The sequence below is a fragment of the Drosophila guanche genome, unplaced genomic scaffold (genome assembly GCF_900245975.1).
Source record: "Drosophila guanche unplaced genomic scaffold, DGUA_6, whole genome shotgun sequence".
NCBI lineage: Eukaryota > Metazoa > Arthropoda > Insecta > Diptera > Drosophilidae > Drosophila > Drosophila guanche.
In genome coordinates, this window is record NW_022995745.1 from 1720574 (window position 1) to 1862336 (window position 141763).

At 45.7% G+C, this 141763-nt stretch overlaps 9 protein-coding genes across 14 annotated transcripts; 5 read left to right on the forward strand and 4 right to left on the reverse strand.

Annotated features, from left to right (window-relative positions):
- Positions 1-9474: 9474 nt before the first annotated feature.
- Positions 9475-13026, reverse strand: LOC117580951 (DExH-box ATP-dependent RNA helicase DExH1). The gene is made up of 3 exons (XM_034267737.1): positions 12330-13026; positions 12054-12261; positions 9475-11996 (listed from the first exon to the last, which is right to left on the reverse strand). The coding sequence occupies exons 1-3, from the start codon at positions 12966-12968 to the stop codon at positions 9970-9972; spliced, it is 2874 nt and encodes a 957-aa protein (XP_034123628.1). The 5' UTR covers positions 12969-13026; the 3' UTR covers positions 9475-9969.
- Positions 13027-13236: 210 nt separating this feature from the next.
- Positions 13237-14134, reverse strand: LOC117580952 (uncharacterized protein C9orf85 homolog). The gene is made up of 2 exons (XM_034267738.1): positions 14033-14134; positions 13237-13965 (listed from the first exon to the last, which is right to left on the reverse strand). The coding sequence occupies exon 2, from the start codon at positions 13946-13948 to the stop codon at positions 13265-13267; it is 684 nt and encodes a 227-aa protein (XP_034123629.1). The 5' UTR covers positions 13949-13965; positions 14033-14134; the 3' UTR covers positions 13237-13264.
- Positions 14135-23741: 9607 nt separating this feature from the next.
- LOC117580633 (putative uncharacterized protein DDB_G0293878) lies at positions 23742-44413 on the forward strand. Of its 2 annotated transcripts, XM_034267221.1 has the most exons (13): positions 23742-23920; positions 23978-24700; positions 26522-26872; positions 33319-33502; positions 34383-34565; positions 34633-36042; positions 36106-36574; positions 36930-37217; positions 41552-42092; positions 42654-43029; positions 43092-43340; positions 43427-43635; positions 43761-44413. In XM_034267221.1, exons 1-13 carry the CDS (start codon positions 23745-23747, stop codon positions 44164-44166), a joined length of 5565 nt encoding a protein of 1854 aa, XP_034123112.1. In that variant the 5' UTR covers positions 23742-23744; the 3' UTR covers positions 44167-44413. The 2 variants fall into 2 exon arrangements, with proteins under 2 accessions (XP_034123112.1, XP_034123111.1); XM_034267220.1 differs by lacking the exons at positions 23742-23920; positions 23978-24700; positions 26522-26872 and adding exons at positions 28657-28928; positions 32302-32805.
- A 1239-nt stretch (positions 44414-45652) lies between these two features.
- On the forward strand, positions 45653-46428 carry LOC117580636. The gene is made up of 2 exons (XM_034267224.1): positions 45653-45759; positions 45822-46428. The coding sequence occupies exons 1-2, from the start codon at positions 45697-45699 to the stop codon at positions 46383-46385; spliced, it is 627 nt and encodes a 208-aa protein (XP_034123115.1). The 5' UTR covers positions 45653-45696; the 3' UTR covers positions 46386-46428.
- A 1058-nt stretch (positions 46429-47486) lies between these two features.
- On the reverse strand, positions 47487-48255 carry LOC117580637. Its single transcript, XM_034267225.1, has 2 exons — positions 48173-48255; positions 47487-48107 (listed from the first exon to the last, which is right to left on the reverse strand). Exons 1-2 carry the CDS (start codon positions 48212-48214, stop codon positions 47562-47564), a joined length of 588 nt encoding a protein of 195 aa, XP_034123116.1. The 5' UTR covers positions 48215-48255; the 3' UTR covers positions 47487-47561.
- A 554-nt stretch (positions 48256-48809) lies between these two features.
- On the forward strand, positions 48810-51051 carry LOC117580861 (folylpolyglutamate synthase, mitochondrial). The gene is made up of 2 exons (XM_034267609.1): positions 48810-49107; positions 49178-51051. Exons 1-2 carry the CDS (start codon positions 48915-48917, stop codon positions 51049-51051), a joined length of 2067 nt encoding a protein of 688 aa, XP_034123500.1. The 5' UTR covers positions 48810-48914.
- A 1683-nt stretch (positions 51052-52734) lies between these two features.
- On the reverse strand, positions 52735-67265 carry LOC117580634 (plastin-1). 2 transcript variants are annotated; one of them, XM_034267222.1, is made up of 5 exons: positions 66561-67265; positions 53831-54941; positions 53486-53764; positions 53158-53411; positions 52735-53093 (listed from the first exon to the last, which is right to left on the reverse strand). In XM_034267222.1, exons 1-5 carry the CDS (start codon positions 66633-66635, stop codon positions 52875-52877), a joined length of 1938 nt encoding a protein of 645 aa, XP_034123113.1. In that variant the 5' UTR covers positions 66636-67265; the 3' UTR covers positions 52735-52874. The 2 variants fall into 2 exon arrangements, with proteins under 2 accessions (XP_034123113.1, XP_034123114.1); XM_034267223.1 differs by lacking the exon at positions 66561-67265 and adding an exon at positions 57071-57578.
- A 308-nt stretch (positions 67266-67573) lies between these two features.
- On the forward strand, positions 67574-79274 carry LOC117581056 (protein ILRUN). 3 transcript variants are annotated; one of them, XM_034267896.1, is made up of 5 exons: positions 67773-67795; positions 67923-68567; positions 68637-68932; positions 69039-69181; positions 79241-79274. In XM_034267896.1, the coding sequence occupies exons 1-4, from the start codon at positions 67788-67790 to the stop codon at positions 69176-69178; spliced, it is 1089 nt and encodes a 362-aa protein (XP_034123787.1). In that variant the 5' UTR covers positions 67773-67787; the 3' UTR covers positions 69179-69181; positions 79241-79274. The 3 variants fall into 3 exon arrangements, with proteins under 3 accessions (XP_034123788.1, XP_034123787.1, XP_034123786.1); XM_034267897.1 differs by lacking the exons at positions 67773-67795; positions 79241-79274 and adding an exon at positions 67574-67720 and having other exon boundaries at positions 69039-69241; XM_034267895.1 differs by lacking the exon at positions 79241-79274 and having other exon boundaries at positions 69039-69241.
- LOC117581055 (homeobox protein B-H2) lies at positions 68096-88927 on the forward strand. Of its 2 annotated transcripts, XM_034267894.1 has the most exons (4): positions 68096-68163; positions 79877-80548; positions 86055-86307; positions 87975-88925. In XM_034267894.1, the coding sequence occupies exons 2-4, from the start codon at positions 80083-80085 to the stop codon at positions 88675-88677; spliced, it is 1422 nt and encodes a 473-aa protein (XP_034123785.1). In that variant the 5' UTR covers positions 68096-68163; positions 79877-80082; the 3' UTR covers positions 88678-88925. The 2 variants fall into 2 exon arrangements, with proteins under 2 accessions (XP_034123785.1, XP_034123783.1); XM_034267892.1 differs by lacking the exon at positions 68096-68163 and having other exon boundaries at positions 79351-80548; positions 87975-88927.
- The last annotated feature ends 52836 nt before the right edge of the window (positions 88928-141763 follow it).

Below are 141763 nucleotides of genomic sequence, written 5' to 3' on the forward strand. Positions count from 1 at the left end.
AGTTTAAGAGATTAAAAGTGTTGCCGGTCCTTTGGATGACAAGCAGTCCAATATTTGTGCAATAGTTCTACATTGAGAGCAAGAGATACAAATTATAATTGGAGTAGCATACACCAAAGATACAATAAACTGTCACAGAAACTAACCAAGAGCTTCAATCAATACAGAAAGAATCCATCCAAGATTTGTATATTGATAGTAAAGACATAAAGATATTTGAATCCATTGAAAACTATCTTGAATTGGGCATGTTAAGATCTGTCTACTGATTCTGCTCATCTCCTCTCTTGCTGCATTCCCTCTCCAATTGAACACTTCAATGGGACCAAGAAATATGAGCAGACTGGTTAACCGAAACATTCAAAACTAATGAGGTAATACCGTAAAATCGAGATGGAGCACTAATGTGTTGGGTTGGGAAGCTGGGAAAATTGTAGCTGACAGCGAGAGATGAAAACGAATGCGAGCTGGAGGTATTTCCACTCTGCCAAACAGAAGCTGCAGCCAGCAGTATTTGTGTTCAGGCTTGAATCAAAATTTGTTGTAGGGCATTCAAAGTGGATGCCCGCGGCTGCTCTCTCACTGCAAGTGCAAGAGAAAGCCTCTCTCTCCCACTCTCTTTTGCTCTCACTCGCTCCCAACCGTTTGTCTTTCTTTGCCGAGTCTCTGCTAGCGAGGCTCTCTGCGTTGCCTTTCGCTCTTTCGGTTATTTTTTTGGAGCCGAGCCGGGCTTCATTTCAGTCGCTGCAGATTTGGCCAAATCATTCCGTTGCCAACGTTGTAACTGGAAAACGTGTTTGAACGGATCGCTGGCATACCTGCCCGATCGCGCTGCTGTCATCGTCAACTTTGTCGCGAGTCGTGCATTTTCCAGATGATTTGTCGCCCCAGTCCGTGTCCTCCTCCCTCCGCCCCGACAGAAGTGAACACTATTCGCGAGACCAACTCAAAGTGGGTGACACCTTCGGTTTTTTAGCGGTGTTTTGTTTATTTTTTTTTTTGCTTGTTGCTTTCGTTAATCGTTAATCGTTAATCATTGTCGGCAACTATTAATAAATGCTTGAAATAGAAAAAATTGCCTTACCAAGCTACAAAAGAAATATGATAAGTGTTTGCTGAAGGAGGATGCCAAGAGGAATACAAAGCCAATCGATCCACAGATTGGTTATTCATATTTTTGCACAGGAATTGAAAAGGTAAGTTTAAAAATACCACTGGCATTCAAAGTAATTAAATAAGACAAATGGTAAAGCAAAGCACTAACAAAAATACAAAGTGTCGAAGGAAAACGTAACAGAAAGAACATGGAAATCGGTATGGTAAATAAATAAATATAAAATATAAAAATCAGAATAATTACAGCTGGAAATATGTACATTAAATTGTAATTAGAAATATATATGCAAATATGTTTTAAAAACAAAATAAGCGCATGTTTAAAATTATAAGGACACTGGGACATGCCTCAGCAAATGGCATTTTGGAGTGATTTGGTTCATTTTTTGGTTCATTTACATTTGCACTCCACTCTATTTTGGTATATTTCGTTCAAAATTAATTCATTTTCCATAACTCATTAGCAAGTGGACAGTCCCAGTCTGAAAGTCTTCTTCTTGTCTCTGTGTGTGTGTGTGTGTGTGTGTGTGTGGGTGTTTTTAGTTGTTGTGAATCTCACTTGATAAGTGCGCATTAGTCAAACTTTAGGATGAGGCTTAATTTAGCTTTGTTGCAATTTTCTTTCGTCTAGCAAAATGTTCATGGTCTATTAATTGCCATGCCAGCAGCGCATTTTCTTTTATACTCACACACACACACACACACACAGATATTTCTAGTCTGCAGATACTTTTTGTATATTTTTGATTGCTATTTTTGATGGTCGAAAAATCAAAATCACTTTTCAGTCAGCTCTCTGGAAATTTTCTTTGATTACGATTGAAATATTAACCGCAACGGAAGCCGTACGCAATTTTCCATTAACCAACTGATAGCGAGGGGCACTCGGGCTTGCTGCTGTTTGGATTTTGCAGAACAAAAGACTTGGGCAACAAACTTGAGTGCGCTTGCGGTTTTGCGGCAGGTGGCAGCGCCAGCGGGGGTGACAGGTGACAACGCAACGTCTCTGTGTGCATTCAGATGGATGACTTTCTCCCTGCCGTGCCTAGCTCCCAGCTACCAGCCTCCAGCCCCAGTGACTCCAGCTGCAGACTCTCGTTCTAAGTGCCACTGCTAATGAGCCAAAGGGATAGTTGTTTGGTTTTTGTTTCGGTTTGTTGTCTGTCGCTCGAGGGTAGCCACGGGCGTGCGGTTTCGATGGTAAGTACGCTGCGGGCACAAACAATTTTACTGACAAAATTCCCAGACACAATCCATAAGGATGGAGACTCGAATTGAGCCATGAAAAATGAATAAGCTTTCGATATGCGAAATGTTACTTGCTATTTCCACAGCTAAGTTAATGCTTAGTTCTTGTAGTTTCGATTTCTGGAACTGAGCATCGCAGGGTCTAACCTTTTGGCCTGAACGCAACTCAATTTGGGCGAGTCGCTCGCTTGGAAAAGAGTCTCCGACTGCCACAGTGTCGTGTGGGACTGTGCCGCTGCCGCTCGTATTCCAGCTGAAATGATATTAATTGCCCCCTCACACACACACACACACACACACACCCATAAACACACACACACTTGTGTACTTAGTTGACTTTCATTGTCTTAACGATGGTTTGTGGTGTCTTATTATGCGGCAAACGGCGTACATAGGAGTATTATTTTAATACTTTGTATGCTCCATCTACATATGTACTCGCATGCTGCCCTGGCTTTGACTGCAGCTCCAGTTTAATCACACTTTTAACTCCGTTTCACATAATACTAATTTCATAATTTGCACCACCCCAGCAGCAGCATATCTTCCAGTTGAGCCGAAGCAATTTCACTTTTATAAATCAGCGCCACAGCAGCAACACAGGCAACAATGATTAAAATAAATCTCGCCCGTTCATTTTGCATATGTGAGAGGGGAGGGCTGCGGTGTGGTGTGGTGTGGTGTGGTGTGGGGGGAACGTATTTTTTTCGCAACCTTTTGCCAATGGGAAATCGCTTGGGGATCGCTGGCCGAGCAGCACTTCCAAGAATTCCGGAATGGATGGGCTGACAGCCACCCAGTCCTAGGCGTTGACATGCCTCTGAGCAGAGCTAACTGAGAGTAAAGTGAAGCTAGCGGATCATAATTGCTCCGCCAGAGCTGGATAGGCTGCTGCTAGACATATATCGTGTAACCAGCAACGCAGCATTCGAGTTCATGTCCATGATCATGATCAAGTTGTGGCTGTTAATGTTGTGTTAACCCTGCAACGGGTACACACATTTTCTGGCCAAAAGCAAAAGATACAAACAGATGCTAAGGTTGGGAGATATTTTGAAGCAAGCAAAGAATACAATTTGTTGCACTGCCATCGACGAAGATCTTCTGCCTACTCCTTCGTAGTGCCCAAGTGCTGAAAAGTTGAGGTTTCTGCCAGTTTGCAGTTCCGAAAATCTATCCAAAACTTGTATAAACTTTCATCAAATGATGTCTATGGAAATTCTGCCCTTATGGCATCGAAACTTTATTCAAATCAGTCACGAAGAGCATCCACTTGTTCGGTGTCTGGTGCTTGTCGTTGCTTGTTTTGCGGTTGGCAGTTGTGCAGCTCTGTGGCTTGTTGCTGTCAGCAAATGAAACACTCGACAACATATAATCAAGAAGCGCTGCGCTCACTGGCAGGCAACCCACAAGACACCACAAATAAGTGCCAGAGAATAACAAACGGCAGAGGAGTACGAGATAGCGCAACAAATGGGTCTCTTTCGCTTGTATCAAATCAACAGTCAACTCCTAAGAATGAAAGTTAGTTACTGTTGTACGCCGCGTACTTGAACAATACAAAGTAATACAAAACTCAGATGGCTGCCCCCACCTAGGCTCTTTCTGGGCCTTTTGTCAATGTGAAAATTTATTTATTGCCGAACACATCATCATTTTCATTTGTCAGTGTCAGGGCCAGTGCCAGTGCCAGTGCCAGTCCATTTTTTCTGGTGTTTCTTTAGCAAACAATTAACATAATTATCAATGGTCTGGGACTTCCAGCGGCTTCGTCCAGCTGCACTTTTCACACTTTCCATGCGGCGCTTTCTGGTTCATAATTTGTTGTCTCCCATTTGTCACAGAAATTATGCATAAATTTTGATAGGGTTTTTTCCATCTCCATCTGCTCGGTATCTGGCTGCTCGCTTTCGAATTGGAATCGCTTAGTTTTGATCTTGTCTTTTGATCTTTTGTGGCCATACCCAAAGCGATTCTATGGCCCATTGTCAACCCTTCACCTTCGGCCTTCCCGAGAGAGACAGAGAGACAGAGAGAGAGAGAGAGAAAAGCCAAATTGTCAGAGAGTGTCATAAATTTGAGAGTTTGACTCCGTCCGAACAATGACAAATCGATGACGGAGTCAACAAATAAATACCAGCCCAAATTTATAAACAAATTTGTAGGTTGTAGACATGTTTTTCCCCCTTCCCACCCTCTCCTGTCAGACACACATTTGTTGTAATTGTGTGGCTGGAAAGTGAAACCTCGTCTAGGGCACAACAGCAGCCGGAATAATGGGGGGGAAAACGAATGGTTTTGATCTGAAAACCCAGTAACTTTCGAACACATTTGCGATCACATCCGACCCAAGGCGATCTAATGATTTAATGCGATTTGGCGATTAGTTTATGATTTATATAACACTTGTTTCGGGCCTGCTGCGGATGCACATCAGTGGGAAATTGAGCTTAAACTTTTGATTTAAATTAAGTAAATAATAATGATAAATTTCTGCAGGGCAGAAACAAAAGATTTTGTTAGCTTAACTATGTTAGAAATATACCCAGAGCTCCAGGAACAGCAGAATCTAGTGCTTTGGCACATTTTAGCTGCTTTTGCGGCCCCAGTTTGGCACAGAAATGATAAGTCTTAATTGCCACATGCCACATTCCATGCATCACTGTACACAAGTCTAAGTTTCAACTACCCACTTAGCCACGAATACGCGCAGCTTGAAACCCTCTGGACTTTTAATTCCATGTTTATCCCAATGTTTTTGCATTTTTAATGCACATTGCGAGAAATTGGCAAAAAATGTTGGCAATTGTATGAGCCAGACGGGCAAATGAAAACTTAAGAGATTAAAGGGGCTATATATCATGGGTGCAATCACATAATCATGACAGGCAATTCGCCTCCTTCGCTCCCAAGCCACATCAGGCTAATCCAGCCAGCCAGCTGGGTCGGGGTTGGATCTTGGGGTTCGTGCACTGGAATCTGCTGACCTTTTGAATGAGCGAATGGGAACCTGCTGTCATGAAGAGTGTGCAGGTAGCTTGGCATAGCTTGACCAGACAGCCTGTCACATCTCACAACTCAATTGGCGCTTGACCAGGGAAATGGAGAGGCAAAACATGAGGAGCAGCGGGACGGAGTGCAGCGGAGAGGCTGCAACAAGTTGTACATGGTTGATGCTCATGTTTGCTGCAGACCGGCTGATGTTGCAGATTACTGCTGCCTGTGTCTCTGCTTTGAATGTTGCTGCTGGTCATGTTATCGCCAATGTTGTTGCTGCCATTTGCCACGCCTCCGGCTGGCCGGCACCAATCTCTCGGCGTCTCTGTTGCAATTTCTGGTCTTGTCTTACATAAAAAAAATGAAAAGATCATCAAAAGATGATCAGTTTTCGGTAACTGCCGAAACGAACCAACACCATTTCTTTTTGTGTTGGCAATTTAATGACTGATTCCGATCGAGAGGTAAACAAAAACCAAACACAAACAAAAAGAAATGCCAAAGTATTTATAGTCATCAAGACATTTCGTTGTGACAACGAAACAAAATCAAATTGTTACACCATTCCGTGACTTTTGATTTGTGCATACATTATGATGGATAGGATACACGTAAGCCGATCGATGGATCGATGGATATTTGTAATATTATCGAATGATTGATGGGGGCATCTGGTTGACCGAACGTGCACTTCCGTGCTCCTCGATCGGGTCACAGCTGCTGGCTCTGGTTTCCGGCTCCTGCCTCCGTTTGTTGTTATTGTCGTGGCTGCTGGCCATGGCCAAATGCGAATCACGATTCGAGCTTGTTTTGCCAGCACTTCACTTCACTCTCGTTTTGGCTTTTACTTTTTTCGGTTCCCCCCCCCCCCCCCCTCCCCATCGGAGTTGCTTTTACCGCACAGATCGAGCGGAGGGAGGGAGGGTTACCCAAAACGAAAGCAAACTGCAAATCAACAATAATAAAACCCACTTGAGCGGTCAGCGGCAGGCATGAGGGAAGATAACCCATAGCTAGGAAGTCTACCCAAAAGCCACACACTCAGAGCCCAAAATTCACAGCCAAATTCAAATGCAAAACTGCTCACCAGATTCAGTAATCTAAAACAAGAGTACCCACAGACCCAGCCAGCTGCCCATGCTTTTTAATGACATAATTAGGCGTTATTTTGAAAGGTGTTGCCCCATGAAAGGGCGGGCAACGAGGTACACACATAGCTGCAAACGCTCCACTAAATCACTTGACTGAACTGCCACTTCAGGCAGACCGGGTCGCCGCCCAGCCTTATTGATTTGACCCCACAGCGGCGGCGCAGACTTTCACCCAATGCAGCAGCAGCCGGAGTTTGGTTCATGCCGTGTTATGTCTACCCACTCCTGGATGCATACTCGTGCATACGTGCATATATTTATTGTAATTCCTAATTAGGCATTACCGAGGCGCATTCCGTGCTGCACAGTCTGCCGATCGTTGTTGCATTTTGGAGTTTTTGCTTTTATTTATTTATGATGCTGCTGCTGGGGGGGGGCCTGGGTGATGTCATCCGTTCCCAGCCCCTGGCCATTCGGTAGCTTTGGGAGCAGCACATCTCCGGCGGCTAGCGACTCCAACGAAATCAATTTGATATAATTATGTAACTGTATTCGTATCTGTATCTGTATCTGTATATGTCGGTCCCGAAGACAGACCCAAAGCTGACACTGATGCTGACTGCCGTGCCGCAGAGCCATCATCAATCAGTTGAGGGCCCCATCATTAGCTCACATTTCATCGAAACGTCACAGACAAAACGGAGATCTTCGATCAAATATTCAAAACATACAGTGATGGCTGGACGAAGGCAAAGACATGTAGAAATACTTGAAGTAAATGTAAAAACTATTTTTGTTAAGTTAAAGTTTGTAATTTTATCATTATAATGAAGTAAATATAATAGAATAATACTAGAAACCACCGCAAAACACATTGCATGTCGTGTGCATGACTCAAAAGAATTGCATGTCGTGTGCATGACTCAAAGTAAAGCCAAGTACGATGCTCTGAGTATGTGTAAACTGTTTTTGATCAACTAAAAACACATTGCATGTCGTGTGCATGACTCTGAAGAAGTGCACGTCGTGAGCATGACTCAAACGATGACAATTAATAATAAAATTGAGCCAAAAATGATTATGTAAATAAGTGAAAGTAATTTCGACCGTCAAAAAACCAGTTACATGTCGTGTGCATGACTCTGAAGAGTTGTATGTCATGCGCATGACCAAGGTTCGTCTCGAATTTCACATTTATAGGTTCAACAGAGGCTTACGACAGTTTCCGCTCGCTTCTTCAGTTATTAACTGGGCTCAAAGGCTGCTGTTAACCCTCAATAGCAGATCCGCAAAACCCACTCTGATCAGTAGTTGTTGGTGGTGGTGGTGGTGGTGGAGCCTTCCTGTTGTGCGCACCTGCAGAGCAAGTCACCAGCTCAAATTGTTTGGCGACTGAGTGCGTTCAACCTACAGCTGGCAATGTCTCGCCTGCCACTACCAACTCCACTTGTTAGCCAAGTTTATTGTCGATCCATCCAGCTTTGCCTGCGAGCCGAGCCATGCCATTTGATTTCGAGAGCAAATGCCAATCGGCAACAAAGCCACAGGCCCCCGGCCACGATACCCGATCTCCTGTCTCCCCGAGCAGACCTCTAGCCAAACCGAAGTTCAATGGCTATGGCCATGGCGGACAAAGGCTAACGCATCTTGGAAAATTGATTTGCAGTTCGCTTGATTGCCGGGCCTGCCACCTTGGCGGCACTCATTTTCCGTGGCTTCTCATTCTCCGTTAGACACCAGACAGGCAACCAAATTGCTTTCAGCTTAATGGAGGCGGACCATTTACCACAGCCACTTACAACAATTGCCATTGATGAGTTGCAAGTTGCAAGTTGCAAGTGTTGTGGTTGAGCGTGCTCCAGGACTCGTTGGGCACGTCTTGGCCCAGCTTTTATTCCGGAGTTATTTTTATAAGTATGGGATAAAGATGTAGGCAGAATATTTGAATAGCTTTGCTTTTTATGCACAACAAAATTTGTTTTTGTCGCGATTTTTGTCCACATTGTAATGCCTTTATTTTGAAAAGATAATCACTCTGTAATCAGAGTATAATAATATATGTAGATTCAGTCAAATTTACATACTGTTTATGGCTGCTGGATAAATGGTTAACTAATCCCCAATCAATCGCCAATTTATATAAACTTTCTTAAGCGGCAAAGAAAAAACGCCCAGAGCTCGCGACTTTTCTTGTTAAAATTTGAACATTCCTTAGGATTTATTTAGCCAAATAAAAGTGAAGCTTCTATAGTTTCAGAACACAATGCAGGCGGTGTAAAAAGTGAGCAACTTTCGTTTTCCTCAGTTTGGAATTTGAACAATGGAATTTATGCTACTGTAAAGAATGCTCGAATCTTTCGCGGCGGTGTCCAATGAATAGCCAATAAAAATATCTAGAAATAAGTGTCCATTGAACGAGGCTTTGTTGTGGCATTAGTCGAGGGTCCGCTGGCTAGAGGGCTATTGAGATTGGTGATGCTCTCCCTGGCGTGGCCCATTGACAGACACAAATCCAAAATAGGCATCAATGCTCGTACAACAGACAGATGAAAAAATACAAATAATAATTTCACTTTCTTTGCAGTTAGTTGAAGCAGCGTTGTTGCACGCTCCGGTGTCTTTGTGCCCCATTGTTGTTGCAGCGACAAGACAAGATCCAAGAGCTGTGAGGCGGCGGCTGCCTCAGGTTTATTGACTGCGCGTCGTCTATGCAATTAGCTTTACTCTTTCGTTTTTGTTGTTTTGCGCCTGAATGGGCCGCACTTGGTCCGACCGGAGGGAGGGGGCAGCCAGGTGGGGCAGGTGAACCGAAACATAGGCATCATCATCTGCATGTACAAGTGCACCTGAGGGCGGCAACGCCCAGCTCCGACACTGACACTGAGGAGGCGCTTGTGGCACACATATTTTCACGCAGCAATTACGCTGTTGCCCCATGCCCCCCACTCAATCAATTAAGGGTCTAACTAGCACACATTTTGTTGGTTTATTTGTTGTTGCATTGAATGACTAAACACACAAAAAATGCACAAGATAGATTAGATCCCTGTTTATCCAGTTGACTTTGGTTTCGTTTTCATTCATAAGTAAAATACTCGCAGAAGTGCAAGTTTGCAAGAAATGTGTGGAATGTTTTCTCATGTTTTTGTCTGCTTGAAATACATTTAGATTTTAAAATACTGTCGCGTGGCTTCAGCTCTACTAGTGTACGATTATTTTGTTTGCGTTTCTATATTTGATTCATGTCGGTAATTCATTTCAACCAGACGTTCTTTGAGTGTGTGTGGGCGCAGTCAGTCATCTTGTTGGCTTTGAGAACAAATTTAGTCGCTAATTGAAAATTAATAAGTACGTGGGTGGGTATGTGGTTGTCAATCAAACCAGTCGAGACATGAAATTGTGGCCGAAAGTCGATGAATAGTTTGGGTTACAATTTGGCAAACAAATTATGAAACGAGTCAGTCTTAATCGAGAAACAATTATCACAGAAAAACAATAAACATGACCTGGGCAGGACTTAGTTGAGGGCAATGGTGCCCTCATCAGCACTCAACATGGAACGAACTATTTCGGGGCCAATGCACGAGTCCATGCGACGCAGCATCACCATTCTGTCCACCTCACGCTTGATGAGCGCTCGCAGAGTGATCAATTGCTCCCCGAACATCGGATGCAGGCCAATGCGTACCCAGTGATCGATGCACAGCTGCCCCTTGGGTGCAGTGTCCAGCAGGCCAGGGCTGCTGCTCGGTCGCTTGGTTATCTTGAGCTCCTTTCCACCGGCAATGGCCACGTGCAGGGTGCTGACCAGACTGGTTTGCTCCAGCGACGACTTGTACTCCGAGACGCGTGTCTTCTCCACATACAGCACCCACTCGCTGGGCAGGGTGCGCATCTTCTTCTTGCCCAACAGGCAGGAGTTGCGCGAGACAAGTACGTTCGGATCGCACTCGGCCACCAGCTCGTGCTTGGTGTAGTCGTAGTAGGCCAGGTTGGGGTAGAGGCCAGCGGTGAGGGCCAGCCGCAGCATGTTGTTGTCCCTGTCATTGGCGCTGGCGTGGCGCTTGGCTGTCTGATCCAGCTTGAAGATGCGGCAAACAGATTCCCGCAGCGTGGACACGGCCGAGACAAACATGGCCATGGAGTTGGAGCACAGATAGTTGAGCTCGCAGAACTGGGCCAGCTCCTTGTGGCCGCGCCGGGAGATGTCCGTGTATTGTTTGTAGAGACTTATCATTCCAATCAAGTCGCTGTGGCAGTTCTCCGTCAGTTTGAGGCGCGCCTCTTGCGGAAAGAAGCTCCGGCGTCGATCGACGGGCAGCACGAAGGGATCGCGGACAGAATGGAAGGCGGCAATGATGGACATGCTGCCCAGACATCGATAGTATATCGAGTACACCACGCACTTACCCATCTGCACGCTCAGCGGCAGCTCCGCAATGATACGGCCCAGCATGGTGATCGACTCATTGGTATCCTGGAGCACGCCCAAGAGCTTGAGCCGCGAGCAGGCCTGATTGACGGCCTCCGGCTGCGGCGCATCCAGTGCCTGCGACAGAAACGTCGGTATGGACTGCTCGGGAGCTGCAACCTTCGTCAGCAGACAGATCTCGTCCAGCGTGCGTCGCTGGATCTCCGGTATGGTGTAGATGTTCATCTTGGCGAACTGCTCGCTGGAGTACAGGCGATAGCAGATGCCATCACGGATGCGACCAGCCCGACCGGCCCTCTGCTGGGCATCCGCCTGCGAAATGGGCGTTGTGGCCAGCTGCGCGGCGTTCGTCTTGGCGTCATAGATCTTCATCTTGGACTTGCCCACGTCAATGACGTAGACCAGCTCCGGTATGGTGATGGACGTCTGTCCAATGTTGGTGCTCAAAATGATCGTCAGCTGGACATTCGGGTAATTGCGGAATATCTTCTTCTGCTCATGATTCTCCACCTGGCTGTGCAGCAGAAGTATTTGTATTTTGTCCGCCGGCAGGGAGTTGTACAGACACTCCATCAGCGAGGTCATGTCATTGTAGCCCGGCAGGTACACAATTACCGCACCCTTCTCGCCACTCTTCGTGAGCAGCTCCAGCAGGGAGACAATCAGATTGTTGTCAATGTCCGACTCCATGTAGCGCGTGAGGATGTACGCATGCAGCAGCTCATCCGCTGTGGCGGTGTCAATCTTCTCGCCCAAAATGTGCTTCATGGCCGCGGTCATGTAGCCAGTCTCGCTGAGAATCTGCTCCATCTGGAAGATGCGCACCCCGAAGCTGCGCCCCTCCACATCCAGGACGGGCACATTGCCAAAGTATGCGGACAACGCATCCAGATCCATCGTCGCGGACATCAGAATCACCCGAAGATAGGGATTCTTCTGCAGTTCCAGCTTGATGACCAGCAGCAGAAAGTCCGTGTCCAAGTCACGCTCGTGCACCTCATCGATAATCAAGTGGGTGACGGTCTCAAAGAACGCCTCCGTATCCATGGTCAAAGCCCGCAGCAGGCAGCCGCTGGTGGTCAGCGTGAGCACAGTGTGGCTGGTGCAATTGCCTGCAAGCAAAATGGAATTTAACATCATCGGAAAGCACAGTGGCAGGCATCACTTACTGTTCATGCGAATCTGATATCCCACAGTGCCGCCTGGCAGCTCGCCACGCTCCTTGGAGATTCGCTCCGAGACGCTGATGGCCGCTATGCGTCGCGGCTGGCTCACCACAATCCGCACCTCGTTCATTGTGTCTGCCGCCCACTCCAGCACATACTGCGGCACCTGCGTTGACTTGCCAGAGCCAGTGCTACCCTTGACAACGAGAACCTGTGCACGGAAGGGGAGGACAAGCGTTAAGCAAATACAGAGGTAAAAAGAGAGCTTCGGGGACTCACCTGGTGCTGTTGCAGTATGCTCTGAATCATTGTGCGATAGCGAAAAATGGGTAGACCGGTGCGCTCCCAATACAGCGGATTGTTTTGGTTATCCGGATGTGGGGGTACTTGTCGCACACCCACCAAGCCGAAGCCGTTCCGCTGCCTGTTCAGGTCTGCCCGAGAGCCGTTGCCTTTGTGTGCCGCCGCGGCCAGCACGCGTTCAATTTTGGCGACCGACGAGGCCAGGGTTCGGGTCACTTTCGAGTTTACCAGCAGCACGGGGGCATCGAGGCAGTGGTGCAGACTGGAGCCCGGCGACCGAGTGACGCTCAGCACCCGATTGTGTGTGGGCCCACGGCTGACGGACTTCAAGCCCATCGACTGGGCATAGCTATGAATTAGGCTGCGCTGCTCATTGTTCATGCCCTCCAGCTTCAGCTCTAGCTTATTGCTGGCCAGAAATTCAGCCAGCAGTTGCATCACCAGATTCTTCTCCATCACACTAAGTGTAAGTGCAATAATATTCACACTGCTTTGGGGTGACGGTTGCTGCTGGCCACCACCATTGCCCTTTCCCACTTCACCAAATGCAGGCCCCTTCTTTCCCTTCTTATTCTTCTTGCGCTTTTTGGTCTTCTCAGCATGGTTGTCTGCCATGGCGTAGTAACTTATATATTATTTGTTCCACAGCACAACTATTTCTCTGGGTGTTTGTTTATTGTTTTTTGGATGTGAAAATTGTATGGACCAGTGTGACCGCGGACGATTTATCGATTAAATATAACACCTGACTCTCAGAAACATACCTTATCATTTTCAAAATATACCAAAAATATTCCTAGATTTGCATATATTATTTAAGCATATTGGCATGATACGTACAATTAATATGCCATTATAATTAAAGTAGGGCCAACACTATGGATAGTATTGATTAAAACAAATTAGAAACTTTATTTCGCTTTAACAGGTTTTTTCTCTTCCTCGCTATCGTCCTCTGAATCTATCTCGGAATCATCCTCCTCAGCGTCCTCATCATCGTCTTCATCATCATCGTATTCCTCTTCATCGTCCTCTTCGGCTAGGTTCAGTTGCTTTATTTTGTCCAGCAGCTCAGCGCGAGTGTGGGCCACACGTTTCGCCTTCTCCTCGATCTCCTGCGTTTCCTCGTCCTTCTCAGCTGTCTCTGGCTTCTTGCCCTTGGCCATGTAGCGCAGAAAGGCGCGACGCTTGCGTTCCGAGAAAGATTTGACCAAGCGGTCCATCTCCACCTGCAGCTGCTGCTCCTCCTGTGGCGTGGGCTCGGGTGCCTCTATGGCCACCTCGTCGGCGGTCTTCAGGCACTTGGCGCAGGCGTGGGCCTTGATGGCGCACTCCCGACAAATGACATGGTAGGCCTTCTTCACTGTCCGCTCCTTGCAATGGCTGCAGGTCTTCGCCTGTGTCAGCGGCTTGTACTTCTTGTATTTGATCTTCCACTCGATCACCTCCTTGCAGCGCTGGCACACCGTCGAGACATGCATCGAGTTGAGTCGCATCTGTTGCGGCGTTTTGTCGTGCAGATCATTCTTGAATACAAAACGATTTTTGTGTTTCTGGGCACGTGTGCGGTTAACGTTACCGCGTTGTGAACTCATCGTGCTCTAGTAGACAACTAAAAGGGGCGTCGTTGATGGTTAACAAATTCGGCATAGGCTTTTGATTGGGGGTGCCTGATTTACCTGCTGCAATTATTGCAATTTTGTGAACTTACAGCAAAAGTTTAATTATACAGTTTATTTATACAGCTTTATACAGTGTGACCGCGAAATTATCGATAAGATATACCGACAGACCTTCGGAAATATACCAAAACATTCCCTTTCATTTTCACAATATACTGCAATCTTAAATCATATTCCGCAATATTGATGTTCTATATGAAATTACTAGCTAGTTAGGGGTCTCTGCGCTAAAACTATAATTTTATCAGATTTATCAATCAATTGTTCAGGTCCATAAAAAACATGTTGCATGTAAGACATAAGTGGTGATATTTTAAGACTCATGCTGAGATGAAAATTCCCATGTTGCGAGAGAGAAATATCCCTTCAAAGGAGAGAGAAAGAAATATACCAAAATGCTACAAAAATACCAATACTCCATCAGCATGCACACTGTTATGAGCTGAGTGTTATAAAACTGTTGTTTTGTACCGCTTCCAGTGCTCATGGCTATGAAACTCACCTCTCTCAACGATAGTGGATTGGCGGCAAGTTTATCGAAATTTGAAGCTGTACTTGTGTTTATTTGAAATGTTTAATAATTACTGCTGTAACTATATATGGTATGTTTAGTTATACTTTTCACTCATTCTGGCACTCTTTAATTGCAGATTTGAGTGAACAGCTCTGTCTCATGTCGCCATGCGCGACCTCAAACAGCGGCTCTTCGACCTTCTACGCTCTGGCGGCAACAACAGCAGCGGCAACAACAACAACACCAACAGCAATGGCAGCAGCAATCAAAATGGCATTCCACACATTCAGCACACAATTCAGCAACTGCCTGCGGCCCAGAAGCCTAAGAAGCTCCACGAATACACAGCCGCTGACTGCAATGCGGCCTTTCTGCGCAAGTACCATGACCTCAGCATTAGCAGGGGCATTGCTGGTCTTGAGCAGAGCCGTGAGCGGGAGCGGGAGAGGGAGCGGGAGAGGAACAGAGACAGAGAACGCGAAAAAGACAGGGACAGAGATAGAGATAGAGACAGGGAGCTGGAGTGGGAGAGGGAGAGGGAGCGCGAGCGCGAGCGGGAGCGACAGCTCGCCCACGGTGCCAATGTGATCTACTTCAATGAGAACCTGTCGATGGCCAGCAAGTACAATGTGCGTCAGTTTCCACTCACCCGCTACCCCTCCTGTCCGCTCAGCAGTTTTGGGCTATCACCCACCTCCCCCGCCACCCACAATGGACCCAGCCATGAGGGCGCCGGCAGTGCTGGCAGCAGCCTGGGGGAGGAGGAGGAGGACGACACGGAGAGCGATAGGTACAACTTTTGTTCGGATGAGGATCAAAGCAGCAACACACAAACCCTCAAGATTGGGCGACACAGCCACGACATGGACATGGATGTCGATGGGGATGTGGATGTGGAGGATGACCGGGCCGAGTCCCAGTTGGACTCCTTCTGCACACTCTGCACCTCCACGTTCAGCTACAACAAGTGCTGTCGCTTCTGCGATAATTCCCTTTGCGGCTCGAAATGCAACTCGGAGCGCGGCTCCCATGCCAGCCGAATGAGTCGAAACGGCGGCTACCCCCAATCCGAGGCAGACCACGAGCAGCAGCAGCAACAGTTGCCCTCCCAGCAGCATCGATTTGGTGGCAGCATGAGGATGCTCTCCAACTATCAACCGACGGCTCTCAGGTGAGTGCATTGCGACAGTTACAAATAATCGATCGCTGCAAAGAGCAGGGTCAAAGCTCGCGGTGCAAATTGCTGCATCGTAAACACATCGTAAAGCGGCAACAAATCAATCGATGGTCAACTGCCAATCAAGTGCTGCCTCATTAGTGGCGATCGATCGATCGAGGGGCAACACTGCTGAAGTGTGGGGGGGACTTCAATAATTCTATTAAATTGCATTGTCCATCGTCGCGTCGTTGCGGCTAATTAGCTGTAAACTTTTGATTGATTGCATTTAAATGAGCTTTTGCAGCGGTGGTGGTGAGTGTTGGAGTGTCGAGAGTCAGAGAGTCAGAGAGAGAGCGCGCGAGCGAGAGAGCAACGACTCAAACAATTATGCATAAAACCTTAAACTGGCCATAAACAACCGTTAGGCAGATGGGAAGATGAGGCCCCATCATCTAACGCTGCTAACGCGCATGACGCCGCCAGCTTGACCATAAAAAAGCATAAAAATTCTATTGAATACAACGAATACAAACGTATAAACAAAAACAACAAAAAAGATGGATTAAGTTCATGTCTTGGCGAAGTTTTTATGCTCTTGCTGTTCGGGGTTGTCGATGGTTTAACAGGGATTAAGCTCAGTACCATAAGAATAATAGTAATTGGTACAAACACAAAATAGCTAAATAAATTCATTTGAATATAAACTCCAGATAAGCTTAAAGCTCGAGGAGTAAATTCTTCTTTGTTTATGTACGAGCTCACTCCTCCGCGCATATTTACACATTTCTGCGCTTTGCTCGTTGGAAGAATACCCTCTTAGGGTAGGGTAATATAGAAATTCCAGCATGCTGAAAATACAAAAAGGCGAGCAAGAAAAAGTCTAGCAATGTGCAAAAAGCGCATCGAAAATCAACTGAAGACAAACCACAGCCACAGCAGCAGCAGCGCAGCGGCAGCCGAGCGCACACACACACACACACACATGCAAGCAAACGCACGCGCCTACCTGCTGCATACACCCGACTGAGCTTGTGTTTACATCAACAACAGCAACAGCAACAACAAGTCCAAAGAGCTTTCTCGATCGGCACTTCTTTGGGGTCCGCTGCTTTTGGCTCTTACATTTCTTTGGCGACCGCTGGCCGAGCTGGTCTGCAACAACCACCAACCGGCCTCAAGCCTCAAACAAGCCGCGACCATTGTACGCCCAGCACGTGCCGCGCTCCACAAACCGCCAACCGCCCTAAAACTTAGCCAGAACAAAAAACAAATCTTAGTTGCTCGCACAAACTGCAGCTGATAACTGCATAACGGTTTTTGTTTTTGTCAATTTTTTTTGTTTACTTTTTTTTGTTTTTGGCATTGCTTGTGAAACTCTGCGGATAGTAGATACTATGATATGATTCGTCCACTTCCAAAAGTGTGTGTGCTGTGCCAGTGCTTTTGTGTGTGAAGAAGAGATTGTGAGAGAGAGAGAGAGAAACACTTGGACAGAAGCAGCGACAAGTGCACTTCAAACTGGAAATGGTGTGCGGTAAGTACACTCCAGGATAATGCAATTAAATCTCAATTATTGCATTGAAAAGTGCATTGTCAAACAATTTCCCTGTAACCTATCCTAGCACGATCTACTTACAGCCCTGAGACTTGCAAAGATCATAAGTAGAAGCAGAAATATGAGATCTAAATATGTATATACATATTTGGAGAGAACTTTAACTGATTTCTATCCAAACGAGGCTCTCAAATATGATAGATTCATCATACCATCTCCCGATAACGTTCTGTGTATCTTCCCTTTGCTTGGACCCAACTTTCTTGAGAGTGGATGGAAATATTTATAATTTGGAGAACTTTTTTAGCATCAAAAATCTTCCCTGCCTCAGGGGCAATGTGTGCTCAAAGTTGCGACTTAGATTGCTTTCTCTATACAGCGGGTCATATCACGATTGGATTTGCCTAAGTTATACAACCCTTTGGGGGCTGCGACTGATTATACGACCAGCTGCGATAATTACGACTCCAATGCACTCCACAACACTCCCCGCCCCCTGTTCCGGGGTTGTCTGGTGGGGGGTTTTGAGTGTGTTGTAATGAACTGAATGCAACTCCATATCGCATGCCACACCATGTCAGACTGTGTTTCATACCATCTCTAAAGCGTGCGCCGTGATAAATGAACGGGGCAGCTATCCATATCCATGCTGCTCACTGACGTGATCCACGATGCACGAGCTGTGTAGAATCCACAACCAAAAACGAACCAACAAAAATAATAATAAAACCGCATAAAATTGTATTTTGTTTCGGAGTTGCACACACACTCACGCCCGTTACCCGTTCTCTTAATGGATCCAAACACCTCATTTCCCCCCCCCCCCTTCCCCCCTTTGGGAAAACTCGCTCATTGTGACACGGCAATCGCTGAGCTTAATAACATTTCTTGCATTATGTTGAATGCTCTTGCAACAGGGTTTGTCCATTTTGTCTGGAGGTTTGTTTCGGCACCACACGGTGCATGCCTAGCCATGGGTTTCAGAACTGTAATCCTGAAGAAGTCCTTTGCAAAAAGTAAACTATTCCATTCTATTCTATTCCATTTCGTCCACTAAAAAACGTTTAAGAATTCATATTCTTTACATTTTTGGTAGAACTATTAACTCCTTCTATTCAACTTAAACTAAATAATGTTAGGGTATTTGAGTCGTCGCATTGCTTAAGATGCTTTTCCTTTCATTTTGCTTTTATTGTTATTTTTTTTTTGTATTTAACATTTCCGTTAATTTGGTTTTAGTTTGAGAAATATTATTGTAATTCGATGACTAATTTCGGTCATGTGTAGCTTGGGGGTGATTGTTGCTGTTGTTGGTCAAGGAAACTCAGTCTCTTGAACCCTTGCCCGGCGTTCGTTCAAGCCGTACAAACTGCAAACACACACCCACTGCAATTATTTGCTGAGATTGCATTGTTGGGGGCAAAATGATGGAATGATTGCAGGCCAATCGGGTAACACTTGAACAGATCGCCAGACAATTATTATTGTTTATATATTTGCTTTTGTTACTGTATTTATTTCTGCAACTTGTGATTGTTTGGTGTTAATTAGCCACGCTTTTCTGACAAACGCACACAAATTTCAATCGGAGAGGCCAAGAAAAAGAAAAGCCAAGAAACTGCAAGAGAAAAAGTGAAATTTCGTTTATCGGAGAGGACGACGTTGGTTAAAGTTGTTCGGGGGAACTCGTTTGACGCCTCCTGCTCTGCTCAGCTCTGCTCTGATCTGCAATGCTTCTCCTCTGCTCTGGGGCCTGGGGGCCAGTCATCATCCTTTTGCTTTCGTTGGTTTTGTGTGCTTAGTGCCGCCACAGACTTGAAGGCGCGGGCGCTGGCTATTTAGCTGGACGGGCGGTGCCTGAAGCGGGCACAGGAGAGCTGTTAGCCAATCTCTCAATGCGGTCAACAACCGGCCCAGGCCTGAGCCGCAGCTTTCCACCAATGTCAATTATTAAGGCAAACCAAACCGTTTACATACGACATTTTCCAGCAAAGACGCAGACACACAAAAACGAACTAGAAAACAAATCGCCACAGACTCCGCTGCATGGATTTTCATGTTTTCTTTTGCTTGAGCAAACGGGTTATGCCTCTCTCCTATCTCTCTCTCAGCAAGTGAGTGTCTTCAGTGTTGTGTCGCCCATCATAATTGGTCATTTGTCCAAGTGTTCGCCTCGTACAAGCTGCCTCCACTCGGTTTGGCTAATCCACTCCACACATTTGGTCATTAGCCGACAGCAGCAAACCGCGAACAGCGAAAAGAGAGTCGCAAAGTTCATCGATGTTCATCGTTTCGACCAATGTTCGAGACTCTAATTAGAAGTGCTTTCAAATCAAATCCAATCAAATTAGCTTACAAGTTCAAATCAATTTGATTCATAATTCGATTTGATATTCATTCAAAGTAGTTCTGTAGTTCTGTGGGCACCACACATTCACTTGTCGTCACCGTAGGCAGTTTTCATTTTAATTTTCGCAGAGGGAGATGAGTGTTGAGAGGCAACGCGACCTGTCACAACTCGAGTGAGGCTTCAGGTGCAGAGTCCGAGCCAGAAGCAGATGTCTCTGCCTATGTTTGCACCGTTTTCTGACGCCCGATTGTTGGGCAAATGTTTGGTCTCTGGCTCTGACTCTGACTCTGGCTTACTTTCACAGACTCACTTCGTTGAATCGCTGAATGATTGAATTTGTTTATGCATTTTGCATGTGAATGGAAAGACAAACAGCCAGGCAGAGGGGGAGAGGGGGAGAGAGTCGTGCCAGATGAGCTTTTTCCCTGAAATTCTTGATCTTAAAGAGAGAGAATGAATCTGTGCTCTTTACTTAGCTGTCTTTCTTGCACACATTTACTTTTGCTTTCTATTTTTTCTGTTTTGTTTACTCTTTTGAAACACACTCACACACGAAAGTGAAAACTAACAGCGTCTCCATTCTATGAATTTGAATTTGAATTGGCAACTGACGAGCGAGCTGGATGGGGGAACGAGCAGAGAGGGAAAGACGAAAACGAACGCCATCGATCGATAGTGGACCGTTAGATCGCCTACTAGCGGCCTGTTCTGCTTTTGATGGGCAGGCAAAATACAACAATGTAAATCCCCATACATAATGAAATAAAACAAAGCGAAAAGTAAAAGTATTCGAACAACCAATGAAGTCCAACGAACTTGCTTCACTTCCTCAGGGAAGTTCATCGAAATTTGTGGTTTTTCAATTTCTGCATCATAATCCAATTGGAATATTCATTACGCCTGGGGAAACTCTATTGAAAGCTGCAGTTTTTACACTTCAAAAATTATTCTTATGCTTAAATATCGAAAATAATTTGTATATAACTTTCTATCCATGGAAAATATTCCATCGGAAATTCTGACAGCACAAATACAAAAGCTTTTATAACTCTTTACGCAAGGAAAACATGCACTTGTTCAATTTAAACGTTTCCTCTCTTATTGCTTCTCTCTCTCGTTTTGTGTGCTCCATCCTTAATCATATTGCAGAGTTGCCTAATATTCATAACCAAATGGATCAAAACCCAAATGGCAGCAACAAGCAACCCGAACCCGCAACAGTTTCGTTTCCCACTTTTATTTTATTGCTCCACTATTAATGTTATTATTGTTGAGTTTTGGGGTTGGGCCTCTGGGTTTTTGCGGCTTCTGCTGTTGCTCGGAGACGGTGCTTTTACGATCGTTTCCCATCCGACGACTGGGGGGCACCGTTACCCACCAAATACCGAGCACAGCACTATTTTCCAACTCCACCTGCATGAAGAAATGATTCCTCTTTTTATGGTTTTACCCCGCAAAATCACTGAAGCATCGTTTTGAGGTGATTTCGGGTGTGATTTGGTTTGTTTGTTTTCATTTTTTTGTGGAATATTTAACTACTGCAGATGGCAGGCTGCCTCTTCGCCGGATACATTTGCCCTGAAAGCTGTAGCTGTGGGGAGACTTCAGAATTTTCATTGAACAAAAATATTTATATATTCTACAGACAGATGTAATTGTAGTGGCTGCTTTCATGAGGATATTCATAGGGTTCAATGACACAATTCTGTTCAGAAATATCAGAGTTTGAAGGCAGCAAAACTCTGCCTTAAAAACATAAATTATATATTACTCTTCACCATTCTTTATAATACATTTTAGAGTAAGTTCCATGGCAAATATCCAATTAGGTGTCCAACAAGCGGAATAATTTCTTGTTGCTCTCTGTTAAACTTTTCAATTTAGACATGCTGAGGAGTAGATACTTTGTACCTGGCTCGATCAGCGCTGGGGCCACCCATCCATCAATTATGTAGATATATCTACCTTATAATACAAATTCTCGAAGGTTCTTGATCAGCTCAAGCGTGGCAACAATTTGCTGACTGATGGCAGGAACATCGGGGGGCATCGGAGGCACATCTGCGGCGGATGGGAGTAGCTGAGGGAATGAAATCGTAGCTCGTGGGGGTGTTCCCATTGACTGATTGAGGTTCGCTTTTCGTATATTCAATATGATTTCATAATAAAATGTATCTATTTGTGGCAAAAATAGGGAAATGTTAGCGCCTTTAGTTTCGGGCGTGAGTCATGGTTGCGTGTGTTCAAATGGCGTGAAGAGTGTCATGATTTCTGGTTCAATGGTGTTCCCATCCGCTTCTCTCTCTCCATCTGTCTCTGCCGTATTCTATCAATCTGGCACTTGAAGGCATCCTCAACCTTCGCTTTCGGCTGCAGCTTCGTTTTTACATCATCGCTCTTGTTTATCCAACGTTTATCTGTGCTTTGGCAATGTGACCCAGAAAGGCCAATGAAAATGAAAATGAAAATGTCAGAGATGAAGTCCATTAAGTGGGCGCCAAGTAACCCTTCAGGAGGGGGGGGGGGGGGGGGGGGGGGGGGGGGGGGGGGGGGGGGGGGGGGGGGGGGGGGGGGCAGTAAATGTCGCTTAGAAAGGTTGTCATTGAGGGCCTCGACTGGTCCCATAAACCATTCATAATGCAAATATAACAGAGCATGTTATAATAGATCTGCTTTTTGGCCATCCATCCGCATTTCACGTACGAGCAGCATTCATTCCATTCAAATTCAAATTTTGAGTTGAATTCGCTTGAAGGTTGAACAAATGTCGCTTGCAGAAATCGCATTCATCGCCTGCGTTCACTGTCCATCAAAAAACACATTTGACACACATTCAAAATAATATCAATATAATATAAATAGATATTGTATGGACGATACCTTCCGATCTCTATCCAACTCTTGGCACACTTTGCCCGCTGGCAGTCTTGCTCTGCCGATTGCGCAAGGCATTTTCATTTTGTGTCTTCATTTGGTTGTGTATTTCCCTGCAGACGGAGGGGCCCAGAACCGTTAACTGGCTGCCCACAGAAGCTGCAGAGAGCTGGCAAAAATAGCTAATTAGAGCTCTTTTATCTGGGAAGTAACTTTGTTCAATCAGTTTTCACTTCAAGTAATCTTTTTTTGGATATTTATGTATATGCGGATCTGCATTAAATCTGAACATATTTATGTACATATGCAGCTTCATATGTACATTTATCTATATCGTGTTTTGTCATTGGCTGTCCGTCAATTAGCTGAGAATAGAACTCGCTGTGGAAATTGCTGTGTGCCCTGCAAACACCAGCAACAATATACAGCATATTGCGAGTACATTTATTAACAACAAATTTTTGATCGACCCCCAGGAGGGTTTGTATTCTGATTGTTGTTGTTGCTGCTCTTGCTGTTGCTGTTGGCGCGTGCGCAGCCAAGTGAAACGCAGTCGCCGTCGCCGTCAGCAGCAGCAACAGGAGGGTTGGCGTTGGCCGGGCTTTTGGGCAGACTTGACATGGCAGTGAGCGTGAAAAATAAATAAATACGTGTAATACAATGAAATGCGGGGTTGCTCATGCCGCTGCCGTCTCTTCAATGTTGAGCAAACATCACCAACAATAATACAAAAATGAAAATAAAACACAACAATAACAAAAAAAACAAAACTAAAAAACTCTTAATCATACTCTGGCGCTGGCGCTGGCGCTGGCGCTGGCGATGGCGCAGACGCTGACGCTGGCAGTGACGCCCGCTGCGCAGTTGGCGGAACTTTTGCATTAGGAGTTTCTGTTTCTGTTTCTGTTTTTGTTTCAGTTGGGGAGTCGCAGTCGGAGTCGAAGTTTTATTTTTGGCCAAACAACATTTGCGTCAACGTCGTCACGGAAGGCAGACGCGACAAACGCGACAACGCGACATCGAACGGAAACCGGAAAAACGAAACAGAGAAAAGAAAAAATACAACAACTACAACAAAAAATAGAATTAAAAGCCATCAGCGGATTGCGACAAAACAAGAGAAAGAGCAGGAGAAAGAGCAGAGAACGCTAACGAGAACGCCAAGCAGAGCGGGAACTGGGGAACAGGGGAATTGGGAATAGGGGAATTGGGGAATTGGAGAACTGGGAACGGTTCGGTACGGGACGGGACGGGACCATGTCCAGTAGTTCGCCGGTGATCGTGTGGAACGGTGCTCAGTATACGGCCAGCAGCAAAGAGCTCGAGCAGCTTCGTCGCGACTACGGCCTGGATGCACGCATGCTGGAGGCGACCCTTGTGCCGCGCTACAAACGCCACAAGCCGGAGGCCAGTGCACGCAACGAGCACGTGAAGCAACAGCCAGCAGCAGTTAAGCCCAGCTCCAATCCCAATCCCAATCCCACTCCCAGTCCCATCTCCAGCTCCAGTTCCGATTGGATACTGCGCCAGGATAAGGACAAGACCGTCAGCCAGGTCAACTTCCATCCCTGGCCGGGCACCCACTTCGATCTGGTGCCGTGGCGACGCACCCGCTCCGCCTTGGACCTCACCTCGGTGGCCGACTACAACCACAGCCTGCTGGTGGATGCCAAGTCGCTGCGCGGCCTAGAGAAGCTCGAGTTGCGGCAGCAAAGGCGCCGCCTGCAGCGTGCCCACTCCACACAGCAAGGCCTGAGGCGCCTCGTGCGCGTGCGCCTCATCTTCTCCATCGAGCTGCGCCACAAGCGGATGGAGGTGCTCCGGAAGAGCTCGCTGCCCGTGCGCGTCTTTGAGCAGCGGTTCGCTCTCAGCGAGAACGAGAGCGCCGCCTACGAGCGGGTGCTGCTGGATGCCAATGCGGGCGTGGAGCAGCATGTGGGCTACTTCAGCAGAAGGCCACAGCAGCCGGCGCAGGATGAGCAGCTTGTGGTGGACTTTGCCAGCGAAACAGAGGCCGAAACGGAGGATAAAGCGGAACCCGATGGGGCTCTCTATGCCACAATAGCCACTCCAGGAGCCAAGAGAGAAACTTCCACTGGGACTGTCACTGCATTTGCCACTATTACTCCTCCTGTTGCTGCCACGGCCAATGTTACTCCTGCATCGGGTCAGGTGCCATGCGTCAAGTGTCGCCACATTGCCATCAAATTAAGGTAAAACCCTAGCCCAGGCAGTCAGTGAAATCTCTGCCAATCTTCTGTTTGGACCGAAGTTCGAACGGTAAACAAGAACACAAAAAGAAAAAATAACTTTAAAAATAAACTCCAAAACTTAATTAACTACAGTGAAGTGTGACTAAAGCAAAACCCAAAATCAAAATCAATCAAAAAACAAAAATTCTGTTTCATGTTTATGTTTGTACTGTGTACATAATTATGTACATTTTTTTGTCTATGCGTGAGGGGCAGCGTGTGATCCAGCGTCAGTGATTTTTTAAATATTCATAATTTATTTATCAAATTTGTTTTCCTTTTCCTTCCGTTTTTGCTGTAGCTTTCCCAGTACATTCAGCCAATATTAAATCACAAATTGATTATCATCTTCCGTTCTCAGCTTTCCCTCTTTGTTCCTCTGTCCATTGATAATACTTAATAGATTTTAGTGTGGTCTGCCAAAGAGTCATCTAAAGTCATTGTCTATCTGTACATCGTTTGCTGGTTCTTGTTGCCCTTCTACAAAGGGCCCTTCTTCACCCGAAAACAAACTATCTTAGAAGCATGCAAGTGTTCAACATTTCAAAAGAAAAGTTAGTCCCAAAAGTTGACCCCTTAGCACTTCTCTTATCTGTGGGAGTCGTAACAAATCTTAATTCAACATTTCCCTAACCCTGTTCACCAATTTGGTTGACCAACTGCCCCGCAATACTCTTGCCAAATACTCGTAGTTTATTTCACTTTTTTGTTTTTGTTTACACCCAAGCCGCCCTGCTTAGTTGACACCTGCTACCGGCCCGTATTCATTTAACAGTTGCCACTGCCACTGCCACTGCCGCTGCCGTTGATGCAATAAACTGGAAGAAAGTGTCGTCTTCTCGGCTTTCTGTTTCTTTATCATGCGCCAAACTGGGAAAGCACAAACCAAAAGCAAACACGTAAACTACATCAGGGTATGCGCGACTTGCTGTATCATGAAAGTAAAGCTAAAGTTGGAAAACAACTTTATTGAGACAGTTCATTGCGCGATTAAGATGTATTTCTCTCCACAAAGCTAGGCTATAAAGGGTATCTCTTGCTTCGAACAGTTCTAGGCAGAGTATCATTATGATTGCTGGCTCCGCAGCGGAAACGGCAGGGGACGCTGCTGATCAGCGATCACGTGAGTCAGCAATGCCAAAGCATCGACTAAGGTGGAGGCAGCAGACTTGACCTGGTTTAGTGATTTGGAAAAGGGCACTGCAGTCGAAGGAGGCTTCGGCTCCCGCAGACAGCTGCAATCAACACTAATTGCCGGTACTTCCTTTAATAATTATGAGGAGCATCAAATCGTTTTGTTTTTTGTTTCATTCATATATAATTGGAGTGTTTCCATGTGCCTTTTTGCATTGTTTCAACAATGTTAGATTAAATGCAAAGCGCCATAGCCATTATTCAATCATTTTAACGTTTTCTATGAACTCTTTTTCGTACCAGATGTATACAAAATCTTCATTTATCTTATCTTCAGTCATATTTTTAACAACATTTAATGAGAGTATTTTTGATTAGCCATATATAATAAATACTTGTTGCATTTTCATTCTCTTTAACGAACAACTAACAACAAGTTCGTGTCTCAAGTCGTTTGTTTTTCCAGCAGCGAAGTTGACTGCGAAATATTTACGCGCTCATGCCCAAAAGTAGACAACAATTTCAGAGGCTTTTCCTTCAGTTTCATGAAGCACTCTGCTGCGGGAAGTTTGGGTTCCGTCAAGAATAATCTTTCTTAACACAATAAATAAGCAATAACTAATATAATTATCTCATTAATATTTGCAGAACCATAAACGACTATGCTCTAAGCTCGAATCTGCACTTGAAGCACAGCAACAGCAACGGCAACGGCAACGGCAACGGTAACAACCACAACAGCCACAAGCTGAACAACTTGCACAGCAACAACAAAGTCATTGGCAACGGCAACGGCAACAGAATGATGCACGCCCACCAGCTGGACTCGTATCTGGGCGGAGGACCACTCCAGATGATGAACATGAGCCAACTGCACCATCCGGGGAATGTTTCGGCAAGCGAAAGGCCCAACGGAGGGGCACTGGCACTGCACTATGCAGCGGCGCGTGGCTGCCTCGATTGTGTGCAACTGCTGGTGGCAGCATCTGTAGATATTTGGTAAGTCAAAACACAGTCAAAGTCCCCTCGCAAAATGTGGCAGAGTGAAAGCTTTGATCCAATATCCGATGCTAAATGCACGGCGCAAATCGCTCGACGATCGACGATCGGCGATTGATTGTCGCAGTTTCATTTGTATTTTATTATTTCCTTAATTTGTCGCTGTTCCCATTCGATGGAGCTGTTTAGCGTTTAAGCAATTAAGCTACAATAATAGATTTATGCTTCATTTCTGCTGCGTTAGAAAAATAAGATCCCAAGAATGGGTCACTGCGTGGATATGTGCTAAGAATATTTATATATATTTTTAAACATTTCCCAAGCAGAACCTCTTTCAGTCTTATTAATTAGAATGGATTGTCTTCCGCCATTGAACATTTCGGGCTATCCAAACAGTCAATTAAATGCGCTAATTAAAGCTTATTAGCGCATCGAACAATGAACAAAGAATGAAGTTAACCATACCAGAAGTTGGCTGCAGCAAGTGGGCCAACGATCCACCGGCTACTCCACTGGATTCACCCAAATTCCTATCGCCCCATAGAAGCGCGCGTCCATCCACAGCGAAGATTCATTTAATTGTTCCAGCTTCAGCTCTCGAGCTCTCGAGCTCTTGGGCAAGGCAAGCCAGCGAAGCGAGTTGCAGCCTCCAGCCGGCTTTGGAGCCAAGTTTGGTTCTATCTTGTGGCATTTTGAATTGGAGTCAAACTGGATGTCGGCAGGGGATCTGTGGCACCACAAAAGCACCGTTGCAACAAGTTTCTTTCATTCGCGTCGAAGTGGAGCAACCTCGGACCAAGTCCAGGAATCAGAATCAATGCCATTGCCTCTGCCATTTCTCTCCTGTTCTTCAAAGCTCACCCCTTGCTGCTGGATCTGGTCAGCTTCAAGCTGCAATTCATATTTATAATGCGTCGAGCCAGATCAATTGACATGACAACTGACACAGCGACACAGAAAGTTGACTGCGGGCTGCTCCATCAGTTCTCGGCTTACGGCAAGTTCCCAAGAATTCGTGTGGGAACTTTGGAAGCCAACCTCGCCGTAAACTATTCGATAATGTTGTATGCAAACGTTGTAGAAGCTGCAGCGTGTTTGCTCCAGAACGAGGGCTGTTCGTTGAGTTTTATCTCTAGATTTGTTTGCTGATAATATTTTATGGAGCAACCTTACCGTTGAGTCTGGCAAGTCGAACGAGCAGCCTTCGCCATAGACCATTTGATAATATTTTGCGTGGAGTGGCAGTGGCAGTGGCAGCAGCAGCAGCAGCTCGATTAACGCTGTCGCTTCTTGTGGCACAAAGCTGGTTTGCTCCCGCCACGCTCTCGAGTCCGCTGGTGGCTGCCCCAGCTGAGCTTGGGTTGAGCTGCGGCAGTGCCGAGCGTTGGCCACTCGATGTGGCCTGGCGCTGGCTATTCGCGTTTGGCCAGTCGAACCGAACGGTGCTTTCATTTCGTTCCGTTCCGTTCCGTTCCGTCTTGAGTCTGCAGCAAACCGCACCGCACCGTCAGCGTCTGTGTTCGTTTGTTTGTTACCGTTTACCCACATCGCAGCGATCGCAAAAACCGTTACATGCCGCAGCAGTGGCAGTGGCAGTGGCAGCAACATGCGGCCTAAGAATGAATTTGAATTTTGATTTCAATGCGGGATCTGGCACGGTTTCGTCTCGCTTCGGACACTGATGCTCGATGCAGCAGCAGCTCGGGCGGTCCTCCGCCTCCGCCTCCGCCAGCGCCAGCGCCAGCGCCTTTTGCCACCCAGCAGCCACTGCCTCAGCGTCAGCGTTAGCCTCAACCTCAGAGTGCTTGCAACGTGCTGGCCAGCCAGAAGAAGCCGACAAAATTTCGCGATTCAAAGTATTTCGAATGCAGTTAACGAATCGGAACGCGAATTAATTAACAGTTTCAGTGTACCAAAGAACTGCAAGAAACAACAGCAACAAAAGAAACAGCAACAACAACAACAACAACAACACTCATCAAACAGTAGCCACAACATTAGGCTTAATGCTGAAGCCAAGTGGAGCTCGAGATCCAGTAACCGCAACCATGAAAAGGTAGCCTCGGTGGCCGCATCTTTGAGCCGCTCAGTTACAAATAATCAATTGGCCAGGCAGCGAGGAGGATGCCAGCCAGCCCCGAAACATTGGCCCGCAACAAAAGAACACAAATCGGATATCCCAATAATAATAATAACAATATTGTGATCCTATTTTGTTGTGTGTTTGTGGTGTGTGTTTGTGTGTGACCAAACAAAAATACAAATATTCTGTGAGTGCTTTGTGGCTTGTGCTTTGTGGAGGATTCAATTAAAGAGGATTGACACGAATGGAGGAGACAAGACAATAAATACAAATGAACTCAAGAATGGATAAAAGGAAACCTCTAGGCAAACTGCAGTTCGTGTTTCCAGTGTGGCTGAGAACCAAGAAAACAGCTGCAAAGATGAATGACAAATTGATTTATTCATAGAAAAGATAGATAGAAAGAATGCAGTCTGTTGGCCATGATGCTCTGGCTATAGACTTTTATTTTAATGTGGGACTCAACATAAATAAACAGCTAGAAAGAAGGAAAAGAAGGAGGAGTAAGCTGTTAGGATGTTAAGCAAAAGGAATGGAGCAAATGGTTAGAGTTTTTAATTGAATTTTTATAGAATATATTTACATAGATTGAGGAAATGTAGATACATTGGATTTAGATTAGATTTCTGCAATTGAAGACCCAAAAGATAAACAAATATATGTAATAGAAGATGGATTAAATGAAGCTCGTAAGTGCAACTCCGGCGAGCTTAAATATTAAAGTTTCCCTGCCACTCAATGCGGGTTAAGTGGAACACAAATGGTGCGCCCCACAAAATGGTTCGAGAATGTTGCGAGCATGGAGCAGTGGGCGCTGTCGCTGTCATTTAAAAATGATCCATTAATCGATTTGCAAGACAATCTTCACTGTCTCATTTGCTGTATGTCTGTCTGTCTGTCTGTCTGTCTGCGTGGTCTATTTGTGTCATGCGAGTTGCTTTCATTCTGCATTCTCTTAGTGATCGGCGGGCGATCGTCAATCAGCGGCCACACTTTTGCACGCAAATGTTCAATTAAATTCATTGGGGCTGGCTCATCATAAACGAGTATACGTATAACTGTCAACAGGCACACCTAACGAGGTTCGTGTGAGGCCTCCGCAGTCTCAGTGTCTGCCATGCTCCTGCTTTCGTCTGCTGCTCAATTATTCCGCCTTTCATTTGTCGGGGCTTCAGTTTGGTTTTCTATATGGCAAGACACATTAAATAAATTAAAAAATAATTATTAAATTGCAATTAGAAAAAGAAAACAACAAAACAAAAAACAACAGAGAAGAGCAGCTAAGAGAAGATATTAAATTGGGATACATATAAAATATCTCACTGTATTTTCCCCCAGTATTTCCAAACAGAAGCTGAAACAGGGTGGAGCACGTGATGGGAGTGAGCACGGGGGTAGAGGTGTGTATGGGGTTGTGATAAAGATGAACAAAAAAATCAACTTTAATTGGTTTACAATTCATTTCTAAAGCGAGAAAAGCTGGAAAATGTAACAAGTCGTCCGAAGTCGGACGAAGAAAGCCACTTGAAGCGCCTTCTTCCACGCTCTCTCTCTCTCTCTCTCCACTGTGCCCCTCTGTCTGTGGATCTGGCAGTGCCGCCTCGCGTATTCCGTGTGTGCAATACCCATGAAGTCGTAAGCCAGTTGACTAAGTGAACAGTACAGATGCGAGTATATATCTGCACATTACCCATCATCGTCGCCTCCGTTGCTCGAGCCAGCATCATTGGCGACTCGCGCGAAAGCACAGTGGGACAAGATCCATGCCAAAGGGAGCTACAAAATGTGGGAAAATTAAGACACAATCCATAAAAAGGCCATGGGCACAGATCAAATGGAACAGGAATGCTAGAAAATAGAAAAGGGTCTAAAGGATTACTTACTAACGCTGTGACAGGCTGCCAAAAGTATATTTTTCAGATAAAAAGAATAGCCGAAAGGTGGGAAAGGCAGATACATAGTTAAATTACCATTAGAATGTTGCACAAATATACAAAAACACTTGAAAACTATTACAGAAAGCGTAGAGAAGTAAAATGAAAATATAAATTAAACAACTAAATGCAAGTGCACTGAAGTTTAAACGTGCGAAAGCTCAAATATTTATCGGAAAAGAAAGGCTTTGTATAGGCAGATCCAGAAAATATAGAAAAAAGCATAGAAAATGATAAGAACTCATCAAAATAAATAGAATAAACACAGAAAAGCAGAAATGTATTTGCAAAGTTTTAGCTTCATGCCCTGCACTGCTTTAAATGTTCCTTAAATAATGCCATGCTGGCCCCACTGTGCGGCATGTGGAAAGCAGAGCTGTGCTCGCGTTGCCAGCTAAATGGTAACAGCAGCAGCAGCAGCAGCAGCAGCAGACGCCACACGGCCCGCGGCATCTACTGGGAGTCAGGCGTAACACAGAGAAACGTCTGGTGCAGCGCCCACCCTCCCGTTCCCGTTCCCGTTCCCCTTCCCCTTCCCCTGCCACACTCCAGCTACTTCATGCCAGTGCAGTTTTTTAAGCGTTAATTTCACCAAAATAACAACAGCAGCAAACAATGCCAGATCAGTGGTTGAGCCGAGGCAACAGAAAGCAGAAATAGTGTTTTGCTAGAAGTTTGTCGAGCAGATCGAGCATCGAGCATCGAGGGTTTAATCTGTAAGCAGCCACATCGGAAGCCAGACAGCGTTAGATACAGGGCCGGGCCGCAGCAGACTTTCGGTTTCAGCTGAAAGACAGTTAGACGGACAGACGGACGGACGGACGGACGGACGGACGGACAACCGGTGATACCTAAGGTAAAGCTACAAGTTCGTGTGGCATGTGGCACGAGTTCGAGTAAAACTCGATATGCAAATGCAAGAAAGCGAAAAGAAAACCCAAAAAGCGATCAAATATTCAAAGTGATTTTTCCTAAACCAGTTTCATATTTGATTTGATTTTTGTTTGTTCAGTGTCTAACGGTATTGGGAAAATCAGAGTGAAATAAACGGAAAACCCGGCTGCAGAAGACACTCAAGACACGAGTGCCAAAAAAACGAAAGTGCAAATCGAAGAATTATACAAAAAGAGTGTTGAAAAGCGTTGAAAAACTTTAACGTGTTGAGTAGGTAAGCGAAGGCCAATTAAAGCGAGATTCAAGAGCACCAAGCACTTCACCAATCAAGCAAGCAACCAACCAACCAACCAACCAATCAATCAATCAAGCAATCAATCCAAACTGAGACACACACAAGTACACACCCATCCAGCCCCCTAGCCCCTGCAAATTGATTTTCTGAGCCTTTTCATAAACCAACACTGTCTGTCCATTTCCTCCCCTCCTTGCAAATCCCCTCTGCCACCACTCTCTAGCTACTTCTCCACCATCAACGTTAAGAAGGGCCTGCTGGGCCGCATGACCACAAGTCTGACCTCCTACCGCCGCAGCAAACAGAAGAGCAAGTCGAACAATGACATCCACACGATCATCGCCACGGAGGTAACGGCCGCCATCCTCAGCAGCAGCAGCCACAGCAGCAATTCGGAGATCGAGCAAAGCCCCACGGAGCTGGGAGCCCAGAATCAGGACAGCCAAAGTCACAAACAGGAGCATAGCAATTCGAATAGCAGCGATCTGCAGGATCTAAGTGAGCTCATGATGGAGGCACACAAGCATCAGCATTCGCACCAGCACCAGCACCAGCATCCGCACCAGCATCAGAATCAGCATCAGCAGAGGAAAGCGGCTGTGGAGGCTGTGCGGGATCGCTTGGATGTGGAGGATGATGAGAACGACTCCAACGATGATGACGAGGCGACGCCCATGCTGAGCGGTGTGGGGCGAAAGGAGCAGAACAATCGCCGCAGTGTCGTGAGGTTCGAACGGGGGTATTCTTATTGATTGAAATGGATCTAATAAGGGTATATATATTGTAATATAATTCCTCAAAAATGGTCCACACACTTTGACCGGTTGTGAATTTATTTTCCCACACGCATTCCATTGATCTTGGATTGTGATCGATCGATCGACTAATGATCGAAGCAAGAGCAGACAAATGCGCAGCAATCCACAAAGATGTGCCGTTGAACTCATGCAAAACCCAGAGCTCAATCAGTGCATTTCTTTGATAATATTACACACGCCATGATATCAATGTGATTGCTCTATTTTGTTCGTATTTATGTATATGGGCATGGACTCTCTGAATGCAGTGTGAATGGCGACTGAGCTTCAATTTTTTATTCAGCCTCATGTCTGGCGTTAATGCCAAAATGTATCTTGCTTTTTTTGTTGCTCATGGAACACTTGATTTTTCGTCTGTTAATTGGTTGGCAACTTATGTGAACGTCTTTTTTTGTTTGTTTTGTTTTCCTTGCCGATTGCAGCGCCAATACGCAAATGGACAATGATGTCACGCCCGTCTATTTGGCAGCACAGGAGGGCCACTTGGAGGTGCTCAAGTTTCTGGTGCTTGAAGCCGGCGGCTCACTTTATGTTCGTGCACGCGACGGCATGGCACCGATCCATGCCGCTTCACAAATGGGCTGCTTGGATTGCCTCAAATGGATGGTAAGCTAAGCCACTGGCCGAGTGCCTGCCGTGCAACACATTCAACACTATTTTGGCTGCCATTTGGCTGTACGAGTAGTTAGCAAACTGTAGCAGCGGCCAATGGGGGTCAATTGGAGCACAGCAACTTGCCGCGATCTCGTTTTATGCGCTCTTATTTTCTTTTTTTTTGTTTGTGGGTCCTGTTTGGGCTAACGGGGTTCTGATGTCTTGACCAGTTTGTCGCCTGGCCTATACAATCCAACAATTGGGGAATGTCCCCAGAGGAGACCAAGCAGCAAGACAGAGAGAGAGAGAGAGAGAGTGCAGTATGCAGATGACCGCTGACAATGGCCCATTGCATTGAATCCGCTCTGCCGCTCTTCCTCTCTGGACAAGAACCAGAATGCATTTTTCAAGATCATCGCAGAAGTCAGTAGAAAATCACCTTTCTAAATTGAACTAAATAGTTTTCCATTTGCCGTAAGAGCTGACGGGTGGAAAACCACTTTCCACAACACTCGTACACACACAGTGAGTGGACAGGCAAGACACAGTGAAGAAACAAGCAAATATCGTTTCAAGCAGGACAATGAGCTGCTGAACGAATGAAGTGCGAGTGGACACTGAGTGGACAGAAGGCTGAACGGCCAGTCAGTCAGTCAGTGCAACACTTGACACGAGTGGGAAAGTATTGGCCATAAAAGATCAAAAGCAAAGAGAAGGTAGATAAATATGGGTACATTTGTGCAAGTATTTTATGTGGCAGTTGTGTGGACAAAAGAGAGTCGTAAACACCGGCAAAGAGTTTAGAGAACGAACAGTCAGAGTCAAAACAATTACAAAGATTTTTGCAATAGGAACAAACTGAACTTTGGGTTCTTTGATTTCTCTTGGCCAGGTTCAAGACCAAGGCGTCGATCCAAATCTGCGGGATGGCGATGGTGCCACACCACTGCATTTTGCCGCCTCACGGGGTCATCTATCCGTGGTGCGTTGGCTGCTCAATCACGGTGCCAAGTTGTCGCTGGACAAGTATGGCAAGTCGCCCATTAACGATGCCGCCGAGAACCAGCAGGTTGAGGTGAGTACGAAGAACCTCGCTTGAACCTGCCAACACTCTGACTCTGACTCCGTCTGACCACCTGCAGTGCCTGAATGTGCTGGTCCAGCATGGTACGTCTGTGGACTACAACAGCAAGAACAGCGTGCAGCGACATAAAGCGCAGCAGCAGCAGCAGCAACAGCAGCAACATCAGCAGCAGCAGCAGCAGCAACATTTGAGCAGCAGCTGCAACTCAAACTCAAACTCCTCGAAGCAAACGAGTCGCAGCAACACCATCAAGTCCAAGTCTTCGTCCACACTGAGCTCCGATGTGGAGCCGTTCTATTTGCATCCGCCAGCAGTGACTGCAGGCGCTGGAGGAGGATCAGCCATGGGCCTGGGCATGGGCATGGGCATGGGCATGGGCATGGGCATGAGCATGGGCATGGGCATTGGTATGGGAATCTCGCGAAAGAACAGCGATGCCTTGTACTCGCAGCAGTCGCGCAGCTCCTCGGAGAAGCTGTACAATGGCAGCTCCTCCATGGGAGGAGGCAATGGTGGTGGAGGAAGCAGCTCCACGGGAGGTGGCGGTGGCGGCGGCGGCGGAGGAGCATTGCTGCCCAACGATGGGCTCTATGTGAATCCCATGAGGAACGGCGGCATGTATGCCACGCCCTCGCCCAACGGCAGCATCTCGGGTGAGTCGTTCTTCCTGCACGATCCGCAGGACATCATCTACAACCGGGTGCGGGATCTGTTCGTAGACTCGGACTGCAGCAGCGTGAAGCAGCACAACAGCAACAACAACAGGGACAGCCACAGTCACAATCACAGTCATCACAGCAGCAGCAGCCACCATCATCAGCAGCAGATAATGCAGTCGAAGGCTGGCAATGCAATGACCATCCAGGCGGATGTCCATTCCAGCTCGAGCGGCGCTGGCAGCGGCTCCGACGAGTCCGTCTCCATCTCGTCCAGCTTCAATTCGCCCAAGAGCAGCAGCCACCATCATCAGCAGATGCGCAGCCAAAGCTTCAATCGGCATGGCAGCAGCAGCAACAGCCACAGCAACATCAGCAACGGCAATGGCAACATTGGCAACAGCAACAGCAGCGGCGGGAAGAACAACAACAACGGCAACCATAACTACAAACAGCACAAGAGCATGCCCAGCAATGGCAATCAGAATGGTGGCGGGGATCACGACTACGAGGATATTTATCTGGTGCGTGAGGAGTCGCGCAAGCAGCACCAACATCAGCAGCAACACCAGATACAGCTGCAGCAACATCAGCAACAGCTGCAGCAACATCAGCTGCAGCAGCAGCAACAGCAACATCAGCTGCAGCAGCAGCAACAGCAACAGCAGCAGCAGCAGCAGCAACATCAGCAACAACAGCAACATAAATACAATGTAGGACGTTCTCGATCCCGGGACAGTGGCTCCCACTCACGTTCGGCCAGCGCCAGTTCCACACGCAGCACAGACATTGTCCTGCAGTACAGCAATCATGTGAGTATTTATTACCCACAGAAAACCCACAATTAATTAATTATTTTCCATTCTCATTTTTAGCATTTGAACAACAAGCGCAATAACAGCATTTCCAGCAGCAACAATAATGGCAATAACCACATCAGCAGTACTAACAACAACAACAGTCTGCTCAATCGTAACAAATCCCATTCAATCATCGGTTTGCACAGCAGCAAATACGATTCCTCGCTGAAGGACAACTACAGCTCAAAGAATGTGAACCTCAAGAATCAGCTGCTCAATGGTGGCATCAAGAGCGACACCTACGAGAGCGTCTGTCCGCCCGAGGATGTGGCCGAACGCACCAAGCAGACGCACAAGAACTCCATGATACGCAACAATCTGGTGGATGCCTCCATGCCACAGTTGCTCGGCAGCAGCAGTCCCAATATTGCACAGAATGTCAACGGCAGCGGCAGCAGCCATCAGAACAACAGCAACAACAATCTGGGCAGCAGAAACCTGAAGCGGGTATCCTCGGCGCCACCCATGCAGAACGTGGCTTTGGGTTAGTTCATACACCAACCAAAACTGTGTCTTCAAAAAGCTCGCACATAACTGTCAACTCGCTCGCCACTCACTGTGTGCAAACGCAAGAGAGAAGCCACGTTTGTCGTTCTCTCGCGACGATGTACGCAGTGAAGAATAGTTACAAAAGGGAAGTGCAGAAATCGGTCTCTGCTAGAGCGAAGAGCGAAACGAGCCAAGACAAATATGATCGAGAGCTTTGAAAGCTTTTTTTCAGACACCCTCAAAGTGTTGACAGTTATTTGCGAGCTATTTTGAATAATTTCAGAACTCTTTAACAGCCTGCCGTCACATTTAAGATTTTACTCAAACTTCTTTATTATTATTTTCCCCAGTGAACGGACCACCACCACCGCCACTGCCACCGCCGCTGCGCGCTCCAGCCCAGCAGCAGCGCAACAACTTGAACGACCAACCGAGCAACGGCAGCAACAACAACATCTACAAGAAGAATGTGTTTGGAGCGAATGCAGTGTCTAGTGGTGCAGTGCCAGCTGCTGCTCCCATTGTGGCCAACGATGCCGTTGACTCCGATTCTGGCCTGGAGGTGATCGAGGAGCCAAGTCTGCGACCATCAGAGCTGGTGCGGGGCAATCACAATCGGACCATGTCCACCATATCAGGTGAGCCGTATGAATAAATCGTATAAATATAAGCTGGTAAAACTGCAACTGTTTTCCACTGGGTAACATCTTTTTGTGGCTAATTCTTGATCAGTTTCAGCCAGGTGCTCTACGTAGATTTGTATGTTTATTTAAGAATATTCCATCACGTTGTTCATCAGCTAGCAATCATTCAATACCCCCCACATTCGACTTTCTCATCATCTCCTTGGCAACATTGGAAAATTTCAAAAATTTTTGTAAGCGAAACAGAACAGAAATCGCCATGAATACATCAGAGACAAGCGACGATGTGGACCTAATCGACCTGGGGACAGATACCTCATCCACACTGGACAACGATAAGAAGCGGGCAAAGCAACAGCCCGAACCGTGGACTCTGAGCCTAGATAAACTGATGTCGGAGCTGAGCACTAACACGTCCACCAAGAACAAGTACATTGTCTATAGTGTTGGCAATCCCACGCTCATTCTCAATTCCCTGGATCCGCAGCAGCTGACCGTTGCCGAGTCACAGCTGCTCGACAAGCACTTGACGGACGTGAAGGTGCTGCCACCATCCATGCCAATGTTCCCGGATCCACAAATACTTGTGCAGGGCATGAAGCGCTATAATGTCAAGCAGAGGGCCAGCAGGGCCACTTTCAGCCGGGACAAGCTGACCAAGGGCGTGGTCAAGGGCCGATACAGGACGGCATGTGGCGAGGTCAAGATCTATCCGAAGCACAATGACGTTCGTCAGGCGGCGGTGCCGAAAGTGGATCCCGACGCCATACCCAGTACCAGTCGTGGCCTGGCATCGACTCCACGTCCCTCCACGGTGCCCCATCGGAAGTCGTACAGCAAGCGGCAGGCGGCCAAGGCCAGCACCAACAAAGGGCAAGCCTCGAAGGACACGGCGCCAGGGAAGGACTTGCAGCCGAAACAATAAAAGAAGACCGATGCTCCTCACTAGTCGAATAAACTAAGATTTCTGCATACTGCAACATATTACGCTGTCATTTCCGAGGTCTTTCACCTCCGACAAGACAGCCAGCGGACAGCAGACGACAGTCGTTAGGAGTCAAGGTGGGGTCGGGGTCGGGGCCGAGTCCGAGTCCGAGTCCGAGTCCGGGGTCTGGCTTCGTCAGCGTCCAGTGGCTTGTGACTGTCTGCATTGATTGATCAATTAGGGGAAATGTTGCCAGTCATGTGGGTCGATTGAGCAGGAAAATGGCCTGCAGTCTGCAAACAAGTTGGCAGCAATGAGAATCAGCTTCGGCCAGGCAATGCCTGGAAGGTGTCCATAGGAGAATGAGATGGCTGGAGGCGGATGTCTCTGTTGGCCGTGCACGGATAGCTTAAGTGTTGTTTATTCAGCCCAATTGGCAGATGAAGAATTGAATGTTAGACTGAGTTTTCCAGGCGTAACCCTATCATGCCGCACGCCCCATTAGGCGTCCGACAACCAGTTCCCATAGAGCCATATTTGCCGCCTCATTATCACACAATAAATATCGAGCTTTGACTTAATTGCTGCCAAATAAGACAGTGACAGGCGACAGGCGACAGGCGACAGGCGACTGTACAAAATGTGATGCTATGTTTGACATGTGTTGGCTCGATTTTCCATTTGCTAATTGCCTATTATGCCCGTGGAGGTGGATGCGGAGCAGGTGGAAAACTGGAAATGCTTTGGCTGGTTATAATTGAGACGACGTTCACACGCTAATGCGGCAAAAGATCCGTGGAAACAAAGAAGTGGAAGTGCAAAAGTGGAAATGGCTGAAACCATTGAAGACAATCCAATCCAAGCCAGTGCCGTATGGGGGCCAAAGCCGACCCCCTGATCCCCAGATCCCCAGATCCCTATGCCCGATATCAAATGGAGGGAAACCAGAAAAGCGTTGGGCATGCCAGCAGACACACTGGACATGGGAGACTGAATCCCTGGGATGCAATGAGGAAGCTATTTGCCAGCAAGACACGAGGCACCCAAAGCCGAGGAGAGCCGAGACCCCCAGCGCCGAGACCTGTAACATGTCCCACACATTTCCCCATAATTGGCCCCGACGATGGTTCACTCACCACCCGCAACGCCTCCACATGGCCTGGGCGGTAGTAGTTCGGTCTCTGGCAAAACTTTTACCAACGAAAGTGAACGTGTTTGCCGCACAACAACAGAAAAAGCGAGACAAACGATCGTTGGAGCTGCAGTAGCTGCAGTTGATGGCAACCTCCACATTGTCGTCGCCGTTGTGGCTGTGCCTCTGCCTCTGTCTCTGCCTCTGCGTCGTTGTGTGTTTTCGGAGCTTTGCCGATCCGCTGTCTTGGGTGAATAACTTTGTCGATCGTCTGAACTCGGATCAGGCTGCCAGCGACGTTCGCACAGACAACATCGTCGAGTTCCCAAATCGTTCGTTGAGTCCTCCAAATCATTCGTGGAGTTCCCTAATTATTCGTGAAGTTCCCGTTGCGTTCTTGGAGTCTCCCAGCAGCGTGTGTGCGTGTGCAATCGATCTTTTTCTTTTCTTTTTAATGTGTCAAACACTGGTGGAGAATGTGATTATTTAGCGTGAATTTGAATGAAGACACTTTTGTGCACCTGCGAAGCATACTGACCCGGACCCTGACCCTGGACCCATTCAAACATCACCATGAACATGCTGGGCTCGGTGAAGATTCACAAAAACTCGCGCCGGAATTACTTCACACTGAGCTTTCAACGCTTCGATATATTTCGGTGTAAGTGCACATAAAAGGCAGCAAAAGAACACAAAGGATAAAGCAGGGATTATGTGTAGAAGTTGTGGCTGGAAGTTAACAAAAGTTTGATCTGCCTCATCGTATTTTGTGCTACTACTTTTAGTGCATTTATTATCTTATGCATTATCTTTTGTGATCTGCATATTCTCCGCTTTCGTTGCTCCATCGGTAGATTTTGCACAGCCTTTTTGCGCTACAAGTAAATACTGCAAATATTTTTGAGGGCCAAACCAACGGCAGGCATTGCACTCGCGAAACCAAATCAAATTGCAATTCCAATGTGAGTTTCACCGTGACATGGACCCGTTGCAGGAGTTGACAGCTACAAAGCGGTTGCGGCTTTGCTCCGCTCAAATTGATAGATAAAATGTGGCAGCTTGTTGGACACAGTCGCTTTTTGGTTGCTCCTTTTTTGATGTGGCCAAAATACAACAACAAAAATGCAACTCGACTGCGATGCGATTGAATGCAATGCATAAAATCAAAAAACAAACTGGCTCGACTCGATTGTAAGTGGTTTGCCCATAGACAATGGCCGGGCCACAGTCAGTGCCACAAGTCCATATCCACGTCCACATTCACGTAATGGCCATGATCTCCGAACGAAACGAGTTGTGCCGGCGGTGGAGCCGTGAAAGTTGCAGCAAGACGCTGGCCGAGGACTACTCGATCGGGTTTGGTTTATTGGTAGCCTGAGCGAACGGAGATTGTTTGCCCAATTAAGTTGCTTGTGGCATGGAAATTGAAGCAGCAAACACACACACACACACACTCAAGTGGTTTTCCAAGGAAATTGGTGGGGTTAAATTATCTTTTTTCATGACAAGAGATACTCCCACGAGCGCCCGAGGTGGTGGAAGTAATTCTGGCACAGCGACTGCCACTTCCGTGTGATCGTATCCGTTGGCCACAAAGTCATAAAAGGGAAGACAATCGCTGGGTTTTGTACGAGCCAAAGAAATAAATTGGTACAACTTTTCAAGGAATTATCTATAATTTACGACCAGGCCAGGAAGACAACAGCGGCAGTGGGCGGAGAAATGTTTTCTTGAGCATTATTTGAATTATTATTTGATATTCCAATCGAAAGTTAGTCTCTAGATGAAAGATAACTTATCTGAGCAGCTTTGTGGAGCTGTAAAGCTGATTGTACTCTTATCTCCAATTGAAGTTTGGACTTGGACTATCAGTGGCCCTAAGATCGGAGAATGTGGGCTTGGAATTTGCAGCATCTGCGACTTAATTTAAGCCCCGTGCCCTTATATAAAATTAGCTCCCATCTACAGCCATCTCCCATTTGGTTTTCCTACTGCTAGTTACAGTTTGAAACATATTTAATTGGGGGCTAAATGTCAGGATGGAGCTGCTAGTCCATCATTGGTGGCTCTGGCTCTGGTGTGGCTCTGTTCTTGTGGCGCTTCGTCTGGTGAAAGGCGCCGCGTCTCTGCATACGCAATGAACTATTGTCTTGTTGGTGTTGGCTGCTCAAGTGAGCATGACCAGAGCTGGGGAGGGAAGCGTCGTGTTGACTGCTAACCCACAAAAGCGAGCGACGAATGAAACTCATAAATAAATTTGTTCAATTTCAGCGAACAAGAAAGCCAAGCTGCTCAATGGTAACGCCAATCCTCCAGTCAACAATTCAGCAGCAGCAGCAGCACAGCCGAATGGAGAGGACAACGGTGGCGGAGGAGCAGGAGAATCGCGTAATCCGAATGGCAGCATCTATGGCTATGCTGAGGCACCCAAGTCCCAGAGGGGCGGCAACTATCAGCAGACGACATCGCCCCATTACCCGCAGCAGTCGCAGCAGCAGCAGCAGCAGCATCCGAATCATCATCATCAGTATGCGCCGAGCCTTTATGGGGGTGGATCCTCGGCGGAGGATCATTACGAGCTCACCCAGCAGCAGGCGCAGTATGCGGGCATTTATGGTGAGGCTGGGAGCGTGGCAAACGGATCGGTGAGCGGTCGCACGGGCGGACCCAATCTGGTCAATAAGCAGCTGGTGCTGCCGTTTGTGCCCCCCAGTTTTCCCAATAAATCACAGGACGGCATCACGCACCTCATCAAGCCGTCCGAGTATCTGAAGAGCATCAGCGATAAGCGTTCGTGTCCATCCTCGGCCCGGTGAGTAATCGTCAGTCCCGTGCCCCTGCCCCTGCCACTGCCACTGCCACCACTTTCAATTAGCAGATGGCAGCCGATTTAATTTGGCTGAACATCTCGTGCAACGGCAAAAGCATAATTAGTGCAGTGGCAGAGGTACAGTTGCCTCGCCTCAATTAGCCATCCACCAGATGGATGGATGGGAGAGATGGATGGCTGGATGGATGGTTGGTTGAATGCAACTTGGCAGCAGCTTGGCTGCATCTTTGCAATTAGCAGCTACAGACAGAGAGAGACAGAGAGAGAGATCTCGAGTCTTGAGAGTCAGTCAGCCACTTCCTCCGCCGCTCAAGAGTGCATGAAATTTTATGCGTGCCAGTTGTGAATGTGGCATGCTGCTTGCCACGGCTGCCACGACTGCCACGGCTTGGCATGGCCATGGCCGTAGCTGCAACTCAGTTGCAATCCAAAGATGATACTGCGCACACGCCACCACGCCTGGCGCAGGTCCGAATGGCCACAATGCAGTGAAAGTCGCAAGCTTCCAGCCACTAATCCGCTTCTATTTCGTTCTCTGTGCAGCTCCACGGATACGGAGGACTACATGCAGATACAGATTGCCAACCAGCAGCAGCAGCACCAGCAGCAGATACATCCCCAGCAGCAGCAGCAGCAGCAGCATCATCATCATCATCCACATCCACATCATAATCATCATGGAATTGGGGAGCAGCCACCGTTGCCGCCGCCGCCACCGCCCTTGCCGCACAATGTGCCGCTGCCGCCCATGATGATGCCTGGGATGATGAATGGCAACGGCAATGACTCCACCATGGCCAGCAAGTCGCACAAGACCAAGAAGCCGCACGGTGCCGCGCCCAATAGTCAGGACACTGCCACACGGAAGCAGCACCAGCCGCTCTCGGCCATTTCCATACAGGATCTGAATAGCGTTCAGGTGAGGCTCCCCTCACACGCTCCACCCGTGAAGGGATTCATATTAATCAAAACATTCCCCAGCTGCGACGCACGGACACGCAGAAGGTGCCGAAGCCGTACCAGATGCCAGCGCGTAGCCTGAGCATGCAGTGCCTCACATCCAGCACGGATACGTATCTGAAATCGGATCTGATTGCCGAGCTGAAGATCTCCAAGGACATACCGGGCATCAAGAAGATGAAGGTCGAACAGCAGATGGCCAACCGCATGGACTCCGAGCACTATGTGGAGATAACCAAGCAGTTTACGGCCAACAACTATGTGGATCAGGTGAGTTGAACTCCATCCAGGCATCCATCCATTGCCCCCCGTGAATCCCGACCTTGGACTAAGAGCGTTCGTGATGCGTGGCAAAGATCTACTTGCAGATACCGGAAAAGGATCAGGCCGGCAATGCCATACCCGACTGGAAGCGTCAAATGATGGCCAAGAAGGCGGCCGAGCGGGCCAAGAAGGACTTTGAGGAGCGCATGGCCCAGGAGGCCGAATCGCGTCGCCTCTCGCAGATACCGCAGTGGAAGCGCGATCTATTGGCTCGCCGCGAGGAGACCGAGAACAAGCTGAAGTAAGTTGAGTTTTGGGTGAGCGTGTGGTGAGGAGGGCCGGGCCGGGCGGGCTGGCGGCACGTGGGCGAGCTGGATGGCAGGGCGGACTCATCTCTGACCGCTGTGTATGTGTGGCCTTTTCCAGAGCGGCCATCTACACGCCCAAGGTGGAGGAGAACAACCGCATTGCGGACACCTGGCGGCTGAAGAACCGCGCCATGTCCATAGACAACATCAACATCAATCTAGCCGGCATGGAGCAGCACTATCAGCAGATCCAGTTCCAGCAGCTACCACAGCAGCATCCCCAGCAGGGTGGCAACAAGGAGAACCACAGCCACAGCCCAGACTCCAACCCAGAGCCGGAACAGGCCGCCGCTGCCGCTGCCGCTGCCGCAACCGCAGCCGCCGCCCTGGAGCCAACCGTGGACCAGCCCCTAGACCGGGAGGCCCACGAGCAGCAGCAGCAACAGAAGCAGGAGGAGGAGGACAACATCATACCCTGGCGTGCCCAGCTACGAAAGACCAACAGTCGCCTCAGCCTCATCTGATTTGATTATGATTATGATTATGATTACGATTTTGATTCTGATTCCCCCCATGGGTCTTATAAGTGGTGCATTTTGTTGAATTGTGTTTTTTTTTTTTGTTTTTTTTCCTAACTTAAAAACTGTGCAATTACGATATGAAATGATAATTAAACCTACTATATTATAATATTATACTAGCTTAAGACTAGGCATTGTTTTATCAACCAACTGCAGATCCAAGGCAAGCTTAAACCCAAAAAAAAAAAAAGAAAACATAAACGAAAGATCGAAGAGATCGAAGAGATTGAAAGTATGTGAAAGTAAGAGTATATAGAAACCTAACTTGTACGATAAACGTATATTATTATATTACATATACATATTATTACTCTTAATTTATGATTATAATTGCTTCTCGAAAAAAAAAAAATACCTATTGTTATTCCTATCTGACTCGAGCAGTCAGGGACCGAAAAGCGAACCGATTTACTCGGATTTATTTGATTTAATAACATTTTATCTGCATATGCAATTACATTTTTGGTGTTGTACTTTTATTATTAAAATTTTGGAGCATTTTTTTTTTGAAACTATTTATAAATAATGCAATTTTTGACTTTGACTCGGCATGAACTTAATATTTAATGGCATTAATTTAATTGATTCGCTTAAGACTTTTTTTTATTGTTATTTGTTTTTATATATCGGCTCAACAATTTTATAATTAATATCTAAACATGCATATACACAAATACATCAAATATACACAGCAAAATGATTGAATCAATAAATACATACAACATTATGAATACAAGATTGAAAGATTAAATAATGGGACTAGCCTGACCGAAATAGCGGGAACCAACTGGCCATAACTCGTTGTTGTAACTCGCTAACTGAGAAGTAACGATTAACGAGTGGCGCAGAGGCGATTCTGTACGGTTTTGTATGACGAATTGGATACCAAATAAAAGCAGAATCATGCTACTGCGGTTATTATTTAAACTGTGTCAATGCAGCGATTTTTCGATGAAACTTTCCCAAGAGTTTTGTTTTGATGGTTCGATGTTGAGTAGAGTTATCGACGTGGCCCGCCAAGTCCAACGAACAGTGTTCAGGTGCAGCATCGGCAACAGCGATAAGAACGGAGCCATCCACTCATTATGTGTGCGGGCGGAGTTCTGTGTATCGGGGTTAATCGATCTTAGAGGTGAAAAAGATCGCATTTGTAATCAGAATGTGTGTTTGGCAGCTATCTGCTGAGGAGATTAGACTGACCAGCGCTGGGCAATTTTTGTTTGTTTCTTTTGTCTCCACGCTGCATAGATAATGCGAAATTAGATTCGGACTTTGGGTGGCCTAATCAATGGCATATTAATTTACGAAAATATCTGTACAAATGGTTATAGATAAATCAGCCGCAACACCGTCGCCGGTGCCTTAGGTGATAGCCCCCTGATATGGGGGCGGGCTTAGCCACCACTCAGTGGTCTATATAAACACACCCCAAGGTGCTGGTAGCCAACATTCGTCAGTGAATCGTCGAACAATATGAAAGTAATTACTGTCTGCCTCTTGGTTCTGGTCTCGGCCAGCTGCCTGCTGACCACTCATGTAAGTGTCCATCGATTCCAATCCGATCCGAAGTAAAGTACAACACTGAATCCTTTTTGCAGGCAAATGCTGTTGGCCCGAGCGATAACTTTGACTATGATTTCGAGATTGAACAGCTGCTGTCGGAGCTCGAGGGCGATTTCGACTATATGGGTGTGGCCGAGCAGGGATTCATTCGCTCCTGCCGCTCCATTCTGGTCAAGGCATTGAAGGGCATCCGCGGCACCAACTGCATCCTCAAGGAGACTCTGGCCGTGCTGACTGCTTGCACCACCTACGTCGATGCCATCGATAGCTGCGGCGTGGCCGTGCCCAAGGATGTGGCCAGGGTTGTGAACACCGTCAAGTCCATGATCACCATCTGCAACAACATCATCCACCTGCACTCGAATCTGTGCGCCGCAGACGACACCACCACCAACGGCACCGGCAAAACCACTGGCAAGTGCTTCGCTAAGGTCTTCTTCTCCACCATGTCGTTGGTCAGGAAGTTGAACGTCACCCTCAAGCTGATCGCCAAGCTGCCCGCCGACACCAGCTCCTGCTTCATGGGTGCCACCAATACCGTCAAGGATGCCTGCAACGCCTTCCTGCCCAACATCGATGTCTGCATTGCTTCCATGTAAACATTTTAATAAAAATACACAAACATATTCAGAACATATTGAAGAACTAAAGGACTACTTACTGGATCGTAATAGATATTAATAGGAATTAAAGTAGAGCGTATATTCCCATGAAACTTATCAATTTCCATCCCCCTTTTCGTGCCGGGTTTTGGCTTTTTTTTCCCTTTTGAACGAGCTGCGCCCCCAGAGTCCATCTATAAATTATCTAATGCAAAATGCACTTCAAATTAAGCTCTTTGCGGAATGGAGTGCCAGATGGACAATCGGCCAGATAAGAACTAATTGTAAGTTAAGCACCGAATCACAGCAACACATTTGATGTCTGCCGACCAGACACGAAAGGCAATACGAAAAACAAAGGTGTGCTTCTGTCGTAGATTATAATTCTCGCATTGTATACAATATTTGCTCAAAGAAAGACAGAGATTAATTGTTCACACTGTACTTCGGTCTGTCGGTTGCTCACCTCACGGATCCCTCCTGTCATTGTTATAAGTGTATTATCACGTTTTTCTTTGTACTTTTCTCCTTCTTGTTTGCCTCGTAACCGTAATCGACTCACATCTGCTCTTGACTTTTGCCCATTGCGTGAGAGAGCGAGAGTACTGGGTACTGTCGCTCAGAGAGGATCAAACGCATGTCGCGCGTGTTCCTCTGCAGTGGTAGGTGTGGGTGAAACAGAGAGGCAAATGGTAATTTTGTCGCAGGTAATATTCTGAAGCTGTTTGTAAACGATGTGCATAGAGCTTTGAGCTATGTCCGTCTCTTTTTGCCCTCTGTCTGATCAGAGTACGCAAAGCGAGCAGCCACATATAAACGAAAGCTCCACGTGAAGCTAAAGCACCGTTTCCAACCAGCCTACGCAAAGCCAGCAGCCACACATACACAAAAGCTCCGCTTTCCATGGATGCACCGTTTACAACCAGCTTTGCTGGGAGAGAGTAATTTTTCGTCCACACCTTCGCTTTTAACGGTGATTTGCTTAGGCGAAATGAAAGAAGCAATTGGTGAACCCAGCGATAATGAAAATATAAATACTGCATATATACGTACGTATGTGCACACATATGCACAAGTATAAACCGATCAAAACTATCATTTTGTGGTTAACACAGATTATTTTTTAATTGCTTCATGGAATGGTGTTCACTCGAATACAGACGATTGAGCTGTCTAAGAGGTCAGCTTGGAACAGTTGGTGATGTTCTGGGGGAACTGGGTGTAGTAGCTGGTCAGGGTGTTTACAGCATCGTTGACGCAGGCACCCGCATTGGGAGCAGTCTTTGGCAGCTTCTTGGCCAGAGTGATCACGTTCTGCACCTGATTCTTGAGCGACCACAACTGGTAGAGAGTCTTCGCGAAGCAGCTGTTTGTGACCTTCTGGTCGGCGTCCTCGGCTGAGGCGCAGATGGTCGACTTGTAGCTGATAATGTTGTTGGCGGTTTTGATGATCTTGATGTTGGCATTGATCAGATTGGTCACATCCTTGCTGGCCGTGGTGCCGCAGAGGACAACGTTGCTGTTGAACTGAGTGGCGCTGTCCTTGATGCCCACCACCCACTTGACGGCGCAGTTGAAGCCCTTCACCGAGCGCAGAACCAATTTGAATGTCTTGTAGAGGGTGCCAAAGGCCTCGATGTCGACCAAACCATCTTCGGTCACATCGTACAGCTCCGGCGACATATTCTCATGGGGAATGGGCTGCACGAAGGCATTAACCTGCACAGTTTGGAGTCCACAATTAATAACAAATAATTACTCTTCCCTCTGATCATCTCACTTACGCCGAGCAGGCACAGTGCCAGGAAGAAAAGTGTGAACTTCATGTTGATTTCTATGCTTTGAACCAACTATGCCAACTGCCTGCGCCACTGGTCTTTTTATATGGCTGGCCTACCCATAGTTTCATTAGCCATTGGCAATCATTTTGAATCGATTGATCTTAAGCATATTGGGCATAGAATGCTAATTTATATTTCCACTTGATAGAAATAGACGCGAAATGCGAGTATTTAAACTTCACAACAACAAGGAGCTGCAGATAATGCGTATCAGCTATCCGCATATCCGAGTGTCTACTTGATAACTGGCCTCTCTCTCTCTCTCTCTCTCTCGATCAGGCAGCGATGTCCAACGGTTAACGGAAGTATGAATCCATTATACGGGTACATAGCATAGCACTAGGCTGGGTTGCTGCAAAGAGCCAAAAATGAGTGAAAGTCAGCTTTCCAGGCGTCGGTCTTAACAATGCTGAAGCATACTCTGCGGCGGCTATCCATGTATCAGAGTGGAAACTTAAGACTTTACCCCACCCTACCATTTCGTTAACTGTCAAATCGTTCCATTACCTTACAATTACATTCATCCAACTCTACCATTTCTTTTTCTGTCAAACTTCATTACCTGACTGTATCCCTTGCTTGAGTCAGTACCTCAAACATCTTTCCAAGCGAAAGGTCTAAAAATATTTCGTGATTTTTCCGAGCTATCAACAAAAACAAAACAGTTCTAGCAAGAATAAAAGCGATGCTTTCCTTCATAAACACAATGTCGAAGGCTCGTCCTCCGGGTCTAAAGGTCTGGCAGGGCACGGCTCGTGCGAGCAGCAAATTCTTCAAAAAAGGCCTCAAGCCCAATGGGGAAAAAGAGCCGAAGGATTCGGAGAACCGCAAGAAACCAGGAAATACTGCCTACCCACTATCGACTGGGAATAATACAGGTACTTGTACTCCCTTGTGGCATTAGGGCAATGGGCAGTAAAGCCAATTAATATTCGCATTTTCCTGCAGCCAACTCAGCGGTGCCCAGCTTCTCCGACCAGCGGGCCAAGTGGGCAAAATACTCAACCGAAATGCAGTTGAGGGCCAAGCTGGCAGCCCAAGGCGCTGTCAAAGCAGACAATCCCCAAGCAAACATTGAACAGAAAAAGAAGCCAACTGCCGGACAATCCAACTGGGCGCAGTCGATGCAAGAGGTCAGCGCGGTGTCCGATAATGAGACTAAAGTCTCCTCGGCCGAGGATCAGCGCAAGTCCTGGATGAATCGCATGCACGGCTCCCAGAAGAATCAAGCTCAGCTCCTGAAGGACTTGAGTGCCAAGCAGCAGGCGGGACGTGAGCTGCAAATGAAAAAGAAGCAGCAGTTTACCCAAATGGAGAACAAGCTCAAGGCAGTGGGAACCAACCAAAAAGAAGACCCGGATGCAGCTACCGAGAAGTCGCCCGAGCGTGTGGCCTACCTCGAGGCCGTGCGACAGTTGAACATCTACCAGGCCTTCGAGTCGGTGCCTGGTCGTATGCGTACCAAGATGAGCAAGTTGCAGCTGGATCCCATCATCGAGCACACCCTGGCACTGCTGAGCAAGGTGGGTGTGTCCAAGGAGCAGCTGGAGAGCCTTCCAGTCATTCAGGTGGCTGGATCCAAGGGCAAGGGAATCACTTGTGCCATTGTGCAACACATCTTAATGGCGCATGGCATCAAGACCGGCCTGCTGTGCTCTCCGCATCTGTTCTACATACGCGAAAGGATCCGCATCAGTGGTGAGACTCTGACCGAGCTTCAGTTCACGGAGCTGTTCCGCAAGATCTATCCGAAGCTGGCCGAAATGGATCGCACACCGTCGCAGAGCCAAATCCTGACAGTCATGGGCTTCCATGCGTTCCGCGAGGCGCAGGTGGAGGTGGCCATTGTGGAGGTGGGACCTGGCGGTGCCAGCGATAGCAACAACATCGCCTTGCATGCCCAAACCATCGGCATCAGCGCTCTGGGCTGGGAGCAGGGCTCCAAACTGGGCGAGTCCATGCGTGACATTGCCTGGGCCAAGGGCGAAATCATGAAGCCAGCGGCCACCATCTTCACAAATGTCAGCCAGCCGGAATGCCATGAGGTTCTGGCCCAGAAGGCAAAACAGATGGGCACCAAGATGCATCGCGTTCCGACTTTCAGTGCGCTGACCGATGCCAATCCAGAGCACAAGCGTTATCTCAGCAAGGCCAACAATTCGGTGAAGCTGAATGCCGCACTGGGGGCCCAATTGGCCTACGACTATCTCCGGCGCCACAAGCCCGAATTTGCAGTGGGACTGGAGCCAAAGACCACCAAACTGACCCAGGCAACAATGCGCGGCATCGAGACCTTTGAGGCGGTGGGAAACTTCCAAATCATCAAGCATGGCATGTACAATGTCTATTTGGACAGCGCCGATTCCATCGAGTCGATGATGGTCTGCCGCGAATGGTTCTACAACATCACACGCTCGCGTCGCTCCACAAAAATTCTGCTATACAACAAGAACAGCGATTTTAACGCCAAAGATCTGCTGACAATACTACGCTTCAACGTAAGCTTTGACGAGGCGTTCTTTGTGCCCTGCCCCAACATCTTTGAGGGCGAAATCTTGGCAGAGGAGCAGTGGCGCGTCATGGAGGAGTTGCAGCGCGCCAAGCGCAATGCGCGCTCCTGGCGTGACCTGTGCGAGGAGGCAGGCAAGAAGGATTCCTCGCACATTACCATTTCCGTCAGCGCCTTCTTTGATTTTGTCCAGGAGAAATACGGACAGCAGCCATATGGCATGAAGCGCGAACTTGATGTGCTGGTAACTGGCTCCCGACCCTTGGTGGGTGCCACCATCAATATGCTGGGCCAAATGCAACGCTTCCACTGAAAATATGTTTGCATATTTTAATTCCAATTAATCAATAATAAATAAATATATATTTTGGACATGTTACCCAAACGATACAAGGGATAAACCCTTTTGTTTTGTGTCTGTAATCGCGTCTCCGATGGACACCGCTGGACATGTGGCCGCATTTTTCGTGTTGTCACCGGCCCGCGTGAGTGTTGTCTTATCAGATAAGGTTTGAAGGGTCCAAAAAACCTCAGTGGATTGCCAGTCGATTAGAGGTTGAGTGGCCTTATCGCCAGGCTTTTATGAACATGAACATTTTCATTTTTCATATCTGCAATCGAATGGAACTCTTTTCGTGGAATATGTTTAGGTGATAAAAGAGCGCATAAAATACATACCTGAAACATACGTAGACAGAGTTAAATGTTTTTAGATGGATGAATAATGCCAGTTGGCATAATCTATCCAGGATGAGGAAGTATTTTCCTTTGTGGTACCAGTACTTATATTATCTTTTGGATCATGAGCTAAAAGTCCCTCATTGCAAGTTCAAAATACGTGGAATGTTCCAAAGAGCCATCATTTTTGTGTATAGTAGATATATTTACTTTATTGTTTTACTTGTATTATGCATAGGTTATTACTATATCTGTTTCTGGGTTCATTTCATTTTTTGCTTTGTTTTGTCGCCTCATTGCACTAAGAATTTGTTGGCTTTCTTTTTCAACTGCCATCTGCCATCTGCCACCTGCCTTCTCTCCCTCGTTTCTCGCCGTGTGTATAGGCTCTTGCTCTTTCTATGCCATGGAAGCGCTTGCCTGCTGCCTGCTGCCATCTCGCTCTAACGCACTTAAACGCAAAAGTTAAACAAATATTTAATCATATAGAAGTAGAATTAAACAAATGTTGAACGAAAAAATACATAAACAAAAGCGGCTTACAATTATTTGCAAAAAAAAGAGCTAAATACAAAAGTTAATTTACTCCACCCGTCATTCCCTTCTCTCATTTTACTCCGGTTTGAATTCCGTTATTACTTTTGATTCTCTAACCATTCATCGTTTCCGTTTATGCAAAAATATATATCTTTATATATATATATATATATATATTTATGTGTGTGTGTGTATGTATATGGGCGCATATCGTAATCGTTTATATAAATATATTTTTGTTTTTGTATATATATATTACAAAGTTAATTGTTTTCTCTTCATTTCGTTTGTTAATATTACAATTTGTATTCCATCTTAATCTTGCACGTAAATCTTTGCCTCGTATTTTGTTTGTTTGTTTTAAACTTATAGCAGAAAACGCAATACATAATGTATGTACCTTTATTTATAAAAGAAAGGTTACCGTTGGGGTTGTTGCAGTTTGCCGTTGCCTTTGCTATTGCGATTGCTAAATGGTTGAATAACTTAAACGATTGTTAAACAAATCTAATAAAAAAAACATCAACTCGACACCGCCGCCAGGCACCCAAAAAAGATGCGCGGCCTTCCCTCAAAATGGTTTTGCTTAATTACAATATATATATATATAAATATATATAAATATACACATAATAAAAAAATGATCAAAATGAGCAAAAAATAAAGAAATATTAAAAAAAAGTTAACGTTAAAACAGTTTTGTGGAGGGGAGCTGTAGCTGAAGCTATTGCTAGAGGGGCGGGTACGCGGGAATCAAATTGTTTACAATTTTAGAGCTTTATAGAGTAAATTAGCAAATACGAAAAACGCTTTGTTTAGTCTTCCCCTTCGTTCTAATTCTCAATCTCATGCTTAACCATAATTCCTTCATTTTGTTTTATATATTTTATAATTGAGTTGCTGCTGGCTGTTGGCTGCTTGCTAATTGCTGTTGTTGGTGGCAACAACTGGTGTGCTGTTGTTGTGATTGTTCTGGTCGACACTGTCCATGTTGGGCACATAGTCGAGGGCCATCATGCAGGCAAAGACGGTCATTACCATCTTTGGCTTCACTTCGGTAATGTCCTCGGGCAGGGCGTACACGCGGGCACCGATCTTACGGGCCATGGAGATGGCATACTTGGCATTGGCCAAATTATCCTGCAGGAACACAAATAATAATTAATATTGCCATCTTGTTGGAAGCATTACTTGATGGACTCACCTCCTGCGTGCCGCTGGTGCGCACCAGTTCGTAGTTGATGCTGCCCTCCTTGATTGAATCGATCAGATCGATCACAATCTTACCGTCGGCAATGGCATGATCGTTGAAGTTGCGCAGCTGCGACTGCTTGCCGGCCTCCGCCAGGCGATTGTTCACCCACTGCACAATCTCCTTCTCGATGATGGGATTGCCGGTGTTGGCAAGGCGCGACAAAATGGACAGCGTGTAGGCGCGCATCAGCTGCCAAATGAGCGCTAAAATGTGCACAAAAACAATGAGGTTAATACATCAATATAGTCGGGTGCAATCCAAGGGTAGAGCCACTTACCCAACGTCAGTGTGGCATTGCCATCGTTCAAGTCCTGGCCAGCAATGCCGACCAGCGAGAATTTCAGCTGCTTGCCCAGATCGACGGCATAGTTGCAGTTCTCCAGCTTCTCCATGAACTTGCGCAGCGGCGTGAAGCGCTTGTGGACGCGGCTCCAGTTGACGATGCCCGGCTTAATAACGTCAAACAGCTGGAAGATGACCAGGCCATCGGCCAGGTCCGAGTACAGCCAATTCACATGCGGCGATACGCCCATCGAGTTCATCCAGTTGCGATAAGCTAATCCAATCGAAAGACATTGTAAACTCTCTCTCTCTCGCCCTATTAATGCTTTATTTTACTTACTCTTCTCCTCGCGCGTCTCCTCAATGGATTCGAGTCCCTCGATCTGCTCGGGCTTGTCCAGGCCGGGATGGTTGTTGAACAGATTGGCGACAAAGGCCAAGTTCAGCTTGTAGACACCGTTGACAACGTCCTGGGGCGTGAGGAAGCTGCGACAGTTGAGCTTGCCCGCCTGCTGGAGCATAATCTCGGCACGCTGCTGCAGATCGGCCTCGCGCAGCGCATCCAAATTGACGTCGGCATCGTTGCCGGCAATCTGCTTCAGCAGATGCGAGTAGATTTCGGAGTCGACAATGTCCGACTGGAAGTTGGTGCAGCGGCGCGAGATGCCGGCACGCTCCAGATGGTGGTTGACCCAGCGCAGGAGAATCGCCTCGGGCGACATCTTCATGAGGTCCTCGAGACGCTCGTTGTCGAAGAGGAGGCCGGCAAGGCCGGGACAGCTGTCCAGGGTGATGTGGCTGAAGAGGCCGATGCGGATGATCTGCCAGAGCAGACCCAGCACCAGATGGGGCTTGCCCTTGGCCAGGTCGTGGGCATCGATGTTCACAATGTTGCAGCCGATGGCCTGCGAGGAGACGAGGGCCAGCGTCAGGTTCTCGAACTCGCGATAGACGGTCAGGTTCTTCTTGTTGATGGCGCGCTCGTCGATGGTGTCGGGGCAGGAGTGGTTGATGATCTTGCACAGCAAGATGCCATCCTTGATGCTCAGATACAGCCGCTTGCCCTCGCTGTCGATGGGCAGCAGATGCTGCAGGTCCTTGTCGTGCCCCAGATTCGAGTTGATCCAGTCGGAGAAGGCCAGCTGCTCCTCCAGGCGCACCGAGTGCGTTGTGCCCTCGGACGAGCTGCTCGACATGCCGCCGAGCGTCTCCAGGTTCTCCTTCTTGGACACCACCGTCTTGAACGTGCTGGCCACATCCTTGCTCTTCAGGTCCAAGCACAGCGTCTCGAACTCCTCCAGATTCAGCTTGCCCTGATGCGCCGTCCTCTGTTTGCTCTTGAACTCATCGATCATCTCGCGCACCTGATAGCCAGCCAGCTTGAATCCCACCTGATTGAGGGCATCCTTCAGCTCGTGCAGATCGATGAAGCCATCCTTATTAGCATCCAGCTAGAAAAACAGAATGCAGAAGAGAAAACAATCTATGAGTAATCCAATTGCGATGAGTAATGCGCGGCACTTGATGATTGCTTGGGTCAGTGGATCGGATCGGATCGAACGATCAGCTCCACCTCCACCACTCCTCCTTGACCACTTCTCTGACTCATCAATCAAATCGAAATCGAAATGCTAAGCAGACGCCAGCCGCCCGCCATCCGACGTTCTGCTCGCTACCATTCCCATTTCCATTTCCATTGAGGCGCCTGCTGGTTTATCTTTGGAATTTTGCGCCCATGCAGCACAGGTATGCAAAATTTGTTGTTCTTTTTTTTGTTCTCTATCTCTATCACACACACGCAGACATTGCTGCCTCCCAGCAACCACCACATGCTTTATCTATTAGTCGTCTCCGTGTGCCCTCCGCGCTCTGCCTTATCGAATTTAATTTCCACTTTTATTTCTTTAGATCTCTCCGTCCGTCTTTTTTCTTCCAGCCAGCAGAGGGAAGTATCTTTGCATCTACCAACCGACTCACTGACTGACATATCGTTGAAAATTGTTCACACGAAATTATATAGTGCAGAGGTGTGTGCTGGATAGTGTGTGTGGGAGGGAGGAGAATGCTGTCTGGAGAGTTTAATGCCAGTAATTGAAGTGTCTGTCTGTCTGTGTATCTGCCTTGGATCCAAGAGCGTAATCATGGCCAAGAGGCCAAACAGCATCAGCAGGCGGACACTGCGGATTCCCCAAAAGTGAAAGCCAAAACAAATTTTTGGTTGGTAATTTATCCAATGAATCAATGGGGGAAAACTACTTGAGAAAGAGTCGACTGAGTGCTCAACGGTTTGTTGTTTGTTCCGTTTATCCAAATTGTGTTTCCCCTCTTATGGCGATGACTAAGAAAATTCTTTGTACTCGAGTATGCACAACGAAAGATTTTAAAATGATTTATTTACAAATAAATAGCTGGTTTGGGGTATGGATGCGTGTATCTCAATCACTAAATGGTGTGCATCGAAATAGACCACCTACCCTTCTGCCATTTGCTCATTTTTATTTACTTTTTATTTGCATTTAGTAGATGAAATATTCAAGGCGATGGATGAGTGTAATTTCTCATTTTAATCCATCGATCATCGATTCATTTAAGTACTCTTAAGTACCAAAACGACTCAATAATACATTTGTTTCCTGCTTTAGTAATGCAATTCTTTATCATTTCCAGCATTAAAGTTGTCGCGCGGCTTGCAGCAGCGTCTCTCTGTCGGTAATCATTCAATTTAATGCTTCCAAAGCTTAATTTTATGGCCAAAATGAGAACACATGCCTCTAATCAATGCCCAAAGAAATCGCCAACAAAATGTACCCCTAATCCCCATTTCAGGGGAAAACCAATCATTTGGTCTGGCCAGTGCCAGCGTCAGTGACTATGATGGGGAGTTACCGCAAATGTTTGTCTTTCGTATGGTGTAAAATTGTTTTCGGTCTCATATTAGTGGACTGTGGAATTTATGGGGAGCTTTTGGGTCGGCGGTTCGCCAAATTCTGTAGGATCGTGTGGGGCGGGTTGGTGTGGGTTGGTTCGCTGATTGCTTCGCTTTTGCTGTTTGCTGATAAGATAAATGTTTGTGTGCGCCAAAAACAAAAAGGTGAACATAAAATCGAAAAACACAGCACTCGATTACGTATATGGTAATGATATCAGAGAGGCGGGGAAACCTTAGGGCTAACACACACTTGTCCTTGGCCAACACATATTGATGGCCAAAAACGATGGGGAATGGTATACATAATTCCATGACTGACATCCAACGGAAGTGATATTTGATTTTGATTTGGTGCAGGGTCGTGGGAGTGGGAGTGGGAGTGGTGTGTCAAGTTGAGGCGCGTGCACTTTATCGAAGGTGTTTACTGTAAGGCTGTTCACCGTACATTGGTGTGCGTGTGCGCCACAGGCGTGTGTCTGTGTTATCGATTAAAAAGCCATAAAGTGCGCCGAGCAGCAGCACCGATAGCAGAGCGAGAGAGAGTCAAAGTGAACACACATCTGTGATTACGTGAGTCGCGTAATCGTGAGTAATAAAAATCGTAAAGATACCACAAGAAATCGTTCGAGAATGAAATGATTTTCCACCTACATCGGGCAAGATCTCCTCCAAGTGCAGCCTGTACTCCTCGGTGGTCTGAATATCGGCCATTTCTGCTTCTATGGATTTTCACTCGGAATTATTGTATTTGTTTGGTATGGTTTCTCGGGGTTTTCTTTGCTTAATTTAATGGATCAGCAAAGATAAACAAATAGCGACGGGAACAAAAAATTAACAACAACAAAAAATTAAGTTAATTGATTTGCACACACACGAGCACGAGCACGAACACGAACACGAACACGAAGGAGGGGTCAAAGTTGCGCACACGAGACGATCGCTATGGATGGAGTACCGGCAATAACTACGAACGGAATGGCGCCAGGCACTCGGGTTAACCGTTATTTGTGCTTGCGGCGAGAGCGTGAGAAAGAGATCGTACAAATTGAACGAGTGACTCCACGAGTGACGAGTGGTGGAACGATGCAGAGAGCGAGTGAGCGAGAGCCAAGGATTTGTTAAGCGTTCTTTGTTTTCTTCCTCGTTAAATACCGCTACACCCGGAACAAGCTGTCGCTGAATAAGTACTAACTGGAGCGCTGGTGTGCCACGAACTATTTATGCCTTTCTTTTATCAGAACTTGGTGTAAATCGAAGAGTAACCCAGCGCACGGCTTTATCGGAGCCAGAGAGGCAGAGAGACACACAGAGAAAGAGAGAGCGGGCCAATGGGTATGCCAATACCCATTCAATAGTAGAATGACGCGACGTCTCATGCCTATCCTGAATCAGCCTGCCCATACACGGATTAGTCACTCTACTTAGAGCGATCCCCAACTAAAAGATTGCAACAAAATACAAGTGAAACTTGCGAAAGGTTTTGTGGATTTTCTTGAAATGCATTTCCATACGTTTGATGGTTCACCCAATTAATCTGATACTCAGCAACACACATTTATAGGTATGTATGAGCAAACATTTTTGGTATTTTGTACAGTGGCTGATAAGGCGAGCGACGAGTGAGCACGACACCTTGCCCTGGCCTGGAATCGAGTCCAATTCGTCAGTCAATCTATCTGCGGTACGAGTGCGAGCATATAGTATGTACATATGTACTTATGTGCACATGCATTACGTCAATATCAATGGGAGTGTATATGATTACACCTGAGTTTGAGTTGCGACTGACTGCAAATAGGCTTGCCAGGTTTCATACATAAATCGCACGTATTCAAGTTGTTGTTTTGTTTTTAAGGATTCATTCGCCAAGTGATACCAATACATTTTATGACTCACTTTGTGGAGTTTCAAAAAGTGAAATCATTATGTAAGCTTTTCGTTGAGTCATGGTTTAGTTGGACAGTTTTACCTCACGGCAACCCTTGCCAACCAACGACACAATTCTCCTGCTCAAGTGTTAAAACCATTTTAACGAATTGCTTACGCATCGATAATTTTTGGGCTGAAACAGAGAGAGAGAGAGAGAGAGAGAGTAACAGCGAAAACAGACAGCAGGAAAGAGAGATATGTACATGTGTAGAAAAGAGCCCCCCCTCTGATAGAGAGCCAGCGTCAGGCATTGGTTGGAGGGAGGTAGACATGATATTTAAACGTAATTGGTTTTTTAATAGGCATTGTATCAGCCAAGGGAATTATGTGGCAATTGCCATTTAAGTAATAACTTGTACAACAAATGGCATATCAAATTCCACAAAAGATAATGAAAAGTTGTGCCATGATAAGACAGGCAGAGGCAGTGGCAGCAACAGGAAGGGGAACATAATCGAAAAAGAGTTACAGATACTGAATGATCCACGCTGTTCACTGCTTTACACTGTAATTTACACAAACGATTAGTAGTACTTCTCCACTCCCGTGGGGCACATTTCAGTCATTGTTTACGATCATAATGGACCCCCCACTTACAATTTATCAGTGGCAGCTTTTGGCATGGAAATGAGTCACGCATAATGGGACAGTCTCCAAGGGAAACGTCGATCTTCCATGGAGTCAAACAAATGCATAATGGTATTTCTCATTCTCACGTGACTGGGAATTTAACATTTAATTGAAAAGAAAAATTAATCAGCTGAATTCGTACTACGAGGGTTGCTATTTACATTTCTGGCCTAGGGCACTTTTAACATTATCGGCGGAACCTCCAATTTTCATTCTTATAAACAATTTTGGTACTTTCTGTTCGAGTTGTATTTCGATTGAGGATAAAAGAAAAATGCCTCGATTCCCATAATCCAAAATCATCGCTGTTCGTGTCATTATCTTCTTTTTGAAAATGTATACAACGAATAAAGGAAGTTGGTTTGGTGCTAAATCTCTTTGTGGAACCATTATACAACCGGCAAAATTACAACCATTCATCCATTGATAAGAGGTACCACACCATAATCATTAAGTGGTTTCCGTTTTTATACGCAATCGAGTGGCAGCACACACGTGACCCCTGGAACATCAAAATGTTTGATTGGTTGGCAAAAGAAACAAAGCAAAAACAAAAACTTTCTACGAGTCCACCTTTTGGTGTCACTCGATAGATTATTTTTCTTTTTGGGGGGAACTCTTTACCGTACAGATCTCTGCTTCACATCATTTGATGTTTCTATGCCACAAGAAGAGTCGCCACGGAGAACGAGAGATCTCTGCGTAATGTTAATTATGGCAAAAAACGCGGAAAATGTTGTTAATGAGCGCTACTTTTCGGTGTGTGCTGGAGAGTGAAATACCCTTTTTTAAATGGAAGGTAAGTCATGAAGATAAGAAAGCATTTCATTGATATTAAAGCAAGCAAAGAAAAGGGCAACATAACGGAGAGGGATCTTAAGTATTTGGCCTGTCTAAAACAATCAAAACAAAATTCTAGGATTTTGTTCCATATTATTTATAGTTCTACAATTATTATATGGTAAACAGTTTTATTCATTTTTCTATATTAATAATATTGGCATACGCTGGAAGGTATTTCAAGGGTCGATGACAATCTACACTCTTTCTTTTTGTATGTTTTGTTTTCGACGAGGCTTAGTCATTGTCACTTAAAGTCAATTTACAGCAAATGAAGTTCATTAGCAGCAACACTGCGGACAGGGGGATGGATGGGGATAGGGAGGGCACAGCGGAACAAGATAGATGCTAACCGACTTTAAGATTGTTTTGTTTTGTTTGTTTGTTGGATTGTTTGCTCAGCTTTTAGGGGTAAATGTTTTTTAGAGAGAGAGAGAGAGAGATAGAGAGGGGGGAGAGGGCTGCCACCCAACAGAAAGTAAGCCAGATGTTGTGGAGTGAGTTAATATCTGAACCCACGTTGCAATGTCACCTGGTCCCAGTCCCATAAAAACGTAATAAAAAAAACAATAAAGTCAAAACAGAAAAAACACAAAAAACAAAACTAAGAAAATACTTTGTTTATTTTGTGTGCTATTTTTTCGCTTTCGTTGAACTGAACCGGTTTTCAGTGAGTATCTCATGGTACGGAGTTGAAATTCCATTCAAAATGCTTGGCACGAAACACTGTATCTCCCCCTACATCGTTTACATATCCTATATGCTCTGTGCAATGCTCCCCGTATCCCGCTCTCTGCAGTCTCTGTTTCTCAGTGTTTCAGTGTGTCGCGACCTCGACAACAATGGCAGCATTACATCAACCTCTAGGTCCCCCAACCACTCACCACCAATTGAACGTGAGTCAACAACATGAGCCCGAAACATGTTAATCAACATTTGAATGATAGATACATAGATATGTGTATATGTACATAATAATAAGCACCACTACGATGCCGCGATCCTCCTGCCAAGTGCTGTTCAAATATAGTCAAAGGAAATCAATTGAACAAAAATTTATAATGAGCCCACGACTATGCTGATGATGATATGCTACACGATGCACACACATACATTTGTACACGTGAACAATGATAGATAGTCGTTAACCGTTGCACGACTATGACTGTGACTGTGGCGGTGACGACTGACAAAAGACCACCCAATAGAGCGACGCACTAATCGGGGCACCCTACACACCCTACAACAGCGGACTAACATTCCTGAAACATTTCCCACTATTCTGGTGGAACTCCCAGGGTTTGGATTGTTGAAGAGTTTAGGGTTGCTTAAATATGAATTTGATTGACTAAATATTCGTTTTAGGGACTATATCTGAAATGTTGATACGGTGGGGTTATTATAAGCAATATTCTGTTTAGTTCACTGGCGACACATTTGTCGCCTGCCAAGTCAAACGGTGTCACACCGCGTTACTCTTCGTTTCTCTCTCTACTGTTTCTGCTGTTGTTTGCCGGTCGGTCGTTGTTCGCATTCGCTATATTCGTTGTATGTATTCGTATTATTCATTTTACGAGCATATTCGTTGGTGTTGTCAATTGAAATTTGTAACACGTACATATAGCAACATTTTGTCTGTCTGTCTCTTTTGCTACTATTACTCGAGCTCAAACTTTGAGTATAATCAATTTTTATGTATAAATTCGCAGGCGAAACTCAAGACAGCGCGAATCATCATGTGCAGCTTGGTAGCATGTTAAAAGTTAAGTAAATTGTATAATCAGCAGTGACACATATCCGCCAACAATCCCCTGTGTCCGGACCGGACAACCCAGAGTGTCATTTCATGTACTGCCATTGCGTGTGGGATGGGACTTGCACTGCACTTCAGAAGTTCAGCTTTCAAATGTAACATCCAGAAAGCAGTATGCAGAATGGCAAATGGATTTCTGGAACTACTAGACTATTTACATATCAGAACATGAAGACCATTCATGGGCAGATTGTTTTGAAGTATTCATGGGGTTAATATCCCGTCCTTAATAATATCCGGTTATCCCTACAAGGGAATATCTTGTACTCCAAACGTTTCGACTGGTAGTTTTTGTTTGCGGGCAAAGGAGTGGCGCCTGTCCCGAGTGCCGGACAGCGACTGATTACACTTTCGAGTGAGTTAGTGGATACATTATACGCATACATATTAGTCACAAGGATATAATTTACACAAAGTGACTAATGGAGCTACCCTACTTGCTAATTAGTGTGAGGCAGCCCAGTGTGGCGTGTGTGGGTGGTGTAGGTTGCTGCTAATTGAGGGCGCAGCTCTGTTCAATGTGGTGGGGGGCGGCAGTGGTGTCAGTGTCAAGTGGCAGTACAAACGGGTTCAATTGTGGAACTAAAAGATCGTTTAGATTCACTAATGAACTTCTGGTTCCACCACAGCGGAGAAGAGCCAAAGGCACAGGTAAAGGTAAAGGCGGGTGGGTGTTAATTGTATTGGATATGCCTGAATGGATTCCAACAAAGCATTCCAACAGCCAAAGCCGCCGCTGCCGTCACAATACTGCTTCCAGTTCCAGTCGGCGCACGCGACCAAAACGCTGTGAAAGTCGGCTTCAACGTCAACGTCAACTTCGCTGCTACTGTTGCGGCTCTGCACTTCATTATGGCAAATTTACAGTTAATCAACGAGTGCGATGACAACAAAAAAAACAAGTGAAAGATCGGTAGGGCAACAGACAGAGACAGCGAGAGGGCGAGGGCCGTTACAGTCGGGTAAATATTGAAAATGAGAAACTAAATCATCCATGTATCTTTGTTTGACTATATTAACTCTTTAAACACTCCCCCCATCCTTTCTCACTCTTAGCTTCGCTCTCTCTCTAGCTCACTGGCTGTCTGTCAGTCGCGGTCTTTCTTGTGTCAAGTGAAACCCAAAAAGAGAGAATAGAAGGCAGTGTCGACCTTTGGGATACCTTTTAGCTTTATTTGATGCTCGCAAATGCTTATCAAAATAAAATATAACCCTCTGGCATGTGTACTAATTGGCAAAAATGTATAAGAAAGAAAATGACAAAACACAATCACAAACATAAGCACTCCACTCCCCTCCACACCATTCCATGGTGCACCCAAAAAAGGTAATGCTGGCCAGAGTTCAAGCAACTTTGCACGCAAAAGCAGCATGAAAACGAAAAACAGAAAAAGCAAAAAGGCAGAGAGAAATAAAAAGCTTCGACAAAACTTCGACCGAACGACTTTTGCATAGGACAGTCCAGTTGAGAGAAAGAGAAATGTTTAGTGGAACGGAAGAGAGGAGCAGAATAAGAGAAAAAGAAAGGATGCAGCTGCAACTGAACAGTCGCACATGCAACACTTATTGGAAGCCACTTTCACTGTTTTTACACTGGAACAAGGAATGGCATGGCTGAACATTCTAGGATCTGAACAGATTAAAAGTCGATTTATGGAATTTTATCGCAATAAATAAAGAGAATACACACAAGAATATTTACATATGTACTTAATTGTATTTTAATTTGTTTTTTGATTGTATTGAAAGAATCTTCAATCACGTATCATTCACATACGTGACTCTCTTTCCTTGAAGAAATGATATCATCATCATCGTTGCTAATCCATTGTCCGTTGTGTTTGCATACATCACGACCCACTGTACGAGGATTGTGGTGGTGTGGCACGACGACTTTGAGTGGCAGTGTATTCAAAAATCTTTGGCATGTGCATATCCAAATGACAAAGAAATTAAAAACAAAGTGAATGAAAGCAGACAGCAACAACAATACAAAACGGTATGGAATGGAAGAGTATGTTTAAGTGGGCCTCCCCTGCCCACACCATAGCAATCCTTCTGCTGCCCCTCGGGGCCACTCAAAATGCACTTGAGTGAGGAGGGCTGCGGCATCCGCAATGTTGATAAAAGCCAAGCTGCATCAACAGAGTGCTCTCATATGTGTGTGTGAATGGGAACAGTAAGATCAGAAAAACAAAAACAAGACCAGCGTCAACCGAAAGACCTAATAAACGCGCAGCCAAATGAATTATGTGCCGCCGGGAGAGAGGCAGGCAGCAACAGCAAGAGCAACATGCAACACACACTTCACAAAAAGCATTATTCAGTCCAACGATAAAACCCATAAAAACACATTGCATATCTCATCCCCCTTTGGAGGGAGGCACTGCCACTGCCACTCAAAATGCGCGGCTTTGCGGCAATTAACACTGACACTCCCACGCAGAACAAACCCAAAGACGAAGACGCAGACGCAGACGCAGAGACAGAGAAAACAAAAGCACTGCGTTGTGAGTGGGTGTGTTTTTGTGGAGTGTGGACACACACACACCCACACATCAAGTATTTCTATGTACATACATATTTATGTATGTATGTAATGGCTAATCCTGCCCAAAAACGATGCACTGCTTTTCTTGGAGTCGAGTGAATAAACACGTGCACATCGTGCAGGATTAACAGATCTTATACTCAACAAGAATAAGAATTTGATCTAACAAGAGATTTTCCCTGCAAGCAGTCTTAACATAAAAAAACATATATTTCGTGTACATTTCTTATTAGCATATGGAGATGGTTTTTCTCCCACTACTCGTATAATCTTAATTTAGGATATCCATTCACACACACAGACACATTTGCAAGAACAAAGCAAGACAAAATAAAAGAAACAAGAACCGTTACTGAGCAATTGAATGCGGAACTGTATTTATCTGCCGCCCTCCCTCTCTTTGCATTAGTCATCGTTAAGCGCGCGCTACTTCCCTCTCCGCTCCCCTTATCACACAAGTAACAAGCAGCAAGAACAACAAAAACAGATTCCAAGCTCTCAAGTGTCAATCAGTGCAACGCTGCCCCCACACTGACCTCGCCCCTGCTCCATGCTCCCTGCTCTGATGTGCGCGCCCATTGTATTGTGTGTGTGTGTGTTTCTCTTTATCCTGTTTTCATTCTACGATTCTCGAGTATTAATCGTTTCGTTGGCCACGCACACTCGTTGGCCCCATAACGCACACAATGCCCCCGCATTGTGCTTCTGGTTAACGGGTCGCGCGTGCAGAAGGAGCTGCCAACTTGCTGGAGCGCAATCATGCAATCGAACGATCAACCATCCAACTGACATGGACTGCCAGTTTTTACGACTGTGCTGGCAGCGCAGACCCCCAGGGCAAGTGCAGCGTGGGCGTTTCATTGCATTTCGTTTCGATTTTTGGAACTGCCAAGAATCACGAGCTAAGCAAAAACAGTAAAGTAATAGTACTGGCCAGCCACATGCATTGAAGTGAGGTCAGAGGGAAACAAAAACAATTGCAAACTATTAAATTTGTGCATAATAATTGAACAGAAACTGCTACGAGCTAGAGACTGGTGTGTGCCCCTTGAACCAAGGTAGACGTCGTAAGCGATCGCACAGTGGGGCCGAATCGATCGGATGCAGAGCATCGGGTTGAAATTTTTGATATTTTAGAAAACTTAAGAGTGCAGAAGAGTCAAAGTTTTGAGGGTGAGAGAATTAGAATTTATGAACATTTCGGGATGCCTGATTTTAGTTGTGGTTATTGCTGTGGAAGCTTTTGCTTGTACCACCCACTATTGAACAGTTTGGGATGCCAGCGAACCACCCCATAAACACCCACTGTGCGACGTTGGCGTTGTCAGAGCTGAGACGTAGTTTTTCACGCTCTCCAAGTGGCTTTGCATGTGTCTGTCAGTGTGTGTGTGTGGTTGCGGGCTTGAGATTTTTATTTTAAACAGAAACTGGTTTTCAGTGCTGTCTCTTCACTCTTGCCCGTCCTACAACCATACTGCCTCTTACAGCCATCATCGACAGCAGCAGCAACAGCGCCTCTGGCAGCGGCAAGCTCTTTTACGTGCCGTTTTAGTGTTGTCATACTATGGAAATAAATGAATAACGCTCATATTCAAATAATATTCACCCGAAATTCCCTTGAAATGGTCTTCAAGTGAAAGATGGGACAGTTGGTCCATTACCGTTGCTCGTTTGTTAGTCATAGCGTCATAGTGAATGGGATGGGCGCACAGGCAGCGCAGTCGACAGCGACATTGAACTTGTGCGTTGACAGAGCGCGCATGCGTTTGTTAGCAGTTGCAGCAACTGCCGACTCCCCAGAGAGGATTTTTTAGGTAAGATAAGTGCAACTTTTACAGATTTTCATATATTATCAGTAATTCCAGAAATATCTGCGACAACATTTCAGAGAGAGAGAGAGAGAGAGAGAGATGTTTGCTCTGTTGGTTCCTCTCAACCCCCACATACACACAGCACCACCACATGCACCGTTACCTCCCATCTACATATGTGTGTGTCTGTCTGTGGCTGATGCGTCTCATCTCTTCTTCTCTTCATGGGGGGTTGGTTGCTTTGCAAGGCCAGCACTGAAGTCGCAGCCGCTGCGGCGGCGGGGTATCCATGGCGCTCGCTGTTCGCCGACGACGCCGCCGGCGACGACGACGACGCCCACATGCACCGGGTTAACGGCAGCTTCTTTTGCCTTTACTACTTCTTCCACATCTTCTTGTTTGTCTTGCTTCGCATTTGTGTGTGTGTATGTGCTTGTGTGAGTCATGCAATTGGCATTTAATGTTAATAGACTGCCCCACCTCCCACACAACACTGGTGGAGAGGGGCCACCCCCAAAAACGCAGAGAGCGGTCGAACAGTTCTTATTGATTTACCGTTACACTTACCTCTGTAAATTTCTCTTTGATCTCCGTCTTTTCATCAATGGAGAGGGTTTTCGTGAATTTGTTTAATGTTGCCATTTTGTTGTTTTGTTGCTTTGGATGCTGGCCGCTGGACGCGCTTTCTTAATTATTTCTACTGATTGTTTGATTGGTTGTTATTTTAAATAAATTATGCTTTTATTGTTAATTTCACTTTGTCGCCTGTCGGCGTTTCATTCGTTTCTCTTTCTCTCGCTCACACTCTTTACAATCTTGTTTTGCCGCGCTCCTTTTTCCTCTTGACGTCCACGTCGTGTACGGCTGTGTAAGCGTCTGTGTTTGTGTATATTGGAGTGGTAGCAGCGACGCGACTGCGGCGACACTTTCTTTTGGGTGGCGTTGGCGACGTTTTTTTATTTTATTAATTATTGTGTTATTAAAACTCTTACACACGCTACGCTGAACCCTATGCCTTCTTCCAATTACTGCTTAAGTTATTTTCGTTAAGTCCCTTCTCTCTAACACACGCACACACACACAAACAATTTTCGTAATTGTTGTTGCTCCTTATATTTGCACTTCAGTAACTGTTTTCCCAAATAACAAAAAAATTGTATAAAAAAATCGATTGCAGAATGGATCTACAAGCAACTGCCCGGAATCATCTATTTCGGATGCTGGATACGTAGACTTTTTTCAGTGATAATCTGCATTTGCCGGCTACTGGTACAAAACACACACTGTTGTTAACAATATTAACAATTGGTGGCAGTGTGTGGCCGCGCAGCATCGATCAAAAATACCGCCTGACGCTCGGAAATATATACCTAAATATACGTTCTCATTTTTAAATTATACCGATTAAAGTCATATTTCCACATGTTGATAATCTGCTGAATAGTACTAGCAACATAGCACTCTCAGCACTGAAACTATAACAGTATTTTCACGATACATCGCCTTATAATGGAATACTAAGGTATATTTCGAGAATGAGAAGCAATATTTTGGTATATTTCTGAGCGTTAGACGGTATTTTGTGTCGATAAATCCGCGGCCACACTGCCGAGATCATTGCTGTTTTAAACCCCGGAGATCGCCTGCACCAAAATATAAGATTAGCCTTTCGTTAAGGTCACGTCCGTCTCCTACCAATCCGCCGGAGGACACCGCTTCATCCAGAGGTAGGTCGTTAGCACCAGAACATCGGAATTGGCCCTGTGTGTGAGTGTACCTGTACCCGAGCCGTCCATGCAAGTGTGAGTGTGCGTGCGTGCGTATGAGTGTGTGGGTGCGTTTCCAGTGTTGGCATGTGTGTATATGTGATTGCTGAAACAACAACAAAGCAAGAGCTAAAACGCATTTTCATTTCAACATTTCCTGCAGTGTACGCCGCAACAAAAGACCTGCCCAGCCAGCCCACGAGACTAGGAGCAGAGCAGAGCTCGCCGCAATAACAAGACCCCACACCCACACAGGCGCATTGGAGGAAGAAGAAGCAGCAGCAGCAGCAGCACAACCCCAGCAAGCAGAGTGCACGCCGCCGACGCCGCTGCAGTCGCCCGCTGTCACAATGGATGTGGAGGAGAACTACGAGTCCCCGAATGCCACAGAGAACCAGGACCAGCAGCATCTGCAGTTGCAGCTGAATCTCCAGCAGCAGCAGCAACAACAACAGCAGCAGATGCAATGCGAGCCGCTGTTTGGCCTGACCACGAACACAACAACCACCACAAATCCCATGATGGAGACGAACAGCATCGCCATACCGCTGCCGGCGCCGCCCGGGACAGCGGGCGGCGTTGTTGTCTCCTCGTCAGCACCAGCCTCACTTCCGGCATCGTCGCCAGCGGTGCCGCACCAGCCGAAGGGCCTGCCCACGAACGACTTTGATATCGACTCGCTGCTGCTGCAGCAGTTCAGCTGCATGGGCACCACAGACCATGAGGATCTTATTAGTCAGTTCCAGAGCCTCATGAACAATCAGATGAATCGGGACTCGGCGCGCTTCTACCTGGAGATGAGCAATTGGTAAGAGCAAATTGGCCCATCCACAGATCCCATCTGACATCCTTTGTTCTGTTCTCTTCGCCCCAAAAGGAGTCTGCAAACAGCCGTCGGCTGCTATTTGGATTTCTGCAGTCTGCAGTCGCTGCCATCAATGAAGATCGTCCAGGGGCAGCATGTGAATGCCCAGCAGCAGGCGTTCCAGGTGCAAAACGATGGCACCGAGCGGTGGCCCAACAACTGCTACCTGACCTCGCCCATCCAGACGCAACGCATCAATGTACCATCCCTGCGACCGGGCGAAACTTGTGATATTCTGGCCGATCTGATGCCCACCCAGCCGCCGATTATGTGGCGCCTCTGCACACCAAATGGCTGGTATTTCGGCGGTGAGCGAAACACACACACACACACAACCGAGTTGCCCCCGAGGCAGACTTGTTGCTTGCCCAGAAAATTGTCCTAATTGTTATTTTTCTCTCTGCCCACACATAGATGCCATTTGGATAATACCGCCGGGCACACAGGCCAGCCAGGATGAACTGCAGCAGCGCATGGTGCAGCTGATCACGTCGGAGGCCAAGCCGGAGGTCTATCCGCAGATCAACATCGTGATAACGGCGCACACACACTGAGCAGCAGCGGCAGCTCCAGCATTATTTTCATAAGAAATTTCAGCAAAAAAAACAAAACAAACAAATAATTAAGAAAGAGAGCAGCGTACTTCCCGGGCACAGAGGATGGAGGAGGAGACTCGAGAGAGAAAAACTAGACCATGGTGAAATTAGTAGTAAGGTGACGGGATTCACCACAGTGCCTTCTCATTCGAGAAACACCAGCTTGTCAGTCGTTTGCCAAACGCTCTAGCGCATGGTGAAATTACTAATAGGTGACGGATTCACCCCAGTGCTTCTCATTAGAGGAACACCAGCTCATGGTAAATTCATGGTGAAAGTTCTAATAAACGTTTGCTATCTCTCTCTAGCGCTTGCCTCTCTGAGAGCTGAGAGAGCGTGGTGAATAAGCTGGAGCTCCTCCACTCAGATCATGGTAGAATCATGGTAAAATTAGTAAAAAGGTGACGTCGGCAGCGTCTCAGAGAGGCAAGCGCTAGAGAGAGATAGCAAACGTTTAACGTTATACACTTATTGTTATTGTTTCTGCTGACAGCAAAGTAAACCTTTGTAGCGGCATAGCAAAAAATATTTTGTTTGTTTCTAAAAAGATGTAATTGGATCTTTTAGATTCTATTACATACACATTTCATTACACATCCAAAATATAATTCATTGCCTTCCGCGTACGTCTTCATTCGTAAACAATGAAGAAAAGGAAAAGGAAGACAATGAAAAAATCGTGCGCTACACAACCTCATGGGTCGACGTTTGGCAGAAGGACTGACAAGCTGGTGTTCCTCGAATGAGAAGCACTGTGGTGTATCCGTCACCTATTAGTAATTTCACCATGCAGCTGACGACGTCACCTTGTTAGTAATTTCACCATGAACTAGAATCTCCCTTCCCTCCTGCTACTGCTGCTGCCACTACTGTTGACGCATGTCCCCCCCCCTACCACCACCCCACTCACAGCAGGCGAACTGCATTTCGGATAATTCACATTGAGCAAGATTTATTATAAGATTTAGGTATGTGTCCCTATGTACTTTTTGGACTAGCATAAATATTCTCAGTAGTGGATTTTGTATGATGAACCCCGCTCCTCCCCCTCCCACCCACAACACCACCCTCTAATACATATGCAAAAATTATGTAGCTGTGCCTACTCCTGCACCTGCTCCTGCTCCTACTCCTGATACAACTCCTCCCCATACTTATATGTATAAACAAAGTTGTTGAGTTCAGATGTAGTTTACATTATGCCTTTACCATAATTATTTTCTTTTTTTTATTGTATTTTGGTGCCAGACGACGACGAGTATGAGGTTCGCCGGATAAGTAATTTAGAGAAAGAAATTAAAATGTTCTAAGCATTAGCGGAGAATGTTTGCAACCATTCTCTATTATAATTTTGTTTGTTTACTTGATTTTGGATTTATTATTTTGGGCTTTTGGCTATCTTCCCGCAATTAAGAACTTTGTAACCTGTAACAAAATTAGACATATAAGTGTTTAAGTGTTTTACTAAGCCTAAGAAACACAAGAGGAAAGAAAACAAAAGAGTATTGTTTTTGCAACTGAACGGCAACATTTAACATAAACTTTAAATGCCGCAGTCGGTATTTTTGTCTGGAGCTACACTCTGGTCACTCTGCGGGCATCTCAATGCAATTATCGTTGTAAAAAGAATTAAATTAGCGATGTAAAATGTAAAAGTCGATACTGATGTAAGAAATGTAAAACGATAAAATGGTACTTTAATTGCATTGGTGGTATTTTAATCGCATAACTGGTAGGGTCACACTCAAGGTAAGCCAAAGCTTTCGTCCTGTCTGGCAGCTCCGTAGCGGCACTCTTTCTTTGTTGATTGATGGGGCAGCACTATTGCCATTCACAGTGAAGCCAATTTGAATTCAAAAGCTGCCGCCAACTGTAGCAGAATCCAATCTGCTTCGAATGTAAATTGAATTAGGTTTGTGTACCATTCCAGACGACTTTCCCCAACCATGTAAAACATCGTCCATATTTCTATGCTTTGCTCTGATATATTCCTCAAGTCATGCAATCCGATTGCGAGCGGCATTATTTATGCGCGCCATTTGCAACCTGTCTGCCGGCAGCCGTCTTGCCAAAATCTTTTGCAACAAAATTTGTAATTGAGTCAAAAAGAGTCGAAAAAGAACACACAAAAATCTGTTTTATTACAGTGTGGAGCAAAATATTGGCAGTTCCCATGAAGCTCGGTTCAAGAATCGAAGTGAAGGAATTTAAAGGGGGAAAATGGTGTTTGGGAATTAGATTTTAGGGAATTTTTAACGCAAAATACAACACATTGCAGCCTCAGGGGATGATACATTCACTCCAAGTGCATTTCTTAAAGAGTTTTGATTAGTTTTGAGAGCTAAAACCGGAAAGAGATTCTGTGAATGCATTTTCAGCATTTGAACAGAAACGAAAATGAAGGAAAATGTTTCGTGGAAACATTACAAAATAGATTAAATTGATTACTTGCCGCTTTTGATTGCTACACTTTTGTGCGCAACTGTACCTGAGTATAGGCACTCACGTATGCATGTGTGTGTGTGTGTGTGTGTGTGTGTGTGTGTGTGTGTCATGTAGAGATGGGATCAGGGGTCGTTCGTGCGTTGGCACGGAAATGAAATGCATTGAAACGGAAAAGAAAATTATAATCCGTCGAGGACTGCCTTTTGACTTGAATTACAAATGGCGCACATGCAGCGGCAGCTGATGAGCCAGGGGGCAGAGAGTGCAGAGAGGAGGGTGGGGGGTGGGGTTGGGGGGTGTCAACACCCTCGATTCACTCTCTCCTCCTTCCACTCTCCACTGTCATGTCACGGACAATCAAATCAAAAAGGCGTCAAAGCACAAGTCCTGCGCTGCATCTATGCTTCTCCTTCGCACACACCCACACACCCACACACACACACACACACGCACATATGCTGCATCTTGCTCGCACCTATGGCTGTACAAATGGAACGTTTTCTCGTTCCATGTAACATTGTAAAATTGCATTTGCTCTCTCCTTCTCTCACATTCGTTTGGGAACGGCATCCAGCATCCAGTTGCTTGTTGTTGTTGCTGTTGTTGCTGTTGTTCTAAAATTCAGATTATGATTTGATTGCCAAACAACTCTACCCCCCCGATTGGGTACTGGGTACTGGGTCCTGGATGGGGTCCAAGCCTATTTGATATTCATAGATTGGGAATTACAAGCAGCCAGTGCCAATTGTCAACAGTCTTTTACACACACACACAGAGTAGAGGGTGTGTGCGGGAGTGTCTGCGGGTGTGGCAGAGGCACGTGCTGATGTCAAGTTGTTACATGGGCGCCGGCGACGCCAATTTGTTTGTTCATTTCATTTCATTATACACTTGCCAAGGGGACAACCTGATAACGCGGCAACGAAAGTTTGTGCATAAATATTTAGCGAAGAATTCTGCGAATCTTCCATCCAGTAAGTTTGTGTCTTAGCCAGCGTGTCTTCTGGCTTTAGTTTTAACAATTGTTTTGTATTGTTATCTTTAAGGTAGTGTATCTAACGCTTCGGCCTCCCTTTCCCTCTTGCTGCATTTCATTTTATTTCGTTTCATTTGTTTTTCTCTCTCCTTTGGCAGATTTTATCATTTCTGGGGGGTGCGGGGTGCTGCTGGGCAATGGGATTACAGGGAGCAGTAGCTGCGTGGGCGTGTCAATTGGAAGCTCCAATAAAGATGAAAACATTGTCGACATCCTCGGGGACCTCAGCAGCAGCAGACAGAGTAAAAAATGTATTTTCTAGTTTTTAAGATCACTCCCGCTTGGAAGTGAAGCATAAGCATTGAGCAAAGAAGTTTCCAAGAAGCTTGTTGGGCTTGTGCTCTTGAGCTCTACGTATTGTATATCCATCCATCGAATTTGTGTACAAAATTCTATTATAAATGTCACGGCTCTCCACGACTTTATTCACATTCCATTCGAACCGATCCCCCTGTACCCCTGCCCCAGGCACAACTTGGAGCCCATTAAATGCATAAAACAATTGCCAGACAGTTTGACGCTGTTGGGCAACCTAAAAATGCAAGCACCAGGCCAAGAGGCCTCCAAAGTGTCGCTCCGACTGTCTGTCTCGCTGTCAGATCTGTGGTCCATTCGGTGCAGCAGTGCATCGGTCCTGCTTCGAGTCCGGTCCGCCCGTCTGGTGGTCGATTTTTATGAGCGCCGCGCGTTGACAGCTTAAAAGTCTCTTAGCATGAAAAATATTGTCAACGCCAAATGGCGATTCTCGATTGTTTGTGTTTGTCGCTGCTGCCTCTTGCCTCTTGCCTGCTGCTGTTGTTGTTGTTGTTGAGAGGAAAAACTTTTGACTTTTGATGTGTTTTGGCGATAAGATTTTGATAGAGCTGCGATTTATGCGCCAACCAAGCGACCCAGCGACCAACCGACCAACCGACCAGCCAGGACTTTTAACTTATCTGCAAAAACTGACAATCAAAAGAAATATCAGCGAGTAGTAGGAGTTGTGCAGGGTGCGGGGGGGAGGGGTGCCCATAATTAGCACAGTTTGACAAGCACTAAAGTGCAGAAGTGAAGAACTGGAAGGCGAGGCGAGTAAATTAATTTCACAAATTGTGCGGCGATAAATTCGATTTTAGATACTCCAACCTCAACTCTCTCTATGTGTGTGTGTGTGTGTGTGTGTGTGTGTGTGTGTTGTTGGCCTTTTAAACAAACATGATTTTGTACTTTTATTTTATGCCATATTTAAACTGATTTAATTTGATTTTCAGCCTCTCTGCCTCTCGCTGGTCGTTTGCCTTTCGATTTGTGTCTCGATTTTCGGTTCGACATTCGGCTTGTCTAGCTCTTATTTTTTTTATGCATATTGTTCGCCTCGGTTGTGGTCCATAGAAATTAACATAAAACTTACCAACCTCCCCTCCCCTCCCCCTCCCCCTCCCACTCCTTTGCTGATAAGAAATGCGGGGAAAACTTTTCTGTTGCCCCTTTGTCATTCTCCTCCGATTTTGAGTTTTATTTGTGGGCTCTGTTTGTACGATTTTGTCACGGGCCCTTTGGGCGGCCTTTGTTTGGTCATCGTGATATATAACAGCAGATAACGCCCTAATCGCCTCGACGTGAGCATATATCATTCGGAGCACAGCTTCGAATCAGCTCCTCCCCATCGATTCTAAACCTGAAACTGGAGCGAGGCTGGCGATGATCGTTGCGGCCCGATCGGCAATTAGCTGAACAAATTCGGAAGAGGATTGCCAATGGGAATGGGAAGTCTACTTCGCTTCCAGAGTAGTCCTTTTTGGCCAGAGTTTTTCCGCCAAGCTCTCTAGATTTGTAACATAAATTGTTGTAATTATTTGTGAGGAAAACGCGTTCTGTGCGTCTATGAAATGTTAGAAAATTCTTGCTCAAGCGAATTGATTTGATTGAAATGCTGAAAAAATAAATAAAGCAAACAAAAATGTCTATAAAGATAGGCATTTTAGAACTACAAATCTCTACTTCGTATTGCCATAATTGTCTGTTTAGAAATGCCAGTCAGTAGTAGGTGACGATTCCTTAAAATGCTGCTGTTCTCTGCTGTTAAGTTATCAACAATCGCCGCTCCGCAATCCTTTCGCTTGAAGCGCTTCAACATTTCCGTAATTGATCTTCAAAAATGATGTTTGTAAATGTATTTGGGGGAGCACCCTAACGAGGGTCGTCGATATTCTGCTCAAACGTCAATATTATTAAATATAAATGACGCAAACAAATTCGTAGGATGACGGATGAAAGGAGCCGCGCGAGTTGCTGTTGTTTTTGTTCGTGTCTTAAGCGCGGACGCGACATTGCGTGATGAACAAACGTCGAGCATTTCTCAATGAGATCAGTGGAATCATCAGGGATATGCCTGGGTGGACGGAGGGGCCAGGGCGGGCAACCGAAACCCGAAAACCGAAAACCGAAAACCCAAAATGAAATGAAATGACATGACGTGTTGTTATTAAGCCGCATAATCAAAATAAAAAATAAAAACAAAGCCAAACATATTTTTATGAATGAAAAGGAGACGTCTGGCTACTAGAGAGACCCCAAAACCACTTGCCCCCCGATGCCCCGATGCCACCCGATACCTGAGGGCCACTCCCCGATCGCGGGCACACACTGAGGCCAAGCCAATTGGATTTGCAGTGGGGTTTATTTGGTTTCGAATTCGAATTGCCTTGGAAGCAGTGTGCGGACAGCAGCGTCGGCAGCTTCAAGGCGATTAGCGAAAAGCGGTAAATGTTGTGTTAAACCTCAATTAAGAGAGAGAGAGAGAGAGATCGAGCCCAGAGCCATGAGTCGAGAGCCGCCAACAGGATGTTAAACTCTTTTGGCGGGGGGGCAATTTGAATCCGCTTTGACTGACGCCACACGCCAGGGTCAGATTTAAGAATTTACGACTTATCCACCAGGGAGGGTCCCAGGTCTCGCTCGGTTCTACAGCTTCAGCGGCGCCTAGAAGGAGCTTCCAGCGAAGATCTTGGCTGTGTGGCACTCCGCCGTTGCTCCCGGGTGTCTCCCTGCCTCTCGTACCATCGTTAAGTGCTTTTTAATTTGTTTGCATTCGGAATCTGAATCAGAATTCCCTGTGTTCCGCTTTTATCGAGAATCAAGTGAGCTGAGTGCAATTACGACACCTTCAAAAAGCCAAACAGTATACATCCTCTCGTTCCATCATTCCTGAGGCACTTAAGCTCATCCCCAGGGGGTTGTTGGCTCTCCCACCCAGTGGCCCAGTGGGTGGTTGCTGCCTGGTGGTAGCTGTTGGCTGCTTGCCTGCACGATTGTCTGTTTCGGCGAGTGGCGATGGCTAATTAAAATTACTTTCCAGGGCGTCACTCTGAAATTTACACGCAGCTCCCATCGAGGGTGCTGTGGCCGAGGGAGGCGGAGGAGAGTGCCACATTAATGGTCAGTTGGTCATTTTGTAGCCACTGTTAATGAGAGTCCCAAGCTGCTGCTCCCATAGCCATTCATTGCTTGGGAAAAATACTCTCACCTTCCCGCTCCAGCCAACTGTGTATTTGTCATTTTTAATGTCTTTTTAAATAATTTCGTGTGGCGTTCACAAAGGTCAAAATACACTCCAACGAATGGGTCTAATGGCTCCCTCGTTGGGTTTTACCTAGATTTATGGCCGCCTTTCACTTGAGTAATTGCCATCAAAATGTTTCCATGATTTTTTATATATTCTGTTCTACAGTTCAGCTTGTTGTATAAAAGTATTGGAGATCTCTTTGATGTAATGGTTTCCCTTTTAAATTATTATTTCTGCTTAGGCTTCACTCAAAATATTAGATGGTTGTGTGCCAAAACTCTGATTCAAATATAAAGATTTTATAGTCCGAGTAACATAAACATATGAAATAAAGTCCACCCACTTTGGGGATATTTTAAATGAATTTTAAGCTATAATTATCATTTTTCTCTATAGTCTACCAGTTTAAGTTGGCATAAGAGTCTTGAGTCTTTTATCTTCGACATTTTTGACCAGCCTTAATTGATGCTCGAAGAGCATTTTGGTTTCGTTGCTATTGTGGTTTATTTTTTTCCCCTTTTTTCCTCTCGCTTCCAGCTCATCTTTAATTAACTTATTTCTCTGTGCTGTGTAATATCTTTCGCTTTGCCATGGGGATGCAGGGTGGGGGGATGGTGCGTTGAGTGAGCAGCAAGTGCCGTTAGTTAGCTAGCCATCGTTTCAACAAAATGGCGGCCACAGCTGGACAATTTCGTGTGCAAGGGGGCGAAAGTCAAGCTGCCCCTCATTAGCAGCCCACGGCCACTGGAAGGCTGCAAGACAAATTGTTGTCACATTTTTGTTTGTTTTATGGGAATCTAATTAATGCGAGCACTGAAAGGCAGGCAGGTGCTGGAACCCCTTGGCAGAGATGGGCCACAAGAAGTCAAAAATTGGTTAATTAATGAAGAAGAAATCAAGGAAAAATTAGTCAATAAATGAAAATAGTCATTGAAGAATTTTAAATCATTTAATTCATTTTAAAAATCCAGTTACCACTGAATCGGGCATTAGTTTATTTGTAATTATAAAATATTATATTTCTAGTTAATAAATCATTTCTTAGACTTTTGAACCAAATGGTTTTCTGCTAATATTGACATAGAAGCATCCCATCCCGTCCCATGAAGGATTCTACTCTGTGAAATGTTTGCTTACTCTACGAGATTGGACCCTAAATTCGAGTACCTTGAAGCTGTCAGCAACATGTATTCCCATCCCTTTGGCTGCACCCCTTTTGAAGCGTGAGCCTGATTGCTTGCCACATTGTTAGCTGGCTCATAAAAGTTTGAAAGTCACATATTCAGATGGATGGTTAGCGTTTCGTTCCTGGAAATACATATTTTCTGCGAGCAAGCAACAAATAATTTCAGACAATTGCTGTCATTGTTGTGTTTGTAATGCAGCCATTTTTGAGAGCAGCCAGCCACATGCAACAACGGGCGAAGCATCCCGCCTCCAGGCGCCAAGCGCCAGGCGCCAGGGGCTGGACACCACGAGAGTGCCAGCCCAGCGCCTCTCTCACCACTCAACCACTTGGCTGGAGTAGGAGCCATGGGCCCGGAGACTGAGAGTCCATTCACTTGCACATTAGGATTAGGCAGCAAATTGACATCGATACGAAGGAGGACGAAGGAGCAGAAGTTGGCACACACTTAGAGAGGGTGAGAGAGCGAGAGAGCGAGAGAGAAGGAACAGCGGGCATCCATTTAACTGCTGCCAATTTACTGTTTAAATGCCAAACAAAAAGTGTTAACAAGCGCAAAAATAACAAAAGAAGAACAAAAAGCAACAACCACAATTCGAAAGAGAGACAGCTAGAGAGAGAGAGAGAGAGAGCAAGTGGCGATTTTGGTAAGACAATGTCTTGGGCAAGAGCGAGTCAGATATACATATTTATATGCTCTCTGCCACCATCCATCCCGCATATCTCTTTCTGATTGTGTGTCTCTCTGTGTGTGTGTGTGTGTGCCTGACAGTGAACCAGTTTTTGGGGGCGTGGCCTGGCACTGCCAGATATAGCCTGCAGCAGTAGGGTTGACAGCATCCCATCCATCCATCCATCCATCTTGCTGTCTGTCTGCGTCCGCTAGCGACCAGCAAGAGCGCGCGTTGCTTGCCATAAAAGTGTTGAGTTTGCAGTGCTGCTATAAAAAGTTTATGGCTGAGGGTAAATTTGGGGATCGGCTTTGCTGGAAGTTTTTAAATCGTTTTGTTATGCTTCCAAATAAGTTAAACACCACTGGACATAAGCAATGGATAAACTGTAAGTAAATAGTGTACAAAATAATTCACTTTTGTGAGAAAAACTATTAATAATTATATTATTTAAATTTTAAACGCTGAAGCTATAACAATAATAAATAAAAATTAATGAAATTAGTTAGAAACCCATAATTAATTGTAAGCAAAATTATATTCATTAAAAATCCCTAAGTTTCGCCATAAGACTATGACCGTGATATCTTCCTAGTGGTTCGCGGCCATTGCCAGGCGGAAACTCACCACGACAGCGAGACACAGGCGGACAGACAGACAGACAGACAGACATACAGACAGAGACACAACTACGCTGCTGCTGATTGAAGCCTAATGAATGTCAATTGCCGCCAATTACGACCAATAAATGCGGGCAATAGACACAAGCGAGGAGAGCGCAAGCACACGCAGAGAGAGCGAGCAAGCGAGAGAGCGAGAGAGCAGAGAGCGGCGCACAGAACGACGCTCGGAGTGCAGTGCATGGAACTCACCACGCCAAGCAGCAACCCACTTGGCCAGGCCCTCAAGTGCGAGCGGGACGACGACAGGTGGCAGCACACCTCTGAGTGGCTCGAACGGCAACGAGGCTGGCGGCCGGGGCTCAACTGGTTTCTGCCGGGCCGGGCCGGGCCGGGTCGGGCCTGGCTGAGTGACTGAGCCGGGTCCGTGCTTCAGTTTCGGTCGAAATCCACAGGCGAGCGGTTGTCCACACCGGCTCTGGTTCGCGGTAGACAAGCACACAAGTTACGACTTTCAGCAGTAGCAGCAGCAGCAGCAGCAGCAGCAGCAGAAGTAACTGTAACTGTAAATCCAAACACTCGTAACATTAACAATTAACAGTAATCGAGTGGCAGAAGAGACGAGGCCAGTTGCCAGTGCCAGCAACCAATTGAAAGTTGAAACTCCGAAAAAGCGCGCGTGTTATAAATATTTTTGTTGTTGTGCCCCATAAAGTGAGCAAGCAGTGTGTGCGCGAGGGGGAGCAGGGACAGGCAGCGAGCAGACACACACATGACCACAATGCCACCGGAAATGTCCGCAGCAACGGCAGCTCCCGTTGGCACCGCACCCAGTCCGGCCATTGCCGTCGGCGGCGGCATGCCGCGCGATTCACCGCCCGGAGGTGGCGCCGTGGCCATTGCCACCACCAGCCCCAATGCGACCAGCACCACCACCACACAGGCGACCCGTTCGCGCTTCATGATCACGGACATTCTGGCTGGCAGTGCGGCCGCTGCGGCTGCTGCAGCGGCGGCGGCAGCAGCTGCAATGGCAGCAGCCTCCGCGGGACATGACACCGACTGCTATGGCAGGGAGCGGGATCGCGAGCGCGACAGAGAGCGGGAGCGGGAGCGGGAGCAGGCGGCAGCAGCGGTGGCCGCCCATCATCATCACCAGCAGCAGCAGCAGCAGCAGCAGCAGCAACAGCATCAGCAGGCCGCCCTCCAGCAGTACATTGTGCAGCAGCAGCAGCTCCTGCGCTTCGAGCGGGAAAGGGAACGCGAGCGGGAGAGGGAGCGAGAGCGAGAGCGAGAGCGAGAGCACTTCAGGGAGCGCCACTCGCCTCCAGCGAACCCCGCACTGGGCTACCACCACCAGATGGCGCCTCATCTGCTGGCCCACTTTCCACCCTCCCACTACGCCGTGCTCCAACAGCAGCAACAACAGCAGCAACAGCAACAGCAGCAGCAGCAGCAGCAGCAACATCCGCATCCGCATCATCTGCAGCAGCAGCTGGAGCGGGAGCGATTGGAGGCCCTGCATCGGCATGGAGTGGCGGTGGGTGCCGGTGTCCATTTGGAGCCTCATCACAATCAGCATCTCCACCATGCGGCTCATCCCCATCACGATGAGCGATCACGTTCCCCGTTGATGTTGCAACAAATTGGAAACAACAACAACAACAGCAGCTCCAACAACAACAATAATAACAACAACAATAGCTCCAACAGCAACAACAATAATAACAATGGAAGTGGAAGCGGCATGATGCTGGGAGGAGCGGGCAGCAGCATCAGCGGCGACCAGGCCAGCACCATCGACGACAGCGACAGCGACGATTGTGGTGAGTGCGATAAGGAATTTATATTGATGCCTCAAAGGGGAGGCAGATCTATAGAGTGCGATGCGATGTATCGTTCTGGGAGAGGAAGTGATTTTTAAGGGGATTTACAGTCACTGCAAACTTAAGCTATTGCAAATATATTATTATGCTAATATTAATATTATGTTTACTTTATTGTGCCGTTCCAAGGCACTTTTAAGAACTATTTTTGATAATAGTTTCCTACTAAGGAGACTGAAACTTTGATGAATGGAATCTGCATACGGGAATGAGCTATAGAAATGAGGAATGGGAGCCGGGAATGAGGAATATGGTTGCAATACGCTTATTGGCAAAACAATTGTGTTTCGAAGACTCAGAAATATTCAAATTACATCTTGTTACTAGACCATAATTGGTAAGCCATAAGAAATAGTTTGAGCTTCTTCAGTAGCGTAGTGCTCGAAGCACTTCATAAAAACTGATTGACTCTTACTAAATGTATCTGGGAACACTTATATAAACACTTATAGACAAAAATATGCGCTCTTAATTGCTGTGAAACTGTTTGGAAATGGCTCATTTGGAGATGGTTATTATAAATGCAAAAGGAAGGCCGTTTTAGCATTAAAACTGAGCAGTGACTAGGGAAGTGAACAAAAATCAAATGTTCAGTTGCCTGAGAGCAACTATTGAGTGCAGTTTTAGGCCGCTAACAGTTCTGGCTGTTGTTGGCTAATGAGTAAGATAACTACAACAACAACAACTGCAACAGAAACCACTGTGAACTGTGTGCTAACTGGCATGCGGTTAGCGTCGGCAGCTCCGTGCCTGAATCGAAATGGGAAAATGTTGGCTTGATAGTGGAAGCCTCTCGCTCTGCCCAGTCATAGTGGAGTGGAAGGGGAGGGCAGAGCGGGGTAGATATTAATATAGAGGTGAGGCAGGGGCAGGGGCAGGGTCTGAGGCAGAGGCAGAGGCAGAAGCAGGTGCCTGTTCCACTCGCGAGTCGCGAGACTTTGCCCGGTCTCTCGAGCAGATTAACAAAGTGCACACTTTTCGTACATACATATATAATTTCCCAGTCAAAACTGTCAACGGTGTCTAAGTTGGACTACCCTTGACGGTTCCCCAGCCCAGTACCCAGTGCCCAGTGCCCTCCTTCTGTTCCCCTGATTTCCCCCCAATGCGTGCAAAAATTTAATTGATTTTGCTGCCTGTTTCGGTTTCGGTTTCAGTTTCTATTTAGTATTCTTGAGTTTATTTGTTTAGCTGTTAAGTGCTTTTAAGCGTTATGCAAATTATGACAAATCACTATTAAACACTCGTAAAAGTGCGTTTTCAATTTATTTCTGTTCTGAGTTGATAGAAAATGCAGAGAGGAGGCAGGGAAAGGCGTAGCGGATAGCTAATTGCGAGGGTTGCGACTCTAGAGTCTAGATATTTGTAGACATGAATTACCCTTTTATACAGGCAATTTTAATGACTTAAATGGTCTGCCAGTTTGCTGATATATTTACAAATATTCAGTGCTTCTTCGTCAGCAACTGCTCCATAGTTTTGCTCAAAGATATTTATATTTTTTGTATATTAATTCTTTACATCTTCGGGGAAGTCTTCTTCACCATTTCAATACAATTAAATGAGTAAAGCCAAACGTTAGCTTTCTATAATGTTCATAGCTCTAGCTTTGGCAGACATTAGGAACTATAATTTATTTTTCCTTAATTTGTTTCATTATCTCTGTGTTCTTTACGCTCAACAATTTGCTGCAATTTCACGCACAATTTTCACAGTTTTGTTTTCGTTTTGGTTTCTGTGTGTGTGTTTGACTTGTGCCAAAATCAATTAACAAATTAAACTATAACCAGAAAGCGCAGCTTAAATCAAAGAAATCGACTCAGCCCACTGCAACACATACGAGCCCCGCACCCCGGACTGGACCCCCTTCTGTTTTGACATCCCGCTGTCAATTTTTCCAAACCGAAATTGCCTTTGATTTGAGACACAAGCCAAACGAAAATAAGAAAACAAAAACCCCACAAATAAATACAAATCAAATTCGAGAAATAAAAATTAAGTTTAATCTGCTGGCGGGGACAACAGCACAGCCCACACACACACACACACACACACACACACGCACACGCACGCACACACAATCACAGTCGCAGTGCCAGTCGCAGTCTCAGTCTCAGTCACAGTCAATCCCATTGACAGTTCGCTCTCTCTCTCTCTCTCTCTTGCTCTTGCTCTCAGCTGTGGCGGGGCCCACGCGCAGCGGTTTGCTTACAAAATATGAAAGAAAGAAAGGCTTTTGATTCAGTGTCGAACCTTTTAATACCCACTGCATTAACCATACCAAATTCCTAGACTGGAAAAAACATGCAACATATGTCGAAATCTATCTGCTAAATTCTTATGTTTTGCTTCCCTTCATCAATCTACCGATTGTATGGCCGCAAAAATCTCTAAATTTATTTTCGCCTGTTTAGAGCTTGGCTGCGTCACTCATCAATATCATTGCATTGTTTTTTACTGCATTGAAAAGAAAACCAAAACGCAGCTTTTAACGGCTTAATCGAAGCCCACCAGCTAAAGCAACAACACAAAGAAGGAGAGACCAGGAGCACACACAAAAATAGAGAGAGAGCGAGAGAGCGAGAGAGAGGGTACCTTGTATGGGTCTGTGCTTGGGGTACGAGTCTCCACAGGTTACGAGTCTCCGCTCTCCACACACAACACTCGCGTGTCACTTGAGACGCGTGCGAGCGACAGTTGTTGCTGTTGTGCTGCTGCTGCTGCTTCTCAAAGGATCGGATCGTTGTCACTGGCTTATAGCCGCGTTTGAAATTGACCCAAAAGCTGGCTGCCTCACCCTGCCCTGCCCTGCCCTGCCCACTGAACTGTTCACTGATCGATCTGCAAAACGGCGGTGGAGCGGGGCGGCGGGCATACGAAATCACTTGAATCACATTTCTTTTGCCGCCTCAATGCCTTCGTGGCCCACCATCAAGTGCCAAAGGATCAGCAGCAGCAAAAAAATAAGAAAACGAAAAATAAATAATAAAAAATTGATTTCAAATTGAAATTGATATTTTGGGGAATCATCTTTCAGACGAGTATGTGGCCGAATTTTGAGGTATTTCAAGAATGCCTTCAGTCTCTTTGTTTGGCTTCCAAGCCCCTGAAAGCGAGCAGCGAGAAGAAGAGGCAGCAAAAGAGGAAGAAGGAGCTGAAGCAGAATAAGAAGCAGCAGCAAGCAGACCGAGATAGAGATAAAGACAAAAGCAAGTCCACTTAATTCACATAATGGAAAACAACAACAAAAATAATAAATAAATAAATAAATGCTCACGTGCGCCACGAAAATCGTCGGCAAAAGCCAACCAAGTTCGTTACCCAAGTCTTTTGTTTTTAGCATTCTTCTCTGGCCAAAACATAGACTTGCAGTCAGTGTTGGATACCCTAAGAAAGTAGCTCTTCTAGAGTGAACATTGGAAGGGTTTTCCGGCTAAGTCTAAGAGCAACTTTAAGTTGCATATTTAAATGTAAATGCAAGTAACAAGAGCTAACACACAGTGGAGCTCATTTATTGAAGTGTTATTTCCCACAGTGTTGTGTAAGTTGTGGGTGGAGCTTCCCACCGCCAGACTCATTTAGAGGCCTTCACGCCTTGTAAGGGCATTCAATAATCGTTGGATTTGCGGTGGTTCCTCTTTAGCTCATTTGATGTAAAGGAAATGTTAAATCATAGACCCAACTACATTATAACAACATTATAGCTATAAATTATGGCTATAAATTATAATGCATCCAACACGAGAGCCAAGTAACCGTTATATAAGGTTAGGTCCGTGAGCCGCTGCCGCTGCCGCTGCCGCAGCCGCTGCCTCTGCTTGTGCCGCTCCCTCTACCCGAGCTTTTGCCACTGCTTGTGTCTCTCCCTCTGCTTGAGCTTTTGCCTATGTCTGCGCCTCTTCATCTTCTTGTGTCTCTCCCTCCGCCTCTTTACATCTCGCTCTCGCTCTCTCTCTCTCTCTCCTCAGTGCACTAAACGCCAACATTATCAAAATGTTGATAAACGTTTAGCCACGAAACAACAAAGAAAAGAAAAACGGCCCAAAGAGTGCAGGCAGAACGATAGTTATACAAAAGTTAGCTGGAAGTTGCTGCCCGCGGCGAGGGTGCATCGCCTTTAATTAAAATGCAAAAAGGCCAATTGCAAATGTGTTTCCCCTCTTTGGCTGCTTTGGCTGCTTCTCATAGTTGTTGCTGCTGCTCGCTGCTCGCTGCTCGTTGCTGCTGTTGATGTTGCGCAATTAAAATGCAAGCATAAATAAAATACAAAAAATTGCACACAGAGCGGCGGGAAAGGAGAGCAGAGCGCAGCGACAGACAGTGAGAGATAGCGCAAAAGGAAGTCGTCGCTGCACACTTAAGCATGTTTAATACAGTTTAGCCACAAGCACTTAATTACAAATGCGAATGACTAGGGAAAGCAGGGGAAGGGGTTACTGTAAGTAGAGAGCGATGAGAGAGACAGCCAAGTGTGGAGGGGGGCGCTCTATCTTTGTGTATTCAACAGCAAAGTGTGGAACAGAAATTGCGGAAATGCTTTGCAGCCAAGACCTGAGAATGGCTGTTAATGAAGGAGCACAGAGAGACAGACAGAGAGAAAGAGAGAGAGAGAGAGAGATAGGGGAAAGACATGCCAAAGGGGGGTGGTGTGGGCTGGATAAATATGGAGTATATGTGGCCACATCCACTGGAGCAAAGATCGGGGAGTGGCTGGATTTCGGAGAGTCCGGCATGGGTTATTAGAGAAACATTCAACAAAGTATAAAAGATTTTAGCAGATTTTCAGCATGAACTCACCCAAGCGGACACTGAGCGAAATTTAAGGATACAAAAGATTGCTTTCTTAACATTTGGTAGGCCAAAAGTTGATCTTTCTGCTTCTTGCTCCCTGCTACTCTGAACTGGCAATGTACATAGTTATGTGTGTACCCCCCCCATTGCCAGTGCTCACTGTACATTATATGTACATTTGTATGTATGTAGTACATCCATCAATGTAATGCTGATAATTGTTTTGCTGGCTGTTGTTGTAATTTGTGCTCATAAACTGTTTAATTGCAAATTAGCAGAAGGCATTCGGACAGCGAAGCGGCAACAACAATGTTGCCACATCTGAACATGCTCTGTGGCAGTGGCAGGTTGCTCTTGTTGCATGTGAGTTGGTCATAAAAAGAACTAAAAAGCGCGTAAATGTTGCAGAAAATTGCAAAAATATGAGAGATGTCCGTGAGTGGGTTTATTGTTTTGCAAATGAATGAATGGGTGCGGCGGGCGGGGGGGGTACAGAAAGCTAGGCACCAGGAACAGCTACACTCAGACAAATCAGATGTGCATAAATAAATGAATATAAAATATATATTCATTATACATACAACACATTAAAAGCTAACATTCTTTTACTAATGATCGATCGATCATGTTGCTTTTGTTTTGTTCCCCTTTTTAGGTGGCAAAGATGACGATGGCGAGGACAGCCTGAAGAACGGCAGCTCCGCCAACGGTGACTCCTCATCCCACCTGAGCCTCAGTCTGAGCAAGAAGCAGCGCAAGGCGCGCACCGCCTTCACCGATCACCAGCTACAGACGCTGGAGAAGTCCTTTGAGCGGCAGAAATATCTGAGCGTGCAGGATCGCATGGAGTTGGCCAACAAGCTGGAGCTGAGCGACTGCCAGGTGAAAACCTGGTATCAGAATCGCAGGTGAGTCTGCCCCTCCATCCCCTCTATCCGTCCCTGTTTAGCAGCGGCTCTCCTTTGAGGCTTTGTCAGGCGGCTTGGCTTGATTGCCGGCAGTGCGGCACTCAGCTCAACTGGTCGCTAATCAGCGCCTTTAATGGGTTGCGCCCATTTCTTCGCGCACTTTTCCAATAAAAATCATTTTAATGGCGACCAGCCTCCTACCCCCCTCCCCCCTCGCTGTATTGAGACACTCACGTATCCATTTTCCCATTTTTGTGTGGAGTGTTTTTATGCTGATTACTTAATTTGCTGCATTTTGCGCTGCGAGTCGTAAAATCTCGTCGGCGATTTACTAAATGAGTTGTTTACTTTTTTGTTAGCCTGACTATAATGGTCATCGATGTGTTCAATCTGACGATGTTCCCTCTTTGATTTTCTCTCAGTGCAAGTTTGTTGCCTAGGTCTTTCGTAGTCGAATTCGAGTTCGAATTGATGCTCAGTCGCTGCTGCTGCCTGCTGCTGCCTGCTGCTGCTGCTGTCCTACGTTCTTGCTGCTTTGGCATTTTATTTTCAATTTTAATTATTGCCCAATGACTTGTCACTATTTCGCTGTCTCAGAACCACAACAAGAAGAACAACAAGAACATCTGGGTGGCGGGGCAGGGGCTAGTGCAATACTTAGCTGAAGTTGGAGAGCAGCCAAAACATCTTGCGAACCGGATGTGCTTGCTGTGCCCCTGTCTGGCATTCGGTTCTTAAACTGGAGTACGGATTATATTTCTTTATTGTACACACTCGTAGTTTGTTTCTAGTGTTGTTTGTTACGCCTTTTGCGGCTTAGATTTGACTGCAGTAACAGCTTTAGTTTGTTTCCTGGCATTTGCTTAGTTTTCGAGGCTTTCGTTGAAATATTTTTAGTAAATTTGTTATCGTCTTTTTATGTATTTTTAAGCGGCAGGGCAGCAACTCAAATGCGCTAAGAAAAACAAATGTGCTACCATTATCCCAATGCCAAAGTCAACACATAATCTCCTGCTCCTGCTCCTGCTGCTCCTGCTCCTGCTGAACCACTTCACAGCTGCTTTCCCCTCACACTCACACTCTCTCCCTCTCCATTTCCCTCTGTCGCTCCCTTAAGGCGATGAATGTGCAAAAAATGTGTAAAAAACTCGACCCTATGCCCAGTCTGCGTTCCAGTCGCAGTCCCCGACCTGGTTCTAATTCTAGTTTCAGTTGCAGTCAAGGGCCTGGCGCCTTCGAACAATTAAAGGATTTGCGCAAAAAAAAAATAAAAATAATGCAGGCAGCAGCTCCGGCTGTGGCGCGGGGCGGGACGCTGTCAATTAGGACTCGGTTTTCCGTTTTCAGTTTAGAGTTTTTGGATATTATTAGTTTTTTTTGTTGGACTTTTTTCGGTGGACTGGCACAAGATTAATGACAAAACAATTAAGTGCGAAATATAAACAGTCGGGGAGGAGCGGGGCCGGACCGACTGCTGGGAGAGGGCAGAGAGAACTCTCGGGACTCGGGCGGTGACTCGGCAGTACTACGGCCATGATTAATGGAGAGGACTCTCTCTCTCTCTCTGTCTTTCTCTGTCTTTTTGCTCTTCTTCATCCTCTATTTGTTGGCCAATCTGCTTTAGCGTCAGCTTCATCGTTCTCTTTTTGTTATTTCTTCGTTTGCAGAACCAAATGGAAGCGACAGACGGCCGTGGGCCTGGAACTGCTGGCAGAGGCTGGCAACTACGCGGCCTTCCAGCGGCTGTACGGCGGTGCCACGCCCTATCTGAGCGCCTGGCCGTATGCGGCTGCCGCTGCCGCCCAATCGCCCCACGGCGCACCGCCCTCGGCCATCGATATCTACTACCGCCAGGCGGCCGCCGCAGCGGCCCTGCAGAAGCCAGCGATGCCCGCCTCCTACCGCATGTACCCCACCAGTATGCCGCCGGGCATGTCGCTACCCGGCATGCCCCCACCGCCACCCGGTGCTGCGCCAATGCTCAGCGGTTACTATGCGGCCGCCGCGGCAGCCGCCGCCACTGCTCAGCCACCGCAGCAGCAGCAGCAGCAGCAGCAACTGATACCGCCGCGCGACCGTTCGCCGGCCACCAGCCAGAGCGCCAACAGCGAGGCGGACTGCGAGCGGGGCAGCAGCAGCAGTCGCCAACGCCTGCTCACGCCCAGTCCGCCCCTCAATCCGGGCAGTCCGCCGCGCCGCGACCGCGAGCGGCTGAACGAGGTCGAGGATCTGCCCGGAGCACCCCTCAAGCTGATGCGCTGCTCGCCCCTGCCCGCCGACGAGGAGCACAGAAGCGGCGCCGAGCAGGAGCGGGAGCGGGAGCACGCCGACGACGACGACGAAGACGAAGAACTGGCCCTGGAGGTCTGATAAGCCGATGAGCTGTTGAGCTGTTGAGCTGGCCCCAGTGCACCCTCTCTAAGCTGGATCTCACAAACTGTCTAAACATCATCATGGGGCACACTCGTGTCTAGCACCTACGAAATGTTCGGGAAATGTTTTGCTTTAGTTTTGTTTTTTTTTTAAGCAGTCTTAAAATTGTTTGCTAAATTTAATGTGAAAATTAACTAAATGGAGTTGAATAATTATCTAAAAAAAAAGGGTTAACAAATGCAAAAGTCAGTGCATTTTAAACTAAAAATTTGTCAGTTTTTATTTTGTTATTTGCTTAAATTGTATTTCTGCATTGCTTCAGAATATTTCCTGAATATTTGCAACTATTTTCCTTTATTTTGTGTTGCAAAATTTGACTCCCAAAGAGAAACGGCTTGAAGCGCTCGCAGTATTAATCAAGTTCCCGATTTTTCCCATCTGCCCCAGTAATTGTGAAGAGAAAACAAAATACTTTTTTTTATAAATAAATAAATATTTAAATGTACTTAGACTAGTGAAAATGTTGTAAATTTTTGTAAATGATTTTTGTACATACGAAGCAGACCAACAACAACAACAACAGCAGCAGCAGCAACAACAACAAAACAGAAAAAACAATTTTTTTTTTTCAAACAATAATTTTTTTTTTTAAACTTTTTTTTGTGCCTAGTCTTAAGATGTCTATTGTGTGTAGTAATAATAAAGCAAAGAAAAAAAAGAGCAATCCAAAAATGAAAGAGCGAACTGGCCTTTGTTTTCCGGGTGAAGGAGTCGCGCTGAAGGACTTTCCCCGAAGCCTGAGCCTAATGCGAGCTGACACACGAGCGGCCACAAAGGGAAACAACCCAAGGGGCAACTCCTTGATAGGGCCACTCGAAGAACTGTTGCATTTTTGTGGCCTGGGAAGCGTCTGTGGTCCATTAAACTGCTCACTTAGAAATTGTTAACATTTGCCAAGAGCCAAGAGGCAAGAGGCAAGACTCCGACTCGGACTCGGACTCGGACTCGGACCACTCCAGGCCAAAGACGCCACTCGCTTTCCGTTCGAGTGCCGGATGCCGAAACGCTTTTAATTGACTCGCCCGGAACAACCCTCCAGAAGCGTCAATGAAGGGCGATTCGGCCTTAGCTTTTAGCTTTGGTGATGGCACCGTGAGCTGAGATCACTGCTGACGATGCGTATGTTAGGACTGAACTGGTTCCCGATCTGTGCCCAATCGCATATGTTCCTATTAGTAATTATTTCTAATGGTTCTAGCTGCTTGCGTCCACTAAGTTTCGACTCTTCCCTGATCGGCACTGCAGTCCATTTGAGGGTTCTCAGGCTTCCCGCTTCACGCTGCCATCTCTAGATTGTGGTACTACTCCTCGTACCTACCCCGTTGCTGTTTGTTTTGCCTGTTTACATGGCAAGCGGCCCATTTTCGCTACTTTTATGACAATTTCAATTTTTGCATTTTGCCCTTGCCACTGCCACTGCCCGCGCCCGTGCCTGGGTCTGGGTCTGGGCCGTTGCCAATGTTAATGTTCTAATTTATGGGGTTGCGGCTAAGCGAATTCAATTTGCGTTGCCTTCGAGTGGCGCACAGCGCACAGCGCAACCCCTACATGCAATCGGAACCCAATACCATTCAAATCTCTGACTCTCTCTCCCTTTCCCTTTCCCTTTCCCTCTTCCTCTCTCCCTTTCTCGGTCTCTCTTCTCTGCGTGAAGTGGCTGCGTCGTCATCCAAGTCAAGTGTCGGAGGGTTCCGCGATTTGTGCGTAGAGTTTCCTGGGAGTCATCGACGACGACGTCTGCATAACGCCTCTGTAACAAATTGATTATTCGGTGTGGTTTTTCTTCGGTTTCAGTTATTCTTTCTCTATGTGAGAACTCATACGAGTATCTACAGTCGAGTCGAGTTCTTTTCGCATCGATTTGAAATTTTTATGAGTGCCTCGAGCGGCGAGGAGTGGAGTGGAGTACTTATAAATTTATGAGTGGCCCGTCAAATCGCCCGACCGTGCGAAAGTTTTCACTGAGAACGCAGCCACAATGGAAGGGCTTTGGGTTTTTGGGCATGGGTTTGTGGGTTGTGGGTGGTGGGTGCCTGGTTCAGCCTCAAATTTGCATATTATTGTTTTCATCTCACAGATGATTGGGCAAACAAAGTGTCAGTGGGAGCCCTCAAACTGGACCCCAAAAAGAAGTGTGTAAATTGTGGGTCAACTGTGGGTTGCCTTGCAAACACACAATTTATGGCACTTTAATCGCATGGAATTGGTTATCGTTGTTATGATTATATTGATGCTATTATATAAGGGTTTCGTATACACATTGAAGGAGAGTCCTTTATGATAATAAACAACTAAGCTAACGCAGATTTTGTGGGAATATTCAATCCAATAGCTACTCAGATCGTCAGAACTGCAACAAATGCAATGAGGCAGCTTGCAGATGGTTTTTCCACCCTTTTTCTTTTGTTGTTAGCTTATCGCTTGTCACATTAATGGCATCCCAATTGGGAATGGCAAACAAATTCGTATTATAAGATGTCTCAATGCATTGAGTTTACAAGAAAAACGAACTTCATTTATCAGCTAAAAAATAATACACAAATAAAGTACAACCAAATCGAACCTAAAGCTAAACATGGTCCTTGATTATTGTCTCAGCGTTTTTGCAATTCGCTTCTAAGCTGAAGTCATCATCCCCATGCACTGACAGACAATTTCCATCGTTTTTTATCACTCGTTTGAATGATTGCGTCTATTGTGGGAGTAAGTAATTCCTTGCTACGTTTCCCCTTGCAAGTTTGCCGAGCTGCCACTGGCACTGGCACTGGCTTGGCTTGGCTTCTTTTGTGCATCCGAGCTGACAAAGTGCTTTCACACCGGAAGCAATTGCAATGCGTTCGCCGTCGTGCCACATCCACATCCACCCACATCCCATTACCATTGCCCGCTGCCCGTTCCCTGCCCTTTCTCACTCGCACTCGTTCTTAGGGCTTTCCCATCTGAATTGTTGTCGCAATCTTTTCCAGCTAATTGACAACTTTCTGCTCAAGGTCCGCGCCATCGATTTGGCGACGTTGCTTTTTTTATCGACTTCTTTGTGAGGCTAATTTGTCACAGGATGCAGGCGATTGCGGGGGACTGCAAGGATCGGCTGGGACGAGAGAGTGCCGGGATGCTGCTTCATTACACAGGCAATTTGTTGCGCACAAAGAGCGCAGCTCGAAACGGAACAGGGCTGAACGGAGCACAGAAGCCAAGCCGAAAGGCATGGAATCGAATACGGAATGTGGAGTGTGGATGGCAATGGGGTTGAATGCGTGAGTTTGGAGCTTCCGATACTAATAAATTTGTGCGCTTAAATGCGTGTGTTTATCGAATTAGACGCTGCCGGAAGAAGGATGGTTGCGCGGCATCAGAGAGGCCCAAGGACAGGAAGTTTTTGCTGGAAATTTATGTGCCAAATTGGGTCAAAGGGGATGGATGCTGGACACAAGGTTATGTCAATACGTTCATCTCTGTGGCAGCTCTCTGAATTCTTTTCCCCTTCGCTCTGACTTCGCTAACATCTGACGTTGCCTTTAAATTATTGTAAATGGGCTTTGTGGCGCCAGGGATCAGAAAAATCGATTTGTCGGTCGTCGCCGCCAGTTAAACGCTGCCAAATTGCTGCTCCACTCCACTCCACTCCACTCCGCTCCGCTTCGAGCTGCACTGTAACTGGCCCCGCGGTGGATTCAGTGGATTCAGTGGCATCGGCGGCTACTGGTTTTTGAACCTGCCTCCACAGTCGGCACCGCGGCCCAATTTGCATGCGTTCGATTTGCAATTCGCTCTGCAATTGCATTTGCGGTTTTCGGTTTTCGGTTTTTCAATCAATTCTAACTGTGCAAACTGCACAAGGCAATCAGACGTGCCATGAAATCTACTGCCAGCCACTCCTGCTCGACTATGATGCTACCCTGCCAAAAACAGACAAATTCTTGACTCTAATTAAAGCCGCAATTAATGGCTTAAATGTGCTCTCTTTGAGAGCAAAAAAAGACTAAAGCTGCCATAATAATGCTAAAAAACGGAATTAAAAATGTTTGAAAATTAGCGAGGGTCAGCCAGAAGTGTCCTGTCCTAAGCAGCACTTAAATATTGATACTTATTGATGGATTTTTAGTGTTTTCCCCATTCTAAGCTCAGACAACTCAGACTACAGGGTACCGGACCAAAAGCTTCATTTCGCAGCCTTCGCAGGGCACACGCCAATGTCAAAAGGTTCTCACAGCCGACCGAAGATGATGATGATGATGATGATGATGACTGAGCGACCGAAGCGATACGTTGCATTGCGATGCGATGCGATGCGATACGATACGATACGATGTACTCAGATACTCAGACTCGACCCGGGCACTCGTGTATCGCACAGTAAGGCGATACTTTCTGGCGTGTTTTTTTGTTGTTGTTTATTGGTCGGGGCAAGTGCCGTTAGCTTTCGGTTGACCGTGTGTGTGGTCCCCAGGATTGAGTTCAAAGCCGCACACAGGATTGCCGGGGCGCCAAAAGTCAAGCTTTTGTTTGCCTTTGACGAGAGTGCGGCACGTGGTGCACATTCGTAACGGCTTTGGGTTTTGGCTGTGTGTCTGTGGGTATGGGGACAACTGAAGTGTGACTAAACTGTGCCCGCGGCTATGTAAATTGTTCGTGTTAGCTCTGCAAAAGAGTCCTCTGCCCTCGGCATGTCCATCAGTCAGTCACTCAGTGCAGGAGCAGAGCCGAGCCGAGCCGAGCCGAGTCCTGAATGGACCTCACGCTGGGCGCAAATGCATTTTCGGCTGATAACAAAAGGCCAGGGCCCGACCAGCAGTGGGCTAAGGAAAGCAAACAGTTGTTACATTGGTATCCAATTACCCGGAGACGACATCAACTTGGCTCGAGTTGAGCCAATTTACAATTACAATTGTGCCAAGGTCCAGCGAAGAGAGGAACAAACACCACAAAAAAAGGCAACAGCAGGCGATGAATGCCTCGGCTCGGCCTGAACACGCAAGGCCAAAGGCGAAAGGTACGGCGGGGGATGCCAGGCTCTGCGAGGGTTGCTCAGCGAGTGGTAAACGCGTGTACGTGGCTACATGCATCCAAGTTGGAGTATCAAAATAGCAGCACTTTCACCAGTGCAAAGCCCAGAATGCTGTACTCATCCATGGAGCCATTTATGCATTAATTTCTTATTTAATTATTTGAATATGTACATTGTATGTAGATCCACAATTGCAGCATCAACCCACCCGCTGGGCATTGTTTGAGTGTCGTGTCCTTGGCTCGTGCTGTCTGTCCTCTGCTGTATGCAAAATTGTAATTTCTGGCCTTAATTTCCTTTGTGTTTGGCTGCTGCTCGTTTGCTCATTTGCTAATTTGACAGTTGTCAGCCGTCAGTTGGCATACGGCCACTGCCTCCTGCTGCACACATAGAGAGAGAGAGAGAGAGAATTTTCATTTTCATTTCCATTTCCATTTTCATTTCCATTTCCACTGCGGCGCTGCTGTCTAGCTGCCGCGCTGTCGATTTCCATTTCCATTCATCAAAATTGGCTTTGGGTGCGAGGCCGCAGCTCATAATAATTTGTCATCAATTAGCCGAGGGTGTTGATGTGCGCGGTAAACCAAGTGGAATGTGAAGGGGACTCAAAGGAGCATGGCGCAACTGTGGTGGAGTGGGCAGCACCCCGTCGTCGTGTAGCATACGGTATGTGACCAAAAACCCGTAATACGGCCATCCGGAGACCCGGCGGGATGCGAGATGCGAGTCAGAAGGATGCGGCTCTAATGCGTGCTTCAAGTGTCTGCCGCCTGCCGACTGCCGCCTGTCGCCTTGTTGTTGCTGCTGCAAATTACTTTTGATTATTATTTTGATGTACATTTCATTTTCAATGTCCCACGGGGAGGCTGGGCTAGTGGGAAGGGAAACGCTGCTGTAACTTTGTAAGCGTTTCAAATTACCAAATGAATTGCTCTACAGAAGTCGCTCCTTGTGGAGCAATTCCCATATTTGATTACAATGACTTGATAACAATTTAATTTTCCATTTGACATGAACATGCCCAGGAACTGCGATCAGTGGAACACTTATTGGTTAATTTCAATGCAAGAAATTCTAATTTTATAGATGGGAGAAGAACCCGCAGTCTGACTGACAATTTTGAAAATTTAAAAATATTTATCTACCACTTTCAGTGGCGTATCAAATGCCAGCCCACTCTAAGAGCTGCTCGTGACATAGTCCAGGAATCGGTTCGATCAAAAAAGAGTCTTAATATTGTAAGTTTACGACTGCCAGCAACATTTTGCCGGCTGCAAAGCATGAATGAATGAGCCACAAGGCAGAACATGGCCTAAACCTTAGACAAAAGCAGAGACAGACACTCGACTCAACTCAACTCTATGTATGTATATGGTCTGCCATTCATATCCTACACACGTTATACAAAAGACCACTTAAAAGCTATTCTCGAACTGGATGCCAGGGGTTAGCAGTGCGGATGGGGACCAAAGTTAAATGAAAAAATAGATAAATGTTGTACAAATTGTTAACTGCTTTTTTATGCTAATCGCAGGCATATTTATATCAACAAGAAAAATGACAAAATCAAAACGCAAAACGTTAAAGGTGAAGCAATCGAGCGCCCAAGATCGGTGCCAAGACTTGTGGCAAGACTTGGGGCCAGCGTCTGCTAATTTATTAAATCACAATCGAAGAAGTCTTTCCACCAAAGTCAAACATATTTACGGTGGTATGCGAGTATACTTACAGTCTGTTTCGTCGATGTAGCTCGAGCAGTTTAGTGTAGAAAATAGGTCTTAGCTGAGGCCAGTTCAATCTCAAGTGAATTATTAATTATAAATAAATAGCATAGCTGGAACAGCTGTCGTTAAGCTCTTATAAATTATTGAATACAATATTCATTTAATTAGTCAAAAAAGTAAATAACTAAATGATTGAAACACGTGCAATGCCTAGATATTAAATATATAATCTGTCCTGGAAGTTCAAAAATAATTGTAAAATGTATTAATAAATTTGTAAGCGGCTTTGTTCATTGCTGCTGGCTTATGGCTATGAAACGCGCTGTGTTTGATATTTGTTTCGATTTTATTTTTGTCAAATGAAGCGATTTCTGACAAAGGCTGTACGCATATAAATGATTTTGCCCTCGACTCGACTGGATGCGTGGCCTGGGGCAGTGGCGGCTCGGACTCGGACTCGGACTCGGGCTCGGGCAGGGGCTGCTTGGTGATGGTGACGAAGGGGGTTTTGCTTTGGCAAATGGCTTGCTAAGTGGTTTTAACACTTTTATGGCGTTAAGTTTTTAATTTTATTCGCTAATAAATAATTTAAGTCAATTTCCAACAATATAAAAGATTGTGCATTAATTAAGTTTTGGAGAACGCTGCGACGACGACGGGCAAAGGCGAAGACGAAGGCGAAGGCAAAGATGATGATGACGATGCCCGATGCCCGATGCCCGATGATGGCGACACGTTTTGTTTCCAGTTCGATTCGAGTTCGAGTTCGATTCAATACAGTTCGATTTTCGTTTCATCTTTGGTTCCACGTTCCACGCTCCCCGTTCCGCTTCCTCCATCAGGCGTTCCTCGCCGAACGCTCTTGATTCGATTTCGGACTTGGAATCTCTTTAAGCATTCGGCCACTCGGCGCATTTGTTTTTGTTTAAAATGACGTTAAAGTAATTATCTAATTAAGTTAACATTTTGCTTAAAGATAAGTGCTAAATTATTTATTTTCGAATCTCATTATTCGACATTCGTTATCCGCTGTCCGCGTTGCTTCTTCCAGATCTTTTGTGTTGCTTAAATATTTTGTGTGTGCTCATGTATCGATGATATTTTATATGGTTATGGTTATGGATTTCGTGTGCGCATTGTTCAAATCAATTTTTCTTCCAATACCCGCTTTGTTATGGTAAGAGCAACTCAAAACAAACATCTGTGAATGGCGCGAGATTTGTGGAACGACAATTTATGGTGGCCAAAACTTAAAGCCTATCCAAAGTAGCCAACGAATATGTTGATTCGTGAAATTAGATGTCCTGAAATGTTTGCAGCGTGACAGAGTGCCATGGAGCATGGATTTCTGGTGCACATACGACATTCCGCAGCTTCCATTCAACTTCATTTACGGGACATCTACATAAATCAAATAGTTCTTCAGTCGCTCTCTGCCTTTGTCCACGCTTTTCGTCTTCGTCTGCAGATTGATGCATTAACATGCTCAACCCCCAGCCCCTCTCTCTCTCTCTCTCTCTCTCTCTCTCTCTCTGTGGCTCTTGACAACGTGCAACTTTATGACGCCCCGAACTTTGGGCGCGATAAGCCCACGCGTCGAGCTCTGTCCAACGATGACGGTGACGTGCGCCAAGCAACCTCAACCTCAACCCCCACCACAATTCTCTTTCTTCACTCTTCACTCTTCACTCTTCACTCTTCCTGTTACCGTTCCTGTCTCTGGCCATGGCGATGGAGATGGAGAGATGGCACATCAATTAGCACACCTACCTACCTTCAGCTACAGATTCAGCTCCAGCTACAATCCCAGTCAGAGCAACAGCCGCGTTACTGTGACTGTGGCACTGCGACTCTCTGGACACTCTCTGTGACCATTCATTAAAGCTCTGCCCTCCTATCAGTTTGCTGCCTTGATGAATATATTTTAGCGGAGACAACAACCCAGCCAGCAACTGGCCAAGGAAGAAGATCACGGAAATGCGAGTGGAGTGAGCCAAAAGCCACTGATGAACTGACTGCATACCCAGTGATAAATAAGATTAATTTATTGATTACTTCTGCAATTTTTCAATATGTTTTATTTGAATATTTTAATTGAAATCTTTGCGCCAGTGAAACTTTATCAAAGGCACACAGTATATACCCCACATACCGCGTTTTTTTTGTTGGCCAACAGATGAGCGGAGCCCGCCGAGTCCGAGTGCTGGCCTGTGCTGGGATCTGCTGGGTTGTGGATGTGCCAGGGTCTTAGTCTTGTGTCTTATCTGCACAAGATGTATTCAAAAGTGCATAATGTAAAAGTTGTACGCGATTGCTCCAGATACATTCAACCACACACACACACACACACACACACACACACTTACAAATCTGTGCAGACACAGATGCAGATACAAATGCATTTGTGTGCTTGTAGTTGTTGTTGCTGCTGTTATCTGAGGCATGGCTGATGCTTATCGCTGGGTTGTAAACGTGTGAGCTAAAAATACAAACCCCAAGAACGTGGCCAGGTCCCGTCCCGTCCCGTTCCGTCCCTTTCCATCACCAATCAGCAATCACCAAACATCCCGGTTGGCCTGGTTGGGCCTCTCCTCTCCTGGCATCGTAAAAGTTGCATCAATTAGCCAAGTTCGGTTACTTTTTTGGAGTTTGTGTGTTGTTTGATCGGCTTTTTGGTCGTTGTTTTTTGGGCCGCTTTTGTTGTCGCTGCCACTAAACTATAACGATAACGAGAAACAATGTTAAACTTAAACATCAACACCTTTTAAGAGCCTGCACACAGACAAACACTCACAGAGACCCACGGGCACACACGGGCGACCTGGAGCTGGACCTGTGGACCTGTGGACCTGGGATCAGGTCGCAGAGACCTGGGCACCCAAACCCAATTCCAGACTGAGTGTCTGCTGGCCGTTGTCTTTGACTCAGCCTCAGTTTCCAGCTTCAATCTGAACCTCAAGTCTCAGTTTCAGCTTCAGCCACGTCCCTTCCCTTCCCCTGTGTGTGATATATTAAAATGGATCTGGGTTCGGCTCGCCTTTTTCGTTCTCGTTTTTTATGGCACAGTTTAGGAGATAACAAATTTTTGTTACAAGCAAATTAAAAGGTTTTTCCCCACCTCTCTCACTGGGTTGATGCGTTGTCGCTCTCTCTCTCTCTCTCTCTCTCTGTGGAGATCCTCGTCTAGAGAGGTTCGGCCAAAGGCAAAAGAATTCACTTTTATCGATTGTTTTTGCTTGCATCGTTTAGTCGATAATTTTGGTAATAAATTTTAAAATAAACAGCCCAAGCGGCTCTCTCTCCCTCTCAAAGGGTTACCCTACTCCAACTTGAACTCCAACTCCATCTGCAGGTACAACTGCTCCTCCTACTCCTTCTTCTGCTCTCTGGGTTTGCCTTTGACGTTGGCCCGCTTGGTGTGCGCGTGGCATTAACGCAGCGACACCAGCAAAAAGACGCAGGGCCGGGTACGAGATGGACCCCGATGCGGCATGCGGCATGCGGCATGCGTCTCAAGACGAGACGAGACGCCGCCTCAAAATTCCATGGCCGCACATAAATTTAGAACATCAGATTAAGAAAGTGTTAATGTCGCAGCAATTTCCTTTTATCTCAACATAATTGAGCGATAGAATTTGAATTTAGCTAAGAGCCAAACATAAATTTAACAACCACAAACAATGCCCACAGTCGTGCCCACAGTCGTACCCATAACCATAACCATCCCAATACCCACAGCCGAGTTCTAACACCTAACTTCGATGCTCTGTTCGATGTTTGTGTGTGGGTAAATTCAATCGGAATATTCGGGAGAAAATAAATGGGGAAAATGTTCAAAAGTTTTCATTGTCACAACAAAAGTCTTGAATCCTCATTCGCGTCACATAAATTTGTCGGATTTTTCATTCAGTTTCAACAGCCAAAAATTCATAATTGAATACTCTTGGGGTTAACAGTCCCATGCATTTTTCAGAGAGCTTGTGAGCTGTGTATAGATGTGGTTTAGTCTTCGGCTGCTTAACGCTTCATTTAGCTGCGAGAAGTTCAAACATCCCCGAAAACTGAACGCAGTTAGTTCTGCCACGAAGTGCATCCACAAGTTGCCATAAATCCATTTACCATAATTTTCATATTTTAATGTATCGCTCTTTAGCAAGATGATATATGGCCGATCGTTAGTTTACGATCTGGCCTGTCCGGCCTTCGTGTAACTTGAGAATATATGGGACATCAGGCCAGCCCGCTTCTAGGCTTGAAGCTGTCCTCTTCTGTTTCAAGTGAAAGTCGGCATAGATGTTGGAATTGGATTACTGGAACCTTTGCAGCGTAGTTTCCAGCTGCGTCATCTCAAGTGGTGTAGCAGCCAGCGGATGATGCCGGGCGGAAGTTAACAACTTTTGGCCACATCAAAGCAGAGAGAGAGAAACAGAGACCAAGAGAGGGCCAATTCACAGCCTCTCTTGGCCCATCGTGTTCTCTCTGTGTGCGTTAATGATTAATGAATGGAATCAATTAAGTTTCATTAATGAACAATTTTCGGTAGCTTGGCCACGGAACACACACACACACACACACACACACACACACAACAACAACAGAAAGAGTTGAAGACAGGCGTCGACGTTCTCTCCTGAAGTGTCAATAATTTGGATTTTCGATTTTTTTTCGCTATTACACGAGGGGGTCTCTCTCTCACTGCCACTATACTGCCAGTCACAGCCTCAGCCCCATGGTCTCGCTCTAGCTCTGCCTCCAGCTAGAGTTTCGCATTATAGTTGAATGAACTTGGCCACTAAACCGCCCCGACAATATGCAAAATCATTGCCTATTCCATGGCGAAAGCCCAACGCACAACAATGGATTGCTAAATAATATTTATATCAAAATACACACACACACACTCTGAGTACTCGTTCTCGTATTCGTGCATCAATGGGAATGGGTGTAAGTATTCAAATGAGCGACTCCCGTGTGGTCCTCACCATTCACTTCACGTCATCATGTGAACTCACAGATCGATCTCTGGGTCTCTGGTGCTCGGAGGCTCTGGGCTCTGGGCTCTGGGCAAAAGGTAATTTAATAACAATTAAAAGGCATTCGGTGCATGGCTTTTGAAGCCAATCTCCGTGTTACGCATTAATGAGCACTTAACTTGGTCAAAAGTGGCCTGCTCCACATACCCGATACTCGACTCTCGGCCCCCGATTCATGCACCTCCACACACTCCACATCGACACTCGGAGTCGCACTCGCACTCGCACAGGTTTTGGTTTCGGTTTACGCATCTCGCATTGATTACATTTTGAACGTTTGTCAATTTGCCTACCATTCACTCTCCACACTCCACATACACACACGGACACCCTCTCCTGGCCCCGTGCGGGGAGGGGACTTGGCTAAATTGCTAAAAATTATTCAGTCGTTAAGCGTGCGAAAGTCGATGGATCGTTGATCGATAAACAACATGGAGACGCTCAAAGAAAGGGCCAAGACTGGACACCAGCCACACCACAGGGGTTTCTTTTAATCCATCGCTAGATGGTAGCCCCAAGCAGCTACTTTGGTTTCGAAGGGTTCAAGATATCTGAAGTATGATCGATTAAGTGGAAAAGTGCCCTGTAAGAAGAGTACTTGAAACTGTTACCTCGCCTCCACTGAATCAGCAGAGGAATGGACTGGGAGAGGTCCAACATTTGGGCTCAATGAAGACCAAGGATGAGGATTTAGTTTCGCGAGTGAAACTTTAAGCAGCAAGCAAAGGGACTGCAGGAGCGCATAAATTTCCCAAAAAACTAAAAGCTCCATTGACAGCGAAGGAAAGTTCATGCAAATACGTTACGTTCCATCGAAGTACTAGTGAATTTTTCAGAATTTTATCCACCGAATGGCATCAACTATAATACAAATACTTCAGCGCTTACATAGTTTGTTCTGAAGCACTTTGCGTGGGCGTGGCAATCGAGAGCAGCCCACGCCAATGCTCTCAAATTGATTGATGATAATTTGTCACACGGTCGACTATCAATTTCGGCCAAAAAGGATGCGACGCCGTCAACGGCGACGGCCATGGCGGCGGCTGCGGTGCTCTAATGCCGTTCAAAAAGGCACTAACGCGGTCCAGACAGTGGAAGGGGTCACAGGCGGCAGGGTCATGAATTTCATGATGTGTTTTGTGGGACTGTGTACAAGGTATGAGTATGCTTAGGTAACGACATGAGAGCATGTCGCGCACAGTGGAACGGCAAGCGGCAGGAGGGCCTAGAATAAATGAAATTATGCGTAGAGTGGCATAAAAGATATATTTTAGCAGGAATTCTGATTAAACTGCCATTTTCCTTTGCATTTTTGAAAGTACAAATCAAATTTACATAAAGATTTCCCTTGAAAAGTGATCGATATACGTATATAAAAAAAATATTTAAATATTCTTGGGGCATTGTTTGAATGGATTTATGCGTTGTCCAGCTGCTTCTGGACCCACTGTACCATGGGGCAATCGCTGGGACTTGAGCAGCGCTCCCCAGATCCAAGCAGCGACACCGACCACGCCGGACACGGCATTCGTCCGTATGTTTGGCTGTCCGTTGGCTCATTCGTCCGTTCGATGGCTCGTTCGTTCGTTCGTTCGTTCGTTCGTTCGCTCGGTCAAGTGTGCATGATTGATGAACTATTTTGTTTTGCGGTGAATCAAAACGACACCATTTTCCATCGGCCAGCCATGGGGCCCTCTCCGCTTGGCCACAATTTGATGACATACTCCCGCCGTGCCCTTGATACCAACCCTGCCCCTGGTCCCTCTTCCAGCCTCTGCCCCTGCGATGTAGCTGAAAGTAAATTGATATGAGGCTGACATTGCCCAGACCTTGGCCTCTCCTCAAGCCTTCTCTAATTGTTCGGCAAGCGCTAGAGAGAGAGAGCGGGAGAGTGGTGGGGGAGTGTGGAGTGGGGGGGGGGGGGCAAAGGCTTGGTCCCATATCATTAAAAAGGATATCGGTAGGCGATAACATGGCTAAAATTGATTGAATTGTTTCTCTGTCGCTGTCGCTGTCGATGTCTCTTTTTTTTTTGGTTCTGGTTTTGGTTTTGGTTTTATTTTGTTTCTTGTTTTCTCCTTTCCAGCTGCTGCTCGTCGAATCAAATTGAATTGTACAGCACGAAGAGTGGAGCGGAGGAGCACTCAATAGACCAAAAGTAATTAAGATAAATACGCAACGATACAAATAAATAAATATAATTGTTTCTTTTTTTTTTGTTTTCGCTGGACATTTGACAATCAATTGGCTGGCACTTGGCCCGGGCCGATGGTTAATGGTATGTGATTAATGAGCAGACGAACAGAGTGCCGGGAAGGGACTTACGACTTACAGGTGAGCCTGAGGTTATGTAATCAGAGAGAGAGAGAGAGAGAGAGAGCAAAGGCTCAAACATTTTTAAGCTACAGGCTGTTGCAGTTCCTTAAGGCAAAACTAAAAGAAGAATGAAAGCAAATTGCTAAGGAAAGAGCTCAAGCTCGAAGCACTATGCCACAAATGCCAATGAATATGACTAAGTGCCATATTGTACCAGCAGCCAATTCCATTGTCATTACATAGAGATCTACATACACGTTGTACACACAATTTGCATGCCTAAAAGCGAAAATGCTTTTCATGGGGCATTTCCTGGCTATCCGACGTACGATATGCGATTGCTGCAGCCGTGTGTGAATTTGAATAAAGCCAACTAAAACGCAATTAAACTTAATTTATGCGCTAATGAAGAAATTTTCATACAAAACAAACACCGAAAACCAAAAATTAACAAATAAACACGAGACACCCATAGCCAGCAAGAGAAAGGGAGATGGAAGAATGGAAATAAAATGAAATGAAATGAAATGAAATGAAATGTGTACAACTATTGGATGGACAGATGGCTTGGGTTGAGGGGTTTATGTCCAGCGGACGTGTGTGCATTCATTAGCATTTTTGTTGGCAGTTGTCTCGCTGCTGCTGTCTCTAGTCTCTAGTATTTTCGGGTGACAAAAGTTTCCGGTTGGCCACGGCTATGAACTAATGGCCCCCACTAGAAATCACACGAACAAAAGACATTTTAATTGAAACCTTTTCTGTTTTTGTTTCGAAGTTAATTAGTGCGAGTCCCTCGCATTTCGCTGCCTTTACGCTTGGCAGCAGGAACCAAGAGCTGAAGCTGGAGGTGAAGCTGTCGCCTGAGTCCGAATCGCTAACCGAACTGTAATAATTACCTGTCCAGGCCATCGCTAATGAGAGACAGTTCTTTTTTATTGTTTTTAAAATTATTTTATGATTTAAAACCACAAGAATACAATTTATGGACTGTCGCCTGTTGCTCGGGTTCCCTTTCCCGCCACCACCGCCACTAACGCTCGGCTTCAAATGTCTTTCCTTTCTCAATGTTTTGTTTTGAATGGTATAAATTGTCATTAGATAAAGTTTATGACTCAATTATCGTCGGAGCTTGGCCAGTATATTTGTTGGCTTGCTTTTAATGCTGACATTGAGTGCTGTCTGGCATTGCCATTGGGTTGTCTGTGTGGGGCGTGTCTGGAAATTTACGAGTACAAGTATTGCAGTACCAGCATTATGCATATATATACATTTTGGTAGCTGAACAAAACAGTGGAATTTCATTGAAAATCAGTTGAGCAACAATGACACTCACAACTTATGTAATCTACATTCAGTCAGTGGAAATGATTTATGCAGAGAGCGCGAGAGAGAGAGAGAGAGAGAGGTGCGAGTTAGTTAGTTGTGCCAGAAAAAGTGCAGAAAAATTCTTTGTATTTGACACATTTTTAGAGCAGGCTTTGCATTGTTGCTTAAATAATACAAAGTTTGTTTTATTTATTGCTTAGTTACAGAACATAAGCGAATGCTTTATGGCTTCACAGGTCCTGGTCTTGTGAGAATTCATATTTTTTCGCTGTACCGTAACCATATGGAAATTCATATCCATTTACATGTCGTCGCTTGTGTTGCTTTCAACACTTCAACTTGATCCCAAATCGTCATGGATTTTTAACATGTCAGCCTGCCACACCACACCACCCCAGCCCAGCCCACCCCACCCACTCGTGCCTCATTTGTTAAAAGCATACAAGAACGACAAAAAGAGAAGAAAGAAAGAAAAACGCGCAAAGAGAGCGACTAACATTAGCATATTTTAAGAGCCAAACGGCATTTGCATAATTTTGTTGAGCCTTCACCAGCCACCCGCTGTGCGCCCGCTACCCATGCCCGCCATTTTGTAGGCCTCCTCACCACCCCCTGCCCCGCTCGAACAACAAAAACAGAAAGAATAAAAAAGCGTTCAAGAAAATGCTGCAAAATGGCGCGCACTTATGCCAAATTAAACTTTTTAACAAAAATGGCGCTCAAAGTGGGGAAATGTTGGATGTTGCTAGCTGCTGGCACAGCATCTCTGGCTCTGGCTCTGGCTCTGCTGCTGCTGCTGCTGCTGGTCCTCGTTCTGGCTACCATTATGTAACAAATTACTTTGCCAAAGTGCTCGTGTATTCGCTTTTTAAATATGCAAAAAGAGCGCAATTTGCATAAATTTTTCGGGCTCTCTACCTCCCTTTCACTTCGCATTAAAACAATTTTAGCTCTCAACACCAACAGGCCAACGCAGAAAGAGAAGAAAAAGTCAAATAAAAAGTAATCGCTGTTTGGGTTGTGTTCGAGCTGTGGAATACCCTAGGAATATCCCAGAAAATATGCTAAAGAAAATAGAAATAGTTCAAACTTCAGGTATATATACCTCACAATTACTGGGCTCTGAAACACCCCCCTGTGCGAGTGGCGAGGGGACTGTGCCTGTTGCTGACTGCCCTCCTCAGGCTGGTGGTACGAGTACGAGTACGAGTACGTGTTCTGGTCTGGTCTGGTCTGTCCATGGTGGTGGCTGTTGCCTGTTGGCTTTGGACTGTTTTGGGTTGGTTGTCATCGGTGCCAAATTAACAAATTTACGCCAACATCTGCAGCTCAAAAGCGCAGTTTGGCTGCGTGACACACAAGTATACACAGAGCGGGAGGGGGGGCTGGGTGTTGGCTTCACATTTGACATGCTTTGCGGTGGGTGGGTGGGTGGTTGGTTGGTTGGTCCTTAATGTGCTTTCCCTTTGCCCTGCCGCTGGCACTCTCTCCAGCTATCTCCACGCTCACCCACTGTTGCCGTCCTCTTCGTTCGCACTCAAATTAAATATTCCGGCACCATTAGTGTTAAAAGTGCTCGCATTAAAAACATTTTGCACTTTTTTTCTTCTTGCTTGTTTCCCGCCCAACTTCTTCCCTTTTTGGCTGTGTGTGTCCCTGTTTTTCTTTCTGCTTTTGCTCTGGAAAATTAGCTGGAAATTTGCTGACGACAACTTTGTTTTCAAGCACGGTCAAGTTGGGGTTTTTCGGTGCTAAGTATACAAAAAAAACCAACTTTCACATTAGGTGTGGGTGGTGCTGGGTTTACCCGTCCATTTGCTGGCACATTGATTATTTTACGGTAATTCGATGAATTCCAAAGCAAATAATGAGTGGGATTGATGCACTCAAAAGTGGTTTATTCCTTGTGATCTTAGGACAGTCGCACAGCTCGCACTAGCCGCTGTGTTCTTTTATATTTTCCATGGCTGCATTTTTCGTGTCATCGATAAGATCAGCTTCCTTCCTGCTATTCCTATTCCTTTGATGGCAAATGGCGTAAAATATGCAGTCTCCAGTCGCCAGTGTGTGTGAGAACGGGAAGTGGAGCAAAAGACTTGCTAATGATCCAGGCACACCCAACAAAAAAAAACCAAAAAAAACCCTCAGAGAGCGTACTTAACTAGCTGATGATCTGATGATCCCATTTTGGGCAGGCCACATTGATCAAATGTTAATTTGAAAATAAATGAACGTTAATTATACGCTTTCGACCTGCTCACAGGCTACACTTGACGCATTCGGGGAGCATAGTTTTGCGGGACAAATCATGTCTGGTCTTTTGATGTTATCGCCACTCATTAGGCCCGCTGCGGAGGAGTCCATGCCGAGCAGGAGGAGTGGAGTGGAGTGGAGTGGAGTGGAGTAGGTGTGACTGCAGGGCAGTGTCTGGCCGTCTGGCTTAGCATTTGTTGACAGCTGGTAGCACTTTGAGCGCCCTCTAACGAGGCCTCAAGTGAAGGTCGATTGTGGTTGTTGTTGCTGTTGCTGTTGCTGTTGCTGTTTGCTGCCCGGGTGACAGCTGCCAGCCTGGCTCTGGCACTGGCTCTGGCCTGCACGCACTTAATGTCCGTCCGTCTGTCCGTCCGTTCATCCACTTGCATACCTTTCACACCTTTTGCTGTAGCCTCCGCTTCCTCCTTTTCTTCTTCCATTTTGGTAGGTGTGAAGCGGAATTTCCAGTCCTGCTCTGCTCTGCTCGGCCTGGGCCTTATCTAAATTGCTTTTCAAGTATCAATATTTTAGCTCAAGTGTAAATTATACGCACACGCTGCCAGCAGACATGGACAGAGAGAGAGAGAGAGAGAGAGAGGCTGAGGGTCGACTCCCATGTCCCATGTCCCAGGCATCCATCCATCCATCCTCCGGTAGGGAGTTTGGAGTTTATTTAGTGCTAGACCAAAGATAAATCTAAAAGCCTTGGCCAAGATCGTGGCCTGGTACTGGCGCTGCTCTGCTGTGCCGTTGTCTGTTCCAGCAATTAGCCAAAAGCATTTCCAATGGCATAAATTACGCACGCCAACGTATTCATAATTCTATTTCCGGCACCATTAACTCTGCAGACGAGAGCCAGAGGGACGGAGACCCCGTCCGCAGTTTCACATGCCCCGACATGGGAGGGAGAGGTCAAACCCCCAGTCAAGACATTTCAGAGAGAGAGAAAAGATTTGTCGCTGACACGCAATCCACAATGCCATGAGATCCGATATGATACGAAATGGTTACGGGATGGAGATGGGGACTGGGAACGGGGCATGGAACCGGGAACGGGATGTGCTTCATTAATTGGCAGCCAAAAGACAGAAAGACTTTGAAAACTCAACCAAAACTCATAAAAAATCCCAAAGAGATTCAGGTAAAAGTTTGTTAATAAAACGAAAACTCAAAACTAAACTAAAAAAAAGATCATAAAATACATATACGAGAAGCAAAAGCAAAAATATAAACTAAAACAGAGTCAAACCGAGCGCATTATAATCAGATTATGAGCACTAATGATCCTTTAATGATCGGCGTTTAGGTCATTGTTTCTCTCTCGCTCAGTCTCAGCCTCAGTCTGAGTCTTTCTCCATCCGAAATTGGTTTTAAATTGAAAGACAGAGCCAGCCCCCAGCCCCCATGCCACATCCTCATTCACATCCACAGTAAAACGCTGCCAACTATAATATACAATAAAATGAAATCAAATCGAACCGTAGCACATTTCTCCCACTGCCATAAGATATTTATTTGATGCCCTAACAGCAAAAGCGCTGGGCATAGCAGGCTGGCAGCGAACTTTGACTTGGAATTTCGCTTGGATTTTAAAGCTAAACCATAGTCCGAATTATTTTGTAATATTTGAAGTGTATTTTTGGCACAGTCTTTTGTGCAGCATTGATTGATTATATTGCAAGCAAGCTAACAAATTTTCACATGAGATCATCTTAATGTTCGATTTTGGTTCAAATTTTGTAAGAAACAAAGGCAAGAAACCAGAAATATGATCTCTTTTGCTCACATTTCCAACCCTCTCGGCGATCGTAGTGCATGTGAGCTTCTGATTAACCCTAATGTTTGACCTCCCCACTCCAGCTACCTACATGTCTCTGTTTCGTTTTTGTATGAATGAAACAACAGGCAGCGGACACCGTGGGGCGCCTCGAGGCATGCCACAACGTCGACGCCAGTGCTGCTACTGTACATTCTGTCCGTTGTTCCCGTTGCGGCGGCTAATTATTAACAGCAAACACACACACATCGTGAGATATCGTACGCATAGGGCTAGTCGGCCGGTGGGCCTACTAAGCCTAGTTGGATGGATCCCAAATAGGCCTTTAACTCTCGAGCGAGAGACATTTCCGGTAGCGAGGAGGAGGAAAAACCTTTGCGGGCTGCGCGCAGGCGCGTTAATGAACTTTTAAGCGGTGTCAGAACCAGAACAGACAAAATATGACCATAAAAATAGAATACAAAACGAAATACGGAGCTGAATAGAACTTGGCAGGGACAGGGACAGGGAGAGGGACAGGGAGAGGGAGCAGGGTCCTGAACCAGGACAAAGGACAAGCAGCAACTGGGACAGGTGTAATTTAATTATGCAAGAATAGAGGACAGAGAGCGGCACAAGGACTGAGCCGAGTCCTGTTTTCAGCATTGTTGGCGTGTTCATTAAACAAAGTGCAGCAAACGAGAGGCAAACGAGCAGCGAGCACATTGCGAGGCGAAGGCAGCGCGTCCAATTTTAATGACACATAAAATTGGTCACTTATGTTGGCCGCAAATGAAAACAAAACTGGCCAGGACATGACAGGGCAGAGACAGGACAGTACAGTACAGAACACAAAAGGGACACACGAGGTTGCACATGTTGTGCCCGCTACACTGAGCACAAAACTTTAGGACTGTCCATGAAAATAGTAGCTGGCCAGAAGAAATCATCTCTGATCCCATAAAGTTGATTAGTTATGATTAATTTTACACGTCGAAACGATTGTTGAAGCCAAACAAACTTCAAGCAGGACCGTTACTCTCGCGCCTAGTAAAATTCCTACAATCCTTCGGACTTGCTTCCGTTGCCAGTTTGGGTTAATGTCCTTTTTTCTTTCAGTGTATTTGGCACATTTTCTGTGGCGTCATTGTCCTTGTCCGCGCAGCGGCTAGATAAACATAGCGACATGTCCTTAAAAGCCGCTTAGCGCACTAGAGGGGCTCTCTGGGCTGGAACTGAGGTAATGTGAACCTGTTAGAGAACCCGGCCATGTGCTCACATTGCTTTTCCGTATCCCTGACCCCTTACTCCATTCCCCGCTACCCGTTTCACCTTTTTCAGGTGTTGTTTGGTTTGCTTTGGCTGTTTTTTTGTTGTTGTTGCTGTTTTGTTTTGCTTTCCTTTCGCTGCAGTCTAACCCCTGACCCGCAGTGCCTAGACCGAGCTGTCCGCTGCTCGCTGTCCCCTGTCCGTTGTCCTTTTTCTGTGGCTGCGCGACAGGCGTTAAAATCATGTATCGCTGACTCGTTTAATTACAGTTACACGTAACAGCGCGCCGTTACTCTCAGGAGCAGGAGCAGGAGCACATTCGTTTAGATTTCTCTCTGCTTTTCCATACCGCCTCGACCGAAGCGAGTGTAAAGTTTACGTATGTAAATTTGTATGTGTTTACATGTAAAAATGTATGTATGAGCATGTATCCGTTTCCAATTATGGTCTCGAGTAGATAAATAACAGTTATGCGCAGAGGCAGCAGCAGCGGCAGCGGTTGATTGCCATCAAGCGCTGGACATGTCGAATCATGGCTTCGCCTTTGGGGGCTGGAGGACAACTTCCCATGAAGGGAACCTGTCTGCGTATGACATGGGGAAGCCCCACTATTCATGCGCATGTATAATGCCGATCAAATACCGTGGACGGTATGCAGCGGATCTGGTGTCTGTGGGACAAGCGTTAAATATTAACAGATGCAAATTGGATTAGTGAAAGTTGTATTTAGGGCCAGAAACCAAGCGGTGTTCATGGATCTTTATTCTTCTTAATCTTAGTTTCTTGCAGTATTTTCTTTCACTTTAGATCAACTCAAATCAGTGTCCTTTCTGTGTTGATCTTTAAATGAACAAAGCTGGTAAACAAAACAAATAACAAAGCGAAAATGAAATTATTAAAGCATTAAAGTGGAAAAAATTAATTAAAAAAAATCAGCATTACGTGTGCGAGATGGCGTGACAGCAAATCAGATTTAATAATACCGCCATAATATTTATTTGCCCCATGGATCCCCTCCCCCGCCACTACACTGCTGCTATTTGAACGTCCGCCAACGTCCGTAAGAATTGCAATAGAAAAATAAACAAAAAACGGGCAATGCCCGTGAGGTTTCGTTTGCTGGACATTTCGGATACACTTTTAGAGAAGCAAAATGAAATGATGTAAATGTCTTAAGTGGGTGAAGTCTTGAAATGAAATAAGTCCTGAAGCAATCCACTTGAAATGTATAAAGCTAAAGTGTAAACAAGTGTATTTGAAACAAATAGTTAAATTTAAATGTATATTCTGCAGTTCTAAGATAATATTTTTCAGGCGTTTGTCCAATGTAACCCCTACCAAAACTAAAGTGAAACGTAAAATAATGTTTGCTAACGTTGGGGTAGACCCTGGACGGCCACACCTACCGCCCATCTTGTTGCATGGCCGCAAAAATTAATTGCACTTAAATTGTCACTGGAAATTGCAGCGACTTTGTTGCCCCTGTTGCTGTTGCTGTTGCTGTTGCTCCTCTCTGTTGTTATTTGCTTATCGTGTTTTATCGACTGCGGCGGTCATTTCATTAGTTCGTTGTCGTTGATGTCGCTGGTTGTCGCTATTCGCCATTCGCCATTCGCCATTCGCGATTCGCTGGTTGTTGTTGTTGCTTGTTGGCTTGTCGACTATTTAAATGCAACTAATTAATGGTAATGGGTCATTTTGCATGGCCATCGCCAGCCAACGGCGACCGGCATTTCCAGCTTGTTTGTTTATTTTGTAAGCAATTTTGTGTGTTACTTAGTACTCGTATTGTACGCTATATAAAAATTCTCTCCGCCATCAATATTCTGTTGTTGTTTTTTGCTATTATGAGCCATTTTTAGTCATGTTAACATGAAACAGCTTTATGGTGACGATGGGATCTCAGTAAGTGGATTGTGTAGCTCAAACAATGTATTTTGTACATGAATTTGATGCATAATTGTGCGATATGTGACGAGAAAGTAACTCTAAATTTGATGGAATATTTTTGAAATTATTATTACCTACTTTAAGTAGGTTAAGCAAAAGATATGCTCCAAATTTGCTTTCCAAGATGTGTCCTATCATATTGTCAGATAAATAAACGAGCATGGATACAACATTTCCAGCCTCCAAGGCCAGGTCTTCACTAGTACAAAGTTTATCTGTCATATGTGTCTAGCTTAGATGCCCAGCCAACCATGGCCCACCCTCCCCACTGACCCCCACTCGACTCGTACTGCTGGGAGTAGCCGTACTGCCGCTCCTTCCACATCCTTGCCACGTAGTTGCCATCTAATTGTATAAAAGTGTTTCCGTTACGTACGCCATTTTCGCCGAGCCAGAGAGGAGTCGTTGGGCGTTGAGCCAGGGAGGATAAGCTCTCGGCCCCAGCCAGAGGGAGACAGCGCCGCCATGACTATCGCTCTCCCACTCTGGCTCTGGCTCTGGCTCTGGCTCACTCTGTGGTCTGGTCTGGGAGTGGGACGCAGTGGGGTGGCTCGCTGTGCTGTGTGCGTGTGTGTGGAAAAGTTCGAGTCAAAGTATCTAAACGCACAGTTTTTCTGTATCCAAAACTGCATTAAATGCCATAAAATAACTTTTAAAATGCTTTTTACTTAACATCCTGCCACGGCCAGCGTCTACGTCAACGTCTGCGTTGGCGACTGCGTCGGCGCCTACGTCAGCGTTGGCCCTAGCTGCCAGCGTCAGCGGCAGCGCCAGCGCCAGCAGCGAAACGAACAGAACAGCAGAACGAATGGGCAGCAGAGAGGTGTCAAAATTTATTCAACCCGGCACGCAGGAGCGAGCAGGATGGCGTAGCAGAGCAGATCAGAGGCAGATTAGTACTGAGATGGAGCCAGTCCCGCCGTGAAGATTAATTAACGATTTGCTATAAAAAGGCAAAGCCAAGTATAGAGAATCAACACTCTCACCTCCGCCCCCCGCCAACCGCTGTCCCACTCTGCTTGCTTGCCCTTTTCTCTGTGTTTTTGGCACTCATCGTGTGCCGTTGCTTTCAGTGCTGTTTATTGGTGCGAAAGCCGAGAGCGAGACGGCCACACAAACACACCATCTGGAGTTGGTTGTGCGCGATGGAGAGAGACAGACGGCTGCCACGCAGAGAGTGAGAGAGAGCGCGAGGGAGAGAGACGGCAAAAGAGGTGGCGGTGACTGGAATGGACCAAAATTATCGACAGCGGAAGTTAACACACTTTAAATCAATTAGAAAATAAAAGGCGGAGTTTAAGCGACGCAAAGCTTGGCGCAGGCAAAGGCACACACATGTGACTTTCGGAATTCGGAATTCACCACCACCACAGCAGAGCATCAGCAGAGGCAGAGAGGGTATGGGTATGGGTATGGGAATGGCTGTGATGAAGCAGAGGCAGCAGCTGGGGGCCATGCGTGCGCAGTTTGTTGTCTTTCTGGTTATGCTGCTCTTTCGCCTTCTTCTCCTCCTGCTCCATCATCATCAGTCAGCTTACTCCACCACCTACCTATTCTCTGCTCTTGGAGGAGCTGCCTCTGGCGTGGTGAGTTTCTGCTATTTATGGCACCGTGCCGTGGCTCTGCTCACTCTCATAATTAGCACCGCTGACTGACCACTTGGTCTTCTCTTGGCATCAAAATAGGAATCTCGTCGTCTGGTCTGCTCTCTAATGGTTACCACCAACACCACCCGTTCGTTCTTGAGGTCACAGCTGTGTCAAACAACAACAATGAGACGGCACAATCGGTTCATGAATGAATTGAATTTGAATGGAATGACTCGGATCGGATCGGATCGGATCCGATCGGACTGAGCGAACAGAGAAGGGAAATCTAAGAGTGTCAGCAGCGGGACAGATGGGATAATAATTCGGAAACAAATTGTGATGGGAATCCCACGCCCACTTCAGATCATAAGTGGCTCGAAGGAGTGGTGGGGTAGCTGGACTGTTCAAGGTTCCTTTGGGAAACGAACCCAAACTGTAACCCGAAGTGTGTCTTGTACCCATTGGACCCACTTAGGCAAGGAAACCCCATATGCAGAGGGGAACTGACAGAAGCTTAGAACGTACCAATTAAATACTTATCTTAAAAGTAAGTAACCAATTTTATTTGTACAGTCACTCCGTATAACTCTTCCACTTTCGCATAAATCTTTGATACGATGATATCATCTCAATGAGGTTTTATTTATTGTACTCATGCAAAACTTCGAATCAATTAATTTTGACCAAATTCCTTTCGTTTCAGGCGGCAAAGTCGAGAATCTTTTTTGATCCCTTCCCCCACCCAGTGCGTGGAGTGCAGATCTGATTGGTTTTGACAGAACTCCTAGTGACACTTGACTGGCACCTTCGGCACACATCTGAGTGGAGTACAAAAGGCGAGGCATTATTAACGCTTTGCTGATTTGATGAAGCGTCACAACTTTTGTGGTTTTTGGTGTGGTCGCCGCCGCCGAGTCTCGCCAGATGGCCCCAAGAGCATTCTGGACCCACGTGACAGGTTGGCACTGTACACTAAAATGCGTGAAAATATGTGAGATTTTCCATTAACTTCCTACATCTATTTCTGTACTTATTTGTGTCTCTATTTTGGTGTGTGTGTTTTTTTTTGTTCAGCCCTTTTTTGTATTGTTGAAGTTTATTTTTAAATTTTGTGCCATCGTCACCGTCTCAATATGATGGCATTTTATAGTATTAAACTAAGCAGCATTTTCCCCCTCTCTCTCTCTCTCTCTAGCTGGCTGTGTTGTCTGAGCTGTCAGTCATCGTGGCCAGCATGGCCCCCATGCATGCTTTTGTGGGCCCCACCGCTCTTGTCGCATTTTCTGCGTCGTTTTTTGGTTAATTGGCTAAAAATTTTCTACCAAATTACTTTAATTATGACAGTTACATAGACCTTTTCTTTATATTTTTGTTGGTTTTTTAGCTGCGCTTATTGCCTTACCTTCATCACCGCCCTGTCCCGTCCGTTCCGTTCTCCATCCCATTCATCATTTCATTCATTCAACATCTTCCCTCTCACAACTCCGACTGACCATCCGCCAGTCCCTTCCCACATCTCTCTCTCACTGCCCATCCGAAATTGGTTACAAAATGTGTTAAATAATTGCCACGATTATTGTTGATATACATATGTACATCTGTCACTTCTCCTTCGTATTTTGGTGTGTTTTTGTTTGGTCTGCGCAAAAATTGAAATCTGGGTTAGCTTGTTTGGTATCTCCGTTTCAGTGGACCGTTGCTAGAGGTCAACGCATCGCATTTTATTTGATAGCTTAAATTATAATTTGTGATTCGTATAATGATGACATGGCGAAGGCAACAATAAACCCAATCGAGACAATGACCAATATTTGTACTCCCCTTGTACACATATTTTTACTACTAATTTAAGGGTTTTTTCTGGTAAATTCAACAGACATTTTACGGCATGGATCGTAATTCAAGAGTGTAAAATCTCAGTGTAATTAGCTTAGGCATTGGAGCGTACTAGTCGATTTTTTCTGCTTTAAGTAGTTGTTTTATAATCGTTGCTTGGGATGAATAAAGACAATCACATACATATGTAAATATTACAATAAATATTGTTACTAATTAAGCAAGATCTATGTACATATTTGATGATATTTATTGTACGAATAATATCTGCATTTTTGTACAATTTCCTGTGCCTCGAGTGTGCTAAATATCTTTCCCCTTCAGCTACATTTTGTCACTTGACCTTGATTTGTATCCCTAACCACACATGCCCCAGTCTCAGTCACAGTCTCACAGCCGCAGTTGAGGCCCCAGCCCCAGCCCCAGCCCCAGCCCCAGCCCCTCCTGTTTCCGCTATCCGAAAACCAACTTTAGCCAATTTGCAATTCGATGCGGTGATCTCTCTGTGCCATCGCCCCTCTGCCCATCACTCCCCTCTGCCGCGATCGTGTGTTATTAGCGGGCAACTGGAGAACACAGATTTCCAATATAATTTGCAATTTATGTATTGTATTGCAAATGCATTTCATTTCCCTTGATTACCCACGGAGGAGCGCATTTGTGCACTGCCCTGCCCTGCCCTGCACTGCCCTGCCCTGCCCACCCGGCCACACACACGCGACGACCCAGCAACCCAGCAAACTGGCAGGCGAACGATCCAGCAAACTGTACAAAATATTTTGTGCCCTGCCTGCAAACGGGTATTATGATATTTTTTATCAATTAAATGCAGCTTAGAAATGTGCTATAACAAATATCAGATGTAACTGGGTAAAAAATGTTTCTGTTTCAAATGCTTAAATAAAATGTAATAGTTTGTAGTTTATAGCAATTTTCGGCAGTCGCCTCTCGTAGTGATTTTCAAGAGTATTTTAAGGGTCGCATAGGGGAAGGCTGGCGCCCATTTGTGCTTGCCATTTTTTTGCCATATGCAATTAAAACTCAACTAAAAACTATCGACAGTGTGGGCGACTGGGTGGCAGCGGTGCACAGAGTGGGATTGGGTGAGAATGAGTTGGTGTAGGAGATGGAAGCGAAACAAAAGGAAATGTTTAAACAAATTATTTCAAATTAAACCGCAGGTATTTATTAATGTTTTGTGCTTGGCCGAGCGTGTCTCTGTCTGTGTGCTCGCTCTCCGTCTCCGTCTCCGTCTGCGTCTGCGTCTGCGTCTATGTGCATTTTCCGAGCTGGTATTGCGAGCGTTTGCAATTTTACAATTAACAGCCGTCCGGAGGGCAGTGACGGTGGCGGTGGCGGTGGCGGTGGCTTGGAGGGGATGCGGCTACAAAGCGACTCCGCTCGTACCCGGTCCCCTCACACGTATGCGTAATTTGTAATCGTTTCCCGCTGCTCTCGTGCCTCAGTGACTGCAAAAACGTTTCAATTTCGAATCCGTTTCATTTCATTTTCTTTGCGTTTATTTATTTGTTGTTACCTCTTCTTTCCATTGCAGCCATTCGCGGAAGTTTTCTTCTCTTTTCTGTGGTTTTTTTGGCAGCTTTTTTGGACTTAACTCGTTCGTTCGTTCGTTCGTTCGCTTTGTGAGTGTTTGTGTACATTTTAATAACTGCATCTTAATTGGTTCAGTCGATACACAATTCCGTGAGGCATGCAACCCCAACAAACAAAAACAACAACGGCAGTCGTCTGGCTCGGCAATTAAAGCTTAAGCCTTATGCAATCGATTTCGTTGTGCGGCTCAAGTACAGTCTCGCCCCAAGCTCAGGCTTTTGACGTTGGCTCAGTTGCTGCCTGCTGCCTGCCTGCCGCCTGGTCTCTGTTGACAAACGGACAAACAAATGCAAGGCGGCGGCACATTTACCCAGTTAGCCACTGGAGTGCTAACTCAACTCGTTGCTCGTTTGATTCGATAATATTTGACACAAAGTCGATCAAATCGTTCGGCACATGGCATTAGAAAATATGTTCAGCCTTTAATTGGAATTGGAATTGGAATTGCATTAAATCGTTGCTAAACGATCAACAGATGATCGATCAAGTCAGCTGCAAATGTGAAGTTCCCATGCTGTAGATTTGATGAAGTTCTTGGTCATAATCAGTTTCTGTTTTCAGATCTTCGAGCATATTCTTCTGTTTAATTTTATATTTATGCAGCTTCAGAAGCTTCAAAAGTTCCAACTACAAAGTTTGAGTTATTAGCACAAGGAGAATGTGGATGCCACAGATGCCATGGAAACTATGGCATCCAGTGCAGCCATTTCCCGTACCCACCCACACAATGTGGCAGTCTCAAGCTCTCAGTAGCCTTGCCTTGCGGTTTGCTTCCCCAACACCAAGGCGAATGCATTTAAAGTCACTTAGAGTGAAATACGTATAATATTAATCGCATGTCCAATTGGATGCGTTTTAGCACAACTCCGGAGCAACGATTTGAGCGACAAGTGCCGGCGCACACCAAGACACATTCTCGTACCTACAACAATTATACGATACGAGACACCGGAGAGAGAGAGACAGAGAGAGAGAGAGAGAGAGAGAGAGAGACAGTGAGAGAGGGGGGAGGAGAGTAGAAACTTTAATTAAATTGGTGTGCGGCGCATTGAAATTGAATTGAAAATCGTTTTTGTTCTGCTTTTTTATGTCATGATTATGGCCGCAACGAAATCTGTTTTGACTTTGCGCAAATAAGCATTAAATCTTACAGTTTTTGGTGCTCGATCCGAAAGAGAACCAGCCAGCCCAACGTAACCCAATGTCTGTGTCCGCGAAGTCCGCGCTGTCCGCGCTGTCCGCGCTGTCCGCGCTGTCCGCGCTCCACAGTCAGTCAGTCAGTCAGCCAGTCAGCCAGTCCCTTTCTGCCCACTCCCTGGGCTAGCTTTTGAGTGAGATCCCCAAGCTTGTTCCGCTTTGAAGTTGCCTTTGGCTCTTTCTCTCTCTCTCTCTGCAACTCCAACTCCATGGGCTTGAAACTGATTCTGATTTGAATTTTTATGCATTTTGACAAGGCTTCGTTGTCGTTGTCGGCATCGGAATCGGCATCGGCTATGGCATCGGCGTGTGGCCAAAGTTGTTTGGCTCGTTATTTGTCTGTTTATAGAACGTTTCATTTGTCTCAATCAGCAATCAAAATAAATGTTTTTTTTGTTGGAGTAGGGCTGGGTATGTGTTTGTGCCTTTGATCTTTGTCTGGACATGGTTTTTCAATTTTCGAGCATAACTTTTTATGGCTCTATTCATTTGTCTCTCTCCTCTCACTCTCGCTCTCTCCCTGTCGCGTTCTGCGGCACACGAGACAGTGCTCTAGTTTATAGTTTGAGTATAGTTAAGTGTGCGAATTAATTTGCCATTTGCCATTTGCCATTAGGCTTTCCCACGAACGCCGTGTCACCACATCAAATCTCTTCGCATCCCCTCTTTCTGTCTTTGGCAATCCCATCAGCAGTCACGAGTGTCACATTTAAACTGGAGACTCAACATTAAAGACGACAAAAAGCCAACAAGTTCGCTTTGCACTTAAGAAATCTGATAAAATGAAGAGCAGCAGCCAGAGCGCTATGGTTGGAACCTTTCCTTTCCTTTCCTTTCGTTTCCCAGCTTCATCCTCGTTGCACTCGTCACGTGAGTTTTAGCGCAAAACGATTTGAACGATTGAGTGCATCGGGCAATGCGATGGGTCTCAGACACAGATCCCCCGAGCCTGGTACTCCTCGTACTCCTCGTACTCCTCACACAACCCTCTGGCCTCTGCAGTCTCCTACTTCAGCCGCTCAAAGAAGTGTCACACACAATCCGCTTGCATTTTGGCATTTGTCAACTTTTTCCCCTGCACTGCTCTGCGCTGCGCATGCGCAGCAGCCGGACCGTGCCCGGAGAGCGGCTTAAAGGCTCTTTGTTGCTGCTGGCTGTCGTTGTTGGCTCTGTTCTGCTTTTTGTCCTTTATCTAAAATGCTTTTTGCGTAAATTGCGTATTGAGTTTAAATTAAATTTGCCCAGATTAAGATAAGAAAATGCAGTTTGTTGCTCTCAGCAGCAGAAGTAGCAGCAGCACCTGGCGGGGTTCTCGGGCTGCTACGACTCGACGTCTCTGACTCGACTCTGAGTGCACTGCTCAGTGCGCATTGATGCGTAACCAAAAAGGTGTCTTAAACGTTTCGTGCTCCCCACCCCTCCCCACGATAATGGAGCTCAGAAGGCAGCGAGCACTTGCCGCAGTTTGTGGCCTAAACAGGTACAGATATGAGTGGATATACGCGGATAACTATAGATAAAATTGTGTGAATGCAAATGAATGGGAACTCGTATGAGAGTCTGCGAATGAAAGCGACTATGAATATGAATATGAATATGAATCTATAAGGGAAGGTCAAAAATTTATACGTTCTGGCACTTGTAATCTGCTATTCCCAGTCTAGAATTCTGTACCCCCTTCAATGCAAAGGTGTCCGCAGATCATTCCACACTCATTCAGGGGAAATCTCCATCAAAGTGTCTCTCATTTACTGCTTGCTATGGCCATATTTATCTCTGCTTTCGGTCGAAACTCTCTCAGCCACTTCACCGGCTCCTCTTGGCACCTGGCTACCGCGTTTTTGGCTCTGGCTACTTGAGTTATTTCTGCTTATTCTGTTCTCTCTCTGCTTCGCTTCTCTGCTCTGTTTTGCTCTGCTCTTCGCTTTTTTCCCCCTGTTTTTCCAGCGTAATGTGCGCATTCATTGGATACATTTCTTAAGCGGCGCAACGCACTTCCTTTCGGGGCCAGTTTTCCAACGCCTTGCCTCACTCAAATATTTATTTATATAGACCAAGTGTCAGTGTGTGCTGCCTCCGCGCCCCACCTCGCCCCGCTGCATGCAACGTTAACGTGTCAAATGTCTCAAAACACTAATCCCCTAAGAGGCTTAAAGATCGCGATGCGTTCGTTGTGTTGCGTATTAAGACCCATACTCATAGTATGCCCGAGGAGGGTAAGAGATCGACTTGGACAGAGCGGGATGGCAAGGCGCTGCTCGGCTGCCGCCTGGCTGCCTGGCTGCCTGGCTGTCTGCTTGACCGGTCCAAGGTGCATACATAAAAGGGTGAGACCCTTATTCAAACCATACCTCATTATGTCAAGTAAATTGTTGAAATAAAAGCAACAGTCACTGGAAATTTCTCACCGCATGTACCATCTACCTTGGACGGAGCGACAATTCGACTTCGTTGCTGTTGCCGTTTGCTGCTTTCCATTGACTGTTGTGGGACCTACTCACGTTCATTCATCAGTTTCTATATTTTTGGGATTTCTTTTTGCTTTCTCTTCACAGTTTCTTTCCCATCTTCTTCTCCATTCTGCCACCACTTTGCTTCCTCCACTACGCCGGCTTGCCGAAGTGCGCGCCGCGCGCTGGCTCGGCTCGTTGATCTCTTTATTGATATCACTTTTGATTTTTGTCGTTTTCAATTTGATAAGTTGTCAGGAAATCGTAAGTAGCCCGTCGTCTTGGTAATTGAAAAATGATTTCTAATATGCAAGAAATTAATCACATTTTGGATTGAATTTTACTATCCCCCTTCCCCGCAGCAAACCACTCGCGAGTTGATCGCCAGTTTGAGCGACAGCTAACACAGTAGCCCGTCCATTGAGCATGGGGCACGAGCAGGGGCAGGGGCAGTATGGAAGGAGTGGTGAGATCTATGGAGGGGGCAGAGGAGTATGTAAATCAAAGCGTTGCTTGACTTTTCATTGACAGTGTTTGCACTGACTGGAATAAAATATACCCAAGTTGCTTCCTTTTATTACAACTTTATTATAACATTTCATGAGTCTGTCCCTCGATAAGCATTATTTTAAATATGCAAAAAAAAATACTTATTTAATATGTGTCTCTAGAGGGAGTTTAATATTCTAAGATTGCATTTTAATGTGTTTTTCCTCTTAAATAAATATTATGTCATATTTTAATTTTTGTTGTTCTCAAAGGCAAGAGACCAGTATGAATAATTATTGCTTATTGCAATTATTGAAAAAGATCATATGTACATCTGCGTATAAGTAGCCGTCACAATGTTGCTTCACTTTTCGACGGCACTGTTCTGCGTTGGATGGTCAAGTGAGAGGCGGCCGGCCACGCTTAGCTGTTTTCTCTCTGGCTTTGGCTTTGGCTTTCGGTTTGGGGCTGTGGTGCTGGAAAATTAACTCGCTCATTGGTGTCTGTCAATTGAAATGTCAGAAACGATTTATAATTTTAGGCTTGTACTGTTGTTGTTGTGGCTGTGGCTGTGGTTCCGGGTAACAAGTTTATTAAGCACATTTGGGGTCTGCTTGGGGGTTGATCCTGAAAGAGTCCCCGTCTCGGAGCGTTCCCGGTTGCAGGAAGATCAGCCAACTTTAGCAAAAACATAATGCTGTTAATTGAAAAAGAGAGAAAATGTCAAATTGATTTTTGTATTGATGATTTATGTACAGGCGGAATTATGGCCAAAGAAAATGCACGTAGAAAAAATAAAAGTTGAACCATGCACAAGCTTACATAAATAATATTTAATTTATTAACCAATTCAAATTCAGAAGTGAACCAAAGTTTAAAATATCCTTATAAAATCGTTCATGCCTTGATCAGCGTCAGCTATCTGGCGTTAGCTATTTATTGTAATATTTTATGTAATTTACGCGATCCGATGGTGATGATTTCTCAACAAAAAGTACCCATTCGTATATTTACAAGCAATCTCCAATGGTATTCGCTCAGTGTACGGGTAGAGCTCAGCTCATTTAACGCATCCACACTGACAATCTTTGCAATTGACTCAACTTCTGGGTAAGATCATTAAGCAAATGTCCCGGCTGTTGTCAGGTTTGACACTTTAGCCATACAACGACACATGGAATGGCATAACGAATATTGACAGCGAGCCTAAAAGTTCGCCATTTGTGTGCGCCGCGATTGCTGATCATCCGAGACGAGTGCTGGGGGCTCGGGAGGGGGCAAAACAAGGTGGAAGGAACGCGTTGCGGATGCGCAGCAAAATTGCAATCAAACGGCTTAAAGAGAGATGCAAAAGATCTTGATCAGGTGATCGTTGGATCGTTGAATCGTTGAACGATGTATACGAGGATCGTTCGATCCATCAACGGACCGAGTAACGTCTATGGATTGGGCACACAAAATGTGTGACCGTGTTAATGCCAACACTCAATTATGGCGATCGATAAAATCGATTGCGAACGGAACGAGCAAGAGATTCGATTTAAAAATCAACTTGCAAGCGACTAACAGATCAATAAATTGTGCCCAGCCATGATCAGTGTCCAGATCATCGTCCAAAGTACAGTTACTGCTGTTCACAGATTTAGCATAATTATGACTACCCATGAGCGGGTCCCAGGCACCAGGCACCAAGCACCAAGCACCAAGCCCCAGACCTTAGGCTCCCGCGTAGCCGTAAACTGGTGTAAAATGTTATGCAAACAATTCACAAACAATTGAGGGAGGGCAAAGGGAGTGTCGGAATGGCCTGGGGCGGCTGAGTGCAGAAGCAGCAGCAGCAGCAGCTACAGCGATATGTAAATACTTTTCAGCGAGTGATGCGAAAACCGCAAGCTTGAAATTAACTGCAAATTAAGCGCTTTTCCTGGCCTCCTCTCTCTCTCTCTCTCTCTCTCTCTTTGTTCCACTGTTCGCTTGTCTCCCCGCTACCCATCTCATCCCTCTTTCCATCTCCTTGTGTCTTTATACCTGACTCTCTCCCACTCCAAGCTTAATTAGTTACAATAGATTAAGTTTCAAAGGAGATTGGAAAACCGCAGCAGCTTCGCTCCCAGCTAGAGATGGCAAAGAACCGCAAGTTGTGTGGAGAGTGCGACAATCGCGAGAGTGCGAAACAGAAACATCAAAAAGAGCTGAGATAACTTTATAACTGTGTTCGGAACAGAACCCCACTGACTACCTGCTTTGCAAACATCATTATTGGCCTGCAGCCGAATATTTTTGTTGCTGCAAGCTTTTATGTTATGTTTACGTTTGCTTGAGCTTTGTACCTGCTTGCACTGCAAAGCGCTCTCGCGAAGCTCGCTCTCCGTTTTCTACGTCTGCATTCTCTATGCTGCCGAGCGAAGCTGCGCGGCAATGCAGTTATGCAAACTTACTCGCGATTTGGATGTCAATAAATATGCACACATATTTTATTTTTACTTCAAATTGTGTACAGGATTTCGGCACTACTGCAAAGTTATTGTTACTGGGAACTGTGTGTCACGCTGCCATCTCTGGCCGACAAGTTGCCCGTCGTTCAGGGCTCTGGCAAGGCCGCCTCAGCTGCTACTAAGTATGACTATGACTAATTATGAGCGACTCTCAGAACCATTCGCCGCTCATTAGCGAAGAGCGAAGAGAGTAGAAAGAGTGAGTAGCGAATGAGGAGTGTGTGTGTTTGTGTGTGTGATCGGAGCATGTTGCAGTTTTGCATCGCTGCCAAAGTCCATGGTCATGGCTCCCTTGTACCCCCAATGGATCCCTGCTCCCATTCCCAGTCCCCATTCTCGGTTCCCTGTTTCCCTGTTCCAGTCTGAGCCCGAGCGGAGAGTGAATTAAATTGCGGTGGCGTCAGTTCATTACAGGTGGTTGACTTCAATGCCGCACTCCTCTAGCTTACTGCGTCAGTCGACTCCCTCTCCATGGCACCGGCTCTGACTCTGGCTGGCTTCTCTCTGCTTCCCGTAGAGAGCCGCTGCGCACTCTGCTGCTGTTGTTGCTGCCGCTACTGCTGCTGCTGCTGCTGGGTTCTCAGCTCTAAAGTTATTTTGTTCGTCACTTAGGCCGTTGTTTCTGGAGTCTTCGCGTTTGGTGTGTCAGCTTTTTGTTTTTGTGAAAAATTTACGAAGCGTTAACGAAGCATTAAAGCGCGCATTTAACAAATTTACTTAAAACTGCATAAATTTGCTGTCCCAGACCCAGACAGTGCTCTGTCTCAGGCATCCAGATCCGTCGCCAGCAAACGGAAGTAGTCGGAGTCGCGCTTTTGCGCATGCCCAGACATAACAGCCAAGAAAATGCTTCTAATTTTCCCCTGCTACTTCGCTGTTGTTTATTTTTCCGGCAGTGCTTTGCCAGAGCTATTGTACAGCGTGTAGTCAGTGCTCAGCCAGTCGCTCCAGCGGCATTTTTCACGTCTTGTTGGCTAAAAAACCTATTAGGGAAGTCCGAGAATGAGTCTCCTGAGAAAAAGAATCCTGCCAACAGCTCTGATACTCAAAATAACTTAGTTATTCAGAGATATCCCCACAGAAAGTAGCGGACAGAGCCCGAGCCGACACTGTCCTTGGAACCGCACTGGGCACTTATCTTGCCTGAACTGGTAGGGACATGATCTCGTTTAGATAAGCGAGAATGCCACTAATATGCATATGAAATATTTATGTGTGCTCATCATCTAATATTAGATACCCCGCCCCGCTGTACTTGGGTCGTGTGATTAATTGCGGCCAAAAGATGCGTCGATGCGGAAAACGCTTGGAAAATTCGGCCAACTAAAATTAAGGAACTGAGCAAGAACTAGACGAAGAAGTTCATCTACCGGCCTAATTTATGGGGGTTGTCCAGGGGAACGTACAGAAATTGGGAACAAGTGTAGCCAACAAGCTGAATGGAGTCCAGCGGTGGTCAGTCATTACACCAACTGAAGCGCGTCTATTATTACCACATTATTTAAATTTAAATTTTACCTTGTTGGGTTTTCTTTGGTTCGCTGCTTGTCGCGGACCGGGACTCGGATGGGAGGTCTGGTGGCGATGCTCAAGTGGCAGAGACAGCGGCTGAGGCAGGCTGAGGTGGAAAAAGGTGAAAAGTGGAATTTTTGAATGATTTATAGTAATTTGGTTTAAGAGTTATGTTCACACTAGACCCGAGCTTCGGTCGAGCATTGCATTTAATCTAATCTTCCCTCATTCTACATTTTTTCTGTTGTTGGTCTCTCCAGTGGGAGGGCTGCGCTTAGTACACTTAGAAAAAAACATATGCAACAACTGTGAGGGATCAGGGATGTATTAGAGATCAATTCAAATAAGCAATTAGAGAGAGAACGTAGACACGTTTGTATTTCTTCTGGCCAGTAATGGACCTCCTAAAGGCCTTTAAACGCCACCACAACCAACACTTTCTGTCAGTGCAAGCCTCGTCTTCACTTGCTGCTCTTCTGTTTCCATTTTTTGGGGTGGGTACCGCGGCTCCTTGTCCGTATGCAAATTAATGACAAATTAAGGTGTGTGTTTTGCAGTCTCGACTCCGTGGCGCGTTAATGAGCCGGCCACAGAGCGGCAATAGAGTGGGATAGCGCGAGAGAGACACAGAGAGAGAGGGGGAGAGGGGGGAGAGAGCTCGCTCGGTAAATGGAGGTGGCCTCATCAAAGATGTGGCCCCTGCCGCTCCAATCTTATCTGCTGGCTAGGCTCAAATTGGGTGTGAGAATAAATTTCTCAGTTTTATGAGTCGCTCACTTCTCGCTTTAATAATGGCCACCACTCAATTGGTTTTTAAGCCTTTTCAATACAGATACAGATACAGAGAAGCGGAGCGGAGAGTAAGAGCTGCCCAGTGGGAGAGTGGGAGAGTGGGAGAGGGACTGTGAACTGTAGGAAACTGTGTGTAGGGCCGTTAGATTTTTCATTCAAGATTAATTGTTCATTTTTTATTGCCGGTCTCATTTGGGTGTGTGTGTGTGTGTTGGCCACGAAATTAAGTTGAGTTTAAGTAGTTTGCTTTTGCTCTCTCTCTGCGCCCTCGCCCTTGTCGAACGGAAATGTTATCGCCGGAGCAAAGTACCATATTTTGTAGCCATAAATCTTTTAATCTAAACACCAAATAAAATACAATTCCGACCCCATACACAACAGGTTAGATGACTTAGATGGCTTAGATACCTTATGGATGTCTATCCCAAGTGGCTCCCTCCATCCGTGGGCGTGGCTGTGGTTATTTTGCTCTTGCTGCCTGGCCTCTGCCCTGCCTCAGTCTCTGGCTAACCAGGTGTGGAAAGTGATGTTTTTGTATCCACCTAAATTGCGTTGAAAACTTTTTGTCTATTGTTTGTGAGTTTCGTGGGCTTGGATCAAGCATGGGACTAAGGAGGGGAAACCTTGACGAAAAATACTAAAACTGCAAACTAAAATCTCAGCTTTAATGGTTTATATCCTAAATTTAATAATACTTTCAAAAATGTATCCTTGATTGATCGCTTTTTAAAATGAAAGCCTTTTTTCTTAGTTCTTTTTATCCTTTTAATTGTTTCCGACGTGTAATGAAACTTTCCATACACATCTAGAAAATCACTTTCTAAACTTTCAAACTGCCAACTGTACAATTCATTTGACCTCGTGCTGGTCAACAGTCCAACTGCTACAAAACTCAACCTTCAGCGCCTCTGAACAAGGACTGGGACACGGACTCGGACTCGGACTCGGAATTCGTGGTGCTAATCCAAAATTGCATGGCAGTGAGAGCCAGCCAAAAATTGGGCGAGAGAGTCAGCTAACCATCAAATTAAATTCAAGAAAAAACGGAGCGATTAAAAAAGTTTTTAATTGTTGTATGTCGTGTCGAGATTGCGCCAGGCCAGCCACAATCAAAGTGCAGTGGGGCTCTGCCACCACTAACAACAACAGCAACACGCATGCCATGCGAGAGAGGGTGCTGCTGAGGGAGGGGGGGAATGCCACCTTGGACGGTCCGAACATTTTTGTGTTAAATGCGATTAATTGCGATATTATATTCTTATGTAATCGTAAACGTAATCATGGTCGTAAAAACGCTACACAAAATATTATAGCTGGCCCCGAAATAAGGGGCAATGGGCGGTGCCAGGTGGCTGGTGGCAGGAGCTTGGTGGGTGGAGGGTGGAGCAGCAGGAGGTTGTGGTTGGACATCAAGAGTCACCAAAGTGCAGTGGAGCTTGCACCCTACCAAACACTCGTTGTGAGTATCAGAGAGGATATGATAGATATTGTATAGTGGATAACAGAGAAGTTTCTTAGATAACCTTTTATCCATAACTTAAGAACAAAATCTTGAATAATGCTAAGCAAAGGATTATCAGGGACTTCATTATTAAGGGACTACTTATTCTATTCGTTCTCGAAGTGGTTCCCACCAGTTGTAGGGTACTTTCATGTCGGCATTATTATTATTAACGTCAGGAAATAATCCACAAAAACTGTTCCACTTCCGCCTTTTATATATTTACTTTTTTTCTGTTCCTTTTTTTTGCTTTTTTAAATTTCTAATTTCATTTTAAGCTCAGCTCTTTGGCGACTTGGGTTGTTGTTGTTGCAGTTGCCGCTGCTGCTGTTGCTGCTGTTGCATGGACATGCAACTCTGCTTTATGACTCATGACAACATGCAACATGACGTTCGAGGCCGGTCTTTTTTCGAGGCACACTCGCTGCTGATGGCCCAATCTTTGCTGCCGCCGCTTAATGCTTCTCTAACGAGCACAAGTCGAGCGCGAGTGTGGGGTAAGGGCATACATAGAAGCGCTAGATAGAGCATAGAACAGTTAGTCATTTTGTCTCCCACTCAGGTGGCAGTTCGTTGACTCCACGCTGCTGTTGTCTGCCGCTGCCTCTGCCAGTGCCAGTGCCAGAGCCATTGCTATATGTAATTGCCACTAAAAATGTCAGGTGCTAAACGCTATCAGTCGACTAGAACCAGCCATTACATAGAAACAGCAACAGCAAAACACACACACAAATTAAAATGACAATAAAAACAAATTTACAGATTTCCATTTAAAATGCACGAGACACACGGACAGACAGACGGACGGACAGTCGGGGAGGCAGTAGGGTAGATTGAGGATAGATTGAGGTAAATTAAGTGTAGGTACCAAAAATTAGTATCGCATTTTATATCTCTGAACAAGGGGAGGAATAGCACCGAGCTGAGCCGAGCCGAGCCGAGCAACAAAATAAAGATAGACGCATTTGTATGCCCCCTGGCCGTGGGTAGCCGTGGTAGGGGAGAGGAGAGGAGGTGCCACAGACCCCATTTGATACACACGACTAACCCCAGTCTAGTTCAGAGCTCGGCTCAGAGCAGACCAACAGCAACACCAACGGCAGACCAACGGCAGACCGGAAGCGATGCTTATCGGGCTTATTCTCAGTCCAACAGTCCACGCTCCCATTTCCCGCTACCTCTCTCTCTCTCTCCATCTCAAAGTTCCAGCGATCAGTTGCCCAAAGAGAACAGAGTTTCCCATTTGGGATTTGGCAAAAGATAAACGCAAACAGCAACAGAAACAGACAACTTTTCCAGTTTGTGTTCTATTTTTTGTTCACTCAATCGAATTTGGGTGCTGATCGGATGTAACTATGTAACATTTCTATAGTTGAACCCTCCTGATTTTGATCGATCAGTTTCGATTTATACTTCTCTAAATAAACAAACTTAGGATCACTATTCCAGGAGGACTACAATTCTATGGGTAGGTTTTCACAGCATTTTCATTTACTTTTGCCCTGCCCTAGCCCCTCTTGTTGGACCGTTTCTTAAATTTATTTGAATGCCCCTTTCCTGTGCTGGTGCTAAACAAACCGATTAAAATATTTAAATTTACTTTGGCCGAGTGTCTCTGGGCCTTTGTTCAGGTTGCGCAGGCGCGCAGTCTGATAAATTGGACAATTTCGCTGCCACGGCGAAACAAAGTTGGGGAGCAAAAGGGTCACACAGCGAGCAAGCGAGGGAGATGAACTGACAAGAACCCAGCAACCCTCTTGTTGCTGAGAGAAGGAGAGAGCGAAGGAGAGGCAGAGAGCTGACATGCTTGGCTGCTTGTTTAATTGTTCCTGTCGCGCGAATTTCGGTTCCTGGCCACAAAATAAAGAAAAACCACAATTCACCTACTCTTCCATCCCTCTCTCCGGCAAGGCCTCTTGTCTGTCTCCCCCCTTTGCCCGGTTTTCGGCTTGCGTGTCATTCTCTGCTGGCGTCGACGCCAACGCTGTCAGCTGCCTGCAATTATTTAAATCATTAAACAGAACTTAACCAACTGTTAAAATATGAACTAAAATGCATTTAACTGTTTTCGAGCTGTTTTGTCAACAAAGAGCTGTCATCATCATTATCATCCCCATCATCATCATCATCATCATCATCATCATCATCTCTGTCTCACCCACTAGAACCATCATGTACACGCCTTCTCCTGATCCAGCACCCCACTCTCCACTCTCCACTCTCCAACCACCACCCTCCACCCTCCACTCCCTCCCCATTCGAGCGTTTCCTGTCACTGATTTTCAACGTTTTCGTGTCGTTCGTTCTGTCAGCACTTTCAACGCAATTACCTGGCCACACTAAACACACTTCAACGCACCCACCCACACAGGCACACACACCCGCTTATACATAATTGTTATAATGACACTTTGAATGGCATTTCATGGGGTGCACAGGAAGTTCACCCTCAGAGACAGACACCCAGGCAGTGGCAATGGCAATGTCGAGTGCCGTGCCTCGGGCATCGATCAAATGAAATATCACTGGTGCAAGGGTCCTCGTCCTCCTGCTCATCCTCGCTGTGACTAGAAAGAGCGAAAATTTTATTAAATATTATTGTTGGTATAGAAATCATGGCGTTGCTTGGATTTATAGATTTATCAGCTCAAGATTAGTGTTGCTATAATTGCAGATAAATTAATTAGGAGAAACGGCAGAAATGCTCGATAACATTTTCCTTAGTCTTAGATTTTATTTTCTTCAAATTCTAGCCTAATGCTAGAACATCGAATGCCAGAGAAGCGGAGACGAGTAGATAGTAGTTTCCGATTGCTGCACATATCGTTGTGCTCCTGGAAACGCTAGACATTCATCGGGACATGGGATCCACCTCCAGTTTGTTTTTGGTTGGAAATCCTTGGCGATCTGTGGATTTATCTTCCCGGACTTCGACCAGACTATTCAATTCGACTAATGCGTCCATTACATTATCTTTTTTGGTGGCACGCTGGTGACGTTTGCTCATGCAGTAAAGGGAAGTGCAGCTAACACCAGTAAACAAATTAATTTATCTCCAACTGAAAAATTTAATTTGCCACTCCCCGCACCCCCTGCCGAGCTCTGCTACATTTAAAGTACAAAGTCGCGTTCGAATGCATTTACGAAAAAAAAAAAAATATATTTAAAATTCACAATTTACTTTGCTTTAATCGGTCAGAACTGAAAATATGACTATGAATGTGTGTGCGCAGTTAATGGTTGTTAGTGGCACGTTTGGTGTGATGGATTCATTTTAATATTCATACATACAAATGTACATGTGTACATGTAGTTTTGTTATTCTTTGTAGCTTTCCAACTTGTGCACACCTAAAAGTGAATTTAAATAAATTTCACGCTTGGTTAATCCCGCCAGATACTCAGATACGCAGCGTACAGATGCAGATACAGATGCAGATACAGAGAGACAGATACGATTGCAATTATAATAATCATTTACATTTGACATTGGCTGCCTCTGACTGACTGCCTGCCTGCCTGCCTGCCTGTCTGTCTCTGAGTACGTGAGGGCGCGGTGCTGGGTAATTTATCATTTGATATTTTTTATACATTTGATTTTGAGTTTTGGTACTTTGAACTCCATAACCGCATTAGCGAGGGAATTGCATGCTAATGATCTTCAGCATCGGGGAATCGCCTAAAGGACTCTACGTGTATCTCCTGCATTTGCATAAAAAACGCATAAAACGCCAGACATCGCCATCGCCATTGTAATTGCAATTTGACATTTTTTTATTGTTTCATTTGGCCAATCGGGCAGTCAACTGGAAGCCACTTCTGCGTCTTTGAGTCTGGGTGTCTCGTGCTCGTCCTCCCCTTGGCCTCACCCGCTGCCACACAATTGTGTGGCAATTAATTAGGACAACAAACAGGGGCAGGGGCCAGTCAGCCAGCCATCAGATTGCCAAGTAGACAATTGTTGAATTAACGTTAATTTACCACGGAACAGTCTCTTTTCGGGGCCCACAGCCATCTCTGATTCGTTCCGTAATTGCTCTGGAGCTTGTTAAACGCGTTTGCGGTCGCCATTATTACCTTCTAAACTACGCTTGTTTTTTGTTGTTGTAGTTTTTTTTGTTGTTTGGTTTTGTGGAGTTTTTGGTGGTAGTAGCATCATTATAATTATATCAAATTTTGAAACCATTTAAAACACATTAAATGCGCCACAAAAGGCAGCCAAGACAACGGCCAACCACAAAGAGTGAAATATGTACTATGTACATATAGTATACATAGTTATATTTATACATACATTTATATTCGTGTTCGTACTGTGGCAGAAAGGAGTAAGCACACAAAAGCAGATCCGTAATTGCGCCAGCTCTTCGGGTTCAATTATTTACGAGCTGCTTCAGAGGGTTAGGGTAAAGCAGTTGTTATGTATGTACATATGTACATATGTACATCTGTGATTCCCCAGCCATCCCCTCTCATCCACCAAACTCTTGCGTGTCCATTCATAAGAGCTGTTAATCGATGATGAATGGTGACCCAGAAGGAGCTGTCATTGCCGGAGATGAAAGAACAGCAGCAAGAGCGCGGTGCGAATGTCATTTATTTTGTGCCGCAACTCTTAAGCTTTCCAATTAACGCAAACGAAAATGATTGTCGCATCGGTGTGAGTTCAAACATTTACGTAATCCCTATATGGATACATGACGCTGAGGTGCAGGTGTAAAGGTTACAAGTTGTGCAGCGAATCGCAGTGGATGTACAGACATCAAAATGCATTACAAATGAATGAATATGGTCGAAAAATGTACCTAAAAATATGTTAAAATGGTCAACAAATTGTATTTATGCGGCTTAAAACTATTCTTGGAGGAGCTTGCCCACCTTCAAAGCTGTAAGCCACTCAAGCGATAGCTACTGCCCATTACCAGTGCCAGTCCCAGTCCCAGTCCAAGTCCCAGTCCCTTTGCCTGTCTCTTGCCAAGATCCACCTCTCACTGCTGTGGCGCGGCAAACAAACAAAATGAAGAACAAAGAGACAAGAGCGTTAAAAAAAGCATTATTTAAAACCGGCAGAGAGTTTGCTGATGAAAAGCCTTAAAACGTTTTCGTTTACCAGAGGAGTTGGCCAAACGATGTGTGGTACGTGCACAAGACCACCATTATAATGCATACAGATGCATGCAAAGACACAGATACAGATACAGATACAGATACATCGAGAGGGAGAAGGAGAGATTCTGTTTGGCAGCCATGATGGCCAATTACAATAACAATTGCGAAATATGCCAACCAAACGAAACGAATCGAGTTGGAATGAAACGATCGACGCTATAATTAGGCTAACAACTTCACTTTGTTGTTACTACTCGCAGTTGTTGTTGCAAATAAATGCATCTGCGTGATTGTGATTGGATTAAAAGCTGAAAACGAAACGAAACGAAACGAAGCAAAAGGAGTGGAGAGGCAAGGAACCGCCGCATCGAACCCATTTCAATCCCACATAGATCTTCGGCATTGCGATCGCTAATTTTTCGCGTTTATCTCATTATTCCACAGTTTTTGAGCATTTATCTGGTAAGGCTTCGAGGGGGGCTCCACATAAATGCGAATGGAGCCCTCTCCAATTCCAGTGCCAGTCCCAGCCCCAGTCTCGGCCAGCGAATGCATCCAATTAGAGGAAAGATCAGCAAAATATCTCTTAGGGGAATGATCGTGCTAAACTTCATTAAATCTTTCTTGCTTTCCTCCTCTTTTCAATGGCAATCAACGCTGCGGTGCCTCTCCAAGCCACTTCTATCCCCGCATTTCCACAGGTCAACTTGATTATTGGTTTGTAAAAACGTCTATCTGTTTTTTTTTCCCCCGTTCCTTTTCGCTCCCTCCCGCTCTTTCTCGCACTCAAAATAAATTTATGCAAAAATCTTGAAAAATGGTTGGCTACTGTAAATGAGGGCCCCATCGAACGGCACTGCGACTTGGACTGGTGCGGAGACTGAAACTTGAGCGGGGGGATTCACCTTTTGCCTGTGGCGCATTTTCTCTCTCGGTATCTTGTTAGATTTGTTTTTTCCACTTTTTGTTGGTTGCTCAATTAAAAATTTGACTAAATATTGGCTACTGGTTTCCACAGAATATCCATAAATGGAATGGAATTTCTTTCTATGCCTTTCTATGATAGATCTTGATGGAGCTTCCAGAATAAATTTACTCCTTGCTCGATTATGAGCTTATTTAAATAATTATGAATTTCTTAGGCAAAGATCAATGGAACTTACAAATATCAGGTTACTCCTAACAACAGCTGCCAAGCTTGAGACGCACAAGCGAATGCGGCAAAAGAGAATGCGCGAGAATGGCCAAAACAACATACATGCGTGTGCATGATGCGGTAACTTCGGCAAATGGACTGCAAATGGAAGTTACCAATTTTTATGAAGTAATTTAATTAAATGTTTAATATATATTTGGCTCAGATTGCTTTTTATCAACTAATCTAATCAAAGGATTCGCATTATGATGATTTAAACAAATTGTGGCAAATAATTGGTGGATGATCTCACTGATCTCACGGCCATTGGCCGATCCTTCCCACATTCCGCCCGACCAATCCATCTTCCCATTCACATAACACGATCGGCGTCCATACATTTTCGCACCTTTACAATTACCGCGGAGAATAATAATAATGACAATAGGAGTGGAGAAATAAAAGCTTCACACAATTAACAATCCGCATCATTACGATAAGTTTTTGTGCGGTTCAGTTCAGTTCAGTTCAGTTGAGGTTTCCCAGAAGCGATCAATCAATGGGTTGAGCCAGAGACAGAGCCAGAGACAGAGCCAGAGCCACCGCATCTCCAACTCCTTTGGCTGCGTAAATGTTTCAACAAAAAAAAACTAACGAGGTGTTATAATTATAAAAGAGACACATAAACGTGTCCGCATGAAAGCGAATCGAAAACGTTAATCTGTTACAAGGGTTGATCCAGAGCAGACCGGACCTCTGGGCAGGCGCTTGTCATTAGAATATATTGTTCGGTCAAGATTTGTTGACTTTATTACTGGATGTGTCTAATAGCTGAGCGCAATGTACCTGAGCATTCTGCCGTTTCATTGATGACTCTTCGATCTCGCTCGCTGGCTGGTTCGTTCGTTCGTTTTTATGAATGAAGGGACCCACCCCTCCCGACCGACCGACTGTTCGATCGTTCATTGATCGTGGCCCAAACGTTTCAATTCGTTTCGACATTTTGCTGCGTAATTTGTGTTAAGTGGTTTCGGCCCACTTCAGATTGCTCTCGGATCCATCTCCCATCCTCGAACTTGGCTTCCGCATAGGTATTACTCGTTCGAGACTCTCCACAAAATCCATCCACCTCGCTCTGTATATGTTTAATTTGGTTTTATGGCTAGAAAATAAACAACAACAAGAACAGCAGCCCCAGCAGCAGAAGCTGGATCCGTGAGTGAAGTTGAGGAAATTAAAATGCGGCAAACTGTGCATTTATCCCGTCATGCCACGCCCCCCCAATGCTCCTCACCAAAGAGCCAAAGATCACTTTGATCTATGCCGTACGATTTTGTTTATTTTTGTTCATAATCGACCACCTTCGCCTTTGCCTTTGCCTTTGCCTTTGCCTGCTCCACCGCCAAATGATCAGCTCTTATTGGAGCCGAGCTCCCTCGATGCGGTTCCACCCAGCTCGGATCGGCTCCCTCCTCTGATCGCCGGCTACCTTTTGATCAGGCGCGAAAATTGTGAGCCTACCGCCGCAGTTGAAGACGGAGTTGAGGTTGAAGTTGAAGCTGAAGTCGGAGGAAGAGTCACAGACAGAGTCCGGTAGTTGCTACCGACAATGACGAAGAATATTTTGCCACCGAACTTTGTACATATGTACAACGATTATCGCCGATCGCTCTCGCCGCTGATGATGATGACGCAGTTATTTGTGGATCGTTGCAACATCCAGAGAAACATATACATAGCCATAGCCCCTACACAATAGCCAATCGCCAAATGGTTGTGGATGGAAGTGAGAGCTGGGCAGATCAGCAAAAGNTTTTTGTTTGTTGTTGTTTTTTTAGCTGCTGGCAGTTTCAAAGTCAAACGCTGCCCGAAAGTCACGTCACGTTTTCACCTGAAACAGGACGGACGGGGACAATGGAGGCGGCCATTTGATCGCTCGATCAGGGGCCATTATAAAATCGTTAATAAACGCTTGTCAATTTCCAGTAAAGTGTACAAAAAACGTTTATAGTCATTAATAATAGCAATTTCATAATTTCGTATAGAAAACCAAGTGCTACTGCCCCTTCCCACTGCCACACAGCCACACAGCTAACCCTTTTGCCCGGGGCCCATAGAGATCTCGATTCATCGATGGGTCTCCATCTCCGTCTCCGTCTCGGTTTCGGTGTTGGTGTTGGTGTTGGTTTCGCTTCGTCTCTTGAGTGCGTCAAACAGTAGCTAACAATTTTTTAAAAGCTCATTTAAATATTTCAAGCCCAGTGGTTGAATAAAAAAAAATTATGGAAGGAGCAGCAGAATATACATAAATAAATAAATAAGCAAACGATAGATAATGATACACTGTCCGCATCATATTTAAAGAGAAATCGATAGAGAGAGTTGCTCTAGACTTTTGCAGAGACTGTACTGAAACGATGAGCTGCTGGCAATTTCAACTAAAATTTGTCACAAAAAAGAATTTTAAGTGTGAGTGTGAAATGTAGAATAAGGTGTATTTTAAGTATTTATTTTGGAATAATGAAAAGGTTTGCCTTTGCCTGCTCCACCGCCAAATGATCAGCTCTTATTGGAGCCGAGCTCCCTCGATGCGGTTCCACCCAGCTCGGATCGGCTCCCTCCTCTGATCGCCGGCTACCTTTTGATCAGGCGCGAAAATTGTGAGCCTACCGCCGCAGTTGAAGACGGAGTTGAGGTTGAAGTTGAAGCTGAAGTCGGAGGAAGAGTCACAGACAGAGTCCGGTAGTTGCTACCGACAATGACGAAGAATATTTTGCCACCGAACTTTGTACATATGTACAACGATTATCGCCGATCGCTCTCGCCGCTGATGATGATGACGCAGTTATTTGTGGATCGTTGCAACATCCAGAGAAACATATACATAGCCATAGCCCCTACACAATAGCCAATCGCCAAATGGTTGTGGATGGAAGTGAGAGCTGGGCAGATCAGCAAAAGATCACAGGACTGATCGCAGATGATGATGAGTTTCTTTGTTGTTCTCCACTTCATTTCAGTTCGCTTCGGTGCGGTGTGGAGCGGTGCGGTGGCAGAGCAGTTCATTAGCTTAAATGGTAGCTGGAATGTGTGAAATCTAGTCGATCTGCGATAATCGATCATTTAGAGTTGAATAAATCGAAGAGCTGTGAGCAACCACACTCAGCTAGCTGCTGATAAACAGGCAAAAGATGTGACACTTAGAAGAGGAAATTCTTCGACTAGGACTCTTTCTTAAAGAGATTTGGTAAAGCTTTGGATAAGACCACAAAAGTCTAAGAATATGCCAAGCCATGTCTGAAATAGAATAAAATAACTGCCGCCTAAGGAAAGTTTAAGCGGAGAAGGCAACATTTATTATGAATCACTTTATGAATCATTTAGATAGAAGCTTGTGCCTGACTGTGGCTGCAATTTTGTGTGTAAATCATTTAAAATTGTATCTCTTTCATATCGATCAAAGTGTAGATACAACTATTTAATAGATAGGTATGTAGGTAGGGTACCTTTATGTAGATTAATGCCGAGTAGCAGCCTTAACATAGCATTAACAGTGACTGACTGCATTGAGCGCAGCATAACAGTTGGCCAGTTGGCCACCCTTAGCAGACACCTTACACAGGCAACATTTGGCTGCGGTTGACTTTTGCCGTCTTTCTGCTCGAGAGTATGTATGTCAGTCTGGCTGCCTCCCACTCCCACTCGCACTCGTACAGTCCGATCGGGCAGCACTATAATTTCGCTACGCACAGTCCGCTGGGAATCCGATTGCTGGGCGGGGAATCTTTTGCTCTGGGCTCTGGGCTCTGGGCAGCTGGGGTAGCCACGCTTCACTGTGCCCATAAATTGCAGCGTTTTCGAAAAAAGTTTACTTTATTTTCCAGTGAATTTTGTCCCCCGATTTTCTTGCATTGCAGTTTCCTCTACCCTCTACCCTCTACCCTCTACCCTCTCACTCGCACTCCCACCAGCACTCGCACGCCCCACGCTCCTGCACACACTGCACTTGCCCGCTCCTTGTGGCAACCAACCAAGTCACCTATCTAGCTGCCTACCTGCCCGTTCGGAGCGAAACGGAAACTGGCAATTTGCTGAAAAGAATGTGTATGTGGAAGCAACTCGAACCCGCACGCATCTCCCAAAGTGGATGCCAGGGCCAGGGGTGTGGTGGCTCACAGGAAGGGGGCGGAAATCGGTACATTGACATTATGCGTTTAGTTACGCACTAACATTTTGCCGACATTTATTGCACGCAATGCCTTTTGATGCCTAAACTGGACAATTTAGTGCGCCAGTCTCCGGCCTCGACTCTGGCTGTGACTCTGACTGCGACTCTCTGTGGCCTGGTCCTATTTTCGCTCCCACTCCGCCTTTAATGTAGTCATTTTGTACCGGGACTATCCCAAGCAATTTGCTAAATAAGCAGCTTAGGGTCGAACGCATACCATTCATGCCATCTATCGCACATTCATTATGCCTGCAATGCGTCAGTGCGTCCCACTCTGTGGGTGTCGTCGTTTATTCCAAGCCACAGAAATTTCTATTATTTGCCACGGCTCGCTGGGACGTACACGAAATGAGGTGTGGGCACTTAAGAACTAATAAAATATGTCTAAAACAAGCAAAAATCAAAGTCCTGCACTCAAACCTTTGGCAGCATTCGATGACTTTACCGAAAAAATCAACAACAAAAAAAAACCACATTCATTCCACTCAATATGGTAGCATTTATAAACTGATTAATTATGTTAAGAGGCTTCCTGTCTTGAGCAAAACATTTCAAATTTTCTATTGTATCTGCATATGCCTGTGCACAAGACTCTTTTTGTTTGTTGTTGTTTTTTTAGCTGCTGGCAGTTTCAAAGTCAAACGCTGCCCGAAAGTCACGTCACGTTTTCACCTGAAACAGGACGGACGGGGACAATGGAGGCGGCCATTTGATCGCTCGATCAGGGGCCATTATAAAATCGTTAATAAACGCTTGTCAATTTCCAGTAAAGTGTACAAAAAACGTTTATAGTCATTAATAATAGCAATTTCATAATTTCGTATAGAAAACCAAGTGCTACTGCCCCTTCCCACTGCCACACAGCCACACAGCTAACCCTTTTGCCCGGGGCCCATAGAGATCTCGATTCATCGATGGGTCTCCATCTCCGTCTCCGTCTCGGTTTCGGTGTTGGTGTTGGTGTTGGTTTCGCTTCGTCTCTTGAGTGCGTCAAACAGTAGCTAACAATTTTTTAAAAGCTCATTTAAATATTTCAAGCCCAGTGGTTGAATAAAAAAAAATTATGGAAGGAGCAGCAGAATATACATAAATAAATAAATAAGCAAACGATAGATAATGATACACTGTCCGCATCATATTTAAAGAGAAATCGATAGAGAGAGTTGCTCTAGACTTTTGCAGAGACTGTACTGAAACGATGAGCTGCTGGCAATTTCAACTAAAATTTGTCACAAAAAAGAATTTTAAGTGTGAGTGTGAAATGTAGAATAAGGTGTATTTTAAGTATTTATTTTGGAATAATGAAAAGGTTTGCCTTTGCCTGCTCCACCGCCAAATGATCAGCTCTTATTGGAGCCGAGCTCCCTCGATGCGGTTCCACCCAGCTNCACGAAATGAGGTGTGGGCACTTAAGAACTAATAAAATATGTCTAAAACAAGCAAAAATCAAAGTCCTGCACTCAAACCTTTGGCAGCATTCGATGACTTTACCGAAAAAATCAACAACAAAAAAAAACCACATTCATTCCACTCAATATGGTAGCATTTATAAACTGATTAATTATGTTAAGAGGCTTCCTGTCTTGAGCAAAACATTTCAAATTTTCTATTGTATCTGCATATGCCTGTGCACAAGACTCTTTTTGTTTGTTGTTGTTTTTTTAGCTGCTGGCAGTTTCAAAGTCAAACGCTGCCCGAAAGTCACGTCACGTTTTCACCTGAAACAGGACGGACGGGGACAATGGAGGCGGCCATTTGATCGCTCGATCAGGGGCCATTATAAAATCGTTAATAAACGCTTGTCAATTTCCAGTAAAGTGTACAAAAAACGTTTATAGTCATTAATAATAGCAATTTCATAATTTCGTATAGAAAACCAAGTGCTACTGCCCCTTCCCACTGCCACACAGCCACACAGCTAACCCTTTTGCCCGGGGCCCATAGAGATCTCGATTCATCGATGGGTCTCCATCTCCGTCTCCGTCTCGGTTTCGGTGTTGGTGTTGGTTTCGCTTCGTCTCTTGAGTGCGTCAAACAGTAGCTAACAATTTTTTAAAAGCTCATTTAAATATTTCAAGCCCAGTGGTTGAATAAAAAAAAATTATGGAAGGAGCAGCAGAATATACATAAATAAATAAATAAGCAAACGATAGATAATGATACACTGTCCGCATCATATTTAAAGAGAAATCGATAGAGAGAGTTGCTCTAGACTTTTGCAGAGACTGTACTGAAACGATGAGCTGCTGGCAATTTCAACTAAAATGTGTCACAAAAAAGAATTGTAAGTGTGAGTGTGAAATGTAGAATAAAGTGTATTTTAAGTATTTATTTTGGAATAATGAAAAGGTTTTCTTGAGTAGCTTTTAAGCATATTCGAGCTGGCAGTCAAGCTACTTGGAGTAATTACACACGAGAGATCGGAGCTGGTCCTCTGTGTCTGTGTGTTGGCCATGAGCTGCATCATTTCTCATTTACGAATCGGGCCAGAGCAGGCAAACACCGTTTAGCACCGTTGCCAGCCGTAAGGTCGAAGCCGAACAAAAACGGAGAATACTTCCAAACACTATTTGGAAGGTTGAGGGAGAAAACTGAAATGGATCAATGAACCTGAGAGGCTCGAGGCGTTGCTGTCGGCAAAGAGCAAAGCCACAGAGAGGAATCCGAGTCGGAGGCGGCCGCGGCGGGAGAAGGAGAAGGCATTTAAAAACCTTTTAAGTCGTCAGGCACGCCTACTTTTTAACTCCCGCTGCTGCCCGGTACGCAGGCGCCACCCTGACGCCAGCCGGAAATGGCCAGAGAGAGCGAGAGAGAGAGAGAGAGAGAGATGAAACGAGAAGAGCCGGGAAATGTTTTCTTTTGACGCTTTGACTATTTAACTTCGGGTGTAAAATCCACAAAAAAAAAAAGAAGAAAACCAAAACCGAAACCCGAAGTCCGAGGCAGGAAAACACTCAAAATGCCAGGGGGGGGGGGAGAATAATGTCGGTGAGCTCCTTGACTAATTCGATTGCAATTAGTTGCATTGCCTCCAGGCAGTAGGCAGGGGCCGTGGCTTCGTGGGTGCGATGTGTGTCTTGGGCTCGTCGGTGACAGGATTTGGCCATAATCCAATTAAATGGCTGGCACTCGCCCAACACTGCCTGCCCAGCTGCCAGCCTGCCTTGCTCCCCCCCTCTTCTGGCTACTCGCTTCCTGCTCGCACCTGTGCGGTCTCTGGGTTTTCTCTGTTTTTCTTCGTTTCAACATTTCTTTTTCGTCGTTTCGTTTTTGGCAAGTCAAGCAGCGGCAACTTTTGATCGATCAGCCAATGATTTTGCATAAATTATGGAAAACGTAAACTTCATTCGGACCACAAAAGCCCCAAATGCCGACCAAAGAACATAAATATGAGTCCATAAAGACGACATGCCTAATAATCTCCCAGAGACCCAGACACCCAGAGACCCAGAGACCATGAGCGCCACAACGAACTGCGAATGCACTTTCCTTTTTAGGGCATTTATTAAAATATTAATCGATTGTTTTAGTCTTGGATCTTTCTATCCTTCTGTAACGACTGCTTCTGCCTTGGGTTACTACTTTTTTCTCTCACCTCTCGCCCTGCAATCAAATAATATAGCATACAAAAATATAGTAGGGAATAATTATTTTAAGCCCTTGCATTTATTGAATTTTCCCCCAGCTAACCTACATGAAAATAGAGTCTCCCCGCGCTCAATCCCAAGTCGATTTATTCCGTATCATGGAATTCGATTCGATTCGCTGATGAAGCTGCCTGATGAAGTTGTTCAGCCCAGCGCAGAACGGTCGTAAAAGGCAGAGTTTATATTTTGGGCGGCAGCAGACAATGGTGGCGGCAGTGCGGCAGCTTTACGCTTTTTTAATGCCACCCAGGCTGAGCAAAGCAAAGCAATGCAGAGCTAATAGATACATAGATACATCGATATATGTATGGCAAGCTTTGGCTTCCAATTTCAATTATTTTGCGTTACTAATTTTGGATTTCTTTTGCATGCGACAAAACCATTCAAACCAAATTAGCGCTCAATTGTGAGTCATCGAGTGGGTCACATCTCTGCTGCTCGTACTGCTAACAAGCGGCTAAATGGCAGTGCAGATCTACAGCTTTTGTGGCCTTAATTACAATCTTTTGAATACATTTGGCGCTTAATCACGGGGCCGTGATCTCTGGAGCCGCGAGCCTCTCCCGACTCTCGCATCAATTCCATTTAATTCACAACTCTTGGACGATGTTTTTTTCTTTACTTTAACGTATATTTGTATTTATTTTTTGGCCAGCTGAAAGGCATCTCTGGGCTGCAATCATCAATCAAAGAGTCTCTCCTTCGGTGCGGCCTCTTGACCGGCTTTCAGCACATTTATACGCGCTTCAGCGGCTTGAAGTTTCAACTGGCGACACACACAGAGAGAGATACAGA

Coding starts and splice junctions, on each gene's coding strand:
- LOC117580637 (XM_034267225.1), bottom strand. CDS start 48,214: ATGAAGTTCACACTTTTCTTCCTGGCACTGTGCCTGCTCGGC. Junction 48,108..48,172: donor TGGCACTGTGCCTGCTCGGC/GTAAGTGAGATG, acceptor CAAACTGTGCAG/GTTAATGCCTTCGTGCAGCC.
- LOC117580633 (XM_034267221.1), top strand. CDS start 23,745: ATGTCCAGTAGTTCGCCGGTGATCGTGTGGAACGGTGCTCAGTATACG. Junction 36,575..36,929: donor CATGCAGAACGTGGCTTTGG/GTTAGTTCATAC, acceptor TATTTTCCCCAG/TGAACGGACCACCACCACCG. Junction 43,636..43,760: donor GAGACCGAGAACAAGCTGAA/GTAAGTTGAGTT, acceptor GGCCTTTTCCAG/AGCGGCCATCTACACGCCCA.
- LOC117580634 (XM_034267222.1), bottom strand. CDS start 66,635: ATGGCAACATTAAACAAATTCACGAAAACCCTCTCCATTGATGAAAAG. Junction 53,765..53,830: donor GGAGACGCGCGAGGAGAAGA/GTAAGTAAAATA, acceptor CGATTGGATTAG/CTTATCGCAACTGGATGAAC. Junction 53,094..53,157: donor GCACCAGCGGCACGCAGGAG/GTGAGTCCATCA, acceptor GTGTTCCTGCAG/GATAATTTGGCCAATGCCAA.
- LOC117580636 (XM_034267224.1), top strand. CDS start 45,697: ATGAAAGTAATTACTGTCTGCCTCTTGGTTCTGGTCTCGGCCAGCTGC. Junction 45,760..45,821: donor GCTGCCTGCTGACCACTCAT/GTAAGTGTCCAT, acceptor TCCTTTTTGCAG/GCAAATGCTGTTGGCCCGAG.
- LOC117580952 (XM_034267738.1), bottom strand. CDS start 13,948: ATGAGTTCACAACGCGGTAACGTTAACCGCACACGTGCCCAGAAACAC.
- LOC117581055 (XM_034267892.1), top strand. CDS start 79,495: ATGACCACAATGCCACCGGAAATGTCCGCAGCAACGGCAGCTCCCGTT. Junction 80,549..86,054: donor CAGCGACAGCGACGATTGTG/GTGAGTGCGATA, acceptor TCCCCTTTTTAG/GTGGCAAAGATGACGATGGC. Junction 86,308..87,974: donor ACCTGGTATCAGAATCGCAG/GTGAGTCTGCCC, acceptor CTTCGTTTGCAG/AACCAAATGGAAGCGACAGA.
- LOC117580861 (XM_034267609.1), top strand. CDS start 48,915: ATGCTTTCCTTCATAAACACAATGTCGAAGGCTCGTCCTCCGGGTCTA. Junction 49,108..49,177: donor ATCGACTGGGAATAATACAG/GTACTTGTACTC, acceptor ATTTTCCTGCAG/CCAACTCAGCGGTGCCCAGC.
- LOC117581056 (XM_034267896.1), top strand. Junction 68,568..68,636: donor TACCTGGAGATGAGCAATTG/GTAAGAGCAAAT, acceptor TCGCCCCAAAAG/GAGTCTGCAAACAGCCGTCG. Junction 68,933..69,038: donor AAATGGCTGGTATTTCGGCG/GTGAGCGAAACA, acceptor GCCCACACATAG/ATGCCATTTGGATAATACCG.
- LOC117580951 (XM_034267737.1), bottom strand. CDS start 12,968: ATGGCAGACAACCATGCTGAGAAGACCAAAAAGCGCAAGAAGAATAAG. Junction 12,262..12,329: donor GCATACTGCAACAGCACCAG/GTGAGTCCCCGA, acceptor TTCCGTGCACAG/GTTCTCGTTGTCAAGGGTAG. Junction 11,997..12,053: donor ATATCAGATTCGCATGAACA/GTAAGTGATGCC, acceptor TTTTGCTTGCAG/GCAATTGCACCAGCCACACT.